Below are 138,108 nucleotides of genomic sequence, written 5' to 3' on the forward strand. Positions count from 1 at the left end.
GAGAGCAGCGAGGAATTCCCGGCTGGGCTGGAATTCCTGGAAAAACTGCCGGGATAATGGAAGTGTCCGTTCCTATGGAATTCCATGAAATCCATCCCACTTTTCCATCCCTACAAACATTCCCAAAACCCTGCAGTGTTTTTGGGAATCAATCAACCCTGGAAATTTGGGTATATCCCGATGATTGGGTTATCCCCAATTCCCGCTCCCCAAATCCCGGCATTCCCAGGTTTCATTCCTCCTGCTTTGCCAAATGCAGCTCCGACGATTCCCAAGGGAAATCCATGGAGATCCCGGCTTGCATCGGGAATTCCGAGTTCACGGGAGCACGGCAATGGAATTAACTCCCAGAAAATCCCGCCGGGCCTCGATTGCTCTGCAATTCCAATGGAATTCCTGCGGCTTTCCCAGACTTTGAGGTGCCAGGGATTTCTCGGGAATGGCGGAGTTCGGGAGCTGCTTTTCCTGGGATTTGGGGAATTCCAAATCTGGGATGGATTCCCCCCAAACTGGGAAATTTCCGCCAGGATTTTCCCACTCCTAAATCCCGCCCAATCCCGGGAATTGTCCCAAATATTCCCTCAGAGAAGCTGCTGGGGAAAAACTGGGAGAACGGGATAAAAATTCCATCAATTGGGAAAGGGAGGGCACAGGGATGGCCAGAGCCTGGCAAATCCAAGGGGCTTTTCCTGGAAAACAGCGGTGGTTCCAAAGGGGCTTTTCTTGGAAAACACGACATTCCCAAGGGGCTTTTCCTGGAAACCACAGCATTCCCAAGGGGCTTTTCCTGGAGAACGTGGCATTCCAAAGGGGCTTTTCCTGGAAAACAGCGGTAGTTCCAAAGGGGCTTTTCCTGGAAAACACGGCATTCCCAAAGAGTTTTTCCTGGAAAACACAGCATTCCAAAGGGGCTTTTCCTGGAAAACAGCGGTGGTTACAAAGGGGCTTTTCCTGGAGAACACAGCATTCCAAGGGGTTTTCCCTGGAAACCACGGTGGTTCCACATTCCCAAAGGGTTTTCCCTGGAAACCACAGTGGTTTCACATTCCCTAAGGGTTTTCCCTGGAACCCATGGCGGTTCCGCATTCCCAAAGGGAAGGAGAACCCGGCAATTCCCTGGAATTCTACCGTGCAGCCGGGAAAAGCAGCGGGATTTGCGATTCCAATCCCAGCTTTTCCAGAGGTTCTGCAGCATCCCGGGAATTGCGGGGCTGTCCCAGCAGCCGGGAATCCGCCGCCATGCCAGGCTTTGCTCGGAGAAGCTTTGATGGGAACAATTCCGCCTTTTGCTGGCGGCTCTTGGGGAAAAATCCCTGGAATTGGGATCCACGGGGAGGAGCAGGAGCTTTGGGCAAAGCCGGGAATACACTGGGAAAAGTGGGAATAAAGGGCCCTGGTGTGGAGCGAGGGCAGGTGGGAATCTTGGGGGGAGCCTTGGGGGGATCCTTGGGGGGAATCTTGGGAGGATCCTTGGGGGGAACCTTGGGAGGATCCTTGGGGGGAATCTTGGGAGGAATTTTGGGAGGAACCTTGGGGGAATCTTGGGGGGAATCTTGGGGGAATCTTGGGGGGAACCTTGGGGGGAATCTTGGAGGATCCTTGGGGGGAATCTTGGGGGGATCCTTGAGGGGAACCTTGGGGGGAATCTTGGGAGGATCCTTGGGGGAATCTTGGGTGGAACCTTGGGGGGAATCTTGGGGGAACCTTGGGAGGATCCTTGGGGGGAATCTTGGGAGGAATTTTGGGAGGAACCTTGGGGGGAATCTTGGGGGGAATCTTGGGGGGAATCTGGGGGGAACCTTGGGAGGATCCTTGGGGGGATCCTTGGGAGGATCCTTGGGGGGAACCTTGGGGGGAATCTTGGGAGGATCCTTGGGGGAATCTTGGGGGGAACCTTGGGGGGAATCTTGGGAGGATCCTTGGGGGAATCTTGGGTGGAACCTTGGGGGGAATCTGGGGGGAACCTTGGGAGGATCCTTGGGGGGAATCTTGGGAGGAATTTTGGGAGGAACCTTGGGGGGAATCTTGGGGGGAATCTTGGGGGAATCTTGGGGGGAACCTTGGGGGAATCTTGGAGGATCCTTGGGGGGAATCTGGGGGGAACCTTGGGAGGATCCTTGGGGGGAACCTTGGGAGGATCCTTGGGGGGAACCTTGGGGGGAATCTTGGGAGGATCCTTGGGGGAATCTTGGGGGGAATCTGGGGGGAACCTTGGGAGGATCCTTGGGGGGAACCTTGGGGGAATCTTGGAAGGAACCTTGGGGGGAATCTTGGGGGAACCTTGGAGTGGAACCTTGGGGGGAATCTTGGGAGGATCCTTGGGGGGAATCTTGGAGGGAATCTTGGGGGGATCTTGGAAGGATCCTTGGGGGGAATCTTGGGGGGAACCTTGGGGGGAATCTTGGAAGGATCCTAGGGGGGAATCTTGGGGGAACCTTGGAGTGGAACCTTGAGGGAACCTTGGGTGGATCCTTGGGGGAATCTTGGGAATTCTCGGTGGGATCAGCCCCGGGAAAAGGGGAGGGGTCCCTCATTTCTGCTGGAGTTGGAAGGCGGATTCTCCCGTTTCCCCTGGAGCTGAGCTGAGCTGCTATTAATGAATAGCTCATGGTCATTAATTAATGATGTGATTGATTAATTCCTGGGGTTCGGCACCTCGGGAAGGGCGGGAGAGTCCAACAGGGATCCAGAAATGGAACGAGCTGATCATCAATGAATGGATCAATGGATCAATTAATAGTGGGTACAATAATCAATTAATGAATGGCTACGTTGATAAATTATTATATTGATAAAGTCATAAATTAATTGATAAATGAATAGATTAATGAATTGATAATGAATTTATGAATTGATAAATTTATACGTTATTAAATTGATAAAGTAATAAATTAATGAATTGATAAATTGATAAAATAATAAATTTATAAATTATGAAATTGATAAACTAATGAATTGATAAATTAATGAATTAATGAATTGATAAATAAATTGATACTATTACCAATGTAATAATAAATCAATGCTAATGAACAAATTAATAATGGGATCATGAAGAAAATAATGAATTGATTTATTAATAAAAGAATAAGTACCGTTAATAGGCTAATAAACAAAATAATAAATTGATTTATTAATGAAATAAATACAGTTAATAATAAAAGAAAAAGATATTAATAATAAAGGATAAACTAATACTTGTAACTACAAATTAATAATAGAAGAATGCATAAAATCACGTATTAATGTATTAATGAAAGAATAAATATCTTAACTAACACTAATAAATAGGAATTAATAATAGAATAATGCATTAAATATTTAATTGATAATAAATAATTAACTGATTTATCAGTACAGTAATAAATGCAGGTAATAAAGTCCTAAAGAAATTTGTTAATAATTAACGCTAATAAACACGAATTAATAATAGAATAATGCATAAAATAATAATGTATTAATGAAAGAATAACTATACTAATCATAAATTAATGCTAATAAATACGAATTAATAATACAATAATGCATAAAATAATTTATCAATGAAAGAATACATATCTTAATAATTAATATTAACACAAATAATAAAATAATATGTAAAATAATATCTTTATGTGTTAATGAATAAATATCTTAATAATAAATTAATGCTAATAAATATGAATTAATAATAGAATAGTGCGTAAAATAATATCTTAATTTATTAATGAATGAGTAAATATCTTAATAAATTAACGCTAATATTAATAGTAGAATAATGCATAAAATAATATCTTTATTAATGAATGAATAAATATCTCAATGCTAATAAACACAAATTAATAATAGAATAATGCATAAAATAATAATTAAAGGATAAATATCTTAATAATAAGTTAATATTAATAAATACGAATTAATAAGAGAATAATATACCAAATAATATCGTAATTTATTAATGAATGAATAAATATCTTAATAATAAATTAACGCTAATAAACATTAATTAATAATAGAATAATGCATAAAAAATTAATGAACGAATAAATATCTTAATAACACTAATAAACACGAATTAATAATAAAATGCATAAAATAGTATCTTAATTTATCAATGAAAGAATAAATATCTTAATAAATATAAATTAATAATAGAATAATGTGTAAAATAATATGTTAAAGTATTAATGAAAAAATAAATATATCAATAATTAATACTAATAAACATGAATTAATAATAGAATGATGCATAAAATAATAAATTAATAAAAGAATAAATATCTTAACAATAAATTAACATTAATAAATACGAATTAATAATAATGCATAAAATAACATCTTAATTCCCTAATGAACTCATTAATAAATTTCCTAATGAGGCATTAACGCCAATGAGCACGGATCAATACCGGAATGATGGATGGGATCCTGGTGATCAATTCCTGGAGCCAATAACTGATCTATTGATAAGGAGTGCCTGGGGCTGGGCACCAATTAGCAGCAGAGTGATTGATTGATTGATTGATTAATGAATCGATCGATCGGAGCAGCCCCGATGCGGCTGCCAATGGGGCAGGGTGGGGGCACAGCAGCAACGGGCGGCGGGGATTGATCGGCGGGGATTGATCGGCCAGCGGGGGATTGATCGGCCAATGGGGGATTGATCGGCCAGTGGGGGATTGATCGGCCAGCGGGGGATTGATCGGCCAGTGGGGGATTGATCGGTGGGGATTGATCGGCCAGCGGGGGATTGATCGGCCAGCGGGGGATTGATCGGCCAGTGGGGGATTGATCGGCCAATGGGGGATTGATCGGCCGGTGGGGATTGATCGGCCAGCGGGGGATTGATCGGCCAGTGGGGGATTGATCGGCCAGTGGGGGATTCATCGGCCGGCGGGGATTGATCGGCCAGCGGGGGATTGATCGGCCAGTGGGGGATTGATCGGCCAGTGGGGGATTCATCGGCCGGCGGGGGATTGATCGGCCGGCGGGGGATTGATCGGCCAGCGGGGGATTGATCGACCAATGGGGGATTGATCGGCCAGTGAGGGATTGATCGGCCAATGGGGGATTGATCGGCCAGTGGGGGATTGATCGGCCAATGGGGGATTGATCGGCCAGTGGGGGATTGATCAGCCAATGGGGGATTGATCGGCCGGTGGGGGATTGATCGGCCAGTGGGGGATTCATCGGCCAGCGGGGGATTGATCGGCCAATGGGGGATTGATCGGCCGGTGGGGGATTGATCGGCCAGCGGGGGATTGATCGACCAATGGGGGATTGATCGACCAATGGGGGATTGATCGGCCGGCGGGGGATTGATCGGCCGGCAGGGGATTGATCGGCCGGCAGGGATTGATCGGCCGGCGGGGATTGATCGGCCAGCGGGGGATTGATCGGTGGGGATTGATCGGCCAGCAGGGGATTGATTGGCCAGCGGGGGATTGATTGGCCAGTGGGGGATTGATCGGCCGGTGGGGGATTGATCGGCCGGTGGGGGATTGATCGGCCGGCGGGGATTGATCGGCCAGCGGGGGATTGATCGGTGGGGATTGATTGGCCAGCAGGGGATTGATTGGCCAGTGGGGGATTGATCGGTGGGGATTGATCGGCCAGCGGGGGATTGATTGGTGGGGATTGATCGGCGGGGGATTGAACAACAGGGAATTGATTGGCAGGGATTGAACGGCAGGGGATTGATTGGCAGGGAATTGATCGGTGGGGATTGATCGGCCGCACCAGAGCGGGCATTGATCGATTCACGGCGGCAGGAACAGCCCTGGTGAAAGGCAGGTGGGGGGAATCCAGGGAATCCAGGGAGTGGGAACGGAGGGACTGGGAACCGAGGGAATGGGATTGTCCCCTCTGCCCACTGGGGGAGGCCCCACCCGCGGAGCTGCTCTGGCTCCGCATCCCAAATTCCTGAGGATGTGGAGCTGCTGGAGCAATTCCAGAGGAGGCCCCTGAGCTGCTCCAAGGGCTGGAACCCCTCTGGAGCCAGGCTGGGAGAGCTGGGAATGTTCCCCTGGAGAAGGCTCCAGGGAGAGCTCAGAGCCCCTTCCAGGGCCTAAAGGGGCTCCGGGAGAGCTGGAGAGGGACTGGGGACAAGGCATGGAGGGACAGGACACAGGGAATGGCTTCCCACTGCCAGAGGGCAGGGATGGATGGGATATGGGGAAGGAATTGTTCCCTGGGAGGATGGGGAGGGGCTGGGCTGGAATTCCCAGAGCAGCTCTGGCTGCCCCTGGATCCCTGGAATGTTCCAGGTGAGGTTGGACGGGGCTCAGAGCAGCCTGGGATAGCGATGGAACCCATGGAATCCATGGAATGTGGGACGTGGGACATCTCCGGCCTCGTTATTCCTTCAAATCCATCTGGGTTTGGTTGGGATTCAGGGAGGGGGCAGCTGGAAGAGTTTCCCTCACTTGGATTCGGAGCGGCCTGGGACAGCAGGAATGTCCCTGCCCGTGGAATGGGATCGGCTTGGAGATGCCAACCCGAAGCATTCCAGGATTTTCTGGTTATCCCAGCAATCCCGGTTCCTGCTGAGCTGCTCCCTTAGCAGGGAAGGGATTCCTGGCTGGGAGAGTGGGGAGGGGCTGGGCTGGAATTCCTGGAGCAGCTGTGGCTGCCCCTGGATCCCTGGAATGTCCAAGGGTGGCTTGGAGCAGCCTGGGACAGCGGGAATGTCCCTGCCCATGGAATGGGATGATCCTCAAGGTCCCTTCCCACCAAAACATTCCCGGATTTCCCGGCCCGGGTCAGTGTCCAACGATGTTTCCATGGGAACCATCCCTGCCCTTCCCACAGATCCAGAGCGGGAATTTCCTCCAAAGCTCCGCCAGCTTCCCAATAAACATCCGGCCGAGCGAGGGATTTTCCCAGCTGGGATCAGGATCCCAACCCTCTCCTTCCTTCCCGCTTTTCCGTGCCCTGAGCAGCCGCCGGGAATCCGGGAAGCAGGAATGTTTTATACCTGAATCCTGCTGCTGACATTCCCATGGCAACCTCATCCCGGTTCGGAGCCGTGCACGCTGGATGTGTTCCGGAGGGAATAAAGGACGCAGCCTGCAAAAGACACTTCCCAGTGTGTTCCTGACGGGCGGGAATTCGGGAATGCAGCGCCTGTGAATGCCGGCTCCGGCTGGATGTGGCAGGACACACAATTCCCGAGGGCTGGATGGGGCAGGGAGTGTCAGATCCAGGGCTTTGGAAGAGGGATAAACAACAGCTGGGAAAAGGAGGATGCACCACGGAGCTGGGCCGGGATTCTGGGATGGGAGGGACAACGGGAATGGGGTGGGAGCAGGGATTGGGGACTTATTCCAGCAGCACATCCCAAACTGGATCCATCCCTGCCTGTTCTCCTCGGGAACACTGCGGCCTTTTCCAGGATCCTCTGGAGTCTCCCAGGATCCACTGGAGGTGAACAGGAGGGGTTGGGGAATGGGAAAAGGCTCCTGGAACTTGGATTTTCCTTTGGTTTCCCAAGATACCGGGATCCTGAGGGAATCCGGAATGCTGGGAAGTGCTGATGGATCTCATGGGAGCACGGGAGAATTGTGGAGGGCTGGAAAAGGGAATGGGATGGAGCAGGAATGGGAGACAGGGCCAAGATTCCTATTCCCTGCTCGGGTTTTCTGGGGAACAAGCAATTCCCAAGGGATGCTCCCATGGGCAGCTCGTGGAGGCCGGGTGAGCCCCGTGATTATCCCAGGATCTGGGCTCGGCAGCTCCATGGAAATTCGGGATTCCGTGGGCAGCCACTGCCGCCGGAACGCGGCTCATCCCTGCAGGATCCTGTTCCGGGCCACTCCGTGAGAGGAGCTCTCTGGGACGAGGAGGCTGGAAGTGCTGGAAGCACGGCAGGAGCTCCCGAGAAGGGGATTTTGTGGGATTTAGGGCCGGCTCCGTGTGCTGGGCAGGCTCCAGAGCCATGGGAGCGGCGGCGGACGCAGAGTGGCTGCGCTGGGTGACGAAACAATTTGGGAATATCGCTGGGAAGGACCGGGAAATCAGCCTGGAAGAGTTCAAATCTGCCCTGCAAGTGAAGGAGGTGAGGGATCCTTGGGAAGGGGGGAATGGGATCCATGGGAAGAGGTGAGGGATCCATGGGAACGGCTCCGGAGTTTTCTCTGCCGTCCCTCCCCCCCCCCCCCCCCCCCCCCCCGTGAGGCCCCGCCCGTGGAGCTGCTCCGGCTCCGCATCCCAAATTCCCAAGGACCTGGAGCTGCTGGAGCAATTCCAGAGGAGGCCCTGGAGCTGCTCCAAGGGCTGGAGACCCTCTGGAGCCAGGCTGGGAGAGCTGGGAATGTTCACCTGGAGAAGGGAAGGATCCAGGGAGAGCTCAGAGCCCCTTCCAGAGGGATTTGGGATAAGGGATGGAGGGACAGGACACAGGGAATGGGTTCCCACTGGCAAAGGGGAGATTGGGGTGGGATATTGGGAAGGAATTCCTGGCTGGGCTGGAATTTCCAGAGAAGCTGCAGCTGCCCCTGGATCCCTGGAATGTCCCAGGCCAGGGCTGGATCCCCCTGGGATAGCGGGAAGTGTCCCGTGGGAATGGGCTGAGCTTTCTGATCCCTTCCCAGCGCGATTCCCGCCATTCCCTGACTCCCCGCTCCATGGGGAACGTTCCCCTTCCCACAGTCCTTCTTTGCCGAGAGGTTTTTTGCACTCTTCGACTCCGATGGGAGCGGCTCCCTGAGCCTGGAGGAGCTGCTGGGATCCCTGCGCCTGCTGCTCCGCGGGAATTCCACGGAAAAGCTCCGCTTCCTCTTCCGCGTGTACGACGTGGACGGTGAGAGGAGGGAAAGCAGATCCGGTTGGGTTTTCCAGGATAAATTTGGGATTTGCTGTGCTCTGAGCATCCCACTTTGGCCAGGATGAGGCCGCTGCCCTCGCTCCCTGGTGGGAGTGGCAGAATTCCATCTGGAAGCCCAGGATTGTCGGTCACGCTCCAGGATTTCTCTGGAAGCGCTTTTCCCAGGAAAAGGAGCGGGCTCTGCTCTGCTCCAATCCCGACTGCCCATTCTGGTTTCCTGGAATTGTGGGATCGTTTGGGTTGGAAAACCCCTCGGAGATCAAATCCAGGCGTTCCCAGCACTGCCGGGGCTGCTGGGCCTGTCCCCAAGCACCACATCCGGGATGGGGACTGCACCCCTTCCAATGGCACCCTTTCCATGAAGGAACATTCCCAAATATCCAGCCTGAGCTTCCCCTGGGTGCCAATTCCCGTTATCCAATCACTCATTCCAGGGAGCGGCTCCTGACCCACCCAGGATATTCCACCCTGTGAGAAAAATTCCTGGATTATGACTGGAAAATTAGGATGGAGATGACTCCATGGGGTTGTGGAATGTTGGGATGCTCCCGATATTCCAGGGAGTGGCTCCTGACCCACCCAGGATATTCCTTCCTGTGAGGAAAATTCCTGGATTAGAGGTGCAAGATAGAGACTCCATGGAACATTGGGATCCTCCTGCCTGTTCCAATGGCACCCTTTCCATGAAGGAACATTCCCAAATATCCAACCTGAGTCTTCCCTGGGTGCCAATTCCCGTTATCCCGCCCTTGTTCCTGGGAGCGGCTCCTGACCCACCCTGACCCACGAGGAAAATTCCTGGATTAGGACTGGAAAATTATGATGGAGCTGACTCCGTAGGGCCGTGGAATATTGGGATGCTCCCGATTTCCCAGGGAGCGGCTCCATCGACGCGGAGGAGCTGCGGGTGGTGCTCCGGGAGTGCCTCCGGGAGAGCTCCATGGCCCTTCCCGAGGAGCGGCTGGGAGCGCTGAGCCAGGCCCTGCTGCAGGCGGCCGACCGGGACCACAGCGGCTCCATCACCTTCCCGGAGCTCCGGGAGCAGCTGGAAGCGTTCCCAGAGATCCTGGAGAACCTGAGCATCAGGTGAGGGGGAACTCGGGGATTTAGGGGTGAGGATTCCGTGGGGAGCCCACACTGGGCTTGGGAACAGCTGGAGAGCCTTAGGATTGGATCGGGGGTGGGTTGGGATGGGGCAGGGTTTGGGATGTGGGATGGGGCAGGGATGGATGCAGGGATGGGGCAGGGTTTGGGATGTGGGATGGATGCAGGGATGGGGCAGGGTTTGGGATGCGGGATGGATGCAGGGATGGGGCAGGGTTTGGGATGTGGGATGGATGCAGGGATGGGGCTGGCTGCCCTTTCCCATCCCACCCCCCATTCCCATTTCCCAGCGCCGCGAGCTGGCTGAGGCCCCCCGCTCCCACCGAGCGCCGCCTGTGGCCGCGCTGCTTTTCCCGGGACTTCTGGAGGGAGCGGCTGTGCTGCTTTTCCCGGGAATTGCGGGGGCCCCGGCTGTGCTGCCTGGGCGCCTGGGCCGCTGTCACCGCGCTGCTGGTGGCCCTGGGGGCCCTGCGACACCGCGAGCGCGGCCCCGCCCTGGCGCTGGCCCGGGGCTGCGGCCACGGCCTCAACTTCAACTGCGCCCTGCTCGCCGTGAGTGCCCGGGGCGGGGGACACGGGGGGGACACCGGGGGGACACCGGGGGGAGGGAGCCGGGAAGGGTCGCGGGACACCCAGGAGGGACGCTGCTCCTGGAGTTTCCCATTGTCCCCGACATCTCCCATTGTCCCCCAACGTTTTCCGTCGTCCCCCGGTACCTCTGCTTGCCCTGTCCCTTGCCCTCACCCCCTGTCCGTGTCGCTGTCCCTGTCCCCCCGCTGTCCCTGTCCCCCCGCTGTCCCCTGCCCTGCCCCGCGCTGTCCCCGGCAGGCGCTGATGCTGCGGCGCTCCCTGACGCGGCTCCGCTCCACGCCGCTGGCGGAGCTGCTCCCGCTGGAGCTGCACGTGCGGGGCCACGAGCTCGTGGCGTACCTGGTGCTGGCGCTGGCGGCAGCGCACTCGGCAGCGCACCTGGCACACGGCGGTCAGTGCCGCCCGCTGCTGGCCCGGGAAAGGGGCTGGTGTCCCAGGGAAAGGGGCTGGTGTCCCGGGAAAGGGGCTGGTGTCCCCGGGAAAGGGGCTGGTGTCCCCGGGAAAGGGGCTGGTGTTCCGGGAAAGGGGCTGGTGTCCCCGGGAAAGGGGCTGGTGTTCCGGGAAAGGGGCTGGTGGTCCGGGAAAGGGGCTGGTGTCCGGGGAGAGGGGCTGGTGTCCCCAGGAAAGGGGCTGGTGTCCCAGGGAAGGGGGCTGGTGTCCCAGGGAAAGGGGCTGGTGTCCCCGGGAAAGGGGCTGGTTTCCCCGGGAAAGGGGCTGGTTTCCCCCGGAAAGGGGCTGGTATCCCAGGAAAGGGGCTGGTGTCCCAGGGAAGGGGGCTGGTATCCCCCGGAAAGGGGCTGGTGTCCCGGGAAAGGGGCTGGTGGTCCGGGAAAGGGGCTGGTGGCCCGGGAAAGGGGCTGGTATCCCAGGGAAAGGGGCTGGTGTTCCAGGGAAGGGGGCTGGTGTCCCAGGAAAGGGGGCTGGTGTCCCCGGGAAAAGGGGCTGGTGTCCCGGGGAAAGGGGCTGGTGTCCCCGGGAAAGGGGCTGGTGTCCCCGGAAAAGGGGCTGGTGTCCCCTGGAAAGGGGCTGGTGGCCCGGGAAAGGGGCTGGTGGTGTCCCCGGGAAAGGGGCTGGTGTCCCAGGGAAAGGGGCTGGTGTCCCCGGAAAAGGGGCTGGTGTCCCCCGGAAAGGGGCTGGTGTCCCCCGGAAAGGGGCTGGTGGCCCGAGAAAGGGGCTGGTGGTGTCCCCGGGAAAGGGGCTGGTGTCCCCCGGAAAGGGGCTGGTGTCCCCGGGAAAGGGGCTGGTGTCCCCCAGAAAGGGGCTGGTGTCCCAGGGAAAGGGGCTGGTGGTGTCCCCGGGAAAGGGGCTGGTGTCCCGGGAAAGGGGCTGGTGTCCCAGGGAAGGGGGCTGGTGTCCCAGGGAAAGGGGCTGGTATCCCAGGGAAAGGGGCTGGTGTCCCAGGGAAAGGGGCTGGTGTCCCCCGGAAAGGGGCTGGTGTCCCAGGGAAAGGGGCGGTGTCCCAGGGAAAGGGGCGGTGTCCCGGACGGGCATTCCCGGGTGGGCAGCGGGAGGGGGCCCGGGAAAGGGGCGCGGCGGCGCTGAGCTGTGCCCGCTGTCCCCAGGCCTGGCCCAGGGGCCCGGGCAGGTGGCCCTGGGCGAGTTGCTGCGGCGGCCCCGGCCGGGCGCCGGCGGCGTGGCGGGCACGGCCCCGCAGAGCGGGCTGGCGCTGCTGGCGCTGCTCCTGGCCATGCTCGTCTGCTCCCGGCCCTGCGTGCGGCGCGGCGGCCACTTCGAGGTGATTCCCGTGGGAATTCCCGCTTGGAACCGCGGCGGTGCCCTGCTGGCAAAGGGGGCGCCGGGGGCGATCCGCGGGTGCCCATCCTGGGGCTGCCCCATGGGGAGGCGGAGCTGGGTGCCCCCGGGACCCCCTTGGATCCTCCGCAGTGTCCGTGTGGGATTCCTGGGATTTGCTTCCGACGGGACACAGGGAATGGGCGGAATGGGAATATCCCACTGCCAGAGGGATATCGGGAAGGGATTCCTGGCTGGGCTGGAATTCCCAGAGAAGCTGTGGCTGCCTCTGGATCCCTGGAAAGTCCAAGGCCGGCTTGGAGCAGCCTAGAATAGCGGGAAGGGGATGGGTTTGAGGTGCTTTCCAAGCCAAATCCCAGAGATTCCAGGATTCCCTTGGGCTGCCTTTTCCCACAGGGACACCCGGACAGCTCCACTGGGAAGCACCCTTTGGCTCCAGCACTTCCATTCCCATTCCCGTTCCCATTCCCGTTCCCACCCCTCAGGTGTTCTACTGGAGCCACCTGTCCTACATCTCCGTGTGGTTCCTGCTGCTCCTGCACGGGCCCCACTTCTGGAAGTGGTTCCTGATTCCCGGCTCCCTGTTTTTCCTGGAGAAGGTGCTGGGCTGGGTGTGGCGCCGGGCGGGGGATCTGCGCATCCTGGAGGCCAACCTGCTCCCCTCCAAGGTGGGAATCCATCCCAAATCCCAAACACCCCAAAGATCCCACATCCCATCCATCCAAGCCATCCCACATCCCAAAGATCCCAAATCCCACCATCCAATCCATCCCAAATCCCACCATCCAATCCGTCCCAAATCCCACCCATCCCAAATCCTACATCCCATCCAATCCATCCAATCCATCCATCCATCCATCCATCCATCCCAAATCCCATCCATCCATCCATCCATCCATCCATCCATCCAGCCATCCAGCCATCCAGCCATCCAGCCATCCAGCCATCCCAAATCCCATCCATCCATTCATCCCAAATCCCATCCATCCACCCATCCCACATCTCACCCATCCCAAATCCCACCATCCCTGAGCCCATCCCACCTCTCCTGGGACACTGGGAATGAAGGAACAAACAACCATGGAAAAGACATGGATTGCAGTGGGAACTGAAAGGAATTCCTTTCTTTCCAAGCCTTTTTTCCTATTTTTTCCAAGTGAAAACTCACGAAACAACCGGAGCAGAACAAAACCTCCTGGAACTCTGAATTTTTTCCCAAAATCCCGCAGTTCAAGCCCAGTCTGAACTGGGATTCTGTGGAATTCCAACCGGGCAGGGAATGTGGAACAACCCCACCTTCAGCTCCCATCCCTGAGCGTTAAATCCGGAGCCGGAACGTGGAATTTCCGCTGCAATTCCCGGGCCGGAGAGCAGTGGAAGGTATCCTTTGGCTATTCCCAGTTTTCCCGCTCCCGTTTTCCTGCAGGTGACCCACCTGGTGATCCAGAGGCCAAAATCCTTCCGCTTCCAGCCGGGGGATTACGTCTTCCTGAACATCCCGGCCATTGCTGCCTACGAGTGGCATCCCTTCTCCATCAGCAGCGCTCCGGAGCAGCCGGGTCGGGCCATCCTTCCCTATTTTCCATCCTTGGAATGCTCTGCATTCCCTGGCATCTGTCTTGCATCCCCACGGTGATGTTTTTGCACCTGGGATGGGGCTCGGAGCGATCCGAGGTGGTTCCATGGGATGAGGTGGGTTTGAAGTTGTTCCCGATCCAAACAATTCCAGGATTTTGGGCTTTATCCCACAGAAACCCTCTGGCTGCACATCCGGGCCCTTGGCCAATGGACCAACAAGCTCTACGAGTACTTCCAGCAGCTGGAATTGCACGGCCCGGAGCCGAATCCGCCCGGGAAGAGCCGGAGGGAGCGGAGGAGCCGGCACTGGGAACAGGTCAGCGGGATTGGGATCAGAGCAGAGGGACTCGTCCAGCTGGATGCTGAGTGGATCCCATGGGATCATCCCAGTGTGCAGCTGGGGTGGCCTCCAGGGAATCCCTCAGGATGAACATTCCCTGCTTATCCAGCCTTGAGGTATCTGTGCCCCATGGAATGGGAATCTGTGCCCCATGGAATGAGAATTTGTGCCCCATGGAATGGGATTTTGTGTTCTGTGGAATGGGAACTCATGTCCCAAGGAATAGGATCTTGTGTCCCATGGAATGGGATTCTGTGTCCCATGGAATGGGATTCTGTGCCCCATGGAATGGGAATCTCTGCCCCATGGAATGGGATTCTGTGTGGCCCTGCTGGAGGCCCAGCATATCCCTGGGAACATCCCAGCGGTGATTCCTGGCCTTTGATCCCCAGGAAGGCTCGCAGGGAGGATCCGTGGCCACCAGCAGGGACGGAGCCGTGGAGCTGACAGCATTCCGAGCCCCCGGAGCGGCATTCCCGGGAACGGACCCGGAGCAGGGGGTGAGCCCTGCCCCCGATCCCAGGGGACGGGGAGGGGTCACAGCCAGAGGATCCTTGGAGGGATGATCCCAAATGGGATAAAGCTCCTTCAAAAGCTCTTGGGGAGGAAATTCCTTTGATATTGTCATGACATGGAGAGCTGGAATTGTGTGTGCAGCCCGGTGGGAATAAATCCAGGGAATAAAACCCCCAAATCCAGGGAATTTTGGGAGCGCTTGGGAAGGGGGCACAGTCACCGCTCTCCTCTCCTCGCAGGGCTCCGGGCCGGGGCAGAGCCGGCGGAGCTGCAGTGTCAAGGTGAGGAGATTCCGGCCTTTCCTGGATCCCAGGAAATGGGCTGGGATCACCATTCCGGGACACCCCATCCATGTGCCCGACCACCCCATCCATGTTCCCACATGCCATCCATGTTCCCACATCCCACCCACGTTCCCATCCATGTTCCTGAACACCCCATCTATGGTCCCATCTGCCCCATCCATGATTCCATCCATGCTCCCACATCCCATCCATGTTCCCATCCATGTTCCTGAACATCCCATCCATGTTCCCACATCCCATCCACGTTTCCATCCACATTCCCAGCCACTCTATCCCTTTATCCATGTGCATGGATGATCCCACCTGGGGCTGATCCAAACCCTTCCCTGCTGGAAGATTCCTGATCTTCCCACCCATCCATAAAGATCCCAAATCCCGCGATCCCCTCTGTGCCCTTCTCCTCCGCCTGGGAGCTCTTCCAGCACCTGGAGCTGCGGGATCTCTCCCTGAGTTTGGATCTCTCCCTGAGTTTGGATCTCTCCCAGTGCTACCTGGACGGTCCCTATGGAACTCCGAGCCGGCGGATCTTCACGTCGGAGCACGCCGTGCTCATCGGAGCCGGCATCGGGATCACCCCCTTCGCCTCCATCCTGCAGAGCATCATGTTCCGGTGGGTCCCACGGCAGCCTTTGGAATTTGGGAATATCCCGGCGAACACCCCTGACTGGATTTGGGATGTACACCGGGGTCGAGCTGTCCTCCGATGCCTCTTCCTTGGGATTCTGTCCTTGGGATTCATTCCCACGGCCGCAGGTGGGGCCTCCCTTGGGGCCAGGCTTTTCCTCGGGAATTTGGGCTGCAGGAAAGGCGCTGGAGGGAGGTTGGACATGAGCAGGAAAGGGGAGGAATGGGCAGGAAAGGGGAGGAATGGGCAGGAAAGGCAGGAAAGGGGAGGAAAGGCAGGAAAGGGGAGGAAAGGGCAGGAAAAGGCAGGAAAGGGCAGGAAAAGGCAGGGAAGAGGAGGAAAAGCAGGAAAGGGCAGAGAAGGGCAGGAAAAGGCAGGAATGGCAGGAAAGAGCAGGAGAAGCAGGAAAGAGCAGGGAAAGGCAGGAAAAGCAGGAAAAGCAAGACGTGGCGCTCCCGGGCAGGTACCGCCGGCGGAAGCAGAGCTGCCCCAGCTGCCACTTCTCCTGGAGCGAGGAACGGCGGGATGAGGAGATGACGCTCCGGAAGGTGGGAATGGCACAGGAGGGAATGTGGGATCCAGGCTTGCCCTGGGACGGGGGCTGCAGGCTCCCAGAGGTGGAGAGCCCAGGAGCATCCCTCAAATCTGGGAGGTTTGGGAATGGGGGCTGGATCCGGGGGTGGATCTGGAGATGGATCGGGGATGGATCTGGGGATGGATCTGGGATAGATCTGGGATGGATCCAGGATGCATCTGGGGATGGATCTGGGATGGATCTGGGGATGGGTCTGGGATGGATCCGGTGACTGCCCAAGCCCAGGCCTTCCCGCCCTTCCAGGTGGATTTCATCTGGATCACACGGGATCAGCAGCACTTGCAGTGGTTCCTCAGCCTCCTGTCCAAGCTGGAGACGGAGCAGGCGGAGCTGGAGCCGGGAGGTGAGCGCCAGGTGCCGGCAGCATTCCCGGGAAAACCCCCACCCCAGCGCGGGTCCTGGAGGGGGGCCGGATCCCTGAGGGCAGCTGGGATCCCTGGAATTGCCAGGGAAGTTCCTGGAGCTGCACCTGTACATGACCTCGGCGCTGGGCAAGGGGGACATGAAGGCGCTGGGGCTCCAGGTGGCCCTGGATCTGCTGGCAGCCAAGGAAAACCGGGATTCCATCACCGGCCTCCGCACCCGCACCCAGCCCGGCCGGCCCGACTGGGCCAAGGTGAGGCCGGAGCGGGGATCCCGTCCCACATCCACCGGGATACCCGGATCCAGGGAATGGGAACGCTGGGAGGTGTGGAGGGGCTGGGTGGGGCTAAAGCAGGAAGGGATGGGAGAAGCTGGGAATGGGTTGGGAGGGAATGGAATGATCACATCCTTCCAAGCCTGGAGTGCGGCTCAGGGATCATGGAGCCACGGGATGGGATGAGAAAGACATGGAATGGGATCAGAGAATCATGGAATGGGATCAGAGAGTCAGGGAATGGGTTGGTAGGGAATGGAAAGATGATCTCATTCCAACCCTGGAATGCAGCTCAGGGATCATGGAGCCACGGGATGGGATGAGAAAAACATGGAATGGGCTGGATTGGAAGGGACCTTAAGGATGATCTGATTCCAAGCCTCTGATCCGGCCTGGGGATCATGGAACGGGATCAGAGAATCAGGGAAATGGGTTGGGAGGGAATGGAAAGATGATCTCATTCCAACCCTGGAATGTGGCTCAGGGATCAGGGAATCATGGAATGACTTGGGTTGGAAGGGACCTCAAAAATTATCACATTCCAAGCCTCTGATCCGGCTCAGGGATGGGAAAATCATGGAATGGGATTGGAAAATCATGGAATGGGATTAGAGAATCGTAGAATAGGATCAGAGAATCACGGAATGGGCTGAGCTGGAAGGGACCTTAAGGATGATCTCATTCCAAGCCTCTGATCCGGCTGAGGGATCAGAGAATCCCGGAAAGGGATCAGGGAACGGGCGGGCTTGGAAAGGAACTGAGGATCCCCTCGTGCCGAGGCCTGCATCCCGGCGTTCCAGGTGTTTGGGAAGGTGGCGGCGGAGCAGCGCGGAAAGGTCCGGGTGTTCTTCTGCGGCTCCCCGGGGCTCGCCAGGCTCATCCGCGGGCACTGCCGCTCCTTCGGCTTCCGCTTCTCCAAGGAAAACTTCTGACCTGCGGCCGCTCCTCCCGCCCTGCCCTGCCCTGCCCTGCCCTGCCCGGCGGCCGCATCCCGGCTTGGATCCGCTCCGAGGGCTGGGGCTGGGCCGCGGAGCTTTGGGATGGAGCGATGGGATCCTGGAGCCGCTGGGATTGGGATGGCTGGGATTGGGATGGGTGTCCTGGAGCATCCATGAGATTGAAGGGGAGAGCCGGAGGGATTTGGAATGGAGGGATGGGTCCTGCAGCACCAAAATCCATGGATTGGGGATGGGTCCTGTTTCACCCTACAGGGATTTGGGATGGAGGGATGGGTCCTGTGTCACCTTCCCAGGATTTGGGATGGATCCCGTGTCACCTTGCAGGGATTTGGGTCCTGCAGCACCAAAATCCATGGATTTGGGACGAGGGGATGGGTCCTAGAGGGCTCTGGGATGGAGGGGAGGAGGTCCTGGAGCACCTTCCCGGGATTTGGGATGCTTTGGGATTTGGGCCGCTTTGGGATCCGCCGGTGCCACAGGAGGGCGCTGCAGCCCCTGGAACGGGGAATCCCTCGGGCTGCGCTTCCCGGACCCCCCGGAATCCTTGGAAGAGTGGGTTTTGGAATTGGGGCTGGAATGTGCCGCAGGAGCATCAGGGTCGGGATGAACCCGGAGCTGCTCCGATCCTGGTCCCATCCATGAAAAACTCATGGAGTTCTTCCCTTTCCACCTGCCATTTCCCCTCCTTCCCCGGTTCCCTTTGGATCTGGGAATAAACGAGGGAAACATGGGAATGTGCCCTTTGGATCTGAGCAATAAACGAGGCGCAAACATGGGAATGTGGGGGCTGATGCTGCTCATGGAAGCAATTCCAACTCCTGGGAAAAACTGGGATGGGAAACGGTGTCCGAGAGCTGCCGCTCCCTCCAGCCCCGGATCCGCGCTGGATTGGCATTGGTTTTCCTGGTAAATCAACGAAATCTGGGAATCGGGAGCTGGATTCCTCTCGCAATTCCTGCTTTTCCAGCCTTTTCCATGCCCGGTATCCGCTCCAATCCTGGCCCGCCGCAGGATTCCCGGCATTTCGTGGCGCTCATCCGCCGCGAGGGGCACTGCCGGCTTCAGCCCGCGCTGCTGCTCCTCCCGCAGCGTTTGGAAGCCGCTTGGAATCATGGAATTGTTTACGCTGGAAAAGCCCTTGGAGCTCACGGCGCCCAGCCCTGCCCAGCGCCGCCGCTGTCCCCAAGCGCCGCATCCACAGGGCTTTAAAGCCCTCCGTGCTCTGACTCCAGCCCCGCCTGGCAGCTGCTCCACGGCTGCACCTTTTCCAGGCGGGAATTTTTCCCAATATTCCCGATTTTCCCAAGATTCCCCTCAGCCTTCCCTGGCGCGGCCGCCCCCGCTCTCCCTGAGGGCCCTGCAGCAGGAAAGCCGCGTTGCCCGGGCCGCCCCTCCCCTCCTCGCTCCCGGTTCCCTTCATTAATGATTAACTAATGGATAATTAATTATTAATTAACCCCCCCGGGAATTCTCGCAATTAAAGCCGGCGGCGCCCGCCTCACGCGGCCTCGCCACGTGACCGCTCGGTGGGCGGGGCACGGCGCAGCCAATCAGCGGCGCGCTCCACCCGGAAGCCCCGCCCTCGCCAAACGCGCGGTTCTGATTGGTCGCCGCCAGGCCGCTCTCGCGGGAAGCCGAGGCGGGGCCGCTCCCGCTGCTCGGCCCCGGGCGCTCCGGCGGCGGCGGGGCCGGGCTGAGGCGGCGGCGGGGCCGGGCTGAGGCGGCGGTGGGGCCGCCGCGTGGCTGCGAGGCAGCGGCGGCAGCGGCGGCAGCGGTTCCGGTGTCCCCGGGGCGGTGGCTGCTCCGCCCCGCCCCGCCCGGCGCCGTTGTGGCGGCGGCGCCGCCGCGCCGCGCGTTCCTATTGGCTGCGGCGCGTGAGGGCGGGGCCCGGCGCTGCCCCTCCGTGCTCCCCCCGCTGCCCCGCGCGGAGGTTCCGGCGCCCGCCAGGCCCCGGCACAGGTAAGGAACGGGCCGGGATTCCCGGGATTCCCCCGCGGGATGCGAACGGGAACGGGAATGGGAGCGGGAATGGGAGCGGGGGAGGGCAGCGGGATCGGCCGGCACTGGCGGGGCTGGGCGTGCTCGGGCCGCCTCGGGGTTGCTGCCAGAGGCTGCAATGAGGGAATAGGGGCGGTGGGAATGTGGGATTTGGGAATGCGGGAATAGGGGCTGGAAGAGGTGGGAATGCAGGATACGGGCTGGGGGATGCGGGAATGTGGAGCGCGGGAATACGGGCTCTGGAATTCGGGAGTAAAGGCGATGGAATTGGGGAATTCAGGGATACGGAATTCATGGATTCATGGAATGCTTTGGGCTGGAAGCTGATCCCGTTGCGCCGCTTTCCATAGGCAGGGACATCCCCATTATCCCAGGAAAAGGCTGGAGCAGCCGTGCTCCGCTTGCCATGGATTCGTGGTCATTTTCCATGGAATTCTGGCTGTTTTCCATGGATTCGTGGCCCTCAGGGAACACAAATCCCAGCGGTTATCTCTCCCAGCCCGGCTCAGGAGAAAAGCGGGAATATCGGCTTGAACATTCCATGGAATTCCCATCCCATTCCAGGTGCCTCCGGAACCCGAGCAGCAATTCCAGCTGGGAGCTTTTCCCGGGAAATTCCAGGAGAAGGAGCTGCAGCTCCGGGAATTCCCTGTGGGAATCATCCTGGCTGGGCTTTCATTCCAAGGCATGGCCTGGATGTGTTTTTTGGGAATTCCCAGCCTCTGGAATAGGGCAGAGAGGGTGAAATCCCGAGAAACATCCGGGAGAATCCGAATGTTCCCGGCTGGAAAAGGGGGGAATTCCCGGAATCCCGGTTTTGCTGGGAGCTGGGAGGAGGCTTCAATCAGGAGCACATTCCAGGATTGGAATTCCCTGGGGCGGAAAAGCGGGAAAAATGCTGGAATTCGGAAGATCTCGGGAATTTTATTACCCCCAAAAAAAGCAGTAAGGAATTTCTTGGAGCTCCCATCCCAAAAAAATCCCTTGGAATTCCTTCTTGGGGATTGCTGCAAATCCGCGGAGGGGATGGGAAATCTGGGAATCGCGGCCCCAACAAAAAGCGGGAATTTCCACAGCTTGGAGGACTTTTCCAGTCGGGAATCGGAGCCTTTGGGGCTTTTCCGTCTCCTGCTTCCAAGGGAATTCCGGGATGCTTTGGGATTCCAGGGGGGAGCAATCCCGAAAAATGTCACAAAAGTGTGAGGGGGGTTGGAATTCTGTGGGAATTCCGGAGGGAATCCCGCACTTGGGGCTTCCCGGGGTGTTTTCCCCTCCCAAATCCCGGGATTGGGTTGGGAATCCTGGAACACCGAGCTTATCCCGCTTTTCCAGCCGCTCTTAGGGCAAACAGAAATTCCCGGAGAGTTCCGTTCTCCCAGCTCCCAGAACAGCTCCGAGCTCTCCCAGGGATTTCCTGGGAATTCCCGGCACGAGGCTCCTGAAATCCTTGGGATTTCCCTGGGACAATCCTGGAATTCCCAAATGCTTTTCCTTAGGGATGAGCCCATTCCCAAGAATGGTATCCCAAGGAGCCTTGGGAAAGGCGATTCCCTGCAATTCTGGCCTTGTTCCCATTGGATTTTTGGGAAGCGGGAGCTTTTTCCCGGAGCGCCGGCTGGGAAAATTGGGAATTCTTCCCAGCAGGAATTCCAGCTCCCGCTCGGCGCCGCCTTTATCCATCCTGGGAAAAACATTCCTGGAGTTTGAGCCCCAAATCGCGGGCGGAGGCGGAATTCCTGGGAGCTGGGAATTGCCAGGCTGGCTTCGGATCCGTGGGGTTTCCCTGGACTCTGCTGTGGGAAAAACTCCTCACTTTCCCGGGAATGTGGCCTGGGAGCCAGAGCAGTCAGGGATGAGGGAAAAGCCGGAATTCTGGCACTTCCAGCCTGGAAAGGGCAGAATTCCCAGAGCCTCCAGAAGCAGCGCATTCCAAGGAAAATCCGCTCTTCCGAAGGCGTTCTCTGGCAAAGGAAGAGCTCCGGATCTGCCGAGCTTCCCAAGGATCCTTTCCCGGTTTTCTTTGGGAAGCGGCATTCCAGCGGCACGAAGAGCGCCTGGATCCGCTTTTCCCGCAACAAATCCCGGGATTTGGATGGATTTTCCATTTCCCTTTTCCCTGGGAAAATCCTGGATGCACCTGGGAACAAAACAAAAATTTTGCTTTGCGTCCCAAACATTCCCATCCCAAATCCCTGCTGGCCTGGAATTCCGGTGGCTCTGGGAGATGGGAAGAGCCCCAGAATGTTTGGGATCCTCCTGTGCTTCCCTCGGAGCAGATTCCAGCTCTGGATGTGGGAATTCCTGACCCTCCGGAGCAGCCGGGATGGCAGAATTCCTGCTGGGAGAGAACTCTGGGAATGCACAAAGCCCCTGGAGCAGGGTTGGGATCAGCGGCTTTTCCAGGAAATCCCGGCTGTTCCCGATCTCCAGCAGCATCGGGGAATCCGGAGCCAGGATCCTGATCCAAGAAAACTCGCTCAGGGATCTGGAACATCCCGAGGAGTTCAAAATTCCAGGATTTTTCCCGGAAAAGCTCCGCTCCGGGGCTGCTGCAGCTCCGCTTTTCCTGCTTTTCCCTGCAGGAATCCTGAGAGGAATCGCTGTAAATCCTGGGCTCGTTGCCGCCGGAAGCTTGGGATGCGTTAGAATTCCAGGAATTCCCTTCCCTTAAGGTAAGAGCGGAGCCACCTTTCCCCATTCCCATTTATTCCTGGCTCCCTTGGGATAACTGCAGTTCGTATCCCGGTTTCCCAGCTTTTCCTTGAGGGGTTGAGGCTGATCCCGGTGAGGAATTCCCAGCTCCGGCTTTCCAGGGATCACCGGGCGCTGTTCCCAGCTGGGAACATCCCAGATCTGTGTCCCAATCCCACATTTCCGTGTTTCGCAGGAATGCGCTGCCTGGTTCTGTTACCCAGGATGGTGCCATTCCTGTTACCCGGGCCCATCCCAAATCCCGCATTCCCTGTTTCCCAGGAATGCCGCACCATGCGCTGCCTGGCCCCATTATCCAGGACAGTTCCCGTTATCCGGGCCCATCCCAAATCCTGCATTCCCACTTTCCCAGGAATGCGCTGCCTGGTTCTGTTACCTGGGACAGTTCCCGTTATCTGGGCCCATCCCAAATCCCGCATTCCCTGTTTCCCAGGAATGCTGCACCATGCACTGCCTGGCCCCATTATCCAGGACAGTTCCCGTTATCCGGGCCCATCCCAAATCCCGCATTCCCTATTTCCCAGGAATGCCGCACCATGCGCTGCCTGGCCCCATTATCCAGGACAGTTCCCGCTATCCCAGCCCATCCCAAATCCCGCATTCCCACTTTCCCAGGAATGCGCTGCCTGGTTCTGTTATCCAGGACAGTTCCCGTTATCCGGGCCCATCCCAAATCCCGCATTCCCTATTTCCCAGGAATGCCGCACCATGCGCTGCCTGGCCCGCCTGAGCTCCAAGGCGCTGCTGGCGCTCTGCTCGCTGCTGGCGCTGCTCTCGCTGCTCCTCTGGAGCCGCTGCTCCGAGCGCTCCCCGATCCCACGGGATCCCCCTTCTCCGGAGCGCCGCGGCAACGCGGCCGAAGCCGAGGAAGCGTCGCCTCGGGATGCGCCGCCGAAAGCTCCGGCAATCCCGGGAAGCGCCGGGAGAAGCGGCCTGCGCTACGAGGAGATCGACTGCGTCATCAACGAGGAGCAGACGGTGAAGGGGCGCCGCGAGGGCTCCGAGGTGTTCCTGCCTTTCAGCTGGGTGGAGAAATACTTCCAGGTGTACGGGCGGATCGCCCAATCCGACGGGAACGAGCGCTTCGAGTTTTCCCACAGCTATTCCAAGGTTTACGCCCAGCGCGCTCCGTACCGGCCCGACGGCGTCTTCATGTCCTTCGAGGGTTACAACGTCGAGGTCCGCGACAGGGTCAAGTGTATCAGCGGTGTTGAAGGTGGGTTGGGATGGGAAATGAGGGAAAATCCCTGGAAAATCCTGGAAGCGGATTTTCAGGATCACCCCCATCCCAAAAACCTGCTGGGTGTGGGAATGGGGCAGTGTCAAGGTTCGCGATGGCGTCAGGCGTATCAGCCTGGTGGGTTGGGAAATCTGGGTTTTTGGGATGGGGATGATCCTGAAAATCTGCTGGAAGCGGATTTTCAGGATCATCCCCATCCCAAAAACCCGCGCCCCAACCCTTGGAATCACCAGGGATGATTGGGATCCCTTCCCAAAGCATTTCCAAGCAGAAAACCCCTCCCGTTCCATGTTCCCCTTTTGCTCCTTCTCTCCGCTGACCTGGGAAATTCCATCCTGGCAGAGTTTGGGAATCTCAAGGAAATTCCCAGCTTGTTGCATTCCTGATGAATTCCCCTTTTTTTAACTCAGCCTTAAGGAGCTTCCGGGAATTCCCAAAATCCAGAGCATTTCAGTCTTTCCTGGGATGGCTTTTTCCATAGGAAAAGATGCCATCAGCAATACAGATTAGCACCAAAAAAAGCAGGAAAATTCCTACTCCATCGGAATAATTTTCCCATTCCCATCATTCCCACCTTTGGAATAAATTCCCAACATTCCCGAGGTGGGGGAAATGCTGCAAATCCCACTTGGATCTTTCCCCCTTCCAGGACTGAACATCCTGAAATTCCTGTGGAAAGGAGCTAGGGATCCATTCCCACTTTGCCTTTGTACTTGGCCATTGGGAACTGGCTCCAAGGGAAATGTGGGATTTGAGGAGAAGCCTGGATCGAGCCACATTTTAAATATCCCAAGGAAATGATGGAATTTCCAGTTCTCCAGTTGATTCCCGGGCATCCAGGGAGGGTTTTCCACGCAAATCCCACGAGCTGGGAAGGGGCAGGTGCAGCTCTGCGGGGTTTTCCGCAGCTGCATCCCAAGGATTCCGTGGAGGGTGGATTTCCAGGTCTCACTGAACCCCTTGGATGGGATTTCCTGTGGGATCCAATAAATCAGGACATGGATTTGAGCTCTTCGTGCTTGGAAATCTCTGGGATGCTCCAGGGGGTTCTTTTACAGCCGGAATCGTCCAAACCTGGAATTAGGGAGAAATTTGGGCTCTCCTGGGAGATTTTTGGGATTTTTCCCGGTGGGAAGCTCGATCCCAGGGATGGCTGCCTGGAAGAATCGGGGCAGATCCTGCTGGGAAAGTCTGGGAATTCTCCCGGGGGAGCAAGGAAAAATGGGAGAGATTTGGGGATCTTTCAGCATCAAATAATTCCTGGGAAAATCTCCTCGGAACAGATGGACTCGATTTGCAGGGATTTATGGGATGTAAAAGGATTGGGGGGGATGGAAGAGCCTTGGGATTATCTGGTCCCGGGAATGGGGAAAATCCGGTCAGGGCTTGTTAAGAGAAGTGGGATGTGCCAGGAATGGTGGAATGGGAATGGGGCCAGGCTGGGAGAGCTGGGAATGTTCCCCTGGAGAAGGGAAGGATTCAGGGAATCCTCAGAGCCCCTTGCAGGGCCTAAAGGGACTCCAGGAGAGCTGGAGAGGGATTTGGGATAAGGGGTGGAGGCACAGGACACAGGGAATGGGTTCCCACTGGGAAAGGGGAGATTGGGGTGGGATATTGGGAAGGAATTCCTGGCTGGGAGGGGCTGGGCTGGAATTCCCAGAGCAGCTGTGGCTGCCCCTGGATCCCTGGAATGTCCCAGGCCAGGCTGGATCCCCCTGGGATAGCGGGAAGTGTCCCTGACCTCAGAAGGGCTGCAATGGGATGGGGTTTAAGTTCCCTTCCGTCCATCCCATTCCGTGATTCCATAAACGTCAGGAAGATCCATGACAGGAATTCCTCCGCCACCCAAAAGCACGGAATTCCCGATTTTAGTGGGAAAGGAATTCCCACTCCATTCCCTCCTTGCCCAGGACTTTCCTCAAAGGGCGCCACCCCCAAACCCCATTTCCGGAGACACCGGAACGTCGGGCGGAGGAGGAGGAGCAGCAGCAGGAGGAGGAGGAGGGGGAGGAATTTCTGCCCGCATTCCTGTGACTTTTCCATGTTTTTCCCGGGCAGGAGTCCCTCTCTCCACGCAGTGGGGCCCTCAGGGCTACTTCTACCCCATCCAGATCGCCCAGTACGGGCTGAGCCACTACAGCAAGAACCTGACGGAGCGGCCGCCGCACGTGGAGGTGTACGAGACAGCCGGGGACGGCAACGGGAACGGCAACGGGGACGGGAACGGGGACTGGACGGTGCCCAAGGGCTGCTCCCTCACCACCGTGTGGGATAAATCCCGGCTCAGCGGGGTCAAGCAGTTCTCCTGCCCAGGTGGGTCTTGGGAATCCCGGCGGAGCGGGGGAGCTTGGAGTTCATGGGGTGCTGGCGTTTTGTTTGGCCGTGATTCCCAATCCTTCATTCCCAGTCCCTCATTCCCAGTCCTTCATTCCCGGTTCTTCATTCCCGATCCCTCATTCCCAATCCCTCATTCCCAGTCCCTCATTCCCAGTCCTTCATTCCCAGTCCTTCATTCCCGGTCCTTCATTCCCGGTCCTTCATTCCTAATCCCTTATTCCCAGTCCTTCATTCCCAATCCTTCATTCCCAATCCCTCATTCCCAGTCCTTCATTCCCACTCCTTCTTTTCCCATCCTTTATTCCCCATTCTTCCTCTCCGTTCCTTTTCCTTCCCCATCCTCCTTTTTCCCATCCTTCATTCCCGCCCTTTATTCCCAATCCCTTTCCTTCCCCACCTGTCTTCCCCCATCCTTTCCATTCCTCATTTCCTGGAACGCTTGCATTTGGAAGGTGTGGATTCGTGGTGTCCTTCTGCCGAGGAAAATGGGAATTTTGGGATAGAAGGGCGGTCGTTGCTTTCTGCTTTGGGCTGCGGGAGGGGAAAATCACGGAGCAGCCGAATTCCCGCTGCGCTCCATCCTGGGGGAAAGGTCCTGGATTAGAGGGACATATCCCTGCCCCTGGGAGGGCTGGGATGAGGTGGGATTTAGGGATTCTTCCAACCTGACCCATCCCAGGAAAGGTCCTGCACTGGCGGCCTGTCCCTGTCCCCACACCCTACCGAATCCACGGCTCCAATCCCTCCGGAAACATCCCATAAGACCGTGGAAAATGCCGGGAGCTGCTCCCACATTTCCTCGGCCACTCCATCGAATCCGGTGGAATAGCCCAGAAACCCCCGAATTATCGCCGGGCTGCCCTAAAAGCTTGGGAATCCCTCCCGGGATTTCGGGCATTCCGGAGGCAATCCGCGCTCCGAAGCTTTGGGAGCGGGAACGTTTCGATGCCGAGCGAGGCTTTTGGGGTCGCTTTCGCAGAATCCTCCGAGGGCGTCTCCCTGGAGCTCAACAACGGCCGGGATTTCATCATCTCCTTCGACCTGAAGTTCCAGAGCAACGGCAGCGTGTCCGTGGTGCTGGAGACCACGGAGAGGAACGCGCTCTTCACCGTGCACTACGTGTCCAACACGCAGCTCATCGCCCTCCGCGACCGCGACATCTTCTACGGCGTCGGCGCCCGCACCGCCTGGAGCACCCTGACGCGGGATCTGCTCACGGATCTGCGCAAGGGCGTCGGCCTCTCCAACACCAAGGCGGTGAAGCAGACCAAGATCATGCCCAAGCGGCTGCTGCGCTTGGTGGCCAAAGGCCGCGGCTTCCTGGACAACGTCACCGTCTCGGCCACGGCGCACATGGCCGCCTTCTTCGCCGCCAGCCGCTGGCTGCTGCGCAACCAGGACGAGCGCGGCGGCTGGCCCATCATGGTCACCAGGAAGCTGGGAGAAGGCTTCAAATCCTTGGATCCGGGCTGGTACTCGGCCATGGCGCAGGGCCAGGCCATGTCCACGCTGGTCAGGGCCTACCTGCTGACCAAGGAGCCGGCCTTCCTGGGCGCGGCGCTGCGGGCCACGGCGCCCTTCAAGCTGCCGGCGGAGCAGCGCGGGGTCAAGGCCGTGTTCATGGACCGCCACGACTGGTACGAGGAGTACCCCACCTCGCCCAGCTCCTTCGTGCTCAACGGCTTCATGTACGCCCTGATCGGCCTCTACGACCTCAAGGAGACGGCGGGCGAGAAGCTGGGCCGGGAGGCGCGGCTGCTCTACGAGCGCGGCATGGCCTCGCTGAAGGCCATGCTGCCGCTCTTCGACACCGGCTCGGGCACCATCTACGACCTGCGGCACTTCATGCTGGGCACGGCGCCCAACCTGGCGCGCTGGGACTACCACACCACGCACATCAACCAGCTGCAGCTGCTCAGCACCGTCGACGACGCGCCCGTCTTCAAGGAGGTCGTCAAGCGCTGGAAGAGCTACCTGCGAGGAGGGCGGGCCAAGCACAACTGAGCGCGTCCCGATCCCGCCCAGCGTTCCCGGGCGAGCCGTCCTCGGAACCGGACTCGAAGCGTCGGGATGGGGACGCTGCCGCGCTCCGAGTTCGAGGCTGGGTTTTGTTGGGATTGGTTTTTCCTCTCTCAAGGAAAACGTTCGCAGAAGCCATAGAAGTCCTGGAAGTGCGGTCCCGGCCTGGAGGGTTCGTGCGGGGCCTCTTAAGCCGGGATTATGTGTCCGTGTTGGAGCAGCTCCCGTGGGATGAGCGCCGTCCGCGGGAATCACTCGGAGCCTGGGAGTGCACAGTGTGGCTTTAAACGGGGGGGCGGGGGTTTCATAGGGATTCTCTTTTTTGGGATGAAAAGTCCACATTTGGAATTTTTTGCCCATTCTCCATCTGGAGATCCTGGAGCTGGAGGGTTTCTTATGGAAAACACGTGCCCGGCATCATGGAAGCACAACTGGGAGCCTGGAGCACAACAGCCCCAGGTCCCAGCACCGGTGTCCCCTCGGAGCTGGGATCCCTTATCCCGGTCACTGGAATTCCCTCAGACCTGGGATCCCTGTCCCGGTCACCGGAATCCCCTCGGAGCTGGGATCCCCTATCCCGGTCACTGGAATCCCCTCGGAGCTGGGATCCCTTATCCCAGTCACTGGAATCCCCTCGGAGCTGGGATCCCCTATCCCGGTCACTGGAATCCCCTCGGAGCTGGGATCCCTTATCCCAGTCACCAGAATTCCCTCGGACCTGGGATCCCTTATCCAGGTCACTGGAATTCCCTTGGAGCTGGGATCCCTTATCCAGGAACTCCACCTTTTCTACTGGAGTTTGTAATTCCATCTGGGAATTCCTCTGGCCTTTGGCCGCCTTTTGGGGCCATCAGTCGGGAATTGCTGAGCGGGACACTGAGCTCGTCCTGAGTCCCTCAGGGAATTCAGGAATTCAGGAAGCTTTTCTGGGGGGGGATTTGAATATTTCTCCTGCTCCAGCCCATCCAGCGTTTTAGAAATTCAGCCCCAGAGGGCTCTGAGCTCTCCCTGGGCTGGAATTCCCAGAGAAGCTGCCCCTGGATCCCTGGAATGCCCAAGGCCAGGCTGGCTGGGGCTTGGAGCAGCCTAGGATGGTGGAAGCTCCCTGCCCATGGAATGGGATGAGCTTTAAGGTCCTTCCCACCCAACCGTTCCATGATTCCATGATCCCACCTGCTGCCTGAGCCCCAGCTCGTGGATGGACTTTGGGCGTTCCCAGCGCTCCCATTCCATGGTGGAGGTGGCAGAGCTCATCCCAATCCCCAGATCCCAGGCACAAGGACCACACCCGTCTCCCTCTTTTCATTGCTTTTCTTTTTTGGGGCTTTTCCTTCACTTCTCGCTGGTCTCGGAGCGATTTTTCCCACTTCAATCCGCGTGCTCCGATCGGATCCATCCATCCGGGCACGGATGGCGGAGGAGGAATTCCAATACCAGAGGTAGCAGAAAGGAATTCTTTTCCGTGCCTGTGGACACCCAACACGTGTGCACACAAACCCATCCCGAGCCCAGGCTTCCCTCCCAAAAATCTGCTCCTTCCCAGAAATCTTCCCCACCCTCCCCCTGTGTGCTCCTTCCGTCCTTTTCCCGGTTGGAAAACCTGGAGAGGCTCCCTGGGTGCTGCTCCAGGGATGGGTTTGGTGCCTTACAGAGGCCGCAGTTCCTCTTGGTTGGTTTTTTTGGGAATCCATGCCAATGGCGGGCTTGGAGCATGGCCGATTTTCCCGCTCCGGAAGCACGGGATGGGCATTCCAAGGGTGTCCCAGCCCCCGTCCTTCCATCACCTTCTGTCGGCCTTGGCACAGGGGGAGCTTCCAGGAGTCCCCTCCGGAGGCTGCAAATCCACGGAGAATCCGTGGAGATATTCCTGATATTCCCTCGATCCAGCTGTGCGTTGGAAGAGGCTCCTTGGCCACGGAGCCAACGCCTTCAGTGCCCAGAACTTCCTGGAATTCATTCCGCTTCGGGATCTTCTTCTTCATCTTCCATCTCCAATTTCCCAGAGATCTTTGGGACCAAGATCAGCTTCCATCCCGGATTTTCACCCGGAGATCCCTTGGCTCTTCCCACGGGATCCCCTCTCCGTGGCTCCCCCACCCCAGCACCACAAGCACAACCCTCCCCCGGGCCGGGCATTCCCTGGAAGCCGCTCATTCCCGTTCTCCTCCTCAGCAGGCGGCACTTGCCTGGGATTTGGTGGGATTTTCCCCAGGATCCCGATGGAAAATATGCAATAATTTGTTTACAGGATGCTCTGGGCAGGGTGATCCTTTGGGAAGCTGCCGAGCCTTTGGAATTTAAGCACAATGTGCACAGGATAGTTTTGTATTCCGCCCCTCCGGAATTTTTTGGCGGGAAGAGGTTCTACTACGTTTCTACGGGACACCGGGAATGGGGGCAGCCTTGGAAAAGCTTTCTAAGACTGGGAAATAAATTTTTCTATCTTAAGGAAAACGTGCAGGATTGTCTTCCTCATTTCGAGGGATTTTCCAAGGATCCCGTTTTCCTGAGATATTCCAACTCTGTTTTCCCGCGGTGCATTTCGAAGGAGGGTTTTCTTCTGGAAAAGGGGGGAAAAGGTGGAATTTTTTCCTGCTAATCGAAGGGTTTGCTGATGGAGGGAAGGAGCACCGGTGGTGGATTCCTGGTGGGAATGATTCCTGTTAAATCCAGGTGGTTTGGAGGGGTTTTTTTTGGGATGCGTTAAATAAGGATTTTAACAGAGCGGTCACTAAAAATATCCCAGTGTTGGGAATGCTGGGAATGCAGCTCCGGGGAGATCCCAGAGCCCCTTCCAGGGCCTAAAGGGGCTCCTGGAGAGCTGGAGAGGGATTTGGGATAAGGGATGGAGGGACAGGACACAGGGACTGGGTTCCCACTGGGAAAGGGGAGATTGGGGTGGGATATTGGGAAGGAATTCCCGGCTGGGAGGGTGGGGAGGGGCTGGGCTGGAATTCCCAGAGCAGCTGTGGCTGCCCCTGGATCCCTGGAATGTCCAAGGCCAGGCTGGAGCAGCCTGGGATAGAGGGAGGTGTCCCTGCTCATTCCCACCCAAACTATTCCAGGATTCTCCCAAGTGATTCCCACTCCTTAGCAGATTGGGATTGAAAATAGCCTTGGAGCATCCCTGAGCGTGGGAATGGAATCCCAGAGCCCTGGGAAGCCGTGTCCATGGGAAAGCCGTGTCCCAGTGCCGGCAGGAGAGGGTTAATTACCAGGAATAGCGACTTTCCCGTGGGATTGAAGTGTGGGATAGCGCTGGGAATCCTCCAGCCCTGCCTCGCTCCGGTTCTCCCAGTTCCCTAAGAATTCAGGAGCTGAGCCCTCTCATCCCTCTCCATCCCTCTGGAATCTCGTGCTCTCCGAACTTCGGGAAACCACTTCCCAGGGGCTGCGGATTTTTGGGAAGCAGAATGGGAAAGGCGCCCATTTGCCTGGTGGGCTGGGAATTGTTCCCATCCAGCTGGGAATAATGTGGGAATGAGCATCCGTGCGAGGGCTGGAATTCCCAGGCTCCTCTTTAAGAGCTCCGGGAGTTTTCCAGAGGCGCTGGGAGCGGGAGATGCCCAGGGAGGGCCGGGAATGGATTTTTTTTCCTGCCGTTTTTCCACTTCCTCGCCTCCTGGATCCGATCCCGGCGGGGTCCGGCCGCTTTGGCCGCGCTTATTTCCGGCTTTATTTGGGAGCCTTTTTTTTCCTGGGACGAGCCAGGATTCGTTCGCTCCCAAAAATCTGGGAATCGCCGGCTGTGGGATCCTCCCGGTGGGTGCCGGCAGCTTCCCGGCGCTTCCTGCCGGGACCGTGCCTTTGGAAGAGCCGCCCCCGCCCCGCCGGGCCATGCGGGCCGTGTTTGTACACAGATGAGTAATCCCGGGATTCCGAGCCAGCGCTGCAAAACGCCGCATCCAGCGGCGGCTCCCGGAGTAAGTCCCGGCTCTTTTCCCTCCCTCCCTCATTCCCATTTTCCCGCTGATCCCGAGGCTCGGCGCGGCAGCAGCGCGTGGCGGGGCCGGGAATGTGGGAGCCGCGCGTGGGAAAGGCGCCGGGAGCGCTGGAGCACCGGGAGCATTCCCGGCCCTCCCCCGGCTCCCGCAGTGCGGGGGGGGCTCGCGGAATTCCAGGGAAGTTTCGCTCGGCCGAGTTCCAGGAGCGGGAAGGGGCGCTGGGATCCCCCGATCCCGCGGGAAGGACGGGTGGGAGCGGCGGCGCTGGCGGATTTCTGGGATGGGAAAGCTGCGGCTGCTCGCGGATCCCGGCGAATTCCAGCGGCTCCCGCGGCAACAACAACTCCCACAAAGCCTCCGCTGTCCCGCCGGGAATGATCCCGGCGCGGCCCGTGCTGCTCCCGGCCGCTGCCGGGAGTTTCCCAGCGCAGCTCCCGCTCTGCCGGCGCCGCTGGAAAGGCGTTAGGGGCCGGTGATCAGCTCGGGAATATTCCCTGCCATGGAATGGCACCGCTGGAGCTGGCACGGACGGGAAGTGCCAGGGTGTGCCGGGAGGTGCCGGGGGAGCCGTGCCAGGGGGAGGGACCTGCCACGGGGAGGGATTTTCCATAGGGAGGGACGTGCCAGGGAGAGCTGTGCCATGGGAAGAGCTGGGCCATGGGGAGGGATTTTCCACAGGGAGGGCTGTGCCATGGGGAGGGATATTGCATAGGCAAGGATATTCCACGGGGAAGCTGTGCCATGGGGAGCTGTGCCGTGGGGAAGGATATTCCATAGGGAGAGTTGTGCCATGGGGAGCGAGGGAAGGAAGGCAGGAAAGAAGGACGTGCCAGGGGGAAGGATGTGCCAGGGGGAAGGATGTGCCAGGGGGAGCGGTGCCACGGGCAGAGGACGGTGACAGGGCCGGGTCCGGGCTCCTGGCACGGGGAGGTGGCACTGGTGCCGGACAGGGACAGCGGTGCCGGACAGGGACAGCGGTGCCGGACAGGGACAGCGGTGCCAGGCAGGGGCAGTGGTGCCAGGGAGGGGCAGTGGTGCCGGACAGGGACAGCGGTGGCGGGTGGGGACATTCCCCAGGGGAGCCCAGAATGAGCCGAGAGCTCCCGGGCCGGAGCTGCGGCCGCGGGGCCGGAACAGCCCCGAGAGGGTTCGAACGGGTGGGGCTGGGGGGATAACGGGGAGGGGGAGGAGAAACAGGAAGGGCAAAAGGAACAGGGAGAAGGAGAAGGAGAAGGAGAAGGAGAAGGAGAAGGAGAAGGAGAAGGAGAAGGAGAAGGAGAAGGAGAAGGAGAAGGAGAAGGATGAGGAGGATGAGGAACAGGAGAAACAGGAGAAGGGGAAGAAGAAAGAGAAGGAGAATAAGGAGGAGGAGGAGGAGGAGCTGTTGCAGCCACCTGGGTGCACCCGCAGCGTTCGAACCCCGGTGCTGGCAGAGGTGACTGCAGAGGTCACGGCCCCGCCATGTCCCCGTCCCAATCCCAATCCCAATCCCAATTCCAATCCCAATCCCAATCCCAATCCCAGTCCCGGCTGGGAAGAGGCAGAGAAGGAGGCGGAGGTGACCACGCAGGGAGTGCCCGGCCCGGCCCCGCAGGCTGTGCCCGGCCCGGCCCCGGCGCTGCCCGTGACTCATTTCTCTGCTACAACACAAATCCCTCGCTCAGGCCGGGCCCGGAGCCTCCTCCTGCTTCCCGGAAAGACGGGAACAGGGAACGGGGAACGGGGAACGGGGAACGGGGAACGGGGAACGGAGAACGGGGAACGGCTCCCAGCCACGGGAATGGCGGGGCCGGGATGAATCCAGGTGCTCCCAGCTCGGGGTTCCCATCCAAGGGCTCTGTGTACAGCAGGATCCTGGAGCCAGGGAGGAGCCCCTGGAATGGCTCATTCCTGTGGAATGGCTGGTGCCCCTGGAATGGCTCATTCCTCTGGAATGGCTGGTGCCCCTGGAAGGGCCGTGCCCGCGGGCAGGGCTCCGTGCCCCGGCGGGATCGGGGCCGTTGTTTTGGGGCCGGGCCATCCATCCCCGCCCTCATTTGCGTTTGTGCCCCGCGCGCTGGGGCCGGGCACGGGCAGAGCCCTGGATCCTGGGAATGTGAAATATCCCAGGGCAGCCCTGCCCTGCCCTCCGAGAATCCCAGAATCCCAGAATTCCAGCTCGGAAGGGCCCTTAAAACTCCTCTCATTCCAGCCCCTGCCATGGGCAGGGACACCTTCCATGGACGGATTCCAGCCTGGACTTGGACATTCCAGGGACCTAGGGGCAGCCACAGCTCCTCTGGGAATTTCAGCCCAGCCAGGAATTCCTTCCCAATATCTATCTAAATCACCAATTTTCCAGCGGGAAGCCCTTCCCTGTGTCCCGTCCCTCCATCCCTTGTCCCAATCCCTCTCCAGCTCTCCTGGAGCCCTGGAAGGGGCTCCGAGCTCTCCCTGGAGCCTCCTCTTGATCCCAGTCCTATTTCCACCGTGGAAAACCACAGGAGTCTCGTGGGATTTGGAGGCTGGAGATTCCGTGGAGCTTTGAGGCAGCGCTTTGGTGGTTCCACAGCCCGGAAAAGCTCCCAATTCCCATCTAATCTTTAACTGGAGGCGTTTCCAGCTGGATTTTGTCGGTTTATTGCTCTCCTGCCTCGTTAATTTTTTCCCTCCCTCTCTGGCCATTCCCGGTGTTCCGTGGCCTTTTCCTGGTGCTGGCTCACACTGGAGCTGCCTGGCCCAGCAGAGAGGTAGAGGCTGGGATGGGAGGGAAGCAGGGAACAAAGGGGAATTCCAGGGGCTGGGAAAGGGCAGCCAAGGGGGTTCTTTGGGAATGGCTCTGCAGCACATCCAAAGGCTGGATCCCAGCATGTCCCGGTGGGAAGCTGGGATGGCTGAAGCAGCTGGAATGTCAGCCCAGGAGGCTGCAAAGGCTCCGGGAGCTCTCAGAATCCCAGGAATCCAGCACATTGTATTACACTGGATCCTGGCAGGACCAAGCTGAGCCGATGCCTGGAGCAGGAGCTCCCTTCCCGCTTTTCCCGCTCCAGGTGGTCCCTGGTAGGAGGGAATGAGTGATAATGGGATTTTCCCATTAATTCCCAGAGCGGAGGCAGGAGGAGCCAGCGCCAGGAGTGGGTGAGAGCCGGAGCTGGGACATTCCATGGGAGAGGGAACGGGGATCCCGCTGGGATCCAGCCGGGACTCAGCTGGGATCCGGTGTCCCCCCTGCTTCCCAAGGGCCCTTCCTGCATCCCAGGGATCTCTGCTGGGGTGGGAATTCCTGTCCCTCTGGGAAGCAGGATCAGCCTTTTCCTGCTGCTCCTTTGGGATCCCCACAGCCCCAAAGGGATGGATGCTGCTTCCCTCCCCATCCCATGGGATGCAGTTCCATTTGGGATCCTGCTGGGAACACCGTGCTGCATCCCCAGGAATTCTTGTCCCCTTCAGGCCATCGTGATCCCAGGATCGCCGCTTTGGCCCCACAGAGCAGCCCCATTCCTGTGGGATGTGGCCAGCAGGGGTTTGAGGCCTCATCCCAAGGGAAGCGGAGCTGGAAAATCCCCGGGATCGGGATCCGGAGCCAACCATGCTGAGCCTCAAAGCGCCCCGGCTGCTCAATGTCCACCAAGTGCCCGAGGTCAGTCGGGAATGCTGCTCCCTGCTCCCGAGGCTCGGGGGGATTTGGGATGTGGCAGACGGGAACAGCGTGAGAAGGGGTCACAGCTGTGTCCCGACTCCGGAATTTTGAGGATGCTCCCCGTCCTTTTCTATTCCTGTCTCCATTCCCATTCCCATCTCCTTCCCATTATTTCATCCCTATTCCCATCCCCATTCCATCCCTATTCCCATCCCCATTCCATCCCCATCCCATCCCCATCCCCATCCCCATCCCCATCCCATCCCATCCCCATCCCATCCCCATCCCCATCCCCATCCCCATCCCCATCCCCATCCCCATCCCATCCCATCCCATCCCATCCCATCCCATCCCATCCCATCCCATCCCATCCCACCCCACCTCTCTCCCCCACAGCCCTACCGGGAGCCGGGAATTCTCTCAGGATACCGCCCTGCCGGCCTCTCAGCCGGCGCCTGCCTCCGGAGCGTTTTCCAGCTCTCCAACGAGACCCTCAACATCTGGACCCACCTGCTGCCTGCGGGGTGAGCGCCGGCATTCCGGGGGGCCCCGCGCGGCGCTCCCGGGGTGCTCACGGCGCCCTTCCCGCAGTTACTTCCTGGGGACGCTGGTGCGGCGGCTCCGGGCGGCGCGGGAGGATGCCGGGGCGTGGCCGCTGCTGCTGTTCCTGGGCACGTGCTGCCTGTACCCGCTGGCCTCGGGCGGCGCGCACGCCCTGGGCGCCATGGCCGGGCCGGGCCGGCACCGCGGCTACTGCTGCGACTACGCCGCGCTGGGCCTCTACGGGCTGGGTGAGCGGCACGGCAGGGCGGGAATGGGATGGGAACGGGGACGGGGATGGGGATGGGGATGGGGATGGGGATGGGAACGGGGACGGGGATGGGGATGGGGATGGGGATGGGAACGGGGATGGGGATGGGAATGGGGATGGGGATGGGGATGGGGATGGGAATGGGGATGGGGATGGGGATGGGGATGGGAACGGGGATGGGGATGGGGATGGGGATGGGAATGGGAACGAGAATGGGAATGGGAACGGGAATGGAGATGGGGATGGGGATGGGAACGGGGATGGGGATGGGGATGGGAACGGGGATGGGGATGGGGATGGGGATGGGGATGGGATGGGGATGGGGACGGGGATGGGATGGGATGGGGATGGGGATGGGAACGGGGACGGGGTGGGGATGGGGATGGGGATGGGGATGGGGATGGGGATGGGGATGGGGATGGGGATGGGAACGGGGATGGGGATGGGAATGGGGATGGGGATGGGGATGGGAATGGGGATGGGGATGGGGATGGGGATGGGGATGGGAACGGGGATGGGGATGGGGATGGGGATGGGAATGGGAACGAGAATGGGAATGGGAACGGGAATGGAGATGGGGATGGGGATGGGAACGGGGATGGGGATGGGGATGGGAACGGGAATGGGAACGGGAACGGGAACGGGGACGAGGATGGGAATGGGGATGGGGATGGGAACGGGGATGGGGATGGGAATGGGAATGGGAACAGGAACGGGGATGGGAATGGGAATGGGAACAGGCTGGGAATGGGCTGGGAATAGGCTGGGAATGGGCCAGGAACAAGCCGGGAAAGGGATGGGAATGGGCCAGGAATGGGCTGGGAACGAGCCAGGAATGAGCTGGGAATGAGCCGGGAATGAGCCGGGAATGAGCCGGGAATGAGCCCGGAATGGGCTGGGAATGGGGCGGGAATCGGCTGGGAATGGGAATGGGAATTGGCTGGGAATGGGAACGGGAATTGGCTGGCAATGATCCCGGAGCAGGCTGGGAATGGGCCTGGAATGGGCCAGGAACAATCCGGGAATGGGCTGGGAACGGGCTGGGAATGGGCCAGGAATGGGCTGGGGCGAAGAAGGACAGGTGTGAACTCAGGTGTAGGGGATTTCGCGAATTTAGCCCAAATTGACAGGATTTTGGGGATTTAGCCGGATTTATGGGATTTTGGGAGGCAGGATGAGCTAGGATAGCCCAGATTTATGGGAATTTGGGAATGCGGAAGGTGAGGAGGAGCTGGGTGAGCATAGATTTATGGGATTTTGGGAATTCTGGGGGGGTCAGGAAGAGCTAGGGGAGCCCGGATTTCTGGGATGCCGCATCCACAGGGGGAGGTTTGGCGGAAATTCCCGCTCGTCCTTTCCCTCCTCCCAGAACCCTGGAATTTGGGAATGTCCTGGAGCAGCTCCGGCCACAAATATTTTGGGATAGACCCGGCTCGGTTGGGATTTGGAATAAAGGGAATAAGGGAAAATCCCAGATTTTACCCAATGGGAAGAGCCTCGCTCGGAGCAAGCGGCAATTCCAGGATATTCCCATGTCTCCACACACCTCCGGTCCCTCTGGAATTCCCGCTGCTCCCAGCTCCCTGTTTGGGATATTCCCGGCCTTTGCCGATGTGCCCAGGAATTCCAGAGGAATTCTGGGATCGGGAGCTATCTGGGCCCCGCTGTGATTCCAGGCTCGGCTCTGGCGTACTCAGCCTATGCATTCCCGTTGGAATGGGTTGGGAGCACATTCCATGATTTCTACGTTCCCGTGGCCGTGGTCAACACAATGCTCAGCACCGGCCTGTCCTGCTACTCCAGGTGGGAATTCCGACAGCACCAGGAATTAGGGATGGAGGATGTGGGCAGGGATCGGGCCTGCCCGGAGCTGGGAAGGGGAAAGAGGGAATTTTTCCCTTGGGGAATGTGGAGAGTTGGATGAGGGAAGTGTGGGAGAATGGGAGGAGCGTTAATTGTGGGAAGTTCCAAAGGGGGTTTATGGAATCCTGGGATGCTTTGGATCGGGAGGGAACTTGGGGATGATGCAGGTGCTCTATCCCACATTCCCAGAGAAGCTGGGTGATGGATCCCTGGAATGTCCGAGGCCAGGTTGGAGCAGCCTGGGATCGTGGGAGGAATCCCTGCCCTTGGAATTGGATCAGCTCCTGGTTCCCTTCCCAGCCAAAGCATTCCATGGCCAAATTCCCAGCCCTCCGGGGGGGGATGGGCTGCACCCCCAGCCTGGTTGTGGGATCCGGGGCATCCCATGTGGAATTCTCGGTGTTATTCCCGGTGTATCCCATGTGGAATTCCCTGCGATTCCCAGTACATCCCATATGGAATTCCCTGTGATTCCCAGTACATCCCAGTACATCCCATATGGAATTCCCTGTGATTCCCACTACATCCCAGTGCATCCCATGTGGAATTCCCGATGTGATTCCCTGTGTTTCCCGCACTCTGCCCTGTGGAATTCCCTGTTTTTCCCAGGTTTCTGGAGGCCAAGCGGCCCCGGCTGAGCAAAGCTTCCCGAATTTTGGCCTTCGTGTATCCCTACATTTTCGACAGCATCCCGATTTTCTATAGGGTGCGTATCCCACAGAATCCCAGGAAATTCCAGCTGCCTCAGCCTGGAATTATTTGGGAAAACAGGCCCAGCTCGGGATTGGAAAGAAAAACAAACTCCGGCAGGAAAAGGCGGTCGGATGTTTTTTCCGTCTCCGAGTGCTGGCGAATTCTTCCCACTTCAAAGGGCTGGAAAATTCCAGCCTCAGGGAGCTGTGAAGGGCCTTTTCCAGGGATTGAACTGGAGCAGGGCGGGAATTTGGGGAGGGATAAGGATGGGAGTGCGGAGTTGGAGTGGGGGTGGGGAATTGGGAATGGCCGTGGCTCCTTTGGGATGGAGGGAGGGATGGATGGATGGATGGAGGGATGGATGGATGGATGGATGGGTGGATGGATGGATGGATGGATGGATGGATGGATGGATGGATGGATGATGGATGGATGGATGGATGGATGGATGGATGGATGGATGGAGGGATGGATGATGGATGGATGGAGGGATGGATGGATGGATGGATGGATGGATGGATGGATGAATGGATGGATGGATGGAGGGATGGATGATGGATGGATGGATGGATGGATGGATGGATGGATGGATGGATGGAGGGATGGATGGATGGAGGGATGGATGATGGATGGATGGAGGGATGGATGGATGGATGGATGGATGGATGGATGGATGGAGGGATGGATGGATGGAGGGATGGAGGGATGGATGGATGGATGGATGGATGGATGGATGGATGGATGGATGGATGGATGGATGGCCGGACAGACGATCCTGTTTTTCCGGCAGCTGTCCCGGTGCGCGGCCGGCAGCTGCTCCGAAGGCTCCATCCGGCTGCATTTCCGGCACAGCCTCTGTGCCCTCCTCACCTTCCTCATCCTCACCTCGCGCCTGCCCGAGCGCCTGGCGCCGGGAACCTTCGACCTCATCGGTGAGCGCTGCACAGAGTGCCGGGAATAATCCCCAGGAATGCCAGGAATAACCCCTGGGAATGCCGGGAACAACCCTTGGGAATGCCGGGAATAACCCTGGGAATGCGAGGAATAATCAATCCCCTGCGTTCCAGGGAAACCCAGGAATAACCCCATGGAGTCCTGGGAATAAATCCCTGCGTTCCAGGCAATGCTGGGAATAACCCCTTGGGGAGCATTCCATGGAATTCCAGGAATGAACCCCATGGAATGCTGGGAATAAGCCCCTGTCACGGTTTGGTGAGCATTCCGTGGAATCCTGGGAATAAACCCCCTGGAAACCTGGGAATGCCGGAGGGGAGCGGATATTCCCTTCGGGAACGCTTTAGGTGGGAGGTCCAGCGGTGCCACTTCCCAACTTTTCCATGGAGGTTTCACATCCATAAAATTGGGATTTCTTGGGAAAATCCTCCCCCAGGAGCAGGCGTGGCAGGGCAGGAGCAGGGAATGGGCGCGGAATGCTGAAAACAGCGGGATTTTCCTGGTACTGCCCCAGTGGGGACGAGCACATCCCTATCCTACACTCCCAGTCCAGCTGGAGCTTGGCATGGAAGAGCTCCGTGCACGAGGATAAAAGCACAGGGAATGGGAAGGGGAATGGGATTGGGATTGGGAATGGGAATTAACAGGAGGATAAAAGCACAGGGAATGGGAAGGGGATTGGGATTAGGAATGGGAATGGGATTGGGAATGGGATTGGGAATGGGATTGGGAATGGGATTGGGAATGGGAATGGGAATTAACAGGTGGATAAAAGCACAGGGATTGGGATTCGGAATAGAATTAGGAATGGGATTGGGAATGGGAATGAACAGGAGGAATAAAAACCATGGGAATTGGGAATGGGATTCTGTGGGAGGATAAAAACCACAGGAATAAGGGACAGGAATTAACAGGAGGATAAAACTGTGGGAATCGGGAATGGGAATTAATGGAAGGATAAAAACCACAGGGATTGGGATTGGGATTGGGAATGGGAATTAGGATGATAAAACCACAGGAATCAGGAGTGGGAATTTGTGGGATAAATATTTCGTGGAGCAGGCTGAGCGCGTTTTAAGCGCGGAACCCCGGAATTCTGGAATGCTTTTCCCACTATCCCAGACTGCTCCTGGAGCATTCCGGCCGTGTGGAACCCACCCGGCTGAGCCAAAGGCCCATGGAATTTCCATGGAATTTCCATGGAATTTCCGGAGCGTGTTTTGTCGCAGGGCACAGCCACCAGCTTTTCCACATCTGCGGGATCCTGGGAACGCACTTCCAGCTGGAAGCCGTCTCCATGGACATGGCCGAGCGCCGGGGCCGCCTCCCGATTCCCTCTTCCCTGGAAACCTTCGGATCCCTGGGAATAGGAGCGGCCGCCAGCCTGGCCATCCTCGGGATCTGCTTCCTGCGCCTCCGCCCGGAGCCTCTTTCCCGGGAAAAATCCCACTAGGCTCGGGGATTGCCTCAGATTTCTGGGATTGATCCCATTGCAGAGGGGTCCGTAGGGGTGAGGGGGGGGGTTGTTGCCTGCAAATATTCCTTTGGGATTTTCCCAAGGGAAAAGCTTGGCTTTATCCATGGATGGGCTGGGAAACGCTTCCCACCCTGTGGTTATCCACAGGAAAAGTGTCAAATAATTGGGATTTGATCCCTGAAAAGGGACAGGAGCGCTCCTGCTTCCCAAAGAAAGCAGGATCCCTCTGGTCTGCCTCGGGGAGGAATCCAGGGAATGTCGGCGTCACCACTTTGGAGATTTCCGGTGAAGCCAAGGGCTCCCTAATTCCTGTTTTTCCCTTTGGAAGTGGCCTTCCTTTGGAATTTCCAGCCTTACACTCAGCCCAAGTGCCTGGAAAGGTGGGATGGAGGGATTGGAGCTTCCCTCCACATTAATTCTCACCATTTGTGCTCCTTAGGAGCGAAAGGAATTCTGGGAGAGCTTCCATGGGGTGTTCCCATAGGAAAGCTCTTCCAGGCTTTAACTCTGGGAAATCCTGGGAAGTTCATTCCCGTGGGAATGCTGAGTTTCCACGGGGGGTGGAAGGATGGGATTGCATCTGGCTGTCCCGGCTGTTCCCAGAGGTTGGGATGGATCCCGGGATTGGGGCCGGGAGACGGGAGAGCTCCACTTCCGAACCTCCCTGGCTTTGGGATCCTTTGGGAAGAGGGTTTTCACGTTTTCCTTGGATGGGAGATTGGGATGGGAGCAGGATCCATGGAGAACAGCAGGATTCGGGACAGCTCAGGGATTAAAGGCACTCGGGAATCTGAAAGAATTCCCAGGATTTTTTCCCTCTGCCGCTCCTGGATTTTACAAGGAGAGCTTGGAGCTCTCAGCCTTTTCCAGGATCCAGGTTCTTCCTTGGATTTTCCTGCAGGGGCACAGCACACACCGCTTATTCCTCGGGAATATTATCCCAGCTAATCTTGTGGGTGTTTCATTAATTTGCTTTAATTGCCTTCGCTGCACTTGGGGAGCTGCGGAAATCTGGGATAGCGCAATAAAATCTGGGATAAAAGGCTTCAGTGTGGGAGAAATCGATCCTTGGGAATGGCGCCTGGGATTTGTAGGGATTTTTCCAAGCGCTGGAATTGTTTCTCCGATGAAAAGGAACCGAAATCACTGCTCTGAATCCACTTCAGAATCCAAATATTCCCGGGAAAACAAATCCCTTGGGAGAGTGTTGCTGATAATTCCAGAGTTTATTCCCTTCGGGAGCTGCCGTGAGCAGGGAGGAGTCCAGCTGGGATTGTAGAGCCGGGAAAAACCTCAGGAATCATCCCGGGATTATTCCAGGTGGTTCAGCTTTTGGACGGAATTCCTGTCGTGGCAGGAATTTGAGGAAAACTGCATTCCAAATGGGACGAAATGCCAGAATTCCATGGGATCCTCTGGCTGAACGCATGGAATGGGCGATTGTGGATCTTGGAGCAGCACAGGGGGCGGGGTTTTCCTGCTTTTTACCAAAAATCTCGGGATTTGACTCAATTCCCTTCCCAGGAGAAGGAAAAATCCCGTGTCCCGCTGTTCCGAGGAAATATACCGGGATATTTATTCGCTGGAATGTTTCCTCATGGGCCTGTGCCTGATCCACAGCAAATCCCAAACAAATCCGGGGATTTTGGGATCACATCCCAGCAGAGCTCCCTCATCCCTCCTTGGCCCCGTGGATTTGGACAGGCTGGAAAATAGAAGGAATTTAGGGATCCTCCTGGTCATTTTATCCCGGGGTTTTTTTAATATCCTTGAAGCATATGATGGAAACATGAATGAAATTGGACTAAAACTGGAAATTCCCTGGAATTTAACAGGAATTGAGTTGTTCCCCCTGATTTCCCCGTTGGAATTCATTCCCTTGGCAGGAAGTTTGCTTTTCCCTGGACTTGTTCTGCCGGGTTTTTCCCACGTGTCCCAACACCACACTGGAATGTTTATTTTCCACCACGGATCATTTCCCACAGGTTGGGAATTAACTTGCTTCCAATGGTTGGGAATAAACTCATTTCCCACAGGTTGGGAATTAACTCGTTTCCAATGGTTGGGAATAAACTGATTGACTGAGTCACCTCCAGGCAGGCACCCACGGAAACGCTGGCCCTGCACGGGCTGGATTCCACCCGTTTTCCTGAAAGATTGGGATTAGGTGGATAAAAAGAGGAAAAAAACTTGGAAAACCAGGCCGCGCTCCCGGATGATTCGCCGGGGCCGGGATTCGAACCCGCGGCTCCTCCGCCGCCGCCGCCGCAACCAGCAGGGGGCGCCCGCGCCTCGGGCCGCGCCCCTTTGGCGTCGCCATGGTGACGCCGTGCGTGATGACGTCAACGCGTCCGCGCGCGCTGATTGGTCGGATTTGAATCGCGGCGGGCGCGCGGCCGCCGCTCGGACCCCGCCGGCCGGAGCGCGACCCCCGGGCTCTGTCGCGACAGCGGCACCCGCGACATGAAGGCGGCGTGAGTGGCTCCACAGCCCCTTCGCGGGCGGGGAGGGCGGGTTCGGCCTGGGGGTCCCCGGTGTGGGGCAGCTCCGGCCGGAGCGGCGGGGCCGCCCCTCATGGCTGCCCCCAACCCCTTCCCGGTTCCTTCCCCCTCATCCCGGTTCCTTCGCTTCTCGGCTTTTACCCCCAGGTCTTCCCGGTTCCCCTCCCTTCCCTGTCCACCCCCTCCCTCGGATGTCCCCCCGACCGCCTCAGGACTTCCCCGTCTCCCCCGGTTCCTTTCCCCCTCCCTTCTCCCGGTTTCCCCCCTTCTCCTGGTTCTCCCCACCGCTTCCCGGCTTTCCCCCATCCCTGTCCTCCCCTCTTCCCCTCCCCTCACGGCTCTCTCCCCTCAGTAGGGCCAAGACGCCGCGGAGGCCGAAGAAACCCACGAACCCCACCCTGAAGGACCCGGTGGGGGTGAGTTCGGGGGCGCTGTCCCGGTTTGGGGGGCTCATCCCGGTCCCCCCTGATTCCCACCTTTCCCCATTCCCAGGTTTATTGCCGCTGTGTCCCGCTTTGGGGGGCTCATCCCGGTCCCCCCTGATTCCCACCATTCCCCATTCCCAGGTTTATTGCTGCTGTGTCCCGGTTTGGGGGGCTCATTCCGAGCTCCCCTGATTCCCACCATTCCCCATTCCCAGGTTTATTGCTGCTGTGTCCCGGTTTGGGGGGCTCATCCCAGTCCCCTGATTCCCACCATTCCCAGGTTTACTGCCGCTGTGTCCCGCTTTGGGGGGCTCATCCCGGTCCCCCCTGATTCCCACCATTCCCCATTCCCAGGTTTACTGCCGGGTGCGGCCGCTGAGCCGCGCGGACCAGGAATGCTGCATCGAGGTCATCAACGACACCACGGTGCAGATCCACCCGCCCGAGGGCTACCGGGTGTTCCGCAACGGCGAGTACCGCGAGGTAAGGGCTGCATTCCAGCCTGGAATCTGCCTGGAAGCACTGCCCAGTCCCTGGAAGTGTTGTTGGAGCAACCTGGCTTCATGAGAGCTGTCCCTGCCCGTGCCAATGGGATTATCTTTAAGGTCTCTTCCCACCCAAACTCTCCTGGAATTCCAGGAATGACACATCCAGCTGCTTTTCCCTGCTCTCCAAGTTCTCCCATGGCTCGTGGGACTTGAGAATGCCAAATCCGAATGTTTTCAACCCGAAAACCCATCTCTGGCAAAAAAAGCATCACTTCCATAGCCATAAAATGTCGGGAAAGGACCTTAAAAGCTCATCCCATTCCATGGGCAGGGAAACCTTCTGCCATCCCAGGTTGCTCCGACGTGGCCTGGGATGTTCCAGGGATGAGGAATCCACAGCTTGTCCTGGTGGGAATGCTAGCTGGGGTTTTGTTTCCGATTTCAGCCTGGGAAATCCTTGTGTTAAGGGATCTCCAAAGGTTTAAGTGAAAACGGGGAAAGCTTCGTTAAATGGTGGCAGATGGAGTTCCGCTCAGGAGCTTCAAATCCGGGTGTTCGTTTATTTTAAGCAAGAGTGCTGATGGAAAAACGAGCAGATTGATTAAAAAAAGTAAAGCCAGGTTGAAGTGTAGGACTAGAGAAGGATCCCAAACTCAATAAAAAATGGAAAAATTGAAATTAAAGAAAAAAAAAATTGAAATGAGGGAGCAGCCCCACTTTGGCCATGGCGGGTGTTCCTTTGCTCGGATTCCGGTGGGGGCTCAAAGGAAATTCCAGCTTTTAGCTGTAAATTGGGAATGCTGTGGTCCGTGGGATCCTCCCTGGACGCTCCTGGCCGTGGAGCTGGACGTTCAGGGTGGTTTTCCCTCTCTTGGCAGACCCAGTATTCCTTCAAGGAGGTGTTTGGCACCCTGGTGGTGCAGAAGGAGCTCTTCGACGTGGTGGCCAAGCCGCTGGTGGAGGATCTGATCCGGGGCAAAAACGGTGAGCAGAGATCTCATCCTGTGTCCCTTCCCCGTGCCTGCAGGGTCCCATTCCCAGGCTTTCACGGCTCCCAAGGTTTCTTACCTTGTTTCCTTGGAATTGTGGCTCAGCTCCTCGCACAGCACCCTCGGAAGCTCTTAAAGCTGTTGATGGAAGAGGAATCCTGGAATGGTTTGGGTGGGAAGGGATGACCCAGTCCCGTGGGCAGGGACACCTTCCGCTATCCCAGGCTGCTCCAAGCCCCATCCGGCCTGGCTGGAACATTCCAGGGATGGGACAAGCTGTGCCAGGGCCGATTTCTGGTGGATCCTGGAGAGGACCATGAGTATTCCCAGCTGTGATGATCGGCGAGAGCTGCCAGCACTTTTGATGGCGTGGAGTATTCGAGGTGCTTTCTTCGTTCCCCAAATCCCGTTGATTTCTCCCTTTGCCTGTATTCCCAGGTCTCCTGTTCACCTATGGAGTGACGGGCAGCGGGAAGACCCACACCATGACGGGATCTCCTGGGGATGGGGGGCTCCTGCCCCGCTGCCTGGCCATGATCTTCAACAGCATCGGCCCCTTCCAGGCCAAGAGATTCGTGAGTGCCTCCCCTGAATCCTCCCCAAATCCCTGGATAACGGGTTCTGCGCCAAGGAAACCTGGCCTGGCGCTGGAGGGCTTGGAAGAGGAAAAACCCCAACCCCAAGGTCCTCATTCCAAAAGGGTTTGGATCTCTGGGAATGCTTTTGAACCACTCGATGGTCCCAAGCCCATCCTAGGAAAAATCCAGGATGATTTCTCCCTCTGGAAGCTGCGGTGTGTGAGAGACAGAAAGATTTGAGGCAGAAATCAGGGATTTAATGTTTTTCCTGTTGGGATGTGAGGCGCAGGGCCAAGCTTGGATGAAGATCTGTGGTCTGGTTGTCCTTTAATAGTTGTTAATTCTTTAATTAACTCTAAAAATAATTAATGAGGAGGTATGTTCCAGAGTTCTGGAATGAGATCCGCAGGAATCTGTGTCCAAAATCACAGGATTGTTAAGGTTGGGAAAGACCTCCAAGATTGAGTCCAACCTCTGATCACCACCCTGTCAGCCAAGTAATGGAGATGGGAGGCTTTTCCCAAAATTCCTTGGGATTTTTGACATTTAAAGATACTGAAATAACCCTGGAATTCTCATCCTTGGGAGCTTTTCTAAAACATGCTTTTGGAAATTGTTTCCGTCAGGTCTTGGTGGGTTGAACACCAGTGAGGGCTGTGTTATGAATGAATGAATTAATTAATACCAGCCTAATCAAAACTAATTAACTTTCGAATCAAAGAATCCTTTGTTGGCCGCCACCTGGCTGTTGGAATTGGCTGAAATTCCTGGTTTTTCCCTCAGGTTTTCAAGCTGGATGACAAGAACGGGGTGGATGTGCAGAGTGAGGTGGAGGCTCTGCTGGAACGCCAGAGGAGGGAGGCCCTGCCTGTCCCAAAAACTCCGTCTGGGAAGTGAGTGACTCTGGGAAGAGCAGAGGGAATTTATTCCCTAGGACTGGGACACTGTTAGGGTGCTTTTAATTAATCTTGGGCTCTGCCCTTGAAAAAATGAAAGAAAAATTGGGAAAAATCAGCACATCTTTAGTAATTAATTAGGCAATTGTATCCCACTGAAATTCCCAGTCTATTCCTGCTGTTCTCACAGGTGACTTCTACTTGGAGGAAGCCATTCCATAGCTTTTTTCCCTGAATTTCCCCTCAGAATTTTTGACCTTTCCCCTGAATTTTCAGACTTTCCCCTCAGAATTTTTGGCCTTTTCCGTCAGAATTTTTGGCCTTTCCCTTTGAAATTTTGGCCTTTCCCCTGAATTTTTGGCCTTTCCCCCTGAATTTTTGACCTTTTGCCTCAGAATTTTTTTGACCTTTTCCCCTGAATATTTGGCCTTTTCCCTCAGAAATTTTGGCCTTTTCCCTCAGAAATTTTGACCTTTTCCCCCTGAATTTTTTACCTTTTCCCTCAGAATTTTTTTGACCTTTCCCCCTGAATTTTTGACCTTTTGCCTCAGAATTTTTTTGACCTTTTCCCCTGAATTTTTGGCCTTTTCCCTCAGAATTTTTTACCTTTCTTCCAGAATTTTCAGACTTTTCCCTCAGAATTTTTTGCCTTTTCCCTGAATTTTTGGCCTTTTCCCCTCAGAATTTTTGGCCTTTCCCCCCTGAATTTTCAGACTTTTCCCTCAGAGTTTTTGGCCTTTCCCCCTCAGAACTTTTGGCCTTTCCCTCAGGAATTTTGGCCTTTTCCCTCTGAATTTTTGGTCTTTTCCCCCTCTGAATTTCTCACCTTTTTTGCCCTGGATTTGAGCAGTGATTTAAACAAGCAGACTTAGTCTGGTTTTGTACCTGTTAAGCCAGGACTAAACCTGTTAAACCAGGACTAAACTGCTGTGGCTTGGAGTAAGAATCCTGTGACGTTCAATTTGGAGCTATTTCCATAAAACCACGGAATTTCTTCAGTTGGATCGTGGAATTCCAGCTCCTGGCCGTGCACAGGACACCCCAAGAACCAGAATTTTGCCAAATATTGAGCATTTCCCCACCGCAACCCTGCAGATGTGCCCCGATGCGTTGTGGCTCCCTGGAATTCCATCCCCATCCCTTTGTTTCCTGCAGGAGACAGCTGGATCCCGAATTTGCCGACATGATCAACGTCCAGGATCACTGCAGGGTGGAGGAGGTGGACGAGGACAACGTCTATGGTGTCTTTGTGTCCTACATCGAGATCTACAACAACTACATCTACGACCTGCTGGAAGAGGCTCCCTTCGAATCCATCAAACCCAAGTGAGTTTGGGAATCCGGGATTTTCCTCGCCTGGGCTTGGGAATCAGCACCAAACCCACTGGAAGAGGGGGATGAGGACAATGTCTGCAGTGTCTGTGTGTCCTCTGCTGCCATCTACGACCTCCTCAGAGCCCATCAAACCCAAGGGAGTTTGGGAATTTCCATATTCCCAGCCCAGGAGGCTTTGGTAGGATCTCCAGCATGGTTTGTTGGTTGTAGCCTTAGGGAGCCTGGCTCAGAATTCCTGGGAATCACCGTTAAAAACACATGGAAAGGAGTCCAGACAGGAATATTTCAGTGCTGACGGCCAACCCTTGGTACTCCCTTCCTCGTTAGGATGGGTGATTAACAAGCAAATCTTTAATTAATTAGGCAGTTGTATGCCACTGATATTCCCAATCTATTCCTGCTGTTCTGACAGGTCATTCCAACTTGGAACAAGCCATTCCATAGCTTTTTTCCCTGGAAACAGTGAGAAACACTGGTTTGGTGCTCCATGTTTCCATATTATTCCACTTGCTATCAGTAATTTCCATAAAACCAGAAATTAATTGTCTCCTCGTGAAATCAGGGATATTTTTCCATAGGTGGGCACTTGTGAAAAGTAGGGAAAAGCTGCAAATTCCTCTTGGAATCCGTGTATTGAAATTCCAACTCCATTAACGGAGCCCATCAGTCCTGTGTTCATTAAGGAGCGGCTCATTAACAAAGACTAACGAGGGCAAAGCAAACCAGCAGCTGCCTTCAGGGTCCTCATTCCAAAAGGGTTTGGATCTCTGGGAATACTTTTAAACCATTCAATGGTTTGGTGCTTACTCCCCAACCCCATCCCAAAAAAAAATCCAGGATGATTTCTCCCTCTGGAAGCTGCGGTGCGTGAGAGATGGCAAGATTTGAGGCGGAAATCGAGGATTTAATATTTTTCCGTGTTTTTTTGGTAGGTGGAACAGTTGCAACACTCCTGTGAGAAATGGAGATTTTGTGTATGTTATTCCTATTATTCCAGTGCCATTTCCCCCGAGTAGAAGCAGAAAATTGCCTGCTTTTCCTTGCTTTCCTAGGAAATCTAGGATGCTCTCCTCGCTTCTGTGTGCTTGTAGAAAAGCAATAGCTGCCACCAGAGCAATTAATTGCAATTAAATAGCTGCTAATTAGAGCGGTAGCTGGAGTGTCACTAATCCTGGCTGTGTGTCCATGTCCTGTATTCCCTCTTCCAGCTTTTATTTGGATAATTGACCTTTTCACTCAGAATTTGGACTTTTCCCCCTGGATTTTGACCACTTTCCCTCAGAATTTTTGGACATTTTTCCCTCAGAATTTTGACCATTTTCCCCCTGAATGTTTGTCCTTTTCCCCAGAATTGTTGACCTTTTTCCCTCAGAATTTTTGGACATTTTTCCCTCTGAATTTTTGGCCTTTTCCCTCTGAATTTTTGGACACTTTTCCCTCATAATTTTGACCTTTTCCCCCTCAGAATTTTTGACCTTTTCCCCTCAGAATTTTTGACTTTTCCACCAGAATTTTTGACCTTTTCCCCCTGAATTTTGACCTTTTCCCCTTGACTTGTGACGTTTTCCCTCCAAATTCTGAATTTTCCCTCAGAGTTTTGACCACTTTCCCCTCAGAATTTTGACTGTTGTCCCCCAGAATTTTTGTCCTTTTCTCTCAGAATTTTGACCACTTTCCCCAGAATTGTTGACCTTTTCCCCTCAGAATTTTTGACCTTTTCCCCTCAGAATTTTTGACTTTTCCACCAGAATTTTTGACCTTTTCCCCCTGAATTTTGACCTTTTCCCCTTGACTTGTGACGTTTTCCCTCCAAATTCTGAATTTTCCCTCAGAGTTTTGACCACTTTCCCCTCAGAATTTTGACTGTTGTCCCCCAGAATTTTTGTCCTTTTCTCTCAGAATTTTGACCACTTTCCCCAGAATTGTTGACCTTTTCCCCTCAGAATTTTTGACCTTTTCCCCTCAGAATTTTTGACCTTTCCCCTCAGAATTTTTGACCTTTCCCCTCAGAATTTTTGACCTTTTCCACCTGACTTGTGACCTTTTCCCTCCAAATTCTGAATTTCCTCTTGGAGTTTTGACCTTTTCCCGCTGAATTTTGCCCTCCAAGAAAACCTGCATGGCAGGAAGCTGCATGGAAAATTCCACTCGAATGGGATTTGTTTGTTTTTCCCTCTTTCCTGCTATCCTGAAGACCTCCGCAGTCCAAAATCCTTCGGGAAGACCAGAACCACAACATGTACGTGACGGGCTGCACCGAAGTGGAGGTCAAATCCACAGAGGAAGCTTTTGAAGTCTTTTGGAGAGGTAAATCTTGGAATTCAGGGCTGCACCCACATCCCAGCACCTTAAACATTATCCACGGGCAAGGAAATTCTGTTGGATCAGCTCCATCCAGCCTGGCCTTGGGACACTTCTAGGGGTGGAGCCATCCACACCTTCTCGGGGCATTTAGGGCCTCCCCATTCGCAACCCTTCCCAATATCCCACAGCTGTGAAATCCCTCACACCCTGATGCTGGAAGAGGTGGGAACTGTGGGAAAGCAGCAGGATTTGGTGGGAATGTGGGGTGTCTGAGCAGGGCAGAAGAAGCGGCGCATCGCCAACACGCAGCTGAACCGGGAATCCAGCCGCTCCCACTCCGTGTTCATCATCAAGCTGGCGCAAGCTCCTCTGGATGCGGACGGGGACAACGTGCTCCAGGTGGGTTCCGGCTTATTCCAGGAGAATTTTATATGGAGGTTGCCTTGGAAACAGCTCCCGTGTGCCTCAAGTGTGGAGGTGACAGAATTCATCTTCTTTTTGTCAGGAAAGCGGCATTAAAACACTGCCGATTCCTTGGGTTTTCACCTTTTCCTTTGTTTTCATTGGGAATCTAAAATTTTGGGAATTTGAGTGATTCTGTGGCCCAAGGCAGTCGGGATCTGCCAAATTTCCCAAAAAAACCCTGGTGCTTCCCAGCTCCCTGTGCTGTACAAAGCCCTCGGAGCTTGTATCCAGCATGTTATTTGGAAGTGGTTTTTGGGATGAGGTGACCCCCCACCCCTTCAGAGGGAATCTTGAGGCATCCAGGATTTGCTCTGTGTCCCAGGAAAAGGAGCAGATCACCCTGAGCCAGCTGTCCCTGGTGGATCTGGCAGGAAGCGAGAGAACCAACAGGACCAAAGCCGAAGGGAACAGGCTGCGGGAGGCAGGTAAGAACCCTGCTAATTAACCCTGCTAATTAACCCTGCTAATTCAGCTCCGACTAATCCTGTCTCCTAGGGAAGAATCCCAGGAATTCTTGTTACGATCAGTTAGGATTTGATGACCTTAAATCTTCCCGTTTGGAAACCAAGCAGTGCTTGTGTCACTTTGGTTCATTAGAGCAATTAGCTGTGACAAATATCATTAATTAGGCGATTTATTCTTCTGCATAATTCGGGAATGTGATCCAAGGACTGCTCACGGAGTTTGGGGTGTTTTTTAGGGAATATCAACCAGTCGCTGATGACATTAAGGACGTGCATCGAGGTTCTGCGGGAAAACCAATTGTATGGAACGAACAAGGTGGGCATCCCTTCCCTAATTATCCTGGAATTTGATGTCGTGGGTAAGGAAAACTCACTGGATCTTCCATGGCCTTTATTCCCAGATGGTTCCATACAGAGATTCCAAACTGACTCATCTCTTCAAGAACTATTTTGATGGAGAAGGGAAAGTTCGGATGATTGTGTGTGTGAATCCCAAGGCTGAGGACTACGAGGAAAGCCTGGTAAATTCCCTTTCTCCATTCCCTCCTGCTCTTCTTTTCCTGTTTTTTTCCCTGAATTCTTGTGCTCCAAGAGATTTGAGGAGTTCTAATTGTTGTTTGAGCGCTTCCATTATAATTTTGTAGGATAAATCTGCTCTCTGAGTCTTGTTTTCCCTGTTTGATTACACCTGCTCCCTGCTTGGAAAATGGGAAAGGTTTCCCTATTTACAGAATTCCATGGAGCCATATTGAAGTGTTTAATCCCTACTATTCCAAGAATTCCAGCTGGCTCTGCCCAAGGTTTTGTGGCTCCTTGTGGGGAAGTTTCTGGATGATCTCCAACCGTAGCTGGCAACTCCTTGCGATTTCAGCCAGATAATCCGTCCTCTCCTACTTTTAGTGACTCAGCCCCCGCTCCCAATCCCAGATCCAGGTGCTCCTGGTGGTTTTTCCCTGTTTCCTTGCAGCAAGTGATGCGTTTTGCAGAGATGACCCAGGAGGTGGAGGTGGCCAGGCCCGTGGACAGGCCCCTGTGCGGGCTGACCCCGGGCCGGCGCCTCCGGAACCAGGCATTCCGGGAGGAGCTGTCCCGGAAACTGGAGCTGAGGGGCGGCCCCATTGGAGCAGGTGAGGGCTGGAGTGGGGAATTCTGCTCTGGGAATGTTCACCTGGAGAAGGGAAGGCTCCAGGGAGAGCTCAGAGCCCCTTCCAGGGCCTGAAGGGGCTCCAGGAGAGTTGGAGAGGGACTGGGGACAAGGGCTGGAGGGACAGGGCACAGGGAATGGCTTCCCACTGGGAAAGGGGAAATTTAGATCGATATTGGGAAGGAATTCTTCCCTGTGAAGGGCTGGGCTGGAATTCCCAGGGGAGCTGTGGCTGCCTCATCCCTGGAATGCCTGAGGCCAGGTTGGAATGTGGGATAGTGGGAAGCGTCCCTGCCCATGGAACGGGATCACTTTAAGGTCCCTTCCAACCCAAACCATTCCATGCTTCCAGCAGTTTTCCGTTAGGAATTAAAGGCTGGGAATGAAATTTGAAACCAATTCCTTTGAGCCTTAAGAGTGCCAGAGGAGCCTCAGCACCCTGTGAGTCCTGCAGCTCTTCCCACTCGGTGGCTTCCCTGTGGAAATCTCAAAGGAATTCCTTGTTACTGGGATAAATCCACAGTCCCAATACTGCAGCTCCTGACAGGAAATTGTGCCAAGGAAACTGTGGGGTGTTCCTGGACGTTCAGGACCCACTTTCAGAGTAAAACATGGAATTGAGGATATCCCATTTAATCCTTTCCCATCCATCCCCTCTTTGGAAACTCGTTGCTCCTGTCAATCATTCCCAGTTCTTCCCCGTTGGCCGTGGGAATTTTCCCGTCCTGCTGACAGATTTTCCATCCTGCAGAGCCAGAGGAGCCATCGGCTGCCGAGCTGTTTTTCCAGAGCTTCCCTCCCCTGCCTTCCTGCGAGCTCTTGGATATCAACGACGACCAAACACTCCCGAAGCTCATTGAGGCCCTGGAGCAGCGCCACAAAATGAGGCAGATGCTGGCAGAGGAATTTGCCAAAAACGGTAGGAATTTGCCCCAAATTGGAGCAACAGAGCAAAGCTCAGATTTGGTGCCCTTTTTACTCCTGAAGGCATACCTTCCATCCCAATTTTCTTGTTTCGATTGATCTTTTCTGCCTTTTTTTGAGGAATTTTAGGCTTTCAATTGGTTGGGAAAAACAGAGCTTTGGGTGTGAGGGAGATAAGGGAGAAGGTGAGAGATAAGAGATAAAATCTTGTCGTTCTCTTCCAGTTCTCACCTTTAAAACCATGCTGCAAGAATTTGACTCCAGTGTCGCATCCAAGGAAAATTATATCCAAGGAAAACTGGCTGAGAAGGAGAAAACCATAACAGGCCAGCGAACGGAGCTGGAACGCCTGGAGAAGAAGATTAAAACCTTGGAATACAAGGTCAGTTGGGTCATTTTGGAGCAAATCCCCCCCTTTTTTTTTTTTTTTATGGATCATTCAGAAAATTCCGTGGTATCAGGAAGAAATATTTTGGGGGGAATTTTCACTAAAGGTTTTTGGGCTTTTTTAGGAGGCGAGGCTTTTAAACCATTCAAATGGGGGCAATTTAGGATTGGAAATCACTGTTTCCAGGGAAATACAAGCCTTGGAGGGGTTGTATCCCCACCCGAATCCTCCCTCTGTTCCCACAGATCGAGATTTTGGAGAAAACTGCCACGATTTATGAGGAGGACAAGAGGAACCTGCAGCAGGAGCTGGAGAGCAAGAGCCAGAAGCTGCAGCGGCAGGCGTCGGACAAGAGGAGGCTGGAGGCCAGGCTGCAGGGAATGGTGACAGAGACCTCCCTCAAGTGGGAGAAGGAATGTGTGAGTGCCGGGAATTGGGAGAAAAGCGGGATGGAGTTAGCCAGGGTTTGGGATTTGGGTGTGGGGCGTCCTTAGGGAGGGGTTTTCTTGCTGTGTTTGGTGTCTGCGGAAATCCCAGGTCAGGAATTGCTCATGGAGGTGCTTGGGGAGCTCTGCTGCTGGGAATGGAAGGGATTGAAAAGAATGGAAGGGAAAGGGAAGGGATTCAAGGGAATGGAAAGGGAAAGGGAAGGAAGGGAAGGGGAAGGAATGGGATGGAAGGGAAAGGAAAAGGAATGGAAAGGAATTGAAGGGAAAGGGAAAGAGTGGAATGGCAGGGAATGGAAAGGAAGGGAAGGGGAAGGAATGGAACAGAAAGGAATTGAAGGGAAAGAAAAGGAATGGAAAGGAATTGAAGGGAAAGGGAAAGAGTGGAATGGCAGGGAATGGAAAGGAAGGGAAGGGGAAGGAATGGAACAGAAAGGAATTGAAGGGAAAGAAAAGGAATGGAAAGGAATAGAACGGAAGGGGAAGGAAAGGCATGGAAAGGGAGGGGAAAGAATGGAATGGAAGGGAAAGGGAAGGAATGGAGCAGAGAGGAATAGAATGGAAGGGAATGGAAGGGAAAGGGAAGGAATGGAACGGAAGGGAATTGAAGGGAAAGAAAAAGAACGGGAAGGAATTGAAGGGAAAGGAATAGAATGGAATGGAAGGGGGAGGGGAAGAAATGGAAGGGAAAGGGAAGGAATGGAGGAGAGGGAAAGGAAGGGAAAGGATTTGAAGGGAATGGAAGGGAGAGGAAAGCAATATGATGGAAAGGAGTGGAAAAGAAGGAAGGGAAAGGAACAGAGAAGAAAGGAAGGGAAGGCAAAGGAAAGGAAGGGAATGGAAGGGAAAGGAAAGTAATGGAATGGAGAGAAATGGAAGGGAATGGAATGGAAAGGAAAAGAATGGAAAGGAATGGAATGGAAGGGAAAGGAATTGAAAGGAAAGAAGGAAGGGAAAGGAAAAGCCGGGGGTTGGCCTCTGCTCCCAGGGAACAGGGACGGGGTGAGCGGGATCGGCTTCTGGCTGTGCCGGGGGAGGGCCAGCTTGGATACTGGGAAAATCCCCTCCTAGAAAGGGCTGTAAACACTGGAACTGCCCTGGGAAGTTTGGAGCCCCCATCCCAGGAGGTGTCCAAGGAATTCCTGGACGTGGCACTCAGTGCTCTGGGCTGGGTTCAGTCCCAGCTTGGAGTCGGTGATCCTGGAGGGCTTTCCAAGCTCAGCAGTTCCATGTTTTCCCGCTGCTTTCCCTGTCGCGGCAGGAGCGGAGAGTGGCGGCCAAGCAGCTGGAGATGCAGAACAAGCTGTGGGTGAAGGATGAGAAGCTGAAGCAGCTGAAGGCCATCGTCACCGAGCCCAGAGCCGAGAGGCTGGAGAGGCCTTCCCGGGAAAGGGAGCGGGAAAAGCCTCTCCCGAGATCCGTGTCTCCTTCTCCAGCGCCCGTAAGTCACTTCCAAACCTTCTGGATTGAGGGAGAAGTGTTTTTAGGGATGAAACGCAGAGATTTTAGTCATCAGTAGCCCCCAAGCACAGAGCTGGAGCAGCTTGAATTCCCTGTGTCCTGTTCATTCTTCATTCCCTCTCCCACCTTCTGGTATCCTTAGGAGCGGGAAATCCCTGGATCTGTCTGTCCCTGTTTGATGCCTCCCGTGTCTCCCTGACTTCTCCCTTCTCCCCAGAGCTGTGACCCTGCTGATGTTGGGGACGGAGTTGGAACAGCTTGAATTCCTTTTCTCTGTTCCTCATCCATTCTCCCACCTCCTGGTATCCTTAGGAGCGGGAAATCCCTGGATCTGTCTGTCCCTCTTTGATGCCTCCCGTGTCTCACTGACCTCTCCCTTCTCCCCAGAGCTGTGGTGACCCCGCTGAGGTTGGGGACAGCCGGGTGGCCCCGCGGGTGCCCAGGCGCTCCAACTCTTGTGGCAGCATCTCTGTGGCCTCCTGCGTGCTGGAGTGGGAGGAGAGAGCCCCTTCCTGCAAGCCAGACAGCATTCCCAAATCCAGGAATAAAGCAGGAGCAGAGCCGGCCTCAGCCCGGCCCAGCCCCAGCAGGAGGAGAGGGAAGTGCTGGACCGGAGTGCTCGAGGTGCCCGGGTCTAGAGAGGAGCTAGAGCAGGAAGAGGATCCGTGCTGCAGGGTTAGTCCTGGCCTTAGCGGGGCTGAGCCCGGCTTAAAGGTTCTCGGACCTTGAGCCCGGCTTAAAGGTTCTCTGTCCTCGAGCCCACCTAACATAGAGTAGAGCTGTTCCTAAATGTGTCCCGCTGGTCCCAGACTGAGCCTGGCTGCTCTCTCCACCCTCTTGGTGTTTGGAGCTTCCTTGGAAGTTGAGAATTCCCACTTTTAGGGAGCTCTGAGGTGGCCACACTCTGCTCTAGCCATGGGTGTCCTCATGTTTTCCCTGGTCTTTCCCTTTCCCTTTCCCTTTCCCTTTCCCTTTCCCTTTCCCTTTCCCTTTCCCTTTCCCTGGTCTTTCCCTGATGTTTCCCTTTCCCTGGTCTTTCCCTTTCCCTCGGGTCTCCTCCAATCCCTCCTGCAATTTCCCAGCTTCCAAGGTGCTCTGGGAGCTTATCCTGCCTGGAAACATTCCTTGGATAAACCTGTGGGCCTCAGCTTTAACTTTCTTCCCTAATTCCCATTAAACTGGGAGCTCCCGATTCCATGGGTTTCCGTGGAACTGCTGTTGGTGGGATCCCATTTCCTGGCACTCCGGTAAATCCCGGAGTGGTGCAATCCCAGCTCCTGGCAGGAGGGAAGTTTTTCATGGCATGACTCATTCTGGGGAGTATTCCCAAACTTTCTGGCCCTTGGAAGCGAGGGATGAGCTGTTCAAGTGCTGATCCAAGGAATTCATCCATCAACCACAGGATGTCCTCTCTTTAGAGCATCATTCCTGCACCTTGGAAGGATTGCTTCCCAAAAAAAATCCATGGAAATCTCCTGTCTCTTGGTCAAAGACCTCCTAATTAACGTTAATTAATCAGCTGATGGGATTTGCATCCAAGGATTTGGGTGGTGGAACCTCCTCATAATTAAGAGGCCTCCAAAATTATTCCGTAAATGGAACAGAATCTCCAAATCCTCTCCCAAAAACCCATTCCAAGATCTTGGAATGTCTCTAGTTTTAAAGTTTCCAGGATGTTCTGATGTTTCCTGAGCAAACATATCCATGGTCATATAATTCCATGGCTGGAATTCCATCATTTCTCATGGATTTCCAACAGCTGGGAGCGATTCCCTGGTTCTCACAAGTGTTGGGAGCTCTCCATCCCTCAGAAAAGTTGGAAATCCCTCCTGAGGATGGATTTGTTTGCCTGGCTGCCTCAGAATTCCATCTGGAATCAGGATTGCATCCATGAGGACACTAATCCCTCTTTTCTGCTTGGTTAAAGTATTCTGGAAATGTGAAACAGGCTGAGCTGGGAGGGATCCATCAGGATCGGAGTCCAGCTCCTGATCCCAACAATCCCAGCCTGTTATCCTCGGGAGCATTCCCAGGAAAGCCTGTTCCAGTGTGGAATAGGGGGGGACAATCCCCTCCCCTCCTCTGATGTGGAGTCGGAAATTTGGGAGGAGCCAAACCAGAGATTTCCACCTGGAGGAAACTTCTCTGGATGAGGAATGCGACACATTGGACAACAATTCCCAAAAACCAGCAACTGACAGGGAATATTCCATGGATAATTCGATACCAAAGAAATGGGAACTGGCCTGGAATATTCCATGGATAACTCAATGCCAAGAAATGGGAACTGGCCTGGAATATTCCATGGATAATTCGATACCCAAGAAATGGGAACTGGCCTGGAATATTCCATGGATAATTCGATACCCAAGAAACAGGAATTGGCCTGGAATATTCCATGGATAATTCAATGCCAAGCTCCTGGTGGTGCCTTCGGGGTTTAATCCAAGTGCACTTTGGGGAATTTGGGAAAATCTTTTCCGAACCTAAATGTCCTCCTTGAGAAAACTTTCCTGGATGTGCAGTGCGACAGATTAGACAACAATTCCCAAGAAACAGGACCTGGCCTGGAATATTCCATCCATAATTCCATGCCAGGCTCCTGGTGGTGCCCTCAACATCCACCCCGTTGACCAAACCTTTGCCGCTCCCACCAACCCCTCCCAGCCATTCCCGGCGCTCGTTCCCGGCGCTCGTTCCCGGCGCTCATTCCCGCTCTCCCGTTCCCAGAGCGCTCCGGCGGCGCCGCTGCGGCCGCGGCGTTCCCGCTCGGCCGGCGAGCGCTGGGTGGATCACCGGCCACCGGGCCACGTGCCCACGGAGACGCTGCTGCAGCCGCGCGTGCCCAGGGCCATCACGGTGGACGCGCCCAGCGAGAAGGCCCTGGCCAGGTGTGACCGCTACCTGCTGACCCACCAGGAGCTCGCCTCCGACGGGGAGATCCAGACCAAGCTCATCAAGGTGGGAAGCATCTTGGGAATGTTGGGGATGTTGAGTTGGAACCGCCCAAATTCGCTTTGGAGCTTCCGTGGTTGGGTTCCAAGGTTTTCCCTGGAAGTTCTTGGTTTGAGCTCGGCCGTTGTTTGGTCGAAGCCGTTCCAGGCTCGTTGAGCTCAGCGTTTTCCATCAGAAATTTACGGGAATAGCTTCATGGAAAAGGTGGTCAGGCATTGGAATTGCCCAGGGAGGTTTGGAATGCCCATCCCTGGGTAATTCCCAAGGAATTCCTGGATGTGGGATTGGGCACAGTTTGGACTCGATGATCTTGGGGGATTCCATGATTCCTTAAAAGTAAGGAATGGGAATTGCCTGCCCAGGGAGCTTTGGAGTTTCCCAAGGAAGGTTTGGAGTGCCCATCCCTGGAGGTGTCCAAGGAATTCCTGGAAGTGGCACCTGGGGCCATCCTTCAGTGGTGCTTTGAGGGTTGGACTTGATGATCCTAAAGGTCTTCTCCAACCTAAACAATTCCATGAATCCGTGGTTTGTGGATCCCATGGTTTGTGGTTTCCATGATTTGTGGATCCCATTATTTTTGGGATCCCATGATTTGTGGATCCCATGGTTTGTGGATTCCATAACTTGTGGATCCCATGATTTATGGGATCCCATGGTTTGTGGATTCCATGACTTGTGGATCCCATTATTTTTGGGATCCTGTGATTTTTGTGATCCAGTGATTTTTGGGATTCCATGATTTGTGGATCCCATAGTTTGTGGATTCAGTGATTTTTGGGATCCCATGATTCATGGATCCCACCATTGGTGGATCCCATGATTTTTGGGATTCCGTGACCATGGATCCCATGATTCGTGTGTTTCCCTGTGGAAAAAGGCAACAATCCATTGGCAGGAACCCATTTGTGTCCAGATCTCCTTGGGCTGGAATTCTGGGATGAATCCTGGTGTTACTCCTATCCCAATCTCGCTTTTCCTTGTCCTTTTCCCATTCCAGGGGGACGTTTTCAGGACCAGGGGCGGTGGCCAGGCCGTGCAGTTCACGGACATCGAGACCCTCAAGCAGGAATCTCCTACCGGGTGAGCCTGGAATCCCGGAATTCCCAGGATTCCAATCATGGAACCTTTCATTTGAGCTTCTGGAATTCCTTTAATCTGAGCTTCTGGAATTGTGGAATTCCCAAGGTTCCCATGATGGAACCTTTCATTTGAGCTTCTGGAATTGTGGAATTCCCAAGGTTCCTTTAATCTGATCTTCTGGAATCCTGAAATTCCCAAGATTCCAATCGTGAAACATCTGAGCTTCTGGCATTGTGGAATTCCGGGAGCGTGCATGGAACCGGATGATCCAACGGGAAAATCCAACTTGAAATCCCATAAACTTGGAGAAATTTATGGATGCTGGAGCTGCTGCAGCTCCAGGATTTTTTAAGGAAGGACGAAATGTTTCCCAGGGTGGGAATTGGGAATGTGGCAGATTCCATGAGTTTCGTGCTGTAATTCCACCTTTTCCGGTGCAGGCGGAAGCGCCGCTCATCCCCTCCCGATCCCGACCCTGCCGGGGATGCCGCCGACTCGGAATGGACGGATGTGGAAACCAGGGTGAGCTGGGAATGCCTCATCCTCAATCCTGGAATTCTGGGATGGGAATGGGGATGGGATTGGGGATGGGGATGGGAATGGGGATGGGGATGGGGATGGGGATGGGGATGGGATGGGATGGGATGGGATGGGATGGGATGGGATGGGATGGGATGGGATGGGGATTGGGATGGAGATTGGGATGGGGAGGGATGGGATGGGGAGGGATGGGATGGGGATTGGGATGGGATGGGGATTGGGATGGGATTGGAATGGGATGGGGATGGGATGGGGTGGGGATGGGATGGGGATGGGGTGGGGATTGGGATGGGATTGGAATGGGATGGGGATGGGATGGGGTGGGGATGGGATGGGATGGGGTGAGGATGGGATGGGATGGGATGGGCCAAGAGAACCTAAACTCATCCCCATCCGGCCATTCCAAGGGCAGGGCTGCTTCCCGCTATCCCAGGCTGGCCTTGGGCATTGCAGGGATCCAGGTGATCCCAAGCCCTCTGGATGGGGCTTATTTGGGAATGCTGGGAATGGCGGGAAGCGGCAGCTCCTGACTCTGGCTGTATTCCCAGTGCTCCGTGGCCGTGGAGATGAGGGCGGGATCGGCGCTGGGACCGGGATACCAGCACCATGCCCAGCCCAAGTGAGTGCTCCTGGAATTCTTTCCCAGCAATTCCAAACCTCAGGAATTTTTTCCCCCCAAATTTGCTGCTCTTCCCACTTTAGCTTCGCATTCCCGACTGCAAAAGGGTTGGGAATGCAGCAGGAATTCCTTGGAATTCCCTTTCCTGCCCCTTTTCAAAGACTGCTTGTGTTATCCACTGGGAAATTCCAGTTTCTCCAGATTCCAATTCCCTGTGGGAAGAGGGAATTGAAGGATGGGGATCTGGCTTGGTTCGCTGCTCCCGCTGCCTAAAAAAACCAAGGAAAACACTGGAGATTTTGGAGTTTCCTTGGGTTAAACGTTGGCATTTTTTAGGAGCTGTGGGATTTGGGGCTGCAGAAAACCAGGATTGGGCTGTTGGCTGCTCCCGGAATTCCTCTGGATGAATCCTGAGAGTTCTGTGTGCCTCTTTCCCATCACAGGCGCCGGAAGCCCTGAACGTTTCCCGCTGCAATCCTGGTTTTTCCCAGCCTGAGGAATTCTCCGCTGCTCCTCAGGAACCGCTTTGTGCTCATTCCCAGAGCTTTTCTGGGAATCCTGTGCCAGGAAATGGTTCCGTGTACGATCCCAAAGAAGTTCTGGATGGAAGTGTCCTTTCCCATCGATTTCGGGAAGTCCTGGGTGTCCCTCTGGAATTCCAAACCCTTCCTGTATCCGTGGAGCTGCGAGGTTTTTCCCTCGGAGGTTTTTCCTGCTTTTTCCCGGATTTTCAGTCCCAAATCCATCTTTTCTGGTCATTCCCTCTTCCTCTCTCCTGAGGAGATCCGGGCGCTGCTGTTTTGAGCACTTTAAGGGGATTTTTAGCCATTCCCGATTTTCTTGGAGCCAGGAAAACCTTGGGAATACAGATTTCTTCCGGCAAGAATCCATCTGGAATATTTCAGGTTGTCCAGGAGCTGCCAGAACATTCCAGAGCCACCAAAATCCCGCTGGCAGCAGCGGGAATTCCCATCCCGCCCACTTTGGGCGTGCGAGGAAATCACGGAATGTTTTCCGTCTGGGAACAGGGGGAAAAGGGGGATTTCCTCAGGGGTAGGGTGGGAATTTGCTCTCCGTGTGTTCAATAAAGAAATCCTTTAATTCCAAACCCTCTTCCCGCTGTTCCGGGAATGCTGAGCGGAGCAGCTTTCCCCGTCTTCGCAGAAGGTTGGGATGAGAGGGGTTTTTTTGGGATCGTTCCCGATGTGAAATCCTGGAATGCCTTGGGATCCCGAGATGGGTTTGGAACAGGGAATGTGGGGGTGGAAAGGGAATTTGGGAATATCTGGGACCATTCTGAGGGATTGCCTCCATCCAAGGGGGTCCAGAATAAGGAGAAGCTTTTCTTCCCGAGCTTTGGAATCATCGAATCCCGGGATGGGCTGGAAGGGATCCCACGGGCACGGACAATTCCCTCTATCCCAGGCTGCTCCAGCCTGGCCTGGGATATTCCAGGGATCCAGGGACACTCTGGGAATTCTAGCCCAGCCCCTTCCCACCCTCCCAGGCAGGAATTTCTTCCCAATATCCATCCAAATCTCCCCTTTCCCAGCGGGAAGCTATTCCCTGTCCGTTTATCCCAGTCCCTCTCCAGCTCTCCCAGAGCCCCTTGAGGCCCTGGAAGAGGTTCTGAGGATTCCCTGGATCCTTCCCTTCTCCAGGTGAACATTCCCAGCATTCCCAGCCTGGCTCCAGCCCTCAGAGCAGCTCCAGGGCCTCTGGAATCACTCCGGCAGCTCCAGCTCCTTCCCGTGCTGGAATTCCAGAGCTCAGGAGGGATCTTGCGAATGCACAGGGAGCAAAGGGAGAGGTTTTCCAGCCCCTGAAGAATTCCATGAGCTCCAGAGGCAGCTCCTGGCTGGATCCATGGGAAGCAGCTCTCCTGGAGCACCGCTGGATGGGGCAGGAAAACCACCGGGAATGGCGCCACTTCCCGAGCCTTTCCCGGCGGGAATCAGGCTCTGCCCCAGGATAGGGAATGACTCCTTGGAATATCCCAGCTGGGCAGCGCTTCCCTGATCCCAAAGCTCTTCCTGCCCCTTCTTCTCCCCCATGGGGGGATCGGGAGCGGGATCGGGATAAGCACTGGGAACGATGGAAAACTCCGGGAAAAGCTCTGATTTGTGGGATCCAAATGAGTCTGTGAATCCATTAAGGAGGAGTAGCCGCCTCTTGGATTGGGATTCCATTATCCCATGATCCCATTGGAAATACTCCTGTGGAAAACTGGGATACACGAGGAACTGATGCTCACAGAGAAGACTTGGGTGCGGGAAACAGTGGGAAAAGCACCGGGAATTCTCCTCAGGATATCCCTGGAGTCTGGGGCCAAGAGCTTCTTTCCCAGCTCAGGCTTTTCTGCCGGAATTCTTCCTCTGGAATCCTTCCTCCCACAGCCATTGGGTCCCGGGAAAGGCAAATCCTGAGGGAAAACGAAGCTTGGAGAGGAGGATCCGGAGTGAGCTGGAAGGGATGGGCAGGGCTGGGCTGGAGCCCAGCATTCCATGGAATTCTGGGATGGGTTGGATTGGGAAGGATCTTAATCCCATTCCACTCTCCCAGGCTGCTCCAGCCTGGCCTTGGACACATTCATTCCCAGAATTCCCTGGATGTGGATGTGGGAGAGCCCCCAGCAAGGGAATGAGACAGGGAAAGGGAAGGGAAAACCTTTAGTGGGAATCCTGGGATGAGCTGGAAATTCCGGGAAGAGCTGGGAACCCCGGGATGAGCTGGAATCCCTGGAGGAGGTGGCAAATGGTTTGGAATGTGGAAAATTCCCGGGGTTTGGATGGATGGAGGTGAGTGTGAGGAGCTTCGGGGCTTTCTGGGATTTGCCTTCTCCAAGTGATATTCAAAAATCCAGGATTTTGGGAATATTTCCTGAGCTATTTTCTTTTATTTAATTTCTTTTTATTTTACTTTGGTTTATTTTATTTATTTTTATTTTGATTTATTTTATTGTATTTATTTATAAAATTTTATTTCATCTTTTAAATTTTTTTAATATTGTTTATATTTCTATTTAATTTTTAATTTTTATTTTATTTTATTTTAATTTTTAAAAATTCTTTTTATTTATTTTATTCTATTTTATTTTATTTCTTTTAATTTTAATTCATTTTTATTTTATTTTATTTCTTGTTATTTTATTTTAATTATTTTGTTTTGTTTTACAATTTTTTTTGATTTATTTTGTTTTATTTTATTTTTTAAAATTTTATTTAATTTAAAAAAAAATAATTCTTGTTTTATTTTTATTTAAATTTAATTCTTTTTATTTTATTTAAATTCTTTTTATTTTATTTTTTCATTTTATTTATTTTAATTTATTTTGTTTTATTTTATTTTTAAAATTATTTTTATTTATTTCTTTTTCATTTATTTTGTTTCATTGCATTTTATTCCATTTCTGCTTCCGTTTCCATTCCCATTCCCGTTTCCGTTTCCATTCCCTTTCTGTTTCCATTTCCATTTCCATTTCCGTTCCCGTTCCCATTCCATTTCCATGTCCATTCCCATTCCCATTTCCATTCCCATTTCCATTCCCATTCCCATTCCTGTTCCCATTCCCATTTCCATTTCCGTTCCCATTTCCATTCCCATTACAGTTTCCATTTCCATTCCCATTTCCATGTCCGTTCCCGTTTCCATTCCCATTCCCATGTCCATTCCCGTTTCCATTCCATGTCTGTTCCTATTTCCATGTCCGTTCCTGTTTCCATTCCCGTTTCCATATCCGTTCCCGTTTCTATCCCATTCCGGTTCCCGTTTCCATGTCCATTCCGTGTCTGTTTCCGTTCCCATTTCCATTCTCATTCCTGTTTCCATGTCCCTTCCCATTTCTATCCCATTCCCGTTTCCATGTCCGTTCTGTGTCTGTTCCCATTTCCGTGTCTGTTCCCATTTCTATCCCATTCCCGTTCCTGTTTCTCTGTCCGTTCCCATTTCTATTCCATTCCCATTCCCGTTTCCATGTCTGTTCTGTGTCCGTTCCCATTTCCATTCCCATTCCCGTTTCTATCCATTCCCATTTCTGTGTCCGTTCCTGTTTCTATCCCATTTCCATTCCCATTCCCGTTTCCATTCCCATTTCTATCCATTCCCATTTCCATTCCCATTCCTGTTTCTATCCCATTCCCATTTCCATTCCTGTTTCCATTCCCATTCCCGTTTCCATGTCCATTCCGTGTCTGTTCCTGTTTCCATTCCCATTCCCATTTCTATCCCATTTCCATTCCCATTTCCATGTCCGTTCCCATTTCTATTCCATTCCCATTCCCATTTCCATGTCCGTTCTGTGTCCGTTCCCATTTCCATTTCTGTTCCCGTTTCTATCCCATTCCCATTTCCATGCCCATTCCGTGTCTGTTCCTGTTTCCATTCCCGTTTCTATCCCATTCCCGTCTCCATCCCATTCCCATTCCCATGTCCATTCCGTGTCTGTTCCTGTTTCCATTCCCATTTCCATTCCCATTCCCATTTCCATTCCCATTCCCGTTTCCATGTCCATTCTGTGTCTGTTCCTGTTTCCATTCCTGTTTCCATTCCCGTTCCTGTTACTATCCCATTGCCATTCCCGTTTCCATTCCCGTTCCCATTTCTATCCCATTCCCGTTCCCGTGTCCATGTCCGTTCCGTGTCTGTTCCTGTTTCCATTCCTGTTTCCATGTCCATTCCCGTTTCCGTTCCCATTCCCGTTTCCATGTCCATTCCCGTTCCCATGCCCATTCCCATTCCCGTGTCCGTGTCAGTTCCGTGTCCGTTCCCGTTTCCCCACACGCAGCAGACGGGCGCGGCAGGAGGGCAGCTGCCGCCTTTGCCGCTCCAACGTCTCCTTCCGGCACATCCTGGTCTCGCTCTGACCCCGTTCATTCCAGGAAATATCCCTTCTATCCAACCCGGCTTTGTCAGGACACTGCAGGCAGCAAAATCCAGGCCTTTATCCCAAAAATCTGTCCCTGGAGTGCTGGAATTGTAACGAGCGCTTTTTCCATGAGGTGTCAGTGTGGCACCGGGATTCGCATCCCTGTTTTCCGGCTGAGCCAGGGATCCGTGGCTGGCAACCCATGGAAAACCATCCTCAGGATCGGCACCGAATCCCAGCTCATTCCCGCCTCCCGGCCTTCCCTTTCCCAAGGGTGGGGGGAGGATTTGATCCCATTCCATGGGAAGGGGATCGCTGCTCTCCGGAGTCGATCCCGGTGCGGGACGGATCAGCCCCTGTCACTTTTCCCGCCTCCACATCCCAAACTTCCATCCCACTGACTCCTCTGGGCTCCATTCACATCCCAGAATTCCAGCTGGGAATGCTCTTTCCCTCATCCTGGAAAAAAATAAGCAGGAAAAAGTAATTCCCTGGTCATATTTGGGATAAATTTATGGAGCAGAAGGATCCAAAGCAGGGAGGAAAACCGAGGAACCGAGGCAGGATTCCATGGATGTGGGAAAACAGGGATCAGGGCAGTGTTTTCCCTGCCCCTTCCATGGGATATTCTCCCCATGGAGAGCTGGAAGTGACTCCGGGAGCTTCCCTGCCTGAGGCGCTGGGGAGCCTGGAAGGAAGAGGAGTTCCTGGCAAAAAGCAGCTGGAAAAGGGGAAAAGGGGGGAGGATTCCAAGCCTTGAAACATGAGGAATGATCCCATGGGGAACACGAGGAATGATCCCACAAGGAACACAAGGAATGATCCCATGAGGAATGTGAGGAATGATCTCATAAAAAACACGAGGAATGATCCCACAAGGAGCAATCCCCCAAGGAACACAAGGAATAATTCCCCAAGGAACACGAGGAATGATCCCACACAAAACACAAGGAATGATCTCGTGAGGACTGATGCCACGAGGAACACAAGGAATGATCCCATGAGGAACACCAGGAATGATCCCACAAGGAACATGAGGAATGATCCCACAAGGAACACGAGGGACAATCCAAGGGCTCTTCCCTCTGGATTTGCCAGGAGGGAGCAGCTCCAAAGGTGCTGAAAGCCTGGAAAACCTCCCGGTGACCTCCTGAAGGGCCGGATGGATTCCCGAGGGCAGCCAAAGGGCTCTCCCTGCCCAGCAATTCCCGCTTTTCCAGCAGGATTTCGGGAGCCGGGGGGATTAATTTCCTCTCCGCGCTCGGATAGCTCCGATATTGCGGAGTCCTTCTGCTTCCCGAGTTTCAATTGGAAATTTAAATCCCGTCATGTGGGGAATAATCCGTGTGTCTGGGATTCATCCCGAGTTCTGTATTCCTTGGAAGCTGCGCTGATCCCGGAGTTCATCTAATCCGTTATTGACATAAAATTCCTTCCTGTGGCGTCCGGAGAGCCCTGGGAGACGCTTCCACCGCCGACACACGGCAGGGATGGAAATACGGGAGCAGCAGAATTCCTGCTTTTCCACAAAGGATGGCAAGATCCCAGCCTGGAGAGGTTTTCTCCAGCATGTTTGGGAACTTCCAGGAAGGGACACTTGCCGTGGAGGCTTCAAAATGCTGAGGGATCCTTGGAGGCATCTCCCGGCCTTGGAGCATCCTGAGCTCTTCAGGCTCCGATGCCGCTGGAAAACATCGCTCCCCGTGCCAAAGGGGCTCCATGGATCCGTCCTTTGGCCGCCATGCCAAACGGGAATAAGGGCTGTAGGAAAAGGGCCATTCCCGGCTGGAAACGCCACCTGGGCTGATGCCAACTCCGCCTCTGGATCGGGGGGATCGGAGCAGCGGCCGGTCCCTGTGATCCCTGAGATCCAGGTTATCCCTGTTATCCCTCTCCAGCTGGCATGGCTGGGCACGGGCAGATCCTGCCCAGGGAAGCTGTGGGTGCCCCAGGATCCCTGGAATGTTCCAGGCCAGGTTGGACGGGGCTTGGAGCAGCCTTGGGATAGTGGAAAGTTGTCCCTGCCCATGAGATGGGATGGGGATTGTGTCCCTCCCCACCCAAAGCATTCCATGCCGTTCCCATCCATGGATATGTGTGCGATTGCCATGGAAGTGCCTCGAAGTGTCCCAGAGCCACTGGGAATGATTTCCGTATTCCAGCCAAGCCGCCCTTGGCCCGAATTCCACCTTTTTATCCACATCCAATCCTGAGCCTTCATTCCCCGTAGGATTTCTCCTGTCTTTAAGACCTCAGTGCCGATAAACGCCATCATCCCTGGCTTTTCCCCGTTCCCTGAACTCCGGCAGACACGGGAAGCAGCCGATTGTTCCTAGGATTCGGGAGCCACCGGGCCCGGGAAGCGTCTGCCGAAGCCATCCCAGTGTAAATTCCCTATAAATAATCCTGATGGGAAGCGACGCTGTCGGCTCCCATCCATCAGCCCTCGGAGAGGCACTTGGCTCCGTCCTTTGGAATTCCGCAAAGGAAGGGGAAATGGGAATATCCTCAGCTGGTAAGGGCTGAAAAGCGGCTGCTCCAACGGGAACACAGCGCTGGGATGCAGCCGGAGCCGGGAAACTCCTGGTGGCTCCGGCAACTCCGAGGGCTCACTGGAGTTCCAAGTTTTTCACTCAGGATTCTTTCTCACTCCTTGTTTTCCCAGCTGCTTCCCTTGGCTTTTCCAGCCTTTCGCACTCTGCAATCCCAATTTGAATTCCTAAACTTTTGGCCCTTAATTTTCGCTCCTCAAGTTTTTGTTCCTAAATCTTCGGCTTCTAATTTTCCCTTCCAAATCCGGGCTCTGAATTTTTGCTCCTAATTCTTCTTCCCAAACCTTGGGCTCCTAAGTTTTGTTCCCAAATCCCGAGCTCTTCGTCTTTACTCCTAAACCTTGGGCTCCTAATTTTGGTTCCTAAATCTGCGATCCAAATTTTTGTTCCTAAACCTTGGGCTCCTAATCCTTCTTCCCAAATCCTGGGCTCCTAACCTTTATTCCTAAATCTTGGGCTCCTAACCTTTATTCCTAAACCTTGGGCTCCTAATTATCCTTCCTAAATCTGGGATCTGAATTTTCCCTCCCAGACCTTGGACTCCTAATTTTTGCTCCTTATTTTTGTTCCTGAAACTCAGGCTCCTAAATTTTCTTCCTAAACCCTGGGCTCCCAATCTTTATTCCTAAACCTTGGGCTCCTAATTATCCTTCCTAAATCTGGGATCTGAATTTTTCCTCCCAAACCCTGGGATCCTAATTTTCCTTCCTACATCTGGGCTCCTAATTATTCCTCCTAAACCTTAAATCCCATCCCATTCCACATCTCCCACTATCCCAGGTTGTTCCAATTCGCATCCAACCTGGCCTTGGACACTTCCAGGATCCATCCACAGCTTCTCCGGGCAGCTTGTCCCAGTTTTTCCAAGGTTTCCCTCCAATGGATATCCTAGGCGAGGATCCTTCCTGCCTGGCCGTGACCCCTGAGCATCCCCATCCCTCTCCAGCTCAGCTTCCCTGGGATCCGATTAATCCATGGAATATTTAATTGATTCCTCATCCCTGCCCTAGGAGTGTTTTCCCAACCCTTCCTGTTCATCCAGCCTTGTTTGTTCCATGTTTTTCCATGTTTTGTCCCCCCTCCTCTGTGCTCAAACTGACAGAGCAGCTTATCTGAAAAAGTGGGAAAAATATCCCTGATCCCTCTTTAATCCTGGAATATCAGCAGGTAACGTGTTCAATATGGCACAAGGGCCCCGGGTCGAGGGGGGAGCTCTGACTCTGAGCAATAAACAAAGCCTGCCTTTGATTATTCCTGGGAAATTCCTTGATCCACGCCCGATTAAAGACTCATCCCGTGGAACCAGACGGTTCCTTGGGAGATGGATCCGTATTAAATGGAGCTGGAGCCCTGCCCACCCCACACAGCTCATAAATTCCTTCGGATGTGCTACAGCTTAGGAGATTTTTCCCTCCTCTCGTCCCTCTCCTCATCCCATTCGGATCCAAAGCCTTACCTGGCATGCACATGGAATCTTTTAGGGTGGAATTTGGGGGGAAAACCCCCCCTCTGATCTCTCCTCGATGGGGACAAAGGGACTCCGAGACCTTGGTTCCTTTGGCAGCATATCCAAGGGGGGAAATATCCCTGCTTTTCAAGCGGAGCCAGGGCTGATGTAAATATTTATAGAATATTTTATTGCCATCCCAATTTACTCCTTGATTGGAAACATTTCCTAATAACCCTCTGGAAAATCCAATTAAAGTGCAATTTAAGGCTTTTGCTGGGGGGTTTTTTTTGGAATGGCTGCTTTGCCAGGAATGCTGATCCATAGGTCGGGTGCGGAGGTCGGGGCTGAGGAACTCCACTGGGGTTGGGTGTCTGTGGAAGAGCCTGGATTTAAACATACAGGAGAAACGGCTGCTTCCTTGGGAAATCCTGGTTTTCCTTGGGAATGGGGCAGCTCAGCCCTTCCAGCTGCAAGTCCCTGCTGCCTTTGGTCCCTCTTTTCCTTGGCTTGGGAAACATCAACACATCCCAGGGATCCCATCGGCTCCGGTGGGATCAGGGACGTGGAAGGGCCTTGAAACCCCCTCAGTGCAAGTGTGAGAGGTTTTGGCATCTTTATCCCGATGGGAATCCCAAAGGATAATGATTCCGAAACGATCATTGAGGTTTGGGATGCCCGGTGCTCCAAGAACCGTGGGATTTATCCTTGGAATTGTCCAGTTGCCGGCTGAATTCTCAACATTCATTACCCAGCCCAGAACTTGTTCCTGGTCATCCTGGTCATGGTCATCCATCCAGCTCCCATCGAACTTCCCTCTGCTCTTCCCCCCTTTTTCCCTCTGAATCCCACATTCCAGCTTTTCCCATCCCAACAGAAGGATGTTGCATCCAGTGAGGATGCCAGGAATGTTTAGGAAGCTTTAAACAGGACAAAAAATCCTCCTTGGGAATTCCTTGGAGACCCAAGACTTCAAGCAGGAGGAACAGGCTCCTTTTAAATTTAAAACCAGGGAATGCTGGAATTCTAACGAGCCTGGAACGGCACTAAACACTGGGAAAGGCAATTATCTGCCTGGAAAACGTGGGATTCGTTAGGATGAACATAAAGGCAAACTTTGGAAAGATAATTGGATCTTTTAAATCTCCGTGTTCTTGATCCCTGCTCGTCTCATAAATATGGATTTTTATAGAATCCCTAAAAAAAACCCAGGCTCCCGTTAAAAAGGAGCACAAAAAGTGCGATAAATGCTGGAATTTTTGACATGGAATCAAACAAAAAAGGAACAAAAAGGGAAGAGATTTGAGTTCAAAGGCTCCTCCTGGCACATTGCGGGTGTTCCCGGTGCTGGAAGGGATGGATCCTGCTCTGCTCCAGGTGCTGGATGGATCCAGCGGCTCCTGGGAGCTGGATCAGCACCGGGAATCAGCTGGGTGCTGAGGGAAGGGATTTCCATCACCCAGCCTGTCCCCATCCCAGCCCGTCCATGACTCTGCTGACTTCTGGGAATGTTGAAACTGCTCGGGTGTCTGTGTCCGCTGATCTCCACTGGTGACGGGAAAAGGCTTTTCCCAGAGAACTCCAGGCTGATGTCCTGCTCCGTGTGCTCTTGGTGTGGCACTGGGAGCTGGTTTCCATGGCAAAACTATCCATGGCTGGCCAACACCAGGAATGGTTTTAAATCCTTCTCCTGCTGTGGATAAGATGTCCATATTTTTGTGCTTCTAGTCCCAGAATTCCAGACTGGTTTAGGTTGGAAGTGATCCATGGGCAGGGACACCTCCCACTGTCCCAGGCTGCTCCAGCCTGGCCTTGGACATTCCAGGGATCCAGGGGCAGCCACAGCTCCTCTGGGAATTCCAGCCCAGCCCCTCCCCACCCTCCCAGGGAACAATTCCTTCCCAGTATCCCATCCATCCCTGCCCTCTGGCACTGGGAAGCCATTCCCTGTGTCCTGTCGCTCCATCCCTTGTCCCCAGTCCGTCTCCAGCTCTCCTGGAGCCCCTTTAGGCCCTGGAAGGGGCTCTGAGCTCTCCCTGGATCCTTCTCTTCTCCAGGTGAACATTCCCAGCTCTCCCAGCCTGGCTCCAGAGGGATTCCAGCCCTCAGAGCAGCTGTGGGGCCTCCTCTGGAATTGCTCCAGCAGCTCCAGGCCCTGCTGATGTTGGGATCTGGAGCTGGAGCAGCTCTGCAGGCAGGGTCTCACCTGAGTGGATTTTCCAATGCCAAAGATTCCTTTGGGATCACTGGAATTCCCCAGGTGCCTCCGGGGAACTGGATGTGACCCATGGCAGTGGGGAGCAGAGAGGGGACAGAGCTCAGGGGAAGGGAAGCCCCCGGAAAGGCAAGGCCACAAACTCCTCCAGCTCTTCCCAGGGTTTGTACGACTGGCAAGGGAGGCAAGTCAGGCTTAATAATTAATCCAGGCTTATTTAAAGCCGTGGCTCCTCTCAGTGCAGCAATGACCCATCAGACACGTTCTCCTCCTGTATCCAGGGTCATTTTTAGTGGATACTTCTGCAGCAAAAGCTGGTTATTCCCTGTTTAATTAAACCTGTCATTAGTCTCCAGATCCTGGGTCAATCCTCGGGAAAATCCAACGCCTTTCCCTCCCTTCCAATGATTAAACCATCGATCAAGAGTGGCTGTTTAATCTCTCTCCCTATAAGCAGCCGCTGTTCGCAGGGCCGGCCAGATGGGCAGATAATTTACAGCATAACTTGGAATCTATTGGAGTTTCTGGAAGCCTGGCTCGGAAAAAGCCTGGAATATCCCAGGGATGCCCATGCAATCACACGGCCAATTTGCGGGAGTAATTACCTCGCTTCCATGCACGCTCCCTGTAATTGGTGCCCCAGATGGTGTCGGGATGCATGGATGGCCACTTGTGCATGGAGAGCCGCGCCACGGGAATCGCACGTGCCAATCCAGCGTGGATCCCGAATATCGCGTGTATCCCACGTCTCCCTGGAGCAGGAAGCGCCGTGGTCAAGGTGAGTGTTTGAGGCATTTCCATTGGACATTGGAAGGGACCCACAAGGATCATCCAAGGACAGCCCCAAGAATTCTGGGAAATGCCCTGGAGAGTGGGAGGAGCCTGGAGGGTATCCGTAAGTAACCAGAATCTGGCCCCGTGTCCCAGCTGGGGAATGCCACGAGCAGCTGGAAGCAGGAGGGTATCGGAGTGGTGCTGCCAGTCTGTGATTTCCAGGGGATAAATCCACCTTCAAACGCCTTTTCCAAGGCTGTCCTGTAGTAAATCCCTGTGCCATTCCATAGGTGTGTCCGTGTTCCATCCCACTGGTGCATCCGTGTTCTATCCCATGCATCCATCCCTGTGCCATCCCACTGGTGCATCCGTGTTCTATCCCATCCATGCATCCCTGTGCCATCCCATTATTCTATCCCTGCGCTATCCCATCAGTGATCCCTGTGCCATCCTTGTGCCATCCCACCCGTGGCTCAGCATTCCCGAGTCTCCATCTCCTGCTCTCCGCCAATCCCTGCCGCGGGAGGCTGAGCCCTTCCCGGGAGGAGCCTCCAGTGCCAGTCCATCCCGAGTCGTTATCCCTTTTTATTGCGGTGCTGCGGCTCTGGAGCTCCGGCAGAAGATAAATTCCAAGGAGTGATCCGTGCCGGAGCCGCCGGCGGGGCTCAGCGCTAACATTTACACTGTGCCGGGGTCGATATCCCGCTGATCCCACTCAATCTGCTCCCTGTGCAAACTCCGGGCCGCCTCCCCCCGGATCAATCCCTCCTCCAAAGGTTATGTGAAGGTGGCCGGATTCTTCTAAGCTGTTTGCAGAGCCTCCGTTTGCTCTGCTAACACAGCCTGGAACTGCTTCCAAGGATTCTGTTTGCCTTGGATTAGGGCTGTTTGCCCAAACACCTTCCCGAATCCAATCGAGGCCAGGCTTTCCAAACATTTGGGCACATCTGTCAATCAATAGCAGCAATCGGGTTCCTGATCCAAACAGCAAACTCGGCCAAATCCAATATTTATCCAAACTTTTACTGACTCGGGCTGGTTTTAAACAATCCAAAGCCACAGAGCAGCCGTTGGTGCCGAAAGGTCCTGGATAATGTGTAACTCTGGGCAAACAGAGCCCGATTCCAGCAAGGAGCGGAGAAAACCAAACACTGGAATTATTGTCCCGCTTTTATTGCGGATAATTTGCTTAAATGTCCAGCGATTATCTGCTAATAAGGCCGGGGTTAATTAGGCGGGGCCTAAGAGGGCTTTGGCTGAGCCTCACTCAAGGGCAGGGTGCAACTCCCGAACTTTGGCCCTCGGGATGGGAGCGTGTCTGGGCAGGTGACTTGGGGGTGTTATCGGGGTGGAAAACACCTGAGTCCAAACAAAAAAAACAGGGAAAAAAAAATCCTGGGAGGACTCCAGGCAAAGCTGGATTGGGGCTTGAAATGAAGAGGAACAGGAGAGGCCAAATGTTTTTTGGGACACACTGCCAGGCGGAAATGGCCAAGGAGCTGTCATAAAACCAGGAGATGTTTTTCATCTGCAGCCCAAAGGAACGGGAGACGCCGGGAATGACACCCAAACACGGGCAGGGGCTGGATCCAGCGCACGGCGGGGATCCAAGAAGGAAAAGGGATGGGAACATCTTCCCGAAGTCATAGAATCACGGGATGGTCGGGGTTGGAAGGGCAGGGACACCTTCCACTATCCCAGGCTGCTCCAAGCCCTGTCCAACCTGGCCTTGGACATTCCAGGGATCCACGGGCAGCCACAGCTTCTCTGGGAATTCTATCCCAGCTTATCTGGGAATTCCCAGCCAGGAATTCCTTCCCAATATCCCATCGAAATCTCTCTTTTTTCCATTTAACACCATTCCCCCTTTTCCTATCACCATCCATGTCCAAATTCACTCTCCTTGGTTTTGGTAATTCCCTTTTAAGCACCGGGAGCTTAAAAAAGGAGGGAGAGGGCTCGTACTTAATTCCTGGTGGATGGAAGGAGAAAAGCGGGACGAGAAATATCCACGTGACTTTCCCTTTGGATACCCAAATATATCCTTGTGCCAAGTGACAATTCGTATTCCAGAAGCCTCTTTGCAGGTGAGATGCTCCAGCTCTGCCGTTTTCCTGGGAAAAGGTGCCTAACTGGGCTCTGATCAAGAGCAAGGAACACCTAAAAGATGCGGGGAGAGACGTTTTCCCTGAACAGCGGCATTTGGAATTCAGGGAGGAACAATGGATGAGGTGCGTTATCCGTCTCCAACACTTTGTTCCTGGCAGAGGGGATAAATGTTGGATAAGGGCACTTAGGGAATGCTTTGGGAGGGAAAAGAGCGGAAGAGTAAAGGGGATGTTCCTAGAGGCAGCAGCTTTTGGTGAAATGTGATCATTTGTGGGAATGGCAGAGAGCAAGGGGGAAGATTCCATCTTCCTTCCAAGCTGGAGAAGGCTGGACAGGGACCTGGGACAAGGGATGGAGGGACAGGACACAGGGAATGGCTTCCCACTGCCAGAGGACAGGGATAGATGGGGTATTGGGAAGGAATTCCTGGCTGGGAGGGTGGGGAGGGGCTGGGATAGGATTCCCAGAGAAGCTTCCCTGGAAGTGTCCAAGGCCAGGCTGGATGGGACTTGGAGCAGCCTGGGATAGTGGGAGGTGTCCCTGCCCATGGCAGGGGTGGAATGGGATGATCTTTAAGGTCCCTTCCCACCCAAACCATTCCAGGGTTCCATGAAAACCTTCTCAAACTCTTTGGAAGTGGATCCATGACATTCCCATCAGTGGAGGTGTGACAATTCCAGCACCACATCCCAGCTCATCCCAGCTGCCATGGCCTTGCTGCATTCCCACTTTTGACCACATCCCTTCTCCGTGCAGAAATCCCATGGATTCAGGCTGATCCCTTGATCCCCGGTGTGCCAGATCTGTGGCCACCCTGACCATTCCCAATGCCAGCCCTGGACACATCCCAAGGGATCCAGAGGGATGGAGCAGCGCACCCCTGGGAGCAGCCACGCGTGCCATGCCCACAGAAGGGCACACGGAGGGACGCACAATTCCTGAAGTTTGGCGGATCTGAGGCAGCCAGAGCAGATGGTGATGGCTTCATGTCCTGCTGACCCTGGCAGCTGATGAACAAATTAAATCCTGGGACACTTGGAAGATGTGGGATTTGGGGACCTGAGATGAACTCCCTGCTTTCTGTTCAATGTCACCTGGAAGGATTTGTGTGCAACGGTGTCGGAATTCCGGCTGGGAGATGGGAATTGCTTCCACAGCAGCTGAGCCCATCCTTGGCCCATCCCTGTGGGGGTTTGGCTCCATGGGAATGTTGGGCTGGATCCAGCGCTGAGGGTGGGGGGTGGAGGGAATGCTTTGGAATTTCAGGAGATGCTCTGTGTGGATCCTGGCTGGATCCTGGCCATTCCCTTGTCCTGCCACAGAGGGGTCTCTTCCATCCATCCATCCATCCATCCATCCATCCATCCATCCATCCATCCATCCATCCATCCATCCATCCATCCATCCATCCATCCCTCCCTCCCTCCATCCCTCCCTCCATCCATCCCTCCATCCATCCTTCCATCCATCCCTCCATCCCTCCATCCATCCTCCATGCATCCATCCTGGATGATGCTGGGAAGTACCAGAAGCCTAAGAATGGGGCCCCATCCCACAAAAACCCTTGGAATGCCACCCAAGGTGACAGGCAGCAGCGGTGCCATTCCGAAATATTTACAGAGCACACAATTCCGTAACCTTGGGAGGTTTGAGGAAGCCCGGGAGCGTCACTGCCAGCACTGCATCCCCCACTTGTACGGGATTTTCCCGCTGGCATTCCGGCGTTATCCCGCGGTGGGAATTGATGGGCTGGGGGCTGCGCACACCGTGATCTCCGTGTTGTCCTGATGCTCTTCAGACCCTGCTGGGAACGGCCGGCTCTGTGGGAGCCGTGTGGGAAGCAGAGTCAATATTGGCTGAGCAAACACCGCCGGGAAGGAGCCGCTGTTTGCGGAGCCGCGGGGATTCGGAGGCTCGGCTGCCACCTGGAAATCAGAATAATCCAAGGAATCCAGGGATTTTGCAAGGCACAAAGTGGTTTTTATGGAGAGGACAGCAGGTGGCTCCGAGGGACGTTCCCGGTTGCTCCGCTCAGGGCTGGGGTGGGAGGAGGCTGCACTGTGGGCTTCCTGACCTTGAATCCATTAAAAAAAATGTGGGAATCCACCAGAGCCGAGTGCTGAAGCAGGAGATGGAGTTATCCATGGAAAAGCAGCTTGTGGAGGAGCCGGAGTCTCCCAGCAGTCGCAGAGTTGCTCCGCAGAGTGGTTCATCCAGTGATGGATCCCTGGAATGTCCAAGGCCAGGTTGGGCGGGGCTGGGAGCAGTCTGGGATAGTGGGAGGCGTCCCTGCCCACGGAATGGGATGGGATTTAAGGTCCCTTCCCACCCAAACCATTCCAGGATTCTCCATGTCCAAGGAAGCTCCTCTGCCGTGCATGGGAGCGCCTGTTCCCTCTGGATTCCATTTGCATTTCCCTGTTCCCCAGGAAGTTCCCGGCCCATTCCAAAGTTCCCTCTGTGACCTCCCGAACTCTACATTCCCATTGAGAACCCGCTGCCCGGGGCCTGGTGCAAAATCCTGGGAATGAAATCCAACAAACCATTCCCTCGTTAATATTGGATATCCCGATATCCGCTCCCAGGGTCCATCCTAATGATGGGATTCCAGAGCCCAGCGTTATCCCAGGCTTCTTTCCTCATGGAAAACTGTTAAATATCCGGGTCATCCAGGGGCAGCCGCTCCCTCTCCCCGTGGAATCCTTTCCAGCTGGGGATGGATGTGCTGCATTCTGTTTTCCATTGAATCTCCAGCCTGAGATGCTGCAGGGAACTAAAGAATAGAGCCGAGGGATTAAATAATTTATCCCAAAAAAGGAGAGGAGCTGGGAGTTTCATGGGAAGGACGAAATAGAAATAAAAATGTAAATATAATTTATAAATGTAGAAATGTAAAGATTGATCCATTTATTATTTATTGATTTATTAATTGTTGGCTCATCCATTTATTAATTTATTTGTTCGTTCATTTTTATTCTTTATGCATTTATAATTTAGAGATTGAAATATGTCAATACTTCTGCATTTCCAGCAGTCCAGCTGAGCAGGAAAAACGCGGAGATTTGGGAATGATGAAGAGCAGGCTGCCTCTTCCCAGAAAGTGCAGGGAAGAGGGATCTGGGGCTGGGAAGGCTGGAAAATGCTGGAGGAGTTAAGGTGGGGATAAGGGCAGTGGAATATTTTCCTTTAGGAACCAATGGATGAGAATCTGGGATACCAAGAAGCCTTCCAGAGTGGAGAGGGAATGTGGGGGAAGAGTGTGCCTGGTGGGAGCTGGAATGAGAATCCTGGAATGGTTTGGGTGGGAAGGGATCTTAGATCCCATCCCATTCCATGGGCAGGGACACCTTCCCCCATCCCAGGGTGCTCCAAGCCCTGTCCAGCCTGGCCTTGGACACTTCCAGGGATCCAGGGGCAGCCACAGCTTCTCTGGGAATTCCAGCCCAGCCCCTCCCCACCCTCCCAGGGAACAATTCCTTCCCAATATCCCATCCATCCCTGCCCTCTGGCAGTGGGAAGCCATTCCCTGTGTCCTGTCCCTCCACCCTTTGTCCCAAATCCCCCATGTGCCAATCCCAGAAGGTTTTGGATGTTCCAGTGGCAAATTCCCAAAGCAGGGCTACTCCTGATGCCCCAATGGGCCCATATTCCCAATTACCAGCAGTGAGATTCCCAGTAGGAATGACAAAATAATGGGAATTATCCTTTAAGAGCCAGTGCAGCCCCTTTGGACCCTTCATCCCTTTCCCTGGCACCATTCCCCCCCAGATAATGGGAATGCTGCAAGCAGCCACGGAACTGGGTCGGAAAACCCAAATTAAAATCCACTTTTAACCATAAATTTCCATAAATATTCCAAGATGGGCCTTTTCTTCTTTTGGACTGAGGTTTCCCTTCAGTTTAAAAAGCAGGAAAAGGGAAAAAAAAATCCAGGAAAAGAAAAAATAATCCAGGGAAAGGAAGAAAGGAATACAAGGAGTGCCTTGAGGAGAAGGGATTTGCCTGTTGGTTTTCCCATTTTTTCTGGGAGAAAAAAGGTTCAAATTGAGGAAAAAAGGGATAAAATGGAAGGAAAAAAAAGGATGGAATGAAAGGAAATGCTGGAATTTCCTTGTAAGGTGCCTGGGAATTGCTGCAGGAGCAGCAGGATCGTGATCCCGATCCTTGCCTGCTCCAGTCCCCTAGGCCGGGAGCATCCTGTGGGATGCACCAGCTGTTCCTGGGATGCTGATTCCCAGATTGCCACTGACTCCCAGATTCCCTGCATTTTTGAGCCCGCGGAGGCCGGAGCTCTGCCTTCAGCCCCCACTGGCCCAGCCCTGCCCTTTTCCAGCCGTATTCCTATAGCTTCCCTCTTTCCCTCCATCCCATTGTGCAACATTCCCTCCGAACCAATCTGCTCCTGGCATCTCCCGGAGGTTTCATTCCCTTTAGACGAAGGAAATGGAAAAATTGACCAACAATTCCATACATCCAAGGCCGGCCTTTGGAGAGGCTCTTTATGGAAAGCTCCCGTGCCAACGTCTCCTCATTTTTCCTGCTGCTCTGGCACCGGGAAGGACAAATATTTATATTCCAGGCTTTTCCAATTGTTTCCATGTTGAACGGCTTTCCAAGGAACTCTTTGTGTGCTTCCAAGGATTTGCTGTTAATTTTCACTCCCAATTGGATCCAGCTTTCCTCCAAGATCTTAAAGTTGGGAAGGATTTGGTTTGGGAATGTGGTGCTGGGCTGGCACCACTCAGGGGGTGGGAATGTCATATTCCTGGTTTATTTCAAGGATAATTAAGCTTGGAATATTATATTCCCGATCCCTGGGAGTGTTCCAGGCCAGGTTGGAGCAACCTGGATTAGTGGGAGGTGTCCCTGCCCATGGAAGGGCGTGGAATGGGATGAGCCTAAAGGTCCTTTCCCAAAACAATTCCATGATTAAAACATTGCTCCTCCTTGGGAGAAATTCATTCAGTGGGAAAATCCAGCTGAGTGTCCCTCCAGCACCTCCAAATCCCAGGAAATACTCCATGGGATGCTCAGGCTCATCCATCCCATGCCACCCCATCCCGGGATTTGCCTTTCCCTCCTCTCCGGCTCTTTTGGGAAAGCAGGAAGGAGGGAAGCGGCTCCCTGATCCCTCCCTTCCGCATTTAACAAAAGGAATAAAAGATCAGAAACCTGGGAAAAATCCTTAATAATTCACCAGCCTCGAGCTGGTCCGTTACCTTGAACTGGTGAACATTCCAGCAGCTCCTGACACCTTCCCTCACGCACAATGCCATCCAAAAAACCCGGGAATGCCGGCTGGATCCACCTGCCCTCATTGTCAGGGATGTGCCTGGGAGTGGCCCCACTCCCGGGAAAGCACAACAGGCTTGACCCGGAATCGTTGTTAGGAAGAGAAAACCACTCCAGGGATTTTCCCACCGCCTGATGGAATCCAGGGATTATCGGACATCTATTCCTTCCAGGTGAATGGGAGCTCCAATCCAGGATTCGATCCCGCTTTTCCTTGGGGTGTTCGGGTCGGGATTGGGGCAGCACCAAAGCTTGGCTCCTTTTCCTTGGGCTGTTTCCATGCCGGGATTCGGGAACTGGGAGTGGATTGCAGCTCCCAAGGTTCTCTTCCCAAGCTAATTCCAATGTCTGGCAGGTGCCGGAGCTTTGGGATGCGGGAGCTTTGGACTCAGGTAATTATCCTTGGATTTTAAGCTGATTATGGCGACTTCGGAGCGGTGTTTGTTTGATTTCCCCACGCTCGCTGTTTGCTCGGCAGCTCCCAAAGTCAACACGGGCCTGATCAAACATTCCCAGTTCCTCCCATGGCCCTCTTCCCAAGGAATCGCTCCCAGAAACAGGGACGGGGAGCTGGGAATGCGCTGTCCCGGCAGCACGAAGGAAATCGGGATTATCCTGAGCCAGGGAAGCTGAGCCAGAGGTGTGGCCCTGCTCAGGGATGTCACGGTGGAGGGGACACAGCGTTGGAATTCTGGGAAGCATCCCGAGGGATTGGGATTGTCCCGAGGGATTGGGATTGTCCCGGCCCTCTGTGAGGCTGGGATGAACTCGGGAGGACAAAGGTCCCTGTTGTTGCCTGTGGCACTGGGATGGGAGCAGGATTCCATGGAGCAGGATTTGTATGGAGCAGGATTCCATGGAGCAGGATTCCATGGAGCAGGGTTTGCATGGAGCAGGATTCCATGGAGCAGGATTTGTATGGAGCAGGATTCCATGGAGCAGGATTCCATGGAGCAGGGTTTGCATGGAGCAGGATTTGTATGGAGCAGGATTTGTATGGAGCACAATTCCATGGAGCAGGGTTTTCATGGAACAGGATTCCACGGAGCATTCCCACTAATCCAGATTGCTCCCAGGCCCACAGAGCACCCAGGGCTCTGTGTCACCGGCATCCTTCGGTCAGTGCCTCATCCCTAATTAGAGTAATTAACTCCTGGAGCAGTAATTAACTCCTGGAGCAGCATCTGCAGGTGTTCCCAGCTCCCAGCCCTCGGACGATCCCTCTGGGTTCGATGATTCCCATGGGAACTCCCAGAGGTGTGACACAGGCAGGATCCTGCTGCTTTCCCAGCGTGGACACGGCATCCCAGCAGGATGAGCCAGGCTGGGAATGGGCTCCACGCTCTCATCCTGGGAAATTCTGCAGGTGCCACATCCTTAATAAAAGTTTTTCTTTTCCTTCCTCAGCAAACTTGGAATTACTCTGGAGTAATTCCAGGTTATCCCAAAACCTGGGATCCCTCTGCCGTGGACAGGTTAAAACCTGTGCGGCTGATCCCGGTTTTTTTCTGTCCTGGCTGTGCCAGTGCCTTTCCCGCTCATCCCAGCACCAAGGATCTGCTGCTCCTGAGGGAAGGGCACCCAGCGAGATAGAGCCTCACCCACAGCTCCTGGAAAACCAAGGGATTTCCGGGAATGGAGCAGGGATGCTGGACAAGCCCCGTGGGATGTCCCTGCAGGTCCACGTGGATCCATAAGGAGGCTCAGGATCCCAAAATTCCCATGCCAGCTGCTGTGGTTTGCCAAGGTAGGAAAGGGCTGGCGGGAGTTCAGAATTCCTGTGGGATCTGGATTGGACAGGTTGGAAAAGCTCCTGGTTCGCTGTGGGAGGCTCCCCCTGCTCCTCCTGCTGCCGCTGTCCGGGATCCCGGGATGCAGCTCCAGCTCTGGCCTGCATCCCATGGATTGGCTGCTCACATTCCAGAGGAAAAGCTGCTCCTCTTTCCAGTATCTCAGGGTGCTCCAGCCTGGCCTTGGACATTCCAGGGATCCAGGGGCAGCCACAGCTGCTCTGGGAATTCCAGCCCGGCCCCTCCCCATCCTCCCAGCCAGGAATTCCTTCCCAATATCCATCTAAACCTCCACTTTTCCAGTGGGAAGCCATTCCCTGTGTCCTGCCCCTCCATCCCTTATCCCAAGTCTCTCTCCAGTTCTCCTGGCAGGCTCTGATCTCCCTGGAGCTTCTCTCGGCAGGAATTCACCTTCCAATGGTCAACCACAAACCCCCCAAAAATTCATAAAAAACCAGGAAGCAACCAAGCAAGCCCTCCAGCGCTCCGGGAACATCAATTCCCGGGATTGGCAGGGAATGAAAGCATTCCCTGCTCCCTGCCAGCGCCGGGCTGAGGAGCTGCTGCTGCCGAGCGAAATCCCAACCCCGCTCCTGCCACGCATCGCTAATGAGCCAACAGCCCCGAGGAGCCGCAGCTCTCCCTCATTCCCACTCTGGAGCTGCATTCCCGCTTTTCCGTGTTCCCTGGCACATCCATGAATATAGATTGACCTTATTAGAGCAGCGGCTGCCGCTGCCGGCAGCGCCGAGGCCTCGTTTGCGCAAATGAGAGCTGTCAGCGGGAAATTCATGGAGCAGCGGGAACCGGGAGCAGCTCGGAAGGGGAAAGGATGGGATTGGGAAGCAGGTAGGGAAAGAGGATGGATTGTGGGATGACACATCCCACTTGGGATGATGGATTGCGGGATAACACATCCCGCTCGGGACAGGACGCTCGAGTGTAAGTGGGGTTGGGCATTTTTTAGTGGTTTCTTGCTCGGGATGATGCCCTTCCCTTCCCTTCCCTTCCCTTCCCTTCCCTTCCCTTCCCTTCCCTTCCCTTCCCTTCCCTTCCCTTCCCTTCCCTTCCCTTCCCTTCCCTTCCCTTCCCTTCCCTTCCCTTCCCTTCCCTTCCCTTCCCTTCCCTTCCCTTCCCTTCCCTTCCCTTCCCTTCCCTTCCCTTCCCTTCCCTTCCCTTCCCTTCCCTTCCCTTCCCTTCCCTTCCCTTCCCTTCCCTTCCCTTCCCTTCCCTTCCCTTCCCTTCCCTTCCCTTCCCTTCCCTTCCCTTCCTGCATTTCTGTTCCCGTATCCAGGTGGGAGCTCATTTAGCCAGCTCCTTTCCCTGGAATTGGCTGCATGGGGCAGCCTTGGGACACACCAGGGGACGGTGATGGACAGGGAGAGGAATCCAGGGAAGTGCTGGAATTTTTGGTGGGTAGCTCACAGAACAGAACCCTGGAATGGTTTGGGATCGTTAAGATGATCCCATTCCACCCATTCCATGGGCAGGGACACCTCCCACTATCCCAGGCTACTCCAACCTGGCTTTGGAGACTTCTAGGAACAGCACATCCATGATTTCCTTGGAAAAGCTGTGCCAGGGCCTCTGCACCCTCACTGGAAGGAACCTGTTCCTCCCTGCAGTGGGAAAAGAGACACAAAATCCAAACCTTCTGCCCCAAATCCATCCAATCCCACGTGGATCCCAATCCCTCCCTGCTGGAGCCACCCCTTGTCCCACACTGATCCCGGCGGGGCCACAGCCGGAGCAGCAGCTCCAAGGTTGGATTTGTGCCATGGGATTTGGAGCCAGGGCTAAATTTGTCCCGTTGACACTCGGGAGCAGTGACAGGCACGAGGAGAGGGAAGAGCCTTCCTTTTCCAGTGCCAGGAAGATCGGCTGGAAAAAGCTTTCCCGCTGGATTAGCACCCGGAGGCCCTTGGAGCTGTCACTTCCAACATGTGGGATCCATGGATTGACCTCTGCCAGCTGCTGGGCTGGAAAAAATGGGGAAAAAGCCACTTTTTATGGATGGCAACATGTGACAATCCATAAATCCAGCCTGGAATTCCCTTTATAAATGCCCAATTTCGTGACTCTCCCAAAAGCTGGAATTCCAAGTTTTCCAGAAGCCTGGGGGTTATTTATAGCAGGAATAGGAGTCGGTGTTTTCCTTCTACCGGGAACTTGGGAAGGGGACAAATGACCTCAGTGTGAAGGAACTTCAGTGTGAAATCCCGGATTTGGGGCTGCCTCTGGATTTCTGTGGGAATCTGGAGCGGGATTAGCGCCTCTCATCCATACCTGGCAGGGAGCAGGGAAGGAACCTCGGGAAGCAAAGAGCTACAAATTCCCCACCAGCCCCAGGTCCGGGACACGGAGCTGCCAAACTCCTCTTCTTCCAGGCATGAGGAGTGGGATGGAGGGAGCAGGAGCAGCGGGAATGGGATGGGAACTCCCCCTGAGTGTCTTTTCCTTGGACAGGGCATTTGGGATCCAATATTTATGGGATCAAGTGGCAGAGATTCCTGCTTTTCCCAGAGGTATCAACATGGGAATGGGTTTGTATCCAGCCCTTGCCATGGATTTCCAGGCGAGACCCTCTGGGAATTCATTCCTGTAGGAAAAATCTGGATGCAGCCTGGAAATAAATGCAGGAATTGCTGCTGGGGGAATGGTTGGAGCTGAGGGCCATAAACGGCTTTTCCAACCTAATCCATTCTGGGATTCCATGAGTTTTCCTCCTCCTATCCCAGGGATATTAACATGGAATAAATTTAGAACCACCACCATCCCTCCAGCATCCTCCAGCATTCCATCGTCTCCAGCTGTTCCCAAATTCCCCTCCAGCATCCCAATCACGGAGCTGTGAATCATTCCCCTTGGAATTGGTGCAGGGCCAGAGGGATTTTCCCTCTGGAATTTGCTCAGGACTTTTGCTGAGGATTTTTCCTCAGGCTCTCGCCAGCAGTGGGATGTGTTGGATGAAGCTGATTCCCTGAGCTCCCTGGTGCTCCCTCCCTTTCCCACCCAAGGATGAATTCCAGGAGTGCTCATCTCCAGGATATTTTGAGGATTTTGATCCTGTCTTTCCAGCTGCCGCCATTCCGAGTGCCCGTGGTGGTCACGGTTCCCCGGATAACACCTTTGGAGCAGCTCCTCCAGAAAATCCAGCAGAGCCATCTGTGATTTTCTGCTCTTGGATGGATAATTGGATTCGAGTGGAGGGTGGGCTCGGGGCTGGAATTTTTCCGTGCCTGGAAACACGGAGGTACTCACGGCCAGGCTCCAAGAAGATTCCAGGCAGGAACGGAGCCATCCCCGGCTGGAAGACAGCACTTTGTCCCTATTATCCCACAGCTGCCCCTCTGGAATTCTGGTGGCCGCTCTCATGTTGTCACTTTTGGGAAGGAACCTCATTTTTCCTGCTCTGCTTGATCCCATGTTTTAAAGCATCCCTTAGGAGCTGCAGAATTTCCTGGATATCCTTTGGATCCATGAGAATCAGTCAGGATAGGCCAGAATCCCAATAATTCATTAAACATGGGATAATGGTGGAATTTCTGATGAGAAATGGGATTGTTCATCCTGGAGAAGAGAAGGCTCCAGGGAAACCTTGGAGCAGCTTCCGAGGGGCTCCAGGAGAGCTGGAGAGGGACTTTGGATGAGGGATGCAGGGACAGGAACCAGGGAATGGCTTCAGATTGGAAAAGGGGAGATTTGGGTGGGATATTGGGAAGGAATTCCTGGCTGGGAGGATGGGGAGGGGCTGGAATTCCCAGAGCAACTGTGGCTGCCTCTGGATCCCTGGAAGTGTCCAAGGCCGGGTTGGACGGGGCTGGTGCCCCTCACATTCCCCTCCTGGGGCACCTGGCAGAGCCAGAGGTTGAGTCTTCCACAGCTTCACCTTCCCAAAACCATTCCCTTAACACTATCCCGGGCTCAGCCAACAAATATGGGAAAATCCCCCGGTTTCCCCACTTTTCCTGCCCCTTCGGAGCCGCAGCTGCAGGTGTGCCGAGGCTGGGCTGATTTATGGGAGGGCTGAGGAGCGGGGCTGGAACGCGGCAAATTCGGGATGCTGGCAGCTCTGCTTCCCATCAATCTTCCCGAGGATTTCCAAGGCCTTTCGTGCCAGCTGCTTCCCTGTATCCAGCCCCTTTTCCGTGCAGTAGCCTAGGAAAATATTGAACCCATGCCCAGAGCAACACCGGGATATGAAGGGGAAAACTTTAGGATGTTTTGTAACTCCTTTTTTTTTTCTCTTTTCCCAGGACCTGCCAACTCTTAATTTTTCCAGTTTGGAATAAGAGCCTCGGAACCATCTGTTTGCTGTCAACCGATGTTTGTTTGGAAAGGGATTTTATGGATTTTTTCCAGCTCGCACTCCTGTTCTTCCACCCGCTTTACTGAGCTCCATAAATGTCGGCTCTGGCAGTTTTTTTGGGGGGTTCTGATTTAGGATCTCATCGAAATTGAGCTGTCAGTGTCTTTAATCACTGGGAGCGGAGATCAAAACCAAAGGAATGGGAGTGAGGAATGAAATGTTTAATGGATCCCTTTGAAAGCGCCTGATTCCCAACCTAATGGCTACCAGGGATCATTAGGACAAACTTCCCCCCCAAAAAATAACCTCCAAAATGTGCTCGCCGTGGTTTTTAAAGATAAAAAGGGGGAAGGCAATTTAAGGCTTAAAAGCAATTCCAGCCTTTTATCCCATTAAATATGAACAATAAACCAGCACCAGCGGCTCCGGGGCTGCCGGAGCTCCCGGCGACAGGAATCGGTGTCAAAAGAATCCTTTGCTCATCCCGGTTTGGGCCCTGGGGATGGAGCGGTGCACACCTGGATTGGGCCGTGCTCTCCGTGGCTCGGCGGCACCGGCATTCCCTGCCCGACGGATTGAGCGTGGGAATAAATCAGCAGAAGGTGGGAAGTGCAGCCATCGTTCCCTTGGCACCACTTCACCCCCAAATCTCCATCCCGACAACACTTCATCCCTTCGTCCTCTGTCCCTTCAACCCTCCATCCCTCCAAACTTCCATCCCTCCATCCCTCCAATCCTCCATCCCTCCATCCCTCCAATCCTCCATCCCTCCAATCCTCCATCCCTCCATCCCTCCAATCCTCCATCCCTCCATCCCTCCAATCCTCCATCCCTCCATCCCTCCAACCCTCCATCCCTCCATCCCTCCATCCCTCCGGGCTCGGCTCCTCTCGGCTGGATTCGGCCCCCTTCGGCTCCTCTCGGCTGAATTCGGCCGGGTTGGGTTCCACTCGGTCCCGCTCGGCCGGTCTCGGCTGGGTTCGTCTGGGTTCGGCTTCGCTCGGCTCCTCTCGGCCGGGTTCGGCTCAGGTCTCTCGGGCGCCCCCTGCCGGTGCGTTCCGGGTGCACTCCCATGATCATGGAAACAAAAAATCTTGGAAGGGTTTAGGTGGGAAGGGACCTTAAGACCCATCCCATCCCACCCCTGCCATGGGCAGGGACACCTCCCACTGACCCAGGCTGCTCCAGGCCCTGCCGTTGGACACTTCCAGGGATCCAGGGGCGGCCACAGCTCCTCTGGGAATTCCAGCCCAACTCCTCCCCACCCTCCCAGGGAACAATTCCTTTCCAATATCCCATCCATCCCTGCCCTCTGGCAGTGGGAAGCCATTCCCTGTGTCCTGTCGCTCCATCCCTTGTCCCCAGTCCGTCTCCAGCTCTCCTGGAGCCCCTTTAGGCCCTGGAAGGGGCTCTGAGCTCTCCCTGGATCCTTCTCTTCTCCAGGTGAACATTCCCAGCTCTCCCAGCCTGGCTCCAGAGTAATTCCAGCCCTTGGAGCAGCTGCAGGGCCTCCTCTGGAATTGCTCCAGCAGCTCTAGGTCCTGCTGATGTTGGGATCCGGAGCTGGAGGTCTCACCTGAGGCAGTAGAGGGGGACAATCCCCCCTTTCCTGCTTCCCACACTGTGGGATGATCCCGGGAGATCCTTTGGGGGTTGATGGTGCTGGAGGCCGCTCCTGCTTCCGGAGCCCTCAGGAATGACAGGTCCAGAGGGTTTGGGATGAGCTCAGTGCCACCTTGTCCCCTCAGATGCCACCAACCAACTGGAGGTGCTGCCTCAGAAACCTCTCCTGGTGCAGCCGCTGCGGGGGTCGCTCTCAAGGTGCCTCCAGCTTCCCCTGCTGCTATAGCCCGGAGAACTGGCAGGGAAGCAGCTCCCCACGATCCCTCCTCTGTATTCCCATGGATAAAACTGGGATAGCGGGACACCTGTGGCTTCAAGGAGCAGCTCCCCCGGCCTCCTTCTGGCACGGCTGCGTTTTTAATCAGCTTTTTTAAATTTAATTTCCAAGCTCTTTCTTCTCCTGGCGTTTTTATCTCCGCTTTGGATGCACAAATCCCGATTATTTTGTTCCTGGAGTCAGCAGGATGATCAAGGGGTTTGCAGCCTCCTGAATTATTCAGGATAACGGAGCTCCTCACTAAATATTTTTGCTTCCAGCCTGTCAGGGAGAAGATCACAGGAATATTTTGTTCATTCCAAGATCTCTCTCCGAGCGTCGGTGACGGGCGAAGCGCTCCCATCGTTTGCGAAGGTGCTCGTTAAGGGAGGGGCTCGTCATTAATTAGAGCAATGTCATTGTCACCCCCACGGCGGCCTTGGGGACACGGGCGTGCTGGGAATCTTCTCCAGGCCTTGGAGAGGGAATGGGAGGGCACTGGGGCTGCGCTGGTGCTGTCGGATCAGGGTGGGGTGGTGGGAAGTCACCGCCCGTGTCCCTGGCTGCAGGTGGCACTGCCACCCCTCCCAGGTCAGGGGACGCCAGTGCCTGGCTGGGCTCTCCTGGGCTGGGGACCCTCGGCTCAGCCGTCCCTGGTTCCTGGGAGGGATGGAATCCCAGAACTCTGGAACAGGTGGGGCTGGAAGCGGCCTCTGCCCAGGTGGGGTCACCCAGAGCAGGTGACACAGGGACACATCCAGGTGGGGTTGGAATGGTTCCAGAGAGGGGGACAATGGCACAGCCTTGAAGGGACAATGACATGTCCCTGGTGGGATGGTGGCACGTCCTTGATGGGATGGTGGCACGTCCCTGGTGGGATGATGGCACGTCCCCAGTGGGATGGTGGCATGTCCCTGATGGGATGGTGGCACGTCCCTGATGGGATGGTGGCACATCCCTGACGGGATGGTGGCACGTCCCTGGTGGGACGATGGCATGTCCTTGGTGGGACACTGGAATGTCCCTGGTGGGACAACGGAATATCCTTGATGGGATGGTGGCACATTCCTGGTGGGACGATGCCACGTCCTTGATGGGATGGTGGCATGTCCCTGGTGGGACAATGACATGTCCTTGATGGGATGGTGGCACATTCCTGGTGGGACAATGACATGTCCCTGGTGAGACAATGGAACATCCTTGATTTGATGGTGGCACATTCCTGGTGGGACAATGGAACATCCTTGATGGGATGGTGGCACATTCCTGGTGGGACAATGACACGTCCTTGGTGGGACAATGACACGTCCCTGGAGCTGCTGCCACACCCCACCTGTGCCTGGCACTTCCCCACTGATGTTTTTTGGGATTTGTGGTGGATTTTCCCAAACCATTCCAATCCAGACAGCTCCGAGATCTCCGAGGTGCGACCTGCTCCGCATTACTCCGGAGCAGCACCGTGGCTCCGCTTCCCGACATTCCACTTCCATGCACAGCATTCCAGGGCTCTGCTCCGCTCCATATTGTCACCATTATCCAACCTCTTCTTGTGGTTACATCATAAAAATTCCTTGGATCTTGGAAGTAGCCTGGGAATATTTGCATATGTATATCCTTCATTTTCGCAGCACAGCCTGGCTGCCAGATGGGAAAACCAACGGAGCCTCCAACATTTATCCGCGACTCCACCGTTTTCCTGTGCCGGGAACCGCGGCGGAAACGAGGTGGTTTTCCAGCCGCTGCCAGGCCAAACCTTGGGATACTTTCACAGGATCAGGGAAAAGGGGAGGGGAACCACATGGAATCAATAAAAGGCCCTTTCTCAAAGTTTGTTTGTCTAACGGTGTGGAGAAGATTCCTTTGTGGGCCCTTGGAAAAATGGGATCATGGCACCGGCCTGCTCCAGAAATCCCTTTTTCCTTGGATTTCACCCCATGTCCAGCACATGGATTGGGTGCCCTGAACCCCATGGCCCACACCAGGATTTATCCCAAAGAACTGGAGAGGTTTTGGGGGAAAACACTTCCCTTGCGAACACAGGAATTCCAAGTTTTTCTTTATTTCCAAGCCCAGATTTCAGTGGTTGGGATGTAATGGTGGTTTTTTTGGGATATAATAATGGTTTTGGGGCTAGAATGATGGGGTTTGGGATATAATGGTGTTTTTTGGGATATAACGATGATTTTTAGGTAGGGTTTTAAGATATAATGATGCTTTTTGGGATGTAATGATTTTTGGGGGATATAATGGTATTTTTTGGGATAAAATTTTTTTTGAGGATATAATGATTTTTTGGGGGATAAAATGATGGGTTTTGGGCTACAATGGTGTTTTTTTGGGGTACAATGATGCTTTTAGTGCTGTACTGATGGGATTTAGGGTACAATGATGGTTTTTAGGGTGCGGTGATGCTTTTTGGGGTGTAAGGATGAGTTTTAGGATGCAATGACGAGTTTTAGAGTGCAATTATGACGTTTAGGGTATAATGATATTTTTTAGGGTACAACGATACTTTTTAGGGTACAATGCTGATATTTTGGGGTGTCGCCATGATTTTTTAGGGGTCTAATAATTTTTTTGAGTGTAATGATGAATTCCAGGACTCTGGGAACATAATAGTTCCTTTCGGGGTGCAATGATTTTTTGGGGTACCATGATGTCATTTTGGGGGCGTATTGAGGGGCAGAATGGATTTTTTGGAATATAATGAGAATTTTGGGGATCTAAAAGTGTTGCCCCACATCCCTTAAGGTGATCAGGGATCTCCTCCATGTCGGAGAGCCTGTAAGGGATTAATCACCCGCCCTAATTGTTTTGGAGCATCCCAAATTATCCAGGCAGAACAGCAGGAAAACAACGCTGCCTCGTCCTCCAACAGAGCCTCATTCCAGGAATCCATCATCTGGTCATTCCTTAAAGCTCTGACATCAAAAACCGGGATGCAAATGTCCCTAAATGATTCCCGATGACACGCAACGGGAATTTTCCGGCGTTTTTCCGGAAATGTAACAAGGGCCCTTCCACTGGGATTAATTGGCTCCTAAGTGGTTGCATGTGTCGTGTTTGGAGTACTCAGATCCTGGGCTTGGAATGCTGCTGGAGGCAGGAATTCCAGCCTCGGGGAAGGGACTGATCTGGCTCCAAAGGGTGAAGCACGGTTTTCCAAGATTGGGATTTGAGCATCCAACAAATATAAAGAAAAAAGACCCAATTAAAAATATGGTTTTAAGGAAAAAAGGCTGCTTGGGATTTTTTTTTCACTAGAAATCCACACTAGATTTTAAAAGCAAATTTTGGATTTTATTTTGGGCTCTTTTTTTTTTCCTTTTTTTAGGATTTTTTGGGATTGTGGAGCCATCCAGAATCTGTAAATCCAGGAGCACCAGGGTTTCTGCTGGAAGGTGCACAGCTGGGAAGGTTCATGGAGTCATGGAATTCCAGGATGGTTTCCAGATGATCCCATTCCACCCCCTGCCATGGGCAGGGACACCTTCCCCTATCCCAGGCTGCTCCAAGCCCCAGTGCCCAACCTGGCCTTGGACACTCCCAGGGATCCAGGGGCAGCCACAGCTGCTCTGGGAATTCCAGCCCAGCCCCTGCCCACCCTCCCAGGGCAGAATTCCTCAGCTTTCCCCGGGATGTATTGGATACCCTGGGATGGGTGATGGAGCGGCAGCAATGGAACAGAAGTGGCTTTGTGAGTTGGCAAAACCCTGGATTTTGTCCTGCTGAAGCCGGGTCTGTGCTTCTTCCAAGCATCTAAAAATCCCTCTCAAATGATCCATGAGTTCCTTAGGAGCTGGGCTGGGAGCTGGGAAATTGCTGGGTTTAATGAATTCCCTGGATTTACTGCCCCTGAGGAGAAGCCAAGAGCAGCCACAGGGCCTTGATAGAAATTCTGGGAGGATGAGGAATCCACAATGATCCATCAAATCCTGCAGGGCCAATAAAAAAAAAGAAAAGTGGGGATATGAATCCCCTTTGGGAGCATCCCAAATGTGACAGTGGATCAACTTTGATGCTCCATCCCTGGAAATATTCCAGGCTGGACGGGGCTTGGAGCAGCCTGGGATAGTGGGAGGTGTCCCTGTCATGGCAGGAGTGGGACGGGATCAGTTTTAAAGTCCCAACCTAAACCATTCCAGGATTCTCTGCAATCCCATCCCATGGAAAAATGGACTCATTGCTATTCCTTGTGCTGTCCATGTGCCTGGGGAATTCCCAGCTCGGAGGGATGGGTGAAGAAATTTTGGGAAGAAGCGGATTCCAGGCTGGAAAGGGACACACAGAGGTGGCTCATCCATGCCATCCATGACCCTTCCTGCAGTGATGGGAATGTTCAGGGGGACAGGGCCATTCCTGGTGTCCTTGAGGGGACAAGATCCCCCTGGAGCTGTCCCAATGCCATGCCCAGAGCCATCCGTGCCTCCGCATTCCCAACGGATCCTCCGGCACCCCGGGCAGGGCACCAAGATTTTCCATCCAATCCCAGCGACATTCCCAGAGTTGGGAACGGGGACGCTTTGCACCCCCTTTATTTATATCCAGTGACTGTTCCCCGGCAGAGGGAAGGGATGACTCTTCCCTGCAGAATTCCATGGCTCTGTGCTCCGTCGGATTTTAAATAGCACAGGGGAATAATGGGACTTTTTGGTTGGATGGGCTGAGGCTGAATCCGACCTTGAGTCCGCGCTCTCCTGACTTTGGAACTCCGGAGGGACACGGAGCGTTGCCTTTCCCTTTTTTTTTTTTCCCTTTTTAAAGAAGAGATAAATCCCTGGAGCCCTGGAGCAGGAGTTGCAGCCGTGGCTCCCATGATCCGTGAGGAGTTTTCACAGCTTTCCTTTCAGCTGGAAAATTGCTCCAGTCGGCTGTGAGCGGCTCGGGAAAAAGCTGAAGCAGCCTCATCCTGTCCTTCCGAGGGCACCTGGATGAACAGGGACATCTTCCTGGTGCAATTCCTTCAGCTGGGAATGGTGATGATTGATTTGGGATAATTTGGGATGTGCAGCTTTGGCTCAGCAGAGCTCTGGGAATATCAACAGAAGCGTCACGGAATTACTTGAATTTTTCCTCTTTTTTTTTTCGGGGATGCTGTGGTTCCCAGCCGGACTTTTGGAGGCAGGAAGGACCTGGCAGAGGAGCACATCCATGACTTTTGGAAGCTTTTGGAGACTTTGGAAATCCTTTTAGTGCTTAGGGAGGGAAGAAAAAGGCCCTGGCACAGGAAAAGCACCTTCCAAACCCCAACGGAAATTGAGCAAATCCCACTCCCTGAGCTCGTTTTCCTCTTGAAAACCGGAGTCTTTGGGTTTTCTGGATGGCCAAATGGGAGGCTGGGATGGAGTAAAAAATGGGATGTTGGATACCCCACGGTGGAGCGGGGAGTGATTCCAAACTGTCCTGGGAGATGGGAAAGAGCAGCTCAGGGAAAACGGGATGGATTTTCTCTCCAGCCCTGGGAATGCTGCAGCACTTTTCAAGTGACTTTTTGAAGTGGGATTTTTATTTGAATCCCAAATTCCCTGAGGCTGGAAAAGACTTCCAGGATCATCATGGAGTCCAACCTGTCTTGGATCAAGGCCATCTCACCCAGCCCAGAGCACGGAGTGCCACATCCAGGAATTCCTTGGACACCTCCAGGGGTGGGGACTCCAAACCTCCCTGGGCAATTCCAGTGTTTAACAACCCTTTCCATGAGGAAATTCCTGGAGCAGGCTGAGGCCATTCCCTCTCTTCCTGTTCCTGTTTGCCTGGGAGAAGAGGCCAAATATATTTGGGAATGGCCTTTAGTGGGATTTTCCCTGTGTTTTCCCATGTGAGGCCCCTTGACCTGCTGGAGTGAGGGGATGCGATCCCGTGGGTCTCCTGGGATTTGTTTTTTGGGCTCTTTTGGGTCACAGAAATCCTGAATTCTCTGACATCCGTTGGAAATCTTTCCCCTGGCCCCAATTTGGGCAAAGCTGAGGGGAGGAATCGCTCCCTGAGCTGCGGAAGGGGTGACGGGGACACAGATCCCGGAGCCAAGGGCTCATCCCTATTCCCAGCAGGTGGAGTTGATCCCTGCTGGCTCTGCAGCCAAGGAAGCCTCCCTTCCAAGGAAACCTCCCTTCCCTCCCTATTCCAGGGGCAATTTCCACCTTGCTCTGGGAAAGCAGCAACTCGGAGCGAGCCAAATTCCGTTTGTTGTTCTGCCTGTGCCGGGAGCTGGAGCTTGGGAGCTGTTCCTGGCATTCCAGCCCCTTCCCAGCCTGACATCGGCTTTTCCTTGCTGGCAGGGAACAGCTGGATCCCTCACTCCCGGCTCCAATCCTCTCCCTGCTCCAGCATTAGGAAGGAATGAGCTCCGAAGCTGTTCTAATGAAGATCTCTGCGGAGCTGACAGTGGGAAGAGGCGGAATGTGGAGCTGCAGCTCCGAGCCTCAGCTGTTTCTTCTCGAGCTGCCACTGGAAAATTCCAGGGGCTGGCAAGGATATTTTTAACACGGCAGGACTGAGGGAGAGAGATCCCGATTATCCCGATCCACCTTGGGCTGGGAGTGAGGATGAGACAGGGCTGCTGCTCCTGGAGCCACCTCCAGCACTGTGAGAGGCCCGAACCATTCCCAGCTCCCAAAAATTGTCCACCTCCCAGATTCCAGCTCCTCGGGAGGTGAAGGTCTAGAGTGGCTTGAGGATCTCATCCTGGGCTCATTCCCAGTGGGAAAGGGGGGATTGTCCCCTCTGCCCCCTCAGGTAAGGCCCCACCTGCGGAGCTGCTCCGGCTCCAGATCCCAACATCAGCAGGACCTGGAGCTGCTGGAGCAATTCCAGAGGAGGCCCCGCAGATGCTCTGAGGATGGAGCCCCTCTGGAGCCAGGTTGAGAGAGCTGGGAATGTTCACCTGGAGAAGAGAAGGCTCCGGGGAGAGCTCAGAGCCCCTTCCAGGGCCTAAAGGGGCTCCAGGAGAGCTGGAGAGGGACTGGGGACAAGGGCTGGAGGGACAGGACACAGGGAATGGCTTCCCAGTGCCAGAGGGCAGGGATGGATGGGATATTGGAAAGGAATTGTTCCCTGGGAGGGTGGGGAGGAGTTGGGCTGGAATTCCCAGAGGAGCTGTGGCTGCCCCTGGATCCCTGGAAGTGTCCAAGGCCAGGCTGGAGCAGCCTGGGACAGCGGGAGGTGTCCCTGCCCATGGCAGGGGTGGGATGGGATGAGCCTTAAGGTCCCTTCCCACCTAGCCCATTCCAGGATTCTGGAATTCCATGATCCGTGTCCCTGAGTCCCTGCCCGGGCGGGAGGCAGGACTCAGACAGTCGGGATTGAGTTGTCTCAGGATCCTCTGGAAGCAGCTCCAGCCCGGTGCCATAACCCGACCTGGGGGTGCCATGGGAAACATCAGCGAAAATAAATCTGCCTAATCCCGAGGAATGAGCGGGAACAGCGGCAGCTCCAGGGAGATTAGAATCAAGTCTTGCGTTACAGCACTTGGAAGGGCCGGGATTTACTTGGAAACCGAATCCCATTAATTAGCATTCTGCTAATGGCAGTCCTGGATAAATATAGAGTTCCCTAATCCCAGCACGAGGCGCAGGTTGACATATTTAGATCGTTGATATCGAAGTCATTAACGCCTCTCCGTGGGAAACCGATTCCCAGGCGGGGCTGGAAATGGGATTCTCCCGAGCCAATTCATCTTCCTAACGCCCCGGCGGAGCCCGTGGATCTTTAGCCACCGACTGGATGTGGCTTCCCAGAAATGTGCTTGCATCTGCCAGAATTCCAGCTGGCCGGCGCAGCCGAAGGTCAGCTCGGCTCTGAGTGGGAAAACAGGATCCTGGGACAAGCAGCGCCGTTGTATCCATCAGGATGTGCCCCCCAATCTGGGTGTGTGTCCCCTCCTGGGGCACGTGTGGGGGATAAATTTATCCGGAGCATTCCTCAGGCGGCCCCTGCGGTCCTGGAACTTCTCCAGGGTTTAGTGGACCCCAAGAACATCAAAGGATGGGAAAAGGCTGCTGAAGTTTGGGAATTTGGAGAGCTTAATGATTATTTGGCACTAATTAACCCCTAATTTAAGGATGGTTACTGGCCTGATTAACCCCCCCAGCTGACAGCAGGAGAAGGGAAGATATTCCTATAAAACCTGATGGGAGGGAATTCCAGCATGGAAGGAGCAGGGGATTGGGACCATTCCCAAGAGTCCACTGTGAGTATTCTTCATGGAATTACTGATTGGATCTTAGAAGGAATTGTTCCCTTGGAGGGTGGGGAGGGGCTGGGCTGGAATTCTGATGGAAAGCTGTGGCTGCCCCTGGATCCCTGGAAGCATCCAAGGCCAGGTTGGAGCACCCTGGGACAGTGGGAGGTGTCCCTGCCCATGGCGGGGGTGGAATGGGATGGGATTTAAGGTCCCTTCCAACCCATCCCACTCCAGGATTCCATGAAATGCCGATCCCTCTCCCAGACCAATGTGTGGCACTGGGAGCAGTGGCCGGGCAGGAGCCACTGGCATCCTGGGGCAGCATTCCTGTGAAGTTTGGGGTCCTGGGCTGGAGCCACAAGGAGACCCCACCTTTCCTTGTTCTTGATTCCATCCAGGATTTTCGTTGGATCACGGTGACAGGGATTAAACAGCCCGACTTTGGAGTTGTCCAAGCCCTGCCTGGTTCAGGATCTCCCTCCATGCTGTCATTTGAGGGCGAGCATTCCAGCTTGGGAACTTCCATTTGGAATCCTCTCCGTGGTATCCAAACGAGGGCAGCGCTTCCCACAGATCCCACCCTGGGCAGGGAGAGCCCATGGATGCTCCCTGCCTCCCAAAATCCAGCTGGATCTGGGCTCTGAGGGGCATCCCTGGGGTGGGGGCACGTGGGAACACCTCCCCATTCCCTGGAGCCATTCCAAGCTCGCTGTGGTGTTGGGTTATTCCCACCTCTCCAAGACCAGCCCAGGAGTGGGAGCATCACTGGACTGGGATAAAAACCTGGGAAAAGGCCGCGTTTTCACACGGGAGGTCGGAATCCAGGCAGATCCTGCGGGATCCTGGCCTGAGCATCACTTCCCTGCAGGTTGACCCTGGGGGGATCCCCTCTCTGGGTGCTGGGGGTTCCAAAACCACGGAATAAACTCTGGGAGGAGGGAAAAATGCTCGGAACACGTGGAGCTGGGAGAGCTTGTTTGGACAGGGAGTTTTGGGGGAGTTTTTGTGCCTGGGAGGTTTTGTTCCTCATAAAACCTGCTCTTGGCTCATGGGTTGGGAATAACACTTATCTCATGGATGGAGCCAGACGTGTATCAGCCACATTCCAGGGCCATGGATTCCCCGGCGTTATTCCCACCTCCGATTTTGGGGAGGGGGTTTAACCAGCCTTGAAACCCCAAAGCAGATGCAGGTGGCAGCCAAAGGATTTTGGAATGTTCTCAATCCATAAAATCGTGAAATAGCCTCAGAAGCTGCAGGAAAATTTGGGATTGAGATTGGGAAATGCAGTTGATGGGAACAAATATTTTTTTCATTCAAAAAGCAGGCATGGGGATGGAAAAATTCCCGATCCTAAAAATGGCCAGGGTGATTTGTTCCTCAGAGCTGGAGGCAGCTTTGGACAGAATCCTCTTCCCAAGGAAAAGGGAGCAGAGGAAAAGGTTCTCCAAGGAGGAAAGGCTTTAATGAGCTGTGAAGCCCTGATCACCCACGGAGAGCCGAGATTAATTAGGAGCTGCTGAAAACCGAGCTTAATTAGGAGCTTGAGCCGCTCCCAAGGTGTGCGCAGGCTCCGAGTGCCAGGAAGGGCCGGGATTGCCACTGGACTCACTCCCTTGGTTCCCCCGGGATGGAGAATGAGGCTGCGCCCCCAAAAGCCTGGCCCAGATCTGCCAGGTGACCCAGCTATTCCAGGTGTTCCGTGTCCCTCTGGAATGCAGTGCCTGGCTGACCAGGAATGAGGTTGGGAAGGGGGAATGCTCCGGAGAAGAGCCTGCATTGGATTCCCTGCTGGATTTCCGCGTTTCCAGCATCCTCAGGGATTCCTTGCTGCTCTTGGCTCTGTCCCATCCTGGCTCCATCCTCAGCAGCATCCCGGGTCCGGGGGGTGAGATCCAGGTGCCTGCGGAGGCTCCGTGCCCATCGGGAATTGGGATCCTGCAGCCTGGGAGGGAAAAGCGGAGTCCTGATGTCCCTATGGATCCATGGGCTCCAGCAGCTCCTTTTCCCAGGTTTCTGCCAGTGGTGGAGGGACGGGTTTGGATGGCCACAACATCCCAGACCACAAATTCCTGTTTCTTTGAACCAGAGAACTATGGAATCCTGGAATGGTTTGGGTTGGAAGGACCTTAAAGAGCATCCAGTGCCACACCCTGCCATGGGCAGGGACACCTCCCGCTGCCCCAGGCTGCTCCAAGCCCCAGTGCCCAACCTGGCCTTGGACACTCCCAGGGATCCAGGGGCAGCCACAGCTGCTCTGGGAATTCCAGCCCAGCCCCTCCCCACCCTCCCAGGGCAGAATTCCTCAGCTTTCCCCAGGATGTATTGGATACCCTGGGATGGGTGATGGAGCAGCAGCAATGGAGCAGAAGTGGCTTTGTGAGTTGGCAAAACCCTGGATTTTGTCCTGCTGAAGCCGGGTCTGTGCTTCTTCCAAGCATCTAAAAATCCCTCTCAAATGATCCATGAGTTCCTTAGGAGCTGGGCTGGGAGCTGGGAAATTGCTGGGTTTAATGAATTCCTTGGATTTACTGCCCCTGAGGAGAAGCCAAGAGCAGCCACAGGGCCTTGATAGAAATTCTGGGAGGATGAGGAATCCACAATGATCCATCAAATCATGCAGGGGCCCTCTGGCAGTGGGAAGCCATTCCCGGTGTCCCATCCCTCCATCCCTTGTCCCCAGTCCCTCTCCAGCTCTCCCGGAACCCCTTTAGGCCCTGGAAAGGGCTCTGAGCTCTCCCCGGATCCTTCCCTTCCCCAGGTGAACGCCCCTTTTCCAGAACCTCTCCACGCTCCCAGGGAGGAATTCCTTCCCTATTTCTGACCTAAACTTCCCCTCTTTCACTCTGAACCCACTCCAGCTCCCGAGGAAACTTCCAGGATGCTTCCCAACGCATCCCCATTCCCGCATCTCCCCCACGTGCACAACCTAATAACGAGCACTCACAAAACATCCTAAACCCGGGAAATTTATGGAGCATGACCCAAATTGAATTCTCCATTACAGCAGGATAATTGATTTTTTAGAAGAGAGATTAAATTTATTTTCCGCCTCACTAACGAACAGCCAGATTTCCCTTAATTGCTTGGAATGCAGAGTTGGGATGATTCATTAAAGCCGGAACATGCCTGGGTACATTACACTGTGACTAAAGCTTCCCTGCTTGGAGCAATTAAAGTGGAGAAATTCGGGATCTCGCAAGGAATTGAATAAAAATTCCAGCTCGGGATGTCTTATTAAGTTCCTCAAGGAAAAACTCACAAATTCCCCCCCCCCCATTCTCCAGGGAATCATTTGGTGATTTTTTTTTCCCCCCTGCCTGGCGTTGTTTTCTCCTCGTGCCAGCCCTAAAAAGAAGTGGTGTCTACGAGACAGATTTCGTGCCTCGCTTCACAGTTTAATTTTATCAATCACAACATTTAGAGCCCAAATTGACAGCAGCGAGGAGACATCCCCGGATTCCGAGGGGAGGAATTTTGGGCGGAATCTCGGAACATTTGGTAATTATAGACACATTGCAAAAATAAAGGTAGCGATTGAGGAAAACAGGAGTGAGCGGAGAGGGAGGAGGCTTGGAGCTGGCAGGGATAAATGAGGATTGTTTGGCACATTTGAATCCAATCCCACCCGGGCTCCGAGGGCTCGCGGAAAAAGCGGAGATGGATGCGGAGCCGAGGCCGGGATGGACACAGGGAGAAGGGCTGGGATCCTTGGAAAACCAGTGGGATGTCATTGCTGGCATCACCTCACAGCAGGGTTATTATTCCCACTGCCAGAGGGCAGGGATAGGTGGGATATTGGGAATATTCCCTGGGAGGGTGAGGAGGCCCTGGCACAGAGAAGCTGTGGCTGCCCCTGGATCCCAAGGCCAGGTTGGACACTGGGGCTTGGAGCAGCCTGGGACAGTGGGAGGTGTCCCTGCCCATGGCAGGGGGTGGCACTGGGTGGGCTTTAAGATCCCAGCCCATTCCAGGATTGGAGCACCCTGGGATAGTGGAAGGAGCCGTCAGGAAGGTGGGACTGGATGAGCTTGAAGGTCCCTTCCCACCCAAACCATTCCAGGATTATTCCTGCAATCCTGGGTCCCGCAGGCCTGCTCAGTGCAGAAACCACCTTGGAACCCATGGAATTGCAGTGTTCCAGAAGGGAGAAAATTCCCAGCCTTTCCTCCCATGGAATGGGCAGTGCCGGGGTGGCTCCCGTGGAATAATTTCAGGTAAGAATTTGGGATGAGCAGCTGCTCTGGACCGTGATTAGGGGTGTGATGAGTTTTCCAGGAGCAGGGCTGGAAGCACACACGGCTTTGGGATTCATGAGCATTGCCCAATCCAGGATCATCATTTACTCCCTGCCCGGAGCCCACAGGTCAGAAAATTCCATCTGGATGCTGTGAGCAGCTCCCACAAAGGCTTCCCGGGAAAAAGCAGCCTTTAATTAGCAGGAACTCTGAGGTGCCACTTTCCCAGACATCTCCTCCGTGACGTTAATTAGGGAGAGCCTCAGCATGTGCGTGGTTTATCCCGGTTTTTCCCTCCTGTCCTGCTTTTCCCGGGGTTTTGCTGGGCTGGCAGTGGGCGCTTGTGGGTTGGGATGGGGTTCTGGCCACCAATCCATCTTTTCGTCTGTTTGCATCCAAGATTTCTCGTTGTGGATGCATCCATCTCCCTGCTGCTGGTCCTGTCTGTGCTCGGTAGGAATCTTGGGATTAAGGTTTCCATGGACAGGGATAAAGCTGTAATTGTATAGTCTGTGGTTACTGAATGAGTTTTGGAGCTCGGATGGGAAGTTTTGAGGGGGAAAAGCAGCGAGGCTTTCCTGAGATATAAATATGGATTCCCCATCCTTGGAATTGTTCCAAGGCCAGGTTGGAGCAAGCTGGGATAGTGGGAGTTGTCCCTGCCCATGGAATAGGGTGGAATGGGATCACCTTTAAGGTCCTTTCCAACCCAAACCATTCCAGAATTCCATGATTCATCCAAACTGGAGGGTCTAAAACTGGGAAGAACCCACGGGATGGCCCAGGAGCCGTGATGCCAATGGGCTGTCGGATCGATGCCGATGGATACAGGGCGAGATCCCGGGATTTCAGCCATTGTGTGGAGGATTGTGGGGTTTTAGGCAAACCTTTCAGGCCTGGGATGTGCAGCCCTAATGGGAACAAAATGTCGACGTTTTGTCTCCTGAAAAATGGGATATTCCTTCCCCACTCCGGTCCCACCGAGCTCCATCCCTCCCTGCTTCCCTTGGATGCCTTAAAAGCTCCTGCATTGCAAGATCCTGGGAGGATTCCAGCTCCAGGAGGGAATAAGCCACTCCCAGAGGAGCTGCAGCGGGGTGACGGCAATTCCCGTGTGCCATCCTGATCCCGGGCTTTTCCTTTTTGGTTTTTTTTCCGGAGATCGAGGGACGCGTCGAAGAAGGAGCTGCCCTTTGTGTCCGTGCACTCCGCGTCCCTCGGAGCTGTTCCCGGGAAGGGGGAGATCATTAAGGAATAACGGATGGCTCCACCCCGCTCACGGTGCTGGGGAGCCTAATTAGAGATAACGAGGGAAGGAATCTGCGGGGCTGCGGCCTGCAGAGGCCACAAAGTCATTAATTATGCTAATTACGGGCGGCTTTTCTCACCGCAGGCGGAGCCGTGGAGCTCCCGCCCCAACCCGCAGCGGGCTCGCACCCAATTCCCTGCCCATCCCCAAAGCTTCCTCATGCCGGTGTTTGCTTTGGGATGGGTTTGGGGGATTCTGGAGGGTCCCAGGTGAGCTCCTGGAGGGTTTTGGGGGGCTGGAGCCGCAGAGCTTCTCAGGGAGCACCTGGATGGGGGCTCTGCTCCACCCACCAGAGCAGGGAATGTGGGATCTGGGATACGGAGTGGGGCTCCCTGAGGAGAGTTCAAATCCTCCTCAGATGCCCCATCCCTGGAAGTGCTTCCATGCCTGGGAGTGTCCAAGGCCGGGCTGGACAGGGCTTGGAGGAAGCTGGGATTGGAATGGGATGGACATTAAGGTCCCTTCCAACCCAAACCATTCCAGGATTCTGTGATTTCCAACGCTCCACTTCCCAGAGAGCTCCAGCGCTGACAATGCCGGGAGCTGCAGATCCATCCGGGAATATCCGTGTGCCTGCTGGGCTGGTTTGTGGAATGTTGAGAAGGGGCAATTCCTGGGGATGGGATGGGATGGGATGGGATGGGATGGGATGGGATGGGATGGGATGGGATGGGATGGGATGGGGTGGGATGGGATGGGATTGGATGGGGATGGGATGGGGTGGGATGGGGTGGGATGGGATGGGATGGGATGGGATGGGATGGGATGGGATGGGATGGGAACCAGCCATTCCCTGCTTGCCCAGAGTATCTCCAGGATACGATCCCATGGGCCGATACCACTGATCCATGGTTTCCAAGCACCTCGCTCCATGAGGAGTAATTGGTGTTAATTGGCACTAATGATGCCCCCCAACCCCAGGGCTGCCTTTGGGGGTGCTGCTTCCAGCTGCTTGGAGCTGGGGGTGGAGTTGTGGGATCGCGTGTGAGGATCCATCCAGCAAATCCTCAGAAAGGGCTTTTCCCAGCTCCGGGACTTGCAACAACATGGAGAAATCCTGGATCTAAGTGTGGGACAATACCCCTGCTTTTCTACAGCCATTGTTTGGAGAGAGACATGGAAGTGTTCCATTAAACCTTCAGGCTGGGACATCAGGAGAGGCCAGAGATCTATCCTGGAATATTTTGGATTGGGATATCAGGAGAGGCCAGGGATCTATTCTGGAATATTTTGGCCTAAGCCAGGCTTTGTGATAGAGAGTTCTGGTCTAAAGCACGTGTGCCCTAATGACCTCCAGCAGCACAGGAGGTAATTAAGGCTCTGTCTGAGGCGATCCCAGCACCTCGTTACTCTCCAGCTCGTTAATGCCCTTGGCAGGTGTTGAAGATCCTCCTGGAAATAAAAAAACGATGGAATTTCTTCTCCATTGCTGATGAGAAATGATAAACTGCTCGCTGCTAATGAGGCCTGGCTTTGTCCAGAGGTGATCCGTAGAGCCGGAGGAAAGGGAGAGGGGAAATGTGGAGAACTCTCTGAGGTTTCTTTGTGAGGTTGTTGGAAGCTCTGGGAAAACGAGGGAACAAAGGCGGTGTTGGGGGTCATGAACCCTCGGGAGACATGGGCATGGATTCCTTATGTAGATCCATTATTTTTCCCCATTTTTTATGGACATAGCAAATCTGATAAGGAGCACGTGATCCTCAACAGGGTTTCCTAGCCTCTCTTTTCATGGAATCCTGGAATGGTTTGGATAGAAGGGACCTTAAAGCTGATCCTGTTCCACCCCCTTGGGCAGAGACGCCTTCCACTATCCCAGATTGCTCCAAGTCCAACCTGGCCTGGCAAGAGGGAACACCCAGGGCGAGAGTGAGTCCAGGACAAGGACATGGCATGTCTGGTCCTTCCCGCATTCCCACACGGTGATGTCGGCTGATCCCAGCAGGAAAACCGGCCAATCCCTTCCCCCATCCATGGAGACATCACTGGCCAAGACTGCAGCTCTGGAGATAAACATCAACACAGTCACTCCTCTCCCAGCCTTCCCGCTCCGTCTGCCCACCTGGAAACATCTCCAGGGCAGGCGCTCCCACCTTTCCATACCCTGGGATAGCGCTGTGGTAATTCCCATTAATTCCAGCAGCTCCTTCTCTCCGGCACTGACCAACAGTGAACAAAGGGAGAATTTCCTAAGAGGAGGCGGATTAATCATCCCAGCAAATGCACCTCGTTAATGAGCTGAGATTTATGGAAAGAATTCCTCCTGGGAGGGTGGGGAGGGGCTGGGCTGGAATTCCCAGAGAAGCTGTGGCTGCCCCTGGATCCCTGGGAGTGTCCAAGGCCAGGTTGGACACTGGGGCTTGGAGCAACCTGAGATAGTGGAAGGTGTCCCTGCCCATGGCAGGGGTGGTACTGGATGGGCTTTAAGATCCCAATCGAACTCATCCCAGATTATGCGACTCAAGAACATTCCCAAAATCCCAGCAGACCCAGCCATGGTGCAAACAGCTCTGCATCCCATTCCATTCCATTCCATTCCATTCCATTCCATTCCATTCCATTCCATTCCATGCCATTCCATTCCATTCCATGCCATGCCATCCCATGCCATCCCATGCCATCCCATGCCATGCCATCCCCTCCCAATGCCATGCCATGCCATGCCATCCCATCCCATCCCATTCCATTCCAATGCCATGCCATGCCATCCCATCCCAATGCCATGCCATGCCATCCCATCCCATCCCATCCCAATGCCATGCCATGCCATGCCATGCCATGCCATGCCATCCCATGCCATCCCATCCCATGCCATGCCATCCCATCCCATCCCATCCCATGCCATCCCAATGCCATGCCATGCCATGCCATGCCATGCCATGCCATGCCATCCCATCCCATCCCATCCCATCCCATCCCATCCCATCCCATCCCAATGCCATGCCATGCCATGCCATCCCATCCCATCCATCCCATTCCATCCCAATGCCATGCCATGCCATGCCATGCCATGCCATGCCATCCCATGTCATCCCATCCCATCCCATCCCATCCCAATGCCATCCCATCCCAATGCCATGCCATGCCATGCCATGCCATGCCATCCCATCCCATCCATGCCATCCCATCCCATCCCATCCCATCCCATCCCATCCCATCCCATCCCATCCCATCCCATCCCATCCATCCCATGCCATTCCACGCCGCAGGAAGTCATCCGCGCCGAAGGAAACGACAGCGGAGCTGCGATGCTCCGTGGACTGTGGATAATGAAAATCCCAGGCCACGAGGCATCCGCGGGTAATAAAAGGAGATTCCTGAAACACTTCCGAGCACGAACCATCTGCTCGGCTGCGCTGGCCTAACAGCTCCGACTAATTTTTAATGCCGGTTTTATGACGGATGCGCGCATCAGCCCATCCATGCATAAGGAAATCCAGGCTGGCTGCGCTTCGCCTGGCGAGGAATTTGTCTCCCGTTTTAATTCCTTTCCCTACATTAAAGGTGTAGTGGACCATGGAAGTGCCTTGTCTGCTTCATCCCCAAAGTGCCGGAGCTGCCTCCGCCCCCTCATCCGTGCGGAAAACAGGGAGAGGGAGGAAGACTGCCTGGCGCAGGACTCGCTCGCTGAACACATTGGGCCACCAGCAGCAAGCCCGTTCCGTCAGGTTAATTAATTCTTATTAATTACGTCCCTTGAAATGTTCTCCGGATCGGTGCTGCCCACTGGGGTTTGCAAGGAGAGCTCGGCCTTCAGTTCCCGGGAAATCAGAGCAGGAGATGGTGCTGGAAGAGGCTTTTGGGCTGCAATCTCAGCCAGGCTCTGGCTCTTTAATGAATTTTTTAACAACTTTATCGGCTTCCAAACACATTTATTGGTTGATTGATTGATTTTATTTCTTGATTGCCGCCCAAAAGCAGAACCGTTTATCTGAGTGAGCCCCAGCTGTTTGGGATGGCGCTGGAATACGACTGGATTTAATCGGATCCAAACCTCAGCAGGGTTTTTGCCTGTTTCTCATGGAATTTGCAGCCTGGCTTGGCTCTGCCCCTCTCCTGATTCCCAGGAGATTTCCAAGGTGAGCATCTCCTTATTCTGGCAAAATTCAAATGACCCTTGAATGCTTTTATTTGGGAGGCCTCTGCTCCTGTTTCTTCAACTTTTCCCATCTTTTGGGGTAAAAAAATGGGGAATAATGAAGGAAGCCCAGCCAGGGCTGCCATGGCCATGATGTCCTGTCATCCCTCGTCCCTTCACGGTGACATTCCTGTCCTCTCCATCCTGTTATCCCTCTTCCCTTCATCCTGACGCCCCTCTCCTCTCCATCGTGTTCTCCCTCTCTGGAATATCTCAGCTCCAAGTGATTTCCTTTCCAGGCCAGCAACAACTCCAGGATTTAATTTATCCATGAAAACCTGCAGCAGGACTTCCGGAAAGAGGGAGGCTTTTCCTGGCTCCCCTTTCTCCTCCTTTCCATGGGGCCTGGAATGGGCTGGTAATTCCAAAGTCGTTATCTGCTGACATCAGGTCTTTTTTTGCTCTGGAATTCTCTCCCAAAGCCATCGGGATTCCTCTCCTGCCTCATCCCTCAGGATGAATGGGCTTCACTGTAGTCTGGGAATTCAGCTTGGCTGGCTTTGGTGCTCCTTGTCCTGGTTTTACTCATGGATTGGCGGGATGGAACATTTTCTATGGGAAAAGCCTAAGGAATGAGTAACCTGTCTCCTCGAGTGAAGATCCAGACGGGCTGGATTCCACAAATCTTTTGGGATTCATTGGGATTTGAACAAATAAACCACCAGTGCTGGATGGAGACGAGCTGAGGAGCAGCCATGGATAAACTGGGATTTTAATGGGAATATCTACAAATCACGGCTCACGTGGAAACTTCAATTCCACTCTCCCTGGAAAAGAAAAGCTAATTAAAAATTCCCTAACGAGCCCGGGCTCGGTGGCTGAGCAGAAGGGAAGCACCTCCGAGCAGCAAATCTATTGCCAAGGACGGAAAACCCTCCAAGTGCAACGTGTTACAAGGAAAATGTCACTTTATTGGATGTTCCCTCGTCTCGCTAACGAGCTCTCGGGTTAATTTTAGCTCTTCCGCTGCATCCCAGCTCTGTTGTTTCTGGGGATCGTGGAGCTCGGCTCCCTCCTCGGTGAGAGTTTTCCCTTTAACTCCCAGTGGGAATGGGGCTGTTCTCTCCCATTGCTCCCAGTGGGAACTGGGTTGTTCTCCCATTTGCTCCCAGTGGGAATGGGGCCATTCTCCCATTAGATGCTGGTAGGAGTGGGGTTGTTCTCCCATTCACTGCTGGTGGGAATGGGGCCATTTTCCCATTAACTCCCAGTGGGAATGTGGCTGTTCTGCCATCAGCAGCACCAACAGCGAGTCCAGCACTTCAAACCAAGCGATGGAAGGGGTTTGGTCTCTCCCAATCCCGATTTTCCAGTGGGATATTAAATGCCTCCCTGGCCCCTCCACCAGCTGCTGCATTCCCTGTTCCTGCCCGGAAGCAGAGCCTGCTTTGGGAAATTCCTCACAGTTGGCCTTGTTTAGGAAAATATTTATCCGAGTTGTCCTTTGGAGAGGGAGCCTTGCTGGGAGGCTTCACGAGGAGTCGGGAGGGAATGGAGGAGCTGGGGTTGTTGGGAAGCCCAGCACGCTTCCCATGGGTACCCTGGAATTTGCAAGCTGCATCCAGACTCCTTTCTGCTCCCCCAGTTTGGCATCCCACCGGGATCACCGCATCCCACTGGGATCAGAGCATCCCACCGGGATCACGGCATCCTCCCAACTCCAAGACCTGCAGTGGGGGAAAGGGGCTGCCTGGGCCTTGTGGAGAGGTTTTCCAGAGTGGAAGGAAATCCAGGTCCAGCACAGGTCAAGCTGTGCCAAAGGAGGCTCAGGGTGGACACCAGCAGGAATTTCTTCATGGAAAGGGGTGGTCAGGCCTTGGAATTGCCCAGGGAGGTTTGGAGTCCCCATCCCTGCAGGTGTCCTGATGGCCTTGGAGGGCTTTTCCAACCTCAGGGATTCTGGGATTCAGGGAAAAACAGAGCATGAATGGGAAGGGAATGTTGGGAGGAAGGCGGGAAAGCTGAGGTGTGGGGGTGTGGCAGTGCCCCGCCCGTGCACCGGTGGCACCGTGTGACATCGCCCTCGGTGTCCCCTGTCCGGCGGTGCCTGGAGCTCATCCGTGTCCCACAGCCATGGAAAACCAGCGCCGTGGCCGTTCTATTCCACCCAGTCATAGCCGGGACAGTCAGACTCCATCCCAGCTAGCACAACCCGAGTGCTCCGGGATCCTGGCGCTGTCCCCGCCCTGCCCTTGCTCCCAGGGACGTCCCTGCATCCCTGGGAGCCGGGATGGTGCTTCCAGCCCCGCCTGGCACGATGGACACTCCTCCTTCCCTAATTCCCTGTTAATTGTTGGCACTCCTGAGGTGTCCTCAATCCATTGGTTACACTTCCAGGGATTGGAGCCGGCAATAAATCCCCTGCTCTGCCAAGGGCTCCCACGCCATCTTCCAGAAGCTCATCCCAGTTCTAATTCCATTGGAGCGAGGCTCAGCTCTGTTCCCGGTGCTCTGGATCCCCCCGGGGCCGCTCCTGCAGAGGGCTGATAAGGGAATCGGCTTTGGCGGCCACGCCAGAGGTGAAATCCAAAGATCCCGAATATTTTGGGATGTTTATCCACACTAATCAGCTCTTCCACTGGCTGGATGTCCCCCGGAAAGCCTGGATTGTGCTCCGTGCCCAGGGGCAAACAGCTCTCATGAATATTTCACAACATTTTCCTGTTTTTTCCCCTCTTTTATTTTTTCCCCTGCTCCCAGAGCCTTGCTGGAGAGCGCCAGGATATTTTCCCATCTCCCGTGTTTGCCTGCACCAGTAATCATTGGATTCAATCACTCGGGCGATGTTTTTATGGATTAATAACGGGCACTTTGGAGATCTGGGAGCTGCAATCTGTACAACCGTAATGAGCACCGTGGGGACCCGGTACCATGGTTTCCCAAATCCTCTCCGTGCTTCCCTCTAAATCATTCCCTGCTCCTGATGGCTCTCCTGTCTCCAGCACACCTGGCTCCCCACTGGAAGTCGTCCCAATTAATTTTTTTTCCTGTTTTCCCTTTTTTCCCCCTCCCTTTCCTGGAAGCTCAGCTTTGTCAGCACTGACAAAATGTTTGTCTTTGCTGCCTCGTTGGGATGGAGCTCCGGGGTGGGAAATCTCCGCTCCTGGATCTGGGAGTGATGGGATTGGAATGTTTTGCTCTGTAATTCACTGGGAGGGTGGGACTGGGGAGGGGGTTTGGCTGTGGGTGACACAACGGCAGGGAGGGGACACCAGCAGGGGCAGGCACCTCTCCAGAGGATCATGGAATCATGGAATCATTTGGGTTGGAAAAGCCCCCTAAGGCTGTCGAGTCCAACCGTTCGCAGCACTGCCAAGGCCAGCACTGACCACGTCCCCAAGGGCCACATCCGCATGGATCTAAATCCCCCCAGGGACGGGGACTCCCTGTGCCAGGGCTGGATTTCCTCTCACGAGAGCCATGGAACTCTCCAAGGATCCTGAGGGACAATTCCATGAGAAAGGGATCCCTTGCTCACTGGATTTGCAAAGGAATCCTTGGGAAGCAGCGGGGATGTAGGGAAAGCCCGGCGCCCACCCTGGGGACAGTGCAGACGTGGCTCCACTGCCTGGGGTGCTGACCTGCTCCTGAAATCCCTGGGATACTCCTTGGATCTTTGGGAAGTGATGCTGCCTCTGCTGGATCATCAGCTGGGGGTCACCTGGTGGGGCCCTTGTGTGGGGTCTCCGTTGAGGACAATGGGTTTGTCCCCCAGGGCTGGGGACACCATGGGGGCAGGGCTGTTCCAGAGCCTCCGGAATCATCCGCAGTCTCCCACACGGCTCCTCATTCCCGGGGTTTGCAACTGAGGCCTGAACAAAGGGAAGGAGCAAAGGACAAGGCCTGGACAACGTCTCCTCCTCTGGAGGCGCATCCAGGCCCTGCCCACGCCTGCCCTGGCAGGGATGGAGCAATTCCTGAATTCCTGCCCTGGCAGGGATGGAATTCCTGAATTCCTGCCTGTTTTCCTGTGGATAGCCCAGGAACAGCCAGCCCAGGCAGTGACAAATGCACCTTGCCGAGCATTCCACAAGTGCCTGATTTATTCCCAACCCCCTCCATCAGAAATCTCCCAGCCTTTCGGAGCAGGCCCAGCTCCGGCTTCTCCCCCTCTCTGTTTACTTCCCGGGATTTTTCATGGCCTTTTGGAGGTCTGTTCTCAGCCTGCAGCTATTCCAGAGCCGTGGGATGCAGCTCTGGGTGACTAATAAGGAATTTATGGAGCCTTGGCTCCAAGATTTCTCCGGCCAGACAAGCTCACGGCGCGGCCGACGTGTCAGGACAGAGGCCTTGGGCAACGCCAGCCCATCCCTACTGGGCTCAGACTGGGAGAACTGGGAGGATAAACAGGGCGGCGTGGGCAGGCCCTGGATGCTGGGATGCCTGGATTTCTATGGATGCGCTGCAGGGGAAGCTCATGGAGAAGGAATTTCCCCCAAACACGGTCTGATTGTTCACCTTTCCCAGCGAGCCGGGAGCTGGGCAGTGATTCCCATCTGGAGTTATGGCTGGTATGATCCAGGCCTGGAGAAGGAGAGCCAGATTCCTGCTGGGATGGGTCAGGAGAGGGGTCCTGGCTGCAGCAGGATCGTGGAATCCTGGAATGGTGGAATATCTTGAATTGGAAGAGACTCACAAGGATCACGGGACAATCCCAAGAATCCCACGCTGTGCATCCTGGAGAGATGCGGGGGGGGGTTGGCACCCAGGACCCCCTGGGTGGCTGGGGACACCTGGGGACACCAGTGCCAGTGCTGGTGGTCAGTCCCATGCACTGCTCATCCCAGTCCCTGTCCTGGCCATCCCTCTCCTGATCATCCCTGTCCTGCCCTGGCAATCCCTGATCCATCACTGAGAATTCCTATCCCTGCCTTGACCATTCCCAATCCTGCCCTGACCATCCCTGTCCCTGCCTTGAACATTTCCCTCCCAACCCTGAGCATCCCTGGCTGTGCTTCATCCATTTCTGATCCTGTCTTGAGCATCCCTGTCCTTTTTGGAGCATCTCTATCCCAGCTCTGCCCATCCCTGATCCTTCCCTGACCATCCCTATCCCAGCTCTGCCCATCCCTGATCCTTCCCTGACCATCCCTATCCCAGCTCTGCCCATCCCTGATCCTTCCCTGACCATCCCTATCCCAGCTCTGCCCATCCCTGATCCTTCCCTGACCATCCCCATCCCAGCTCTGCCCATCCCTGATCCTTCCCTGACCATCCCTATCCCAGCTCTGCCCGCCCCTGATCCTTCCCTGCCCATCTCTATCCCAGCTCTGCCCGTCCCTGATCCTTCCCTGTCCATCTCTATCCCAGCTCTGCCCGTCCCTGATCCTTCCCTGTCCATCCCTATCCCAGCTCTGCCCATACCTGATCCTTCCCTGCCCATCTCTATCCCAGCTCTGCCCATCCCTGATCCTTCCCTGACCATCCCTATCCCAGCTCTGCCCATCCCTGATCCTTCCCTGCCCATCTCTATCCCAGCTCTGCCCGTCCCTGATCCTTCCCTGCCCATCTCTATCCCAGCTCTGCCTACCCCTGATCCTTCCCTGACCATCCCTATCCCAGCTCTGCCCGTCCCTGATCCTTCCCTGACCATCCCTATCCCAGCTCTGCCCATCCCTGATCCTTCCCTGCCCATCCCTATCCCTTTCCTGCCCCATCCCCTGCCCAGCCCTGCTCCTGCCCTGCCCACCCCATCCCCTGCCCTCACCTCCAGCTGATTTTTCCTTTTAATTCCTTTTCTTCTGCCTTCCCTGTGATCTCGCCGGTGCCGATCAACCGCCGGCATTGATCCGGAGCTCCCGGCCTGGCCAGCTGGCGGCAGATCCCACTTCCCATCCCATTCCAGGGCTCTTAAAGCTGCCCGGAGCCGATCCCGGGGTTTAGGATGCTCTGACAGACCCCCGCTCTCTTAGACGCGCGGGCACGGGGACAGTGGATGCGGAGAGGGGCATTCCCGCTTCCCGCTGCCATTCTCCGGGAACAATGGGCTGCTTTGCCCATGGAATTTCCGCTCTGGTTTGAAGGAATCTTCCCGGCATTGGGCTTTCAAACGCAGCCAGACCATCCCGGCGATATTCCTGGGAAGAGCGACTGCAAACAAGGCGATTTTGGACATTTAGGGGAGGGAATTTCATGGATGGGGGCAGAGGCAGCTGGGCCGGGGCACGGACACGGCAGCTGCTGGCTCCTAAATATAGAAATAGATTTTTATAGAAGTATATTTATAGATAAATATATATTTTGTATTTTTTATATAAATGTCTTTTTATACATGTGTATAACCACAGAGTTGTGGAATGGGTTGGTTGTTTTCTTCCAGGGATGAGCCAGAGGTTTTTCCTTCCTCCCACATCGGCCCAGGTGGGAAAGGAGCTTGGAGCAGGCCAGGAGCAGGGAGAGCTGGGAGAGCTCCGGGATCAGGGCTGGAATGGGGCCGGTCCTGCTCCCCAAACTCGGCTCCCACCCCCGGCCCAGCCTCCCGCGCTGATCCAAGGTCCCTTCCCGAGGTTTTCCCCCGGCGTTCAGTCCAAATTCCCGCCGGGGAGCCGGGGCCTGGCAATCAGCGCCTCATTCCTGGCTCACCGTCTCAACCCCGCGACTCCAGACGCGGCTGGTGCCGGGCAAAGCGGGATCCCAACACCGGGAATTCTGCAGCGCATCCCTGTTTCCCCCTGCAGGCTCCTGTCCCCTCCCAGGACCCCTGGGGACAGCGAGGGTGACGCGTGTTTGGTGCTGGCCCCACGGCGGCCGCCCCGCGTGGGAAAAGGGGAATGATTCTCCTCTGTCTCGCTGTCCCGGGAAGCAGCGTTGGGATTTTGGGAATGCTGGTGGGTGACTTTGGAAGGGCCACCTGTCAGCCGGGGCACATCGGAGCCACCCCGAGCTGTCGGGGACACTCAGGAGCTGGGGACAAAAAGGGGGGACTCAGGGAATTGGGGGATGATCCCTTCCCTGTCCCAGCAGGGCGAGGAAACTGCGAGCTGAGGAATGCGGCAAAATGAGAGCGGGAAGGGAGAAATTAATAATTATCCAAAGCTCATCCCTATCACTGCTCATCAAAACATTCCCGAACTCCATCCCAGGCTCCTTTCTTCTTCGTGCCTCCAGTAAGTGCTTGAACATCCCTTTAAAAATTAAAGGAGGAGGGTTCTGGAAGAGATAAGGGATAATTGCCTGGCTTTGACTCCGGCATTGATGTGAAAATAGGATTGGAATTACTCACTCCGGTTGAAAGGTTAGTTGAAGGTTATTACAGGAAAATTGTTATTCATCCATTTTGCCTGTGCCGCTGGATAGCCCCAAAGATTAAATCCGGGGAGTGCATAATGACCCATCACGGCGGACAATGGTGGGAATAATCTCCAGAGGCTCCGGGGAGCGGCGCGGAGCCTTCCCTGAATAATTCATGGCTCAGCAGCCCTCCCTCCCTCCCCGGCAGATTACACGGGAGTTTTCTTTGGGAAGAGATCATTTAAAGGAGCTTTAAAAACCACCGCGCTTTTGAACGGAAGTGGAATTACCGGCAGCATTCCCGAGGTTTGTTTATGCCTTAATAAATCTCCTTTCCCGCTGACCTCCGTGCCATGGGAACAAAACGCCGCGGGATAAAGGGAGGCTTTGTTTGGGATGGAGCTGGAGGAGCTCCTGTGGGGCTTTTCCTGCTCCAGGCAGAGACAAATCGGAGCGGTTTGGTCACCTGGGAGGAGAAATTCCTGCTCGCCCAAGCCCTTGGCCCCCCGGACCGCTCCCCTCAGACCCTAAAATCCATCAGGAATTATTTCCTTCTTGCCAGGAGGGGATTGATGACGTTTCTCATCCCTGAGTTTCCCAAAGCCCCCTCTGGGCCCCGTCCTGCTGATCCAGCAGCGGTTTCATTCCCAGCTTCCCTCGTCCCTCAGGAGAGATCCGGGATGAGGAGGATGCTCAGGACATCCCTGGATCCTGCTGGAAAACCAGGAGCAAGCGTGGGATGTCACTTCCCGGCCTTCCCACTGCTCCTCTCCCTCCTCCAGCCCCTAAATCCCAGCCTGGTTAATCCTTTAATTTCATCTCCTGGAAGCACTGTTATGCTTTGAAAGCTGATTGTTCGCTAAAAATCCCAGGATTTCTGGAGGTTTAGGGATGTGGGATACACATCCCTGGCGTTGTTGGGAGCTGGGACAAAAATATACTGGATAATAATTGATATTTACAAAACACATCATCGTTATCAGATGGAAATTAAATCCTAATGAAAGCTTCTCTGGGCTTTTCCAGCCAGGAGGATGACGAAGGTTGGTGTTGCTGCAGTGGGATGAGCAGGGAATGGCCTGGATTGGGAATTTGGGGGGGTTATTTTGATTTTGGGCAAATTTATCTTCATTTTGGGCAGGTTTATCTTGATTTTGGACAGGTTTATCTTTTGAGGAGGTTCATCTTGATTTTGGATAGGTTTGTCCTAATTTTGGGGAGGTTTATCTTGATTTTGGGCAGGTTTGATTTTGGGTAAGTTTATCTTGACTTGGGTCAGGTTTGTGTCGACTTTGAACAGGTTTATCTTTATTTTGGGCAGGTTTCTCTTCATTTTGGGCAGGTATGTCTTGATTTGAGCAGGTTTATCTTCATTTTGAGCAGCTTTATCTTCATTTTGAGCAAGTTTGATTTTGGACAGGTTTATCTTGATTTGGGTCAGGCTTATCCTGATTTTGGACAGGTTTATCCTGATTTTGAGCAGATTTTGGGGCTCTGAGCAAAGCTGGGAGCAGCGAGAGGCTGCAGATCCTGGTGGGAAGTGCACGCTGGAAGCTGAAGTTTTCTCCCAGCCTTTTCCTCCTCCTTCTCCATCATTTCCAGGCTTCCCCGCTCCATGTGGGAAGCTGGGGGTGGTGATCACTCAGGTGAGCCAGAGCAAGTGTTTCATGGTGATTTTGTTCCCAGTGATCCAGGGATGTGCCCGCATTCCCGGGGGACAGCGAGCCTCGGGAAATGTTTCCCTCCCCCCCCCCCCCGCGGGATCTGGGGGCTCCATGTGGGGGAAACGCTGAGGAAAGGCCCCGGAGCAGCGCCGGGACAGGGCGTGGAGAGGGAAGGCCTGGACATAAAAGGAGGGATGAAAGGGAAAAGGAGTCACTGTGCTGCCAGCGATGGAATTTCCCTGGATTTGTTCTGGCGCTGTGAGAGAGATCTGCAGGAAAATGTGTGGAAGGGATGTCAGCTCTGATTGTTCCCTTCCTGCGGATGAGGGGATGGCACTGGGGAGGAAAACTCCTGGAGTTCCTGTGGATCCAGTGGGTTGTGAGCTGTGTCCTCGGAAGGATGGGGGACTCCTTCCTGGTGCCACTGACCAGGGAACCACGGAGTCCTGGAATGGTTTGGGTTGGGAAGGAGCTTAAAGCTAATCCCATTCCATGGCAGGGACACCTCCCACTATTCCAGGATGCTCCAAGCCCCGGCCAGCCTGGCCTTGGACACTTCCAGGGATCCAGGGGCAGCCACAGCTCCTCTGGGAATTCCAGTCCAGCCCTTCTCCACCCTTACAGGGAACAATTCCTTCCCAGTATCCCATCCATCCCTGCCCTCTGGCACTGGGAAGCCATTCCCTGTGTCCTGCCCCTCCATCCCTCCATCCCAGTCCCTCTCCAGCTCTCCTGGAGCCCCTTTAGGCCCTGGAAGGAGCTCTGAGCTCTCCCTGGAGCCTTCTCTTCTCCAGGTGAATATTCCCAGCTCTCTCAACCTGGCTCCAGAGGGGCTCCAGCCCTCAGAGCAGCTCCGGGGCCTCCTCTGGAATTGCTCCAGCAGCTCCAGGTCCTGCTGATGTTGGGATCCGGAGCCGGAGCAGCTCCACAGGTGGGGCTTCACCCGAGTGGTGACAATCCCCCCCTGACCTCTCTGGCACCCCTGACACGAAATTTTTTTGTCCCTCTCTAATTCCAGAGGCTGAGCTCATTCCCAGCCTTCCCTGGGCTGTTCCCTGCAGGGAGCCCAGGCTGCCCCTGGCTCTTGGATCCGCCTTTTCCACTCCAAAGGGGAAATCCTGGAGAAGCTGCAGGGCTCTGTGCTGGAGTGTGGAGCTCAAGTGGCTCCTCCAGCCCTATCCCATCCCAGAATTAATGAGGAAGGATTTCCTGGGGGGATGGAGCAGGTACAGAGCTGCTCCTCCCTCCCCTCCGAGGGAGAAGGGCTCGTTAGAAATAATCCTGGAGTTTCAGGATGTGAGCGAGGACTTTTATGGATTTAACAGGAAGCTCCAACATCATTTTCCACTAAAGCTTGTGTCAATAAATCATTTTTTAATTATAAGCTTTAATTATCAGCTAAGCTCGGCTTAATGATCTCTGGAGTGATTCCTCCTTCAGAGGCCCGGGAAGGAACTTCTCCTCCTTCCTTTGGAGCTGCTGCTGTTTTTTCCCAGCTCCTGGAAAATCCCCCCCGGTGCCTGTGTGTCGGACAGGATCCTAGTGAAATCCAAGCCTCTCCTAAATCAGGGGCTGTCCAGAGGCGCGTCCAAAGGCTGTGGCTGGGTTCCACCCCTGGCACAGGACACAAGCCAGGGGGTGATTTAGTGCGGCTCCAGGATCAGGTCACATTCCCGAGCGTGCCTTGGAGCAGCTCAGGAGCGCTCAGGTGCCCTGAGAGTTATTCCGGGATTTGGGACATGTGGCAGTGCTGGGGGAATCCCAGGGAGAAGGGGCTGGATGGCTCCCAGCTCCCAGCAGCTCCTTGGGATCCAACAGATCCCTCATTTTGCCTTTCTTTTGTCTGCCCTCCAGGATCCGGGGCAGGATCCTTCCCATCCTCCAGGGAATTATCCAAGCCTGGAGAAGGAGATGTGGAAAATCAGTGGAGTTGCTTTGGTGGAGATGGGGCTGCAGAAGCTCCCGTGGGACTTTTCCTGCTCCAGGCAGAGACAAATTGGAGCTGTTTGGCCACCTGGGAGGAAAAGTTCCTGCTCTCCGAGCCCTTGGCCCCCCGGATCCCTTCCCAGCCCCCTCAAATCCATATGGCCTTTCCCACCCTCCCAGGGAAAAATTCCTTCCCATCCATTCCTGCCCTCTGGCACTGGGAAGCCATTCCCTGTGTCCTGTCCCTCCATCCCTTGTCCCCAGTCCCTCTCCAGCTCTCCTGGAGCCCCTTTAGGCCCTGGAAGGGGCTCTGAGCTCTCCCTGGATCCTTCCCTTCTCCAGGTGAACATTCCCAGCAGCTCTGGGGCCTCCTCTGGAATTGCTCCAGCAGCTCCATGTTTTCCTCGTGCTGAGGCTGGCCAGCGGTGGGAGCAGAGGGTTGCGGGGCTGGCAGGGGGGATGCTGGTTTTTCGGGATGTGCTCCCTTTCACTAACGGGTGTCCTCCAGCCAGGTGGAATATTGGCTCCGTGTCCCATTGGGACGGGGTCAGCGCAGCTCCTGAGGATTTCTGGGATGGCATTGATGGGGAATTCCAGCTCCAACCATCCCAGGGGCTCTGAGGGGCTTTTCTCTGTGCTTGATGGTGTGGCTGAGAATTCCCCGAGAGGAGGGGGAAGCCGTAAATAAGGTTAGGTTTGGGATCAAAAGCCTTTGGAGTGGGAATGTTGTTAATCCCGAGCTTTCCAGAGGGGCTGCTCCAGAGAGGGGCTGGGGAGTCTGGGGGGGGGTCGGAGGCAGCTCCCAGCTTGGAGTGGGGATGGAGTGGGGTGGGATGAATGGGATTGGGGGGTGCACAGGGATAGGGGGATATCTGGGATGAGAGAGGTGCAGGGAGCTGGGGGAATACTCAAGGATGGGATGCTTCCCTCAGCAAGGAAAGGGGTTCCTGCATGCCCTTCCCAGGGTAAACACTTCCCTGGAATGTCCCAGGCCAGGCTGGACGGGGCTTGGAGCGACCTGGGATAGTGGAAGGTGTCCCTGCCCCCGGGACGAGATCAGGGATAGCTCCAGGATGATTCCAAGGATGCACATGGAGGTGTGGAGGGGAGGAGGGATTGCTGGGAATCCCTCCAGGGAGCTGCCCACGCACCTGAAGGGTCAGAAATGCAGGTGGTCCTGAGTGTCCAGGAATGTCCCTCTAGCAAGGACAGATCCCAGCACTGGCTCCTGGCTCCGTCAGATCAGGGCTTGGAATGATAGCGGAGTTTGGGAGCAGGAGTTAACAAGCAGGGAAAAGAGGAGATAAATGGCTCTGGAATGCTCCAGCCCACTCATCCCAGCCACACTCAGTGTACCATGGATGATTCCTGATGGGATTGAGCTGGGAATTGAGCTGTGCTCCGACCTGTGCCTTGGGAAATCCGTCGTGTCTGCCGAGCATCCCGGGATCTTCCTGCAGGAACGGTGCCTCTCCTCAGGCTGGATCACTCCCTGCAGGAGACAGATCCCAGGGCATTGTCCTGGTGCTTCTTGGCCTCTGCTCCTGGGGTGTCCCAGTGCATCCAGCATGGATCCGGAGTGTGCATCCCACAGGGATCCAGAGAGTGTGCATCCCACAGGGATCCGGAATGAGCATCCCACAGGGATCCAGAGTGTGCATCCAGCATGGATCCAGAGAGTGTGCATCCCACAGGGATCCAGAGTGTGCATCCAGCATGGATCCAGAATGTGCATCCCACATGGATCCGGAGTGTGCATCCAGCATGGATCTGGAATGTGCATCCAGCATGGATCCAGAGTGTGCATCCCACATGTGCTCTCATTCCAATGGATGCATCCAACACACGTGTCCAGCATGGGCAGCCATGGGAATCCAGTGCAAGCTCCCAGTGCATGTATCCAACGTGTGCATCCAGTGGATATATCCAACGTGTGCATCCAAGGGATGTATCCAACGTGTGCATCCAAGGGACGTATCCAATGTGTGCATCCAAGGGATGTATCCAACCTGTGCATCCAAAGGATGTATCCAACATGTGCACCCAATGGATATATCCAATGTGTGCATCCAGGGGATGTATCCAACATGTGCATCCAAAGGATGTATCCAACCTATGCATCCAATGGATATATCCAATGTGTGCACCCAGTGGATGTATCCAACCTGTGCATCCAATGGATGTATCCAACGTGTGTGTCCAAGGGATGTATCCAACCTGTGCATCCACGGGATACATCCAACACGTGCATCCAATGCATGGAACCAATGGATGCATCCCACCTGTGTGTCCAACACATGCATCCCACCCATGTTCCAGGGAATCCAAGCCCTGCATCCCACCCGGAGCACGCCCCAGTGCGGGGTCCCACCACATTCCCCCCCATCCACAGGCGGGGAATTGCTGCCCTCCTGCTGTTTCCTACCTGCCTCCCACCTTTCTGTGCCCGGATTTCCTCCCTGGCTGCTCTGGAGGAGGATTTCCCATCCTTCAGCAGGGTCACGCAGAGGATAACAGCATTCCAGCCACTCCAGGACGGATGGGGCTGCTGGAGCAGAGCTTCCATGCCATTTATCCTCTGGATTTCCCTCCTCTGGATTCATCCTCTCTGCTCCTGGGCCGGGAGACAGCACCGATAGGTTTTCTAAATTCTTTCTTTTCCATAAAAAATATTGGATGGCAGCATTGACAGAGCCCCGGGTGTAAGAGGACAAGGAAATAATTCCAAATGGTTTCTCTGGCAGCTGGGAATTCCAGCTCCTGTCGCTTATTGACCTCTAATTGTTTCCAGTAGGAGTGGGAGACAGGAAGATCAATAGAGATGGGAGAGAGTTAAAACCCTCCCGGTGCACTTAACTGTGGTTAGGAACCACTGGAATTCATCTTCCCGGGATTTCCAGTTGTAATTGGAACATTGGGACTGCTCCGTGTGCTGGATTCTGTGCAGAGCATTAATTCCCTTCCCAATCCCGCTCCTCACTTGGTCCTGGGGCCTGGAGCGGTCTCATGGTTCTCCAGCTGCCCTTCTCCGCTGCATTAGAAATTCAGGATCCCCAAATCTGGGGGAAATTTTAAAGGAGCAGGAGGATTCTGGCAGCTGGAACTCCGTGAGAAAGAAGGGATAGATAAGTTGAGTGAGGAGAGCGGCTGACACACCAAGATACGGGAGAGGATGCGGGAATGGTGAGAGTGGACATCTGGAAAAACCCTGGAGAGGCCGGGAGAGAGGCCTGGGGACCGAGCTGGATTTTCCCGCAGGGAGGTGCCGAGGCTGGGAAGGACGAGGATGCTCTGGGTGATTTTGGGGTGGCGACCAGGTGACCGCCATGGAGCCGGTCCCCTCCTGGCCACCAGCATTTCCCTGGGAATTGCGCTCCCCTGGGAGCTCCTCTGGCTGGTGGCGGTGGCGCAGGTGCCGATGGCGCTCATTCCCGATGGAAGCTCCCGGCGCTGCTGTCACCGGGAATCACGGCCCAGCCCTAATCTGTCATTAGCGCGTTCAGCACTAATTGCTGGCAGGGTGCCACGCGCCTGTTTTCCCGTTTTAACAAAACATTTATGCATGGAAGATTTAATGCCAGGTATCAAGCATATCATTGTAAATTTACCACCAATTAAACCTAATTAAAATAATTAAATGGCTGCGGAGTCACAATGTGAATGAAAATCACATTTCCTCTCGTGTGCTCGCCCCTCTCCTCGCTGGCCTCGCTCTGGCTTCCCGACACAAATATTTTCCCATTTGGATGCAGGAAGAGGGGATTTCATCCCAACCGTAATGCTGGGATTTGGGGGGAAGTTTTTCAATTCCAGGACCTCTGGAGATTTTCCTTTCTGGGGATGAAGGATGGACAATCTGACAAATCTGTTCCTCGGAGCTTTTGCATATTCATCCCTGCTCAGGTTTTTAATCAAAGCCGCTGCTGGAGCCTCTGCACCACAAATGCCTGGGCCATGAATAATGAATGGGATGGGATGGAGTGGGATGGGATGGGATGGGATGGGATGGGATGGGATGGGATGGGATGGGATGGGATGGGATGGGATGGGATGGAGTGGGATGGGATGGGATGGGATGGGATGGGATGGGATGGGATGGGATGGGATGGGATGGGATGGAGTGGCATGGCATGGCATGGCATGGCATGGCATGGCATGGCATGGCATGGCATGGCATGGCATGGCATGGGGTGGGATGGGATGGGGTGGGATGGGATGGGGTGGGATGGGATGGGATGGGATGGGATGGGATGGGATGGGATGGGATGGGGTGGGATGGGATGGGATGGGATGGGATGGGGTTGGGATGGGATGGGATGGGATGGGATGGGATGGGATGGGATGGGATGGGATGGGATGGGATGGGATGGGATGGGATGGGATGGGATGGGATGGGATGGGATGGGATGGGATGGGATGGGGTTGGGATGCAGGGGGGGGATGGGATGGGGATGGGATGGGGTTGGGATGCAGGGGGGGAGGGAAGGGGGGAATCTGAAAGGGAGAAGGAGGGATGGAGAATGGCTGGCCGGGAGTAGAAGGGAGGGAAGGAGGAAGGGAGGGAGGGAGGGAGGGAAGGAGGAGCCCGGTGGGCCCGTCCTCATTCCCTGCGGCCGCTGTCCCTGTGTGGTCCCAGCCCGGGCTCACAATGGCCTCAAAGCCCCTTTGTGCTCTGGCTGCGGCCGCGCTGCATTTTAGACTCAGCTCATTCAAGGCCAGCCTGGCAAAGCTCCGATTAACCTTTGCTTTCCCAGGCACGGCCTCATTCTCCCCCGCAGCAGGGTCCCGGCACCCTCGGCCCACCGGGAAGGGCCCAGGAAGGGGCTGGGAAGGGCGGGAAGGGGTTTGGGTCCCATCAGATTGGCGCTATCGCTGTTCCCTCTAATCCCAAATAAGGTCCCCACAGCTCCTGGGCAGGACTGGGATCTCCCAGGATACAGCGTGGAAGGAAGCACCACGCGTTTAACCCTTCTCCCGCCTCGGGCTGCCAAGGAAAAGAGAGGGAGGGGACAGAGCTGGGGTTTGGGGACAGGCACAGACCTGCGCTCCATGGGCACCCCAAGCGTGGGAATTCTTCCCTGTGCCCTCTGGCATCACGGGAACACCCAAAGTGCTGCTGCCCCTTCCTCTCCTTCTGCTCTGTGGGTCCTGAGCTGAGGGGACCTTGCTCCTTTTTTATCCCAGGGACGAACATCATCCTCCCGCCATGGCGTCACCATCATCCTCCCGCCATGGCGTCACCATCATCCTCCCGCCATGCCATCATCATCATCCTCCCGCCATGCCATCATCATCATCCTCCCACCATGCCGTCACCACCATCCTACTGCCATGGCGTCATCATCATCCTGCCATGACGTCATCATCATCCTGCCATGACATCATCATCATGCTCCCGCCATGCTGTCATCATCATCCTCCTGCCATGCTGTCATCATCATCCTCCTGCCATGATGTCATCATCATCCTCCCACCATCCCATCAGCAGCATCACCATCATCCTGCTGTGACATCATCCTCACACCGACATCATCATCATCATCATCCTTCTGTAACAGCATCATTGTTATCATCATCATCCCACCGTGACATCATCATCCTGCTGTGACATCATCATCATTATCATCATCATCATCATCACCATCATCATCATCACCATCATCATCATCCTGCCGTGATGTCATCATCGTTATCATCATCATCATCATCCTGCCATGACATCATCATCATCCTCATCCTCCCACCATGACATCATCATCATCATTATCATCATCATTATCCTGCTGTGACATCATCATCATCCTGCTGTGACATCATCATCATCATTATCATCATCGTCCTCGTCCTCCACCATGACATCATCATCCTGCTGTGACATCATTCTCACACCATGACATCACCCCCCAACAACATCCTCCTGCCATGACATCATTCTCCACCATTACACCCTCCTGCCGTGACGTCATCGTCCCCTCATGACATCATCCTCCATCCATGACATCATTCTCCCATGACATCCTCTTGCTGTGACATCACCCTCCCACTATGACATCATCCTACACCACAACATCACCCTCCTGCCGTGACATCATCTCCCCACCGTGACATCATCACCCTCCTGCCGTGACATCATCCTTCATTTCCCATCCCCCAGTTTCTGGGAATCACAACCTTCCCAAGCAACACCCCCACACGAGGCCCTGCCCAGGGGTTCCCAGGTGTTCCCAGGTGTTCCCAGCTGTGCCCGGCTGTGCCCCCTGCCCCCTCTTTGTTCCCGTGCCCCCCTGGAGCTCCAGCTGCTCCCCCTGGATCAAACACTGGCTTTTCCACGGAATACCCTTTTTTTCCGGGAATTGAACCCTTTTGCGTTCCCGAATCCTTGGGCAAACAGAGCCGTTTGTCTCCGTGTTTGCTCATTTCATCCCAAATATTTGCCTGCCAAGCGAACGCCGTCTCCCGGGATGTGCTATTAATGGGATAATTAGGCAGCCACTAATGAAAAGGATTCCTGGGAATTATGGCAGGATTTGTTTTGGCATTTGGAGGCTGGAGTGCTCCAATCTACCTGAGAGTTAATTAGTTAATTAGTGCTGCTGGAGCACACCTGGAAAAATAGGGCAGCTAATGAACCCTACGGGTTATTTTTCAGGAGCCTGTGGAATGCGTTTTTCCATGGGATATTTGGGAAGAAAACAAAATCCTCCTTCTTTCACTCACCATAGGCTGGGGGAGAGGGGGGGGTGGAATCATCGGGAAAGGCTCGAATCCCGGTGATTTGGGGTGTCCTGATCCTTTTGGGTTCCTCTGGTGTCGCTTTGGGGGTTTGGCGGGGAGCAGTGGGAACAGCCGTGGATTTTCCGGATCTTTCCCGGTTATGTAACCCCTGCCCGGCTCCCGCTGGGCCCCGGGTGCCGCTGCTGGTGACAAACCCGCGTGGGGCTGGCCCGCGATGATTAATTAGGAAATTACATTTATATAACCCCTAATCCCTGTTTGGGCCTCGCCGGGGCAGCGCAGGGCTCGGGAATTACATCCCAGATTAGCTCCGAGCCCGAGAAAACCCCGGGCTGGAATTACTGCCCAGGCACAGATCGGCAAATTGGACCAATCTGGGGGAAAACGGCCAAAATTCGGCTTTTTGGGGTTTTATTTCCCTTAATTCCCTCCTTGCGCGGGGCCTCTGAGGGACGAGAGCTCCGCGCAGCCGGAGCTGATTCTGGCTGAACGTGGCCTTCGGTTTTCCCAACAAAATTGCTTTTATCCTTCCCAACATGTGTTCCCAAGGATTACAGGGCTGTAATCCCGCATGGCCCAGTCAGGGGGGGCTTCGGGAGAGTGCCGGGAACGGCGGCGCTGGAATTTCCCCCCCCCTCCAGCTGGGGCAGGATTGGGAATCCTGGTTATTGAATTAGAAAGAACCTTAAGGGATAAAGGATCGGGAAGGAGGGATTGGAATGCTTGGGGGGATTTGGGGGAGCCAGGCGGTCACAACAAATCATTTTTAGTGTTTTCGTGGATTTGGGGTTTTGTTTTTCGAGGGTTAATTGGAAAATAGGCCGTGGCTCCGGACTGATCCGGATCTTGTCGTTATAAAGGACATGTTTTCCCTGGAATTATAGGGGAAAATTCGCGAGGAAGCCTCGAGGCTTTGGGAATGTTCCATTAAGGGACAAAGAGCCCTGCCTGGGTTCCCTGCTCTGAGGAAATTTTGGGATAAATCAGTCCTGGAAGGCACAGAGAATGGAGCGTATCCTTTGGAATGTCCTTCAGGAGGGGGTGAAATTCCTAATAAGATTTGGGATAGCAAGGAAAGGACTCAAATCCTGCAATCCTTCTGCTCCAGGGAGTTTGGGATGATCCAGCGGGGCTGGAGCTGCACCCTCCTCATCCTTCCCAGTGATGGGATCTGGCAGGAGTGGGATTAATTCCAGATCCGGGATTTGCCAGAGTGGGGAATTGCAGATCCTAAGGATCCCATTGTCTGGGATAACTTCTGCTGTCCTGGGATAACTTCTGCTGCTCTGGAATGATTTCTGCTGCCCCGGGATAATTCCTGCTGTCCCGAGATAATTCCTGCTGCCCTGGGACAATTCCTGCTGCCCCAGGACAATTCCTGCTGTCCCAGGATAATTCCTGCTGTCCCGAGATAATTCCTGCTGCCCTGGGATAATTCCTGCTGCCCCGGGACAATTCCTGCTGCCCCGGGACAATTCCTGCTGTCCCAGGATAATTCCTGCTGTCCCAGGATAATTCCTGCTGTCCCGAGATAATTCCTGCTGCCCTGGGACAATTCCCGCTCTCCCGAGATAATTCCTGCTGCCCTGGGACAATTCCTGCTGCCCCAGGATAATTCCCGCTGTCTTGCTCCCTAAGAGGATCGTGCGGATTAAATGAAATTGTGAGACACGCTCTACAAATTCCAGCCCAAATCTGATTTTCCCCTGGGAATTAGGGTTAAAACACTGGGAACGGGAAACTTTTCCCTTGGTTGCTCCAGAGGGTGCATTCCCAAAGGTGCCATGCAGGATTGGCTCTGGATTCCCAGCTGCTTCCTTGGTGCTTTCATTCCCAGTGTTCCAAAATAAACCCCAAATACCCTTTGGCTGCTCTGGACCCTGGAGGCCTTCGTGCCATGTCCTGGATCCTGCTGGTGGGATAATTCTCCTGCAGCGTCATGGATCCAGCCTGGAATGTCGTTGTACAGCTGGAAAATCTCCTCCATTTCCCTGGGATCTGCAGGGGTTGCTTTCCACCTTCTCTTTTGCTTCGTGGGTATTGGGAAGGGATATCCCAACCCATTCAGTGTCCCTCCCCGCCTCCAGAGCCTCTGGATCACCGGGAGCAGCCCCTGGATGTGGGAGCAGGATGGGAGCAACGGATCCAGCAGCAGGATTTGCTCCAGGTGTTTTCCCTCTGCTTTCCTTTGCATTCCAGGAATGGATCAAACTCCAGACAAAACCGGGAAGGTGATGCCAGCTCCCACTTCTGCCTCTGGAAAACAATCCCGGCCAGGGAGCGCAGCTGGGAATCTGGGATGGGGAGAGAGGGATCTCAGCCACTTCCAGGGAGGAATCCTGCACATTCCCTCCATGGAATCCTCCAAAGGGCATCGCAGAGGGATCCAGGGCTGGGGGGAAAAGCTTCCATCCATGGAAGTTTTGGGCTGGAGTTGAATTCCTGGTGCTCAATGGCTGGCCCCGGATCCCTCCCCAAACTCCCAGACAGCCCCAGGGCCGCTGTTTTTCCGGACAGTTCATGGAGAGGCCGGATTCCCCCCCATTTCCCAGTTTTGGGAAGGGTTTCCACGTCAGCCAAGGAGTTGTGCTTTGATCCCACAACTGCAGAGGCTCCGGGTATGGAAAACAAATGGAGGCAGGCTGAGAATGTTTAAAGGGAAACACTCCAGGCACGAGCCAGGTACGAGCCAGCCACGAGCACAGCCAGGCCTATCCCGCGGTGCTCAGAGCAATTTTGGGATATCAGATACCAATGGGATCAGCAAACCCCCCCCAGATTCCCTAATCCCACCAAACCCCTCACAGGGAGACGGGGTTGGGTTTTGTGGCTGGTTTTGCCCTGCCAGGACCCAAATCCTTTCAAATTCCCCTTAAAATGTGAGTGATTGGAATCTGCCCATGGACGAAGCTCCACAGGGACACCTCCCACTATCCCAGCCTGCTCCAGCCTGGCCTTGGACACTTCCAGGGATCCAGGGGCAGCCACAGCTCCTCTGGGAATTCCAGCCTATCCCAGCCCCTCCCCACCCTCCCAGGGAAGGAGTCCTTCCCAAAATCCCAGCTATCCCTGCCCTCCAGGAAGATGGGAATAAACCTCTGGGAGCTTCCCCATACACAGGCCCACCATTCCCTTTGATCTCCAGGATTTTCCCCTCCATCCCTGGAAAAACACCTTTTTGTGAGCCCATATTCCGCAGCAGTGATGGCGTTTCCGAGCTCTGGTTTTCCCCCCTGCCAAACAGAGTAAGGAGATTATCCCGCTGCAAATCCGATGGAAAAGATTCCCTTCAAAGTCGCTGATAGAGCTCAATAAATAACAAGCTCCAGGGCTGCTTCCCAGAGATATCGGACCATAAAAAACATTTAAATGTTGTTATTTGAAGTTAAAAAACCCCAAAACAGCACCACCAGCAAACCCCGGGGTTTCCCTCGGTTTTGGGGCAGATCCGAAATTATGGGTCCAGGTTTATCCCCCTCCTCTGGAGGGTGGGCAAAAAATAAACACAGTTTAGGGAGCCCAGGGGGGTGATTGGAGGGTGCTGGGAGCTCCGGACCTGGAGTCCTGGAGGAGGAGAAGAGGAAGGGGAAGGGGAAGGGGAAGGGGAAGGGGAAGGGGAAGGGGAAGGGGAAGGGGAAGGGGAAGGGGAAGGGGAAGAAGGGGAAGAAGGAGGAGGAGGAGGAGGAGGAGGAGGAGAAGGAGAAGGAGAAGGAGAAGGAGAAGGAGAAGGAGAAGGAGAAGGAGAAGGAGAAGGAGAAGGAGAAGGAGAAGGAGAAGGAGAAGGAGAAGGAGAAGGAGAAGGAGAAGGAGAAGTGACAAAGAGGAAGAAGAGGAGGAAGAGGAGGAGGAAGAGGAGGAGGATGAGTGACAAGGGCACAGGGCGCTCAGCAGAATTTGGGATCAGCCCCGGCCGGAGCAGGAATCTCCGCTCGGACGCCAGCAGAGGCCACAGGGACACTGCGGGCCCGGGGCCACCCAGCTCGGGGCTGCCTGCCCGGATAATCAATACCCTCCCTCCTTCCGACGTGCAGGAAACGGGGCTTTGGGGCGCCTTTTCCCTTTGTTTTGGCTGTTCCTTTCCCGGGAGGCCGCAGCTCCATTGGAAGCCCAGGGGATTTATGGCCTCTCCAGTTTTATTGTTGATCCAGATCTTTATCTGCCCCAGGCTCATAACTGACATTTAAATTACACTGCAAACAATGAATCAATATTTATGGATTCGCGCGCCAATACGAGTTGTCCCGGGATTCTGGCTCCTGGCAAACGGGACAATGAGGTCAAGGTCAAGGCTTTGTCTAATGAGGGGTCGGCACAGACAGGAGCTGCCAGCCGGGTATTGACTTCCTAATAGGAATGCATTTATGGCCGGCATTTAGCCCATGGATTGAGCTGCTGCCTCGTTCTCCCATTCCTGCCATTTTCCTGCTGATAATTGGGGATAATTTCAAGCCCCGAGTCTGGAGTGGTTCCCCCTGCCTGCAAAAACCCAGGAGAAACACCCAGCTCCTCACAGCCCCCTGGTTTTCCAGCGCTGGTTTTCCATGAGGAAAGGCCCCGAGCTCCTTGGAGGGGGATCAGCACTTGGGAAATTCATCCTGGACTCTGAGAATTCAGAGGAGCCAGGATCAATCCTGAACTCCTTAAAAACTTCCTGGGTTAAAGCCAGGATTATCCCTGCACCCCTTAAATCCTTCCTGGCTGGAGTCAGGATCATTCCTGCACCCCTTAAACCCTCTCTGGGCTGGATTTGGGATCATCCCTGCACCCCTTAAACTCTTCCTAAGTTTCAGCTTCCAATGGGATCTTGCTCCCTTTTCCTACCTGGAATCAGGAGTCAAGCTGGCCAAAAAAACATGGATTTTTTTTTTTTAAGGATTTTTCGGCCCTGTTCCTGTCTAATTCCAGCAGCAGCCATGTGGATGTGGCACTTGAGGACGTGCCCCAGTGGTGGCCCTGACAGTGCTGGGGGAACAGTTGGAATCGAGGATCTCAGAGGGCTTTTCCAGCCCAAATAATTCCCCAATTCCGTGATTTTAACGATTCTTTATAACGTCAGGTCCCTGCTGCTCGCTGCCTGTCCCAATTCCCACCGCAGCCTATCCCTTGTCCCCTCTCATCCCTGGTGGATGGGGGGGACAAACCTGTGCCGGGAGAGCAATTCCCAGCGATTTCACTCCTGGCAGAGCCACGGGCAATGTTCTCCTGGGATTTTACTCCGCAGTCCGTGCCGAGCTGCACCCCGAGCGGGAAATGGGGGAAAAGGGGGATTTGGGGTTGGGTTGGGTTTTTTTTTTGGCGCTGTTTTTGAAGCCGAGTTTATGCCCCTCGTTAAAACCCAGCTGAAAACTTGCAGGGCTGAACGAGTCCCGTCCTCCCGGCCGCGTTTATTTACATTACAATAATCCCGAGCCTGCGAATTGTGTCAATTATTCTTTCCTCGGGGCGAGCCGAGCGTTCTTTGTTCCTCGCTGGTTTACAAAAGTGAAATATAGGTGAGGTTTCGGACCTTTTAATCCCCCGATGTAATTACTGCTCCCCGCAGACTCGGCCGCGTTTCGGCGGCGCTGCCGGGCCCAGATTAGACACACAAAGTCCCTGCTCTCCATCAAAGGCTTCCTTATCTGCCCGAGACAGCCAAACAACAAACGAGCCCCAAATCTCGCCGGCCCCGCTGTTTATTTGACCAGGCCCGAAATAAATAAACCGGCCGCAGCCAAACAGGCGCTTTCCCTGAGAACGGGGGCTCGGCAGGCGCCTGGGTGGGAATTTCCAGGAGCGTGAAGAGGGCCCGGGACTACAGTGGGGCTTTTGAAGTGCTTTTTCCACGTTTTAGGAGCCCCAAATGAGGATGAAACTAAAATGACACGAAGAAATAATCCCCCATTCAGCCCTGAAAGGATTATTCTAATTACTTTGATTATTAAAGATCAGACAGATTTTTTTTTCCCCTTCTTCTTTTTTTTTTTTTTTTTTTTTTTTTTTTTTTCCCTGCCAGCACAAGTAAACCAAGCCCGAAATCCAAATCCTCGCTGGGAATTGAGGAACGTCTTAAGTAAACAGCGGGAACAAACGGGCTGTGTGAGGACCCGCAGGGTCCGGCAGCCGGCGCGGGGGGGCCCCTTTGTGCGGGTCTCAATGGGGGCTAAACGCCCCCCGCGCCCCGGCCCGGCCCGAGCGAGGGGCCGCGTCTCGCCGCTTTCAGATGCAAATGCGGGGGGCTCGCCTTTATCCGCGCTCCGAGCTGCCGGAGTCAAGCTGCGCCCGCCTGAATGAACCGGGAATTTATGCTTTAGTGGGATCGGGGTGGGTTTTTCCCCGCTGCCTGCGCCGGGAGGGGCCGCGCAGATGGTGCCGCCGACCCCCTCTTTATCAGCCGCGATTCGTTTAAGGAGTCTGTTTGTTTCTGCTGATGAGGGCTGTTAATTTGCACAGCGGTCTCATTAGGCCTAAACCACCAATTAATTTCTTTTGTTCTCATTAAACGGCTGATTCCGAAACATTTCGGCAGCCACAATGGATGGCTCCGAGCCGCAGCCCCGGCATCCTCCCCGCCAGTCCTGGCAGCGTTCCTGGAGCCCCGGCAGCCGGCCCAGCAGCCCCGGCGTCCTCCGCAACACCCTGGCACCGGCCCCAGCAGCCCCGGATCTTTCCTGGCTACCTCAGCATCCACCCCAGATCTCCCTGGGTACCCAAACATCCTCCCCAGCCACCCCAGATCTTCCCTGGGTCCCCAACATCCTCCCCAGCAGCCCAGGCATCCTCCCCGAAAACCCTGGCACTGGTCTCAGCAGCCCCAAACCTTCCCTGGGTACCCCAACATCCATCCCAGATCTTCCCTGGGTACCTCAACATCCAGCCCAAGTCTTCCCCGGGTACCTCAGCATCCTCTCCCACCATCACAGCATCTTCCCTGGCTACTCTGCATCCTCTTCAGCAGCCCCAGCATCTTCTCCAGGTAGCCCAGCACCCTCCTGACAGCCCTGGCCCCTTCCCCTGGCATCGTTTCCAGCCCTGCCATCCTTCCCCGGAGCCCCAGCACCTTCCCCGGGTACCCCGGCATCCTTCCCAGGGATCCCAGCATCTTCCCCAGCAGCCCCAGCATCCTCCCAACAGCTCTGCCAGCTTCCCCAGCAGCCCCAGCAGCTTCCCCGGCAGCTTCCCCGGCAATCCTGGCATCCTCCCCGGCAATCCCAGCCTCCTCCCCGGCCTCGGTGGGTGCCACTCCCACATCCCGGCTGCCCTCCCTGCTCTCCGGCCTGATCCCTGCCTGGAAATCCGGGCATCACACGCATCCATCCTGCGCACAGCTGCCACACCGAGCTGGAAAAGGAGGATCCCTGGATCCTGGAGCACGGGGATGAGCTTGCCAGGCAAGCCCCGAGCTCTCTCCTTCAAGTCAAAACCAAGATTTGGGGGTTTTTTTGCTCTCTACTCCACTCTTTTCCCCGCTCAGGGGCGTGCCCGGGCCGGCAGGAGCCGCTGCCTCGTGTTTTCCAGCCTGGCCACGCAATTCGCAGCCGCTTTGAAGAGTCCTCGACTGTCCCGGAGCGATTTAATGCCCCAAAGTGTCGCCTTTTGTCCGGGAATGCCGCTGGGGCGAGCACTTAGCCCCGCTTAACATTCCTGCGGCTCCGCCGCGCTTTGGGAATTAAACAGCCGAGGGGAGGCTCCGGACCGGGCTCGTCCTGGACCGAAAAATTCCCAATCCAAGCCCCACCAGTCGGGATAACCTTTTTGCCGTGGCCTCACACCAGAACCCGCTGCAATCCAAGCCCTGGGTTCGCTCCGGGGCTCTCCGGGTGCTGCCGGGATTGGTTTTCCCTGGATTCCAGCACATTCCAGCTCCTTTAAAGGGCGGGTGGGAGCACAGGGAGGCTGTGTCCCCTCCTGTCCCCTCCCAGCAGCGGCCGCGGTGCAGGGGGAGCTGGGACCCGTTTTTCCACAGGGATTTTCCCCTTTCTTTCACCTCCGCCCTTCCCAGTGTCGGTAATTCCCGTCCTCTGCTGCCCGGGCCTTGTTCCTTCCCGGCAGATCCAGGGGCTGGGAAATGAAAGAGGAGGAAAGGTGACACTTCCCTGTCCCCTCCCGAGCCCGGGGTGTCCCCGCTGGCCTCGCCCTGGGCTCAGTCCCTGGGTTTGGGTGTTGGTTTTACAGTCACGGCTGCGTTTGGGGATGTGCAGGAGTGGTGGTCAAGGAGAGCACGGAGCCGCTCCAAGGGCTGGAATTCCTCTGGAGCCAGGCTGGGAGAGCTGGGAATGTTCACCTGGAGAAGGGAAGGATCCAGGGAGAGCTCAGAGCCCCTTCCAGGGCCTAAAGGGGCTCCAGGAGAGCTGGAGAGGGACTGGGGACAAGGGATGGAGGGACAGGACACAGGGAATGGCTTCCCACTGCCAGAGGGCAGGGATGGATGGGTTTTGGGGAAGGAATTGTTCCCTGGGAGGGTGGGGAGGGGCTGGGCTGGAATTCCCAGAGGAGCTGTGGCTGCCCCTGGATCCCTGGAAGTGTCCAAGGCCAGGCTGGAGCAGCCTGGGACAGTGGGAGGTGTCCCTGCCCTTGGAACGGGATGAGCTTTAAGGTCCCTCCCAGCCCAAACCATCCCAGGATTCCGTGATAAGCAATAAATCCAAGCCCTGTCCATGGAGCCTGGAATCCTCTGGGAATGCTCCCAAGGACTCCCAGCTCCCTCCCAAAGCCAGTGCAGGCAGCGCAGTGAGCGAGGGGTCCCCACCCGTCCTCCCAGCGCTGCTTGGAAGCGGGAATTGCTGGAACAGGTTGGGATAATGTTAATTTGTCTTCATTAGGGCAGGAAAGCCGGGAAGGAGCCACGGTGTGGCCCCACAAGGGGCCCTTTCCAAGGATCACTGGGCCTTTCTGCCAGGAATGGAGACAAATGGGAAGTGCTCCGAGATGGGGATGGCACTGCCCCTGCTCCCTGTCCATGGAAAACCCTCCCTGCCCATGGAAATCCCACCCTGTCCATGGAAAGCCCTCCCCATCCGGGACCTGGGGGGCGTGCAGGTGGCAGCGCCCTGCTGGGGTTCCCTGGGCACAGCTCCTTCCTGAGGTGGAGACTTTGGAAATGGGGATTTGGGGGATCCTTGGGAGCAGGCAGGCATCTGGGAAATGGGGATTTGGGGGGAGTTTGGGAGCAGGCAGGCATCTGGGAAATGGGGATTTGGGGGGAGTTTGGGAGCAGACAGGGATCTGGGAAATGGGGATTTGGGGGGAGTTTGGGAGCAGACAGGGATCTGGGAAATGGGGATTTGGGGATGTTTGGGGGCAGGGACAGGCAGGGACTGGCTCATCCCAGCCTGGAGTTGCTCTGCTCCCGTGTCCCCATGGGATCTTGGGGGTGGGTGGGCTCCTGGACACGCAGGGATATTCCCTGTCCCCCGATGAGGACTGGGAATGCTGCTGCCTCCAGCTCCCGATGCACGGCAGGGGAGATCCTTGGATTCCAAGTCTCGGGCAGGTTCTAGAAGTGTCCCTGGGGATTTGCTGGTGTTTTCTAAATTCCATGAAAAATTTATAGTCAGGAGAGAAAGAAAAAAGGGGGAAGGGAAAAAAAAACCCAGCCGGGCTGTTCTCAGCTGAGCCTCTCCATAAATTACCGGGATTTGCTTCCCAGGGTGGTCTGGGAGTGCGTGCCAGGCCCGCCTGTGTTCCAAGGGGGAGGATCCCGAGGTGAAGTGTTGGGAAAGGGGAGGGGAAAGCTGCTTATTTAAGGAAGGGCTGGAGAAAGCCAGGAGAGGTCCTTGCGCCTGCTGCGGCTCCGGGCAGCTCCAGGCTCGGGAATTCCAGGCTGGGATGTGGTTAATCCCAGTGCCCTCCATTCGTGTGCAGAGCTGGGGAATGCTCAGAGGAATTTTTGAGCTGCTTTTGGGGATTGTGGGGAGCCAGCCAAGGGGATGGAGCTGGAGAGGGATCCACGGACAAACCTGTGGAGCAGCACCGGGACCAGACCACTCCAAGCCCTGGCCTTGGACATTCCAGGGATCCAGGGGCAGCCACAGCTGCTCTGGGAATCCCAGCCCCTCCCAGGGAACAATTCCTTCCCAATATCCCATCTATCCCTACCCTCTGGCACTGGGAAGCCATTCCCTGTGTCCTGTCCCTCCATCCCTTGTCCCCAGTCCCTCTCCAGCTCTCCCGGAGCCCCTTTAGGCCCTGGAAGGGGCTCTGAGCTCTCCCTGGAGTTTATCCCGGGAGGAGCTGGGCTGGGTGGGAGCCCAGCATGAGAACCCTGGGCCTGCCCAGATGTTGCTCCCACAGATGTTTTGGGCCCTCTTTCCAGGAAATTCCCTGTTTTCAGATCCCTTTAGCCCCTGTGGGAGAGTCTAGGGCAGTGGTGGCTTCCTGCCATGTCCAGCAGTGATCCAGAGGGCTCAGCCAGTGCCAGGGGTGCTGTGCCATGGAATCCGGGCTGTGCCATGAGATCCCAGCTGATCCAAGCCATTTACTGCCCTGCAGGTCAGGCAGGGGCTCCCAAACCTGTGCCTGGAGCAGGAGCATGGGCACAGCTCCATCCTCACGGACTCATCCCTGCTGTGCCTTTTCCCCTTTCCATCCATTCCCAGCACCCAGCCGTGGGAGAAGGGATGTGCTGGGAACCGAGCAGCACCGTGGGAGGCTGTCCCATCCCTCCCATCCCTCTTGTCCAGAGGGGGATTCGAGGGATCGGAGCTGTTTTTCCCAAAAAGAAGGGGCTGGGCACAGGAGAGGGACCCGACCCTGGCCACGATCCCACGGGAAGGGCAGTGCCACCAGGAGCAGCTCCCTGCCCCCCCCCCGAGGTACCTGAGACGGAGCCACCCCCATCCAGGAGCACCCGGAGCACTGCAGGGATGTGTCCCCCACGCTGGGCTCCCAGGGAGGAGCATTCCCGGTCTCTCCCTGCCCTGCAGCATTCCCAGGGGGTGCCGTGTTTATCCCCAGGGAAGGCGTCAGGACACAAGTCCGGAGCTCCAAATCCTCCCCAGGGAGCATTAATGGATTACCGCAATCCCCGGCATGTTCTGGTTACACAACAAAAATTGGGATAATATCCCGGCTCCCGGCGGCAGAGTGGGGTGGAACGGCTCCAGCACCGCCTCGAGAGCGGCCCAGCTGCCACAGGGCACTTCCAGCTGCTGGGAATACACTTGGATGCCTGGGGAAGAGCTCCTGGATTCCCAGGGAGGGGAAACCGTCCCCAAATCCCGGCCCTGCGCTGTCTGTGCGTGATCCCGGTCCCGCCGGGAATGCTGTGCCCGGAGTCCCGCCAGAGGCAAAGCCGCGGGGAAGGCGTTGGGAGAGCCGGAGCCACCAGCAGGTCGGGCTTAGCCCGTCTGGGGTTTAAATGAGGCATTAATTAACCCCCCGCAGGTGCTGTGGGACCACCCCAGGAAATCCCAATGATCCATTAGACTGTGTTCTCCTCCTTCAGCATTCCAGGTGTGCCCAGGGCCCATGGAGCAGCTCCTGGGGTGGCACGAGGTGCTGCCTGCGCTGCCACGTGTCCCACAGTGTCGCTGTCCCCATCCCGTCCCAGCTTTGATGAGGTTTGTGTGGGATTCCCAACAGCGGGAGAACCCAGAGCTGCTGGAGCAATTCCAGAGGAGGCCCTGGAGCTGCTCCGAGGGCTGGAACCCCTCTGGAGCCAGGTTGGGAGAGCTGGGAATGTTCACCTGGAGAAGGGAAGGATCCAGGGAGAGCTCAGAGCCCCTTCCAGGGCCTAAAGGGGCTCCAGGAGAGCTGGAGAGGGACTGGGATGCAGGGGCTGGATGCTGGGCTGGGATGCTCCGTTCCCTCCCGGCCCTGCCGGCTCCCAAGGGAAGCTCTGCCCTTCCACCCTCCATCCGCTGCATTCCCAGCCTCCCCAAACCGATGGATCCACTGATCCCTTCGGTCCTGGCCCTTTGCTGCCGGTCTGGAATATTCTGTGTCCATCCCTGCACATCCAAGGGGAAGCAGAGGGGACACGGTGCCAGCGATGTGCCACCGCCTCTGCCACCAGCACCTCGAGTGAGGAGCGCTCTGGGTGCTCTCCCAGCCTGAAATGCGCAGAAAGTTTTATGGAAGCATAAAAATCTCCAAAATCCCATTAAAGCCCAGCTGCCCCTGCAGCACTTTAATGCCATTTTTTATCTTTTCTGATTAACACAAAACTGGGATAAACCCAGCCCTGACCCCTGGGAGCATCCCACAAACCCGGGGACACTCGGGGCTCATCCCCACAGGATGACCCAGGCACACACAGCCCTGGGGCTGGATTTTCCAGGCAGGGCCAAGCTCAGCCGGATTCCTGTGGGCTCTGGTGCTCCTTGGCTTTCCCGAGGATAACAAGGCGCCTGTGTGCTCCCAATTTTTGTTTGGGGCTGGAGCTGGCTCCGGAGGGAAGTGTTGTGTGAGGGTGTTGTGGAAAAGCCTTGGCTCCATCTGGGAGCTGTCAGGAAAAGGCTGAGCTCAATCACACGTTGTTATGAATAGCAGCGTTTGAGCCTTTAAAACCTTTGCTTTTTCTCCTTCTCTTTTTATTTTTTCCCCTCTTTTTTTTTCCCCTCCTTTTTTCAATTTTTTTCCCCCCCTCCTCCAAGGTAAATTCCAGCCGGGATCAACACTCCCCAGGAATTCCCCCGGAGGAAGTTGGCTGTTCACCAACTCATCTTGTAATAAAAAAAAAAGTAATAATAAAAAAAGATTCATTATTCCTGTTGAGCCGAGATGAAACAATTCCCTGGAATTAACGAGGCTCATTTTGGCCAGCCAAGGTTTTGCTCCAATGAAAGTTTTTATTGTTACCCAGAAAAGCCAAAAAACCCCAAAACGCCCCCAGGGGAGAGGGGGGGGTGATAACGGGGCTGCATTTGGGGCTCTCTCTGGGCTGTCCGAGGGCTGCCCCCAAACCCATCCCGATCAGCCCAGCATTCCCAAATCCTGGATGGGGAGCGCCACGGGGCTTTTCCCAGGTGGAAATCAGGGATGCTCCGGGCTCAGCAGGGTGAGGGGTGGCTCATCCCACAGTGGTGGGGGACAGAGTTGAGGATTTAAGGCAAATCCAGCCCCCCCTGAGCAGGTCTGGCCGTGGAACAAGAGCCTGGAATGTCAGGGGCTGGTGGGGACAGCCCTGGGGACAGGAGTAGGACTGACAGGGACAGGAATCCAGGGAAATGGGGGATTTCGGTAGGTGGATCACGGAATCCTGGAATGGTTTGGGTTGGAAGGGACATGAAACGATATCCAGGCCCATGGGCAGGGACACCTTCCACTATCCCAGGCTGCTCCAAGCCCCGTCCAGCCTGGCCTTGGGCGCTTCCAGGGATCCAGGGGCAGACACAGCTTCTCTGGGCACCCTGTGGCAGGGCCTCACCCCCTCCCAGGGAACAATTCCTTCCCAGTATCCCATCCATCCCTGCCCTCTGGCAGTGGGAAGCCATTCCCTGTGTCCTGTCCCGCATCCCTTGTCCCAGGCCCCAGTGTCACCGGCCCCTCCTGCCAGGGCAGCCCGTGCCAGCCCCAGGACGGGTTTTTCCAGCACAGAGCTCCGCAGGGCTGGGATTTGTGCTGCTGGGCTGTTTTGCTTTCCGCCTTGGCTCCGCTTGTTGCTGGCTTTTTTTTTTTTTTTTTTTTTTTTTTTTTTTTTTTTTTTTTTTCCAGCGGGGAATTAAGCCAAATGAGTTTTTATCCGTTGCTGCCGCTTTCCAGCGGGATCCAGGGAAGCACCAGCGCCGGGAAGAGGAGCACGATGAACATCTGAAGGCAGCCGCCGGTTTCTGCGAGCCTTCGGAAGCGATGCCACCCTCGGAGCAGCGAACAAAGCGCGAGCAGGGGCCGCCCTTCAGCACCGGAGCCTCCCCGCGCACAATGGCCCGGCACAATCACTCATTATAACTCAATTACTGTAATTAAAACGGGTGCGAGGCAGAGGCAGAGCCGCCGAAGGGAGCGGTGCCAGCAGAATCCGCACTCGGCGGCAGCAGCCAGCGACAGCAGCAGCTGAGGGTGT

At 54.8% G+C, this 138,108-nt stretch overlaps 4 protein-coding genes across 10 annotated transcripts; all 4 read left to right on the plus strand.

Moving 5' to 3' along the window:
- The first annotated feature begins 7,913 nt into the window (after positions 1-7,913).
- NOX5 (NADPH oxidase 5) lies at positions 7,914-18,723 on the plus strand. The gene is made up of 16 exons (XM_069026096.1): positions 7,914-8,035; positions 8,629-8,779; positions 9,679-9,889; positions 10,198-10,459; positions 10,736-10,889; positions 12,061-12,233; positions 12,736-12,918; positions 13,677-13,809; positions 14,002-14,144; positions 14,561-14,668; positions 14,924-14,965; positions 15,475-15,599; positions 16,078-16,162; positions 16,453-16,552; positions 16,659-16,825; positions 17,647-18,723. The coding sequence occupies exons 1-16, from the start codon at positions 7,916-7,918 to the stop codon at positions 17,776-17,778; spliced, it is 2,289 nt and encodes a 762-aa protein (XP_068882197.1). The 5' UTR covers positions 7,914-7,915; the 3' UTR covers positions 17,779-18,723.
- Positions 18,724-19,581: 858 nt separating this feature from the next.
- Positions 19,582-30,565, plus strand: GLCE (glucuronic acid epimerase). Its single transcript, XM_069025776.1, has 5 exons — positions 19,582-19,764; positions 22,386-22,475; positions 23,212-23,731; positions 25,814-26,068; positions 27,072-30,565. The coding sequence occupies exons 3-5, from the start codon at positions 23,224-23,226 to the stop codon at positions 28,094-28,096; spliced, it is 1,788 nt and encodes a 595-aa protein (XP_068881877.1). The 5' UTR covers positions 19,582-19,764; positions 22,386-22,475; positions 23,212-23,223; the 3' UTR covers positions 28,097-30,565.
- A 1,267-nt stretch (positions 30,566-31,832) lies between these two features.
- Positions 31,833-42,517, plus strand: PAQR5 (progestin and adipoQ receptor family member 5). 3 transcript variants are annotated; one of them, XM_069025819.1, is made up of 9 exons: positions 34,058-34,784; positions 35,140-35,172; positions 35,485-35,674; positions 36,071-36,198; positions 36,266-36,465; positions 38,162-38,288; positions 38,958-39,054; positions 39,832-39,973; positions 41,225-42,517. In XM_069025819.1, exons 3-9 carry the CDS (start codon positions 35,624-35,626, stop codon positions 41,446-41,448), a joined length of 969 nt encoding a protein of 322 aa, XP_068881920.1. In that variant the 5' UTR covers positions 34,058-34,784; positions 35,140-35,172; positions 35,485-35,623; the 3' UTR covers positions 41,449-42,517. The 3 variants fall into 3 exon arrangements, with proteins under 3 accessions (XP_068881921.1, XP_068881920.1, XP_068881919.1); XM_069025820.1 differs by lacking the exons at positions 34,058-34,784; positions 35,140-35,172 and adding an exon at positions 31,833-32,034; XM_069025818.1 differs by lacking the exon at positions 35,140-35,172.
- A 1,334-nt stretch (positions 42,518-43,851) lies between these two features.
- KIF23 (kinesin family member 23) lies at positions 43,852-62,558 on the plus strand. Of its 5 annotated transcripts, none has more exons than XM_069026054.1 (24): positions 43,852-43,946; positions 44,326-44,389; positions 44,753-44,881; positions 45,765-45,870; positions 46,314-46,450; positions 47,237-47,346; positions 48,505-48,675; positions 49,617-49,658; positions 50,879-50,991; positions 51,266-51,387; positions 51,776-51,878; positions 52,154-52,233; positions 52,319-52,438; positions 52,885-53,044; positions 53,813-53,980; positions 54,210-54,367; positions 54,619-54,792; positions 56,081-56,260; positions 56,668-56,955; positions 59,011-59,241; positions 60,233-60,315; positions 60,756-60,837; positions 61,404-61,474; positions 61,918-62,558. In XM_069026054.1, the coding sequence occupies exons 1-24, from the start codon at positions 43,936-43,938 to the stop codon at positions 61,931-61,933; spliced, it is 2,919 nt and encodes a 972-aa protein (XP_068882155.1). In that variant the 5' UTR covers positions 43,852-43,935; the 3' UTR covers positions 61,934-62,558. The 5 variants fall into 5 exon arrangements, with proteins under 5 accessions (XP_068882155.1, XP_068882156.1, XP_068882159.1 ...); XM_069026055.1 differs by having other exon boundaries at positions 44,329-44,389; XM_069026058.1 differs by lacking the exon at positions 56,668-56,955.
- The last annotated feature ends 75,550 nt before the right edge of the window (positions 62,559-138,108 follow it).

Source organism: Aphelocoma coerulescens, chromosome 10, assembly GCF_041296385.1.
Source record: "Aphelocoma coerulescens isolate FSJ_1873_10779 chromosome 10, UR_Acoe_1.0, whole genome shotgun sequence".
Lineage (NCBI taxonomy): Eukaryota > Metazoa > Chordata > Aves > Passeriformes > Corvidae > Aphelocoma > Aphelocoma coerulescens.

Excerpts from the sequence above, each read along its gene's own strand:
- NOX5 (XM_069026096.1), top strand. The coding sequence starts at position 7,916 with ATGGGAGCGGCGGCGGACGCAGAGTGGCTGCGCTGGGTGACGAAACAA. Across the intron at positions 12,919-13,676 it reads CCAACCTGCTCCCCTCCAAG|GTGACCCACCTGGTGATCCA; the intron begins GTGGGAATCCAT and ends GTTTTCCTGCAG. Across the intron at positions 16,553-16,658 it reads GGCGGAGCTGGAGCCGGGAG|GGAAGTTCCTGGAGCTGCAC; the intron begins GTGAGCGCCAGG and ends TGGAATTGCCAG.
- GLCE (XM_069025776.1), top strand. The coding sequence starts at position 23,224 with ATGCGCTGCCTGGCCCGCCTGAGCTCCAAGGCGCTGCTGGCGCTCTGC. Across the intron at positions 23,732-25,813 it reads GTGTATCAGCGGTGTTGAAG|GAGTCCCTCTCTCCACGCAG; the intron begins GTGGGTTGGGAT and ends TTTCCCGGGCAG. Across the intron at positions 26,069-27,071 it reads CAAGCAGTTCTCCTGCCCAG|AATCCTCCGAGGGCGTCTCC; the intron begins GTGGGTCTTGGG and ends TCGCTTTCGCAG.
- PAQR5 (XM_069025820.1), top strand. The coding sequence starts at position 35,624 with ATGCTGAGCCTCAAAGCGCCCCGGCTGCTCAATGTCCACCAAGTGCCC. Across the intron at positions 36,466-38,161 it reads GCTGGGCCTCTACGGGCTGG|GCTCGGCTCTGGCGTACTCA; the intron begins GTGAGCGGCACG and ends CTGTGATTCCAG. Across the intron at positions 39,974-41,224 it reads GGGAACCTTCGACCTCATCG|GGCACAGCCACCAGCTTTTC; the intron begins GTGAGCGCTGCA and ends GTTTTGTCGCAG.
- KIF23 (XM_069026054.1), top strand. Across the intron at positions 51,879-52,153 it reads GAACAGGCTGCGGGAGGCAG|GGAATATCAACCAGTCGCTG; the intron begins GTAAGAACCCTG and ends GGTGTTTTTTAG. Across the intron at positions 56,956-59,010 it reads AAGAGGATCCGTGCTGCAGG|AGCGCTCCGGCGGCGCCGCT; the intron begins GTTAGTCCTGGC and ends TCCCGTTCCCAG.